Source organism: Lonchura striata, chromosome 4 (assembly GCF_046129695.1).
Source record: "Lonchura striata isolate bLonStr1 chromosome 4, bLonStr1.mat, whole genome shotgun sequence".
Classification (NCBI taxonomy): Eukaryota; Metazoa; Chordata; class Aves; order Passeriformes; family Estrildidae; genus Lonchura; species Lonchura striata.
This window is the reverse complement of record NC_134606.1, coordinates 8,095,398-8,217,293: the sequence shown is the minus strand read 5'-3', so window position 1 is coordinate 8,217,293 and position 121,896 is coordinate 8,095,398. Positions and strand designations below refer to the sequence as shown.

General features: G+C 45.0%; 1 protein-coding gene across 3 annotated transcripts; it reads right to left on the bottom strand.

The window, feature by feature from the left end:
- Positions 1-13,739: 13,739 nt before the first annotated feature.
- FGFR3 (fibroblast growth factor receptor 3) lies at positions 13,740-69,158 on the bottom strand. 3 transcript variants are annotated; one of them, XM_021535670.3, is made up of 18 exons: positions 69,083-69,158; positions 68,668-68,896; positions 47,769-48,032; positions 43,389-43,442; positions 37,321-37,490; positions 32,531-32,654; positions 31,925-32,115; positions 27,265-27,409; positions 24,486-24,679; positions 23,544-23,689; positions 23,332-23,453; positions 22,052-22,162; positions 21,709-21,899; positions 20,895-21,017; positions 19,246-19,316; positions 17,679-17,816; positions 17,137-17,242; positions 13,740-17,048 (listed from the first exon to the last, which is right to left on the bottom strand). In XM_021535670.3, the coding sequence occupies exons 2-18, from the start codon at positions 68,843-68,845 to the stop codon at positions 16,884-16,886; spliced, it is 2,493 nt and encodes an 830-aa protein (XP_021391345.2). In that variant the 5' UTR covers positions 68,846-68,896; positions 69,083-69,158; the 3' UTR covers positions 13,740-16,883. The 3 variants fall into 3 exon arrangements, with proteins under 3 accessions (XP_021391345.2, XP_021391344.1, XP_021391346.2); XM_021535669.2 differs by having other exon boundaries at positions 23,544-23,692; positions 24,492-24,679; XM_021535671.3 differs by having other exon boundaries at positions 24,492-24,679; positions 69,083-69,157.
- Positions 69,159-121,896: the final 52,738 nt, after the last annotated feature.

Genomic DNA, 121,896 nt, shown 5'->3' with positions numbered 1-121,896 from the left:
GCTTTTACATCTCCCAGATGGGTTACAGAGTGGGTGTGTGTCATTTGCACCTAACAGATGCTTTTCACTGGGTGTGTGTAGGGAATAAAGAACAGCTGGAGGAAATATCTTACAGACACAGCAAGGTTTGTTAGCTCCTGATCAAGCAACTATTCCTGAGTGTGTTGTACACTCAGGAATAGTTTGGGAAAGCATCAGCTTTGGGAAAGTAGTTTGATGGGGACTGGGGTGCACACAGCTGACCCCAGGGGAAGTGCATAAGGAGGACAGCTATGGCTGTGCATAACAGCTTGCTCTGGTGTCCAATAAGTCCTTTGTAGGGAGTGTGCATTTCTAATTTATCTGGAAAACAGCCTCCAGAAATTCCCAAGACAGACTGGAGTTCCCAGCAATGCCTAATTCTGTGGAATTTTGCTGGGACTGTGCAGAACTCCTGTTGATGCTGGTGCCATTGCATAGAACTGCCCCTGCTGTGAGAGGCTCCTACTGAGGTGGGTGTTGACCCAGCCCACACATTTAAAACCTCAGAAAGATTTTAATTCACTCAGTGGCCACCAAAACTGGTTCCTTTGCTATGGCTTGCCTGTTGTGGGAGACAGCCTTGTGTTGGAAAGGATATTATCTGACATGCCCTTGCTAGCACCATGTTAAATGCTGCTTTGCCCAGCTGTCCTTGCTGCTGCCAAAGGCAAAGTAAAATTGAATGTTGTGGTGGTTGATCTAATCATGCTAAGGAATATATTTGCTAAGATGAACTTTTCCAAGATGAACATTTCCACTGTAGGCATAATCTGTAGTTCCAGACAAGTTAAAGAGTACATAAATGATTCATCTCTAGCTGGTATCTGTGCTCATTGTGGTTGTAACTACCAGCTGCTTTTACAGAGATATTTGTTAGAGAGGAGAGCATTGTCTCATTTATCTCAACAGCATTGTTGGTGGGAAAGGTGGGGGAACTTGGAAAAATACTTACTTGTGCCTCAATTTCTTCTCCAAAATCAGGGCAGATGGGATGCAGGCATTAGGAAGATGGTGAAAGTCATTGTAGGCACAAAGTAAGGAGCTGAGAAGTGTGCTCTTGCCCTTTCATTGCTAACTTTTGCTGGCCTGACAATGCACACACTTCTAAGAAATTTGGTAAATCTTCTATCTTGAGCCAGGAAAGTGGAATTTGAAAATAGTTTCACCAAACTCTGAGACCAAGACATACACAAGGGCCACTAATTTATCTGGAGTATGGGAGCAGTTATCACTTGGTCAGCCCAGTTCATGGCTGAAATATTAGCATTCCCCAGGATGGAGAAGCTGTGGCTGCCCTGTCCCTGGAATTGTTCATGATCAGGTTGGATGGGGCTGTTGGGAAACTCAACCTCGTGAATGGAATCCCTGGCCATGGCAGAGGGCTTTGGAGCTAGATGGTCTTTAAGATCTCTTCCAACCCAAACAATTCTGGGATTCTGTGATTGCCACTTGTACTAGGGAGGCCAGAGAGATCCGTGTGTAACTGTCCCTTTCATCTTGCAGAGATATCGAGAATTTTATTAAGCATTACAGAGATGGAAATTGAATTGGATTCAAACAACTGAGTAACTGTTGTTCACTCTTCACTTTCTCCTGCAAGCCAAAGTCAGCACATCTCTTCCTGTGGGAACCATTTCTGAGGGTCACAGAAGGAGTGTGGCTGATAAGATGCATGGCTGAGGGTGATTGCAGGGCTTCCCTGCACACAGAGCTCTTCCAGGGCAGTCCTTGTGATCACAGAGGGCTTTTCATGGGGTTGTCTGGAATCTGAGGGAGGAATACACTCACCCAGCTGCAGGCTGGAGAGTTTTGGGATCTGAAGATGATGAAACTGTGAGTGAGGCAGTCCAGCAAGATCTGGGGTCCCACCACCACTTATGCCTGGATGCACTAATTGGTAGGAGACTGGAGGCAAATTTAAATAAAAACACACTGCACAATTATGAGAGATTAAATCAAGCTGGATGTACCAGAGATGCAGTAGTGAATGGAAGAAGCACATGGCTGCAGCTTGAATAGGCATTACAGAAAATCTGTCTGCCAAACCTCCCTGATCCTGAGCATCCCACCAGAGGCAACTCCTGAGTAACCAGCTGGAGGGGGCTCAAGAAATGACCCCTTTAGCTTTACTCTTGGACCAGGTGGGTAACTCTGCAAAGGACTGAGTGAAAGGGTTTGTAGAGATTTAAGTAGAGGGGTGTGGAGGTCAGAGCTGAGACCTGCAGAGCTTGTGTTCATTTCCTTTCTTTGGTGCTGTCTACAGCCTGAGTTTTGTTCTCAGCTTGTGCCACAGCAGCCATTTGGAGGTCAGGGGTTGGATGCCATGTGCTTGAACAAAACAGTGCTTAAATAAAATAGTGACACTGAAGCCAAAAAGCCCAGGAAAGGCTTTTTGCCCATGTCTGCTCAGAGACTGTTTGCAGCCCAATGAGAAGAACACGCAATCTCAAAATGAAGCTCTGAAGAACTACCAAATCATAGACATAGATTTAGGTTGAAAAAGACATTTAAAGTCATCAAGTCCAACCATTAATGCAGCCCTGCCTAGGACACAACAAAACCACGTCCCTAAGGGCCACACCTGCACATCTTTTAAATACCTCCAGGTATTTAAATACTTCCAGGAATGGTGGCTGTACCACTTCACTGGGCAGCCTGTTTCTGTGCAAGAGTACAGGATCTTTTAAGAGAAATTTAGATGTGGAGTTGTGTTAGTACATGTTTTATTATGTAATGGTTTGTCCCTATGTACCCCCATTGTACCATGTTCCACTTGGTTTGTCCCTAGTTTTCCCACCTTATCCCATCTGTCAATCCTTCCCTAAAGTGCCTAGTCACTCCCTTGCCCCCTCCCTGGCACCCTGTCAGTCACTCGGTATCCCTTCCCATACACCTAGAAACTTCCATCCTGGGTACCGGGTGATTGGGCAGGGGCCTGGGGCCCCTCCCATGTCCATCCCTCATTGGTTCCCATATGTGTCTACCTGTTGTATTCTCTTCCCTCATCTACCCATACAAGAACCACTCCCTATTCCACCCCCATTGGTTGACTGGTTCCCCTCTCTCTCAGTTTATAACATGCTGCAAGCACCTTGCAGGTGCTCTTGTTAGCAGGACTGTTCGAGTGTTGTTGGCCCTGGTTGGGCTGCAATAAACTTCAGACTTAGCCCTAGCAAGAGTCTCTCTTCCTTATCACGTCGCGGGATTCAGCAGCGCTTTCCGAACCCACGAAGCACCCTCCAAAGCCCTGCTGGGCCCAGCGGAGGGTGTTTCACCTGCCCCTCTCGCCCCATCAGGAAGCTAGCCGGGACAGAAAGGGACCTGGGGCGGGAGCGCGGCAGCCAAGCAACAAAATACATAGAGCATTCAAGTATTATTACTCACTTTCATGTGGCTGAAGATTGAAGTGTGAAGCACAGAAGTGACTGAAACAACACCTCTCACAGAGGTTTTTGTGGCCAGGCACCACTTTAAATCCAGAAAACTGTTCTACTTAAATCAACATCATTGTCAGAGAGAAGGAATGAGCGAGAAGTGCATTCAGAGCTGAACCATCCTCTAGTTTTGCAAAACTTATGAATATGTTCATGTCTGAAGATTGCCTTAAAAAATACTTCTACATTATCTTAAATGTGAGTGAAGAGCAGAGTTGGTAACTGCCATCTTTGCTTCCTGTCTTTGAGACCTTAGGTACTGGGATTGTGACAGTAGGTGGTGTTTAGATGCTGTGAAGAAAAGCTGTCAACATCTCCTGGAAAGTATTGTCCACACTGAACAATGAAAATTCAAAAAAGTGGCTTAATCTGAAAAGTAATCAGAATTTAAAATCCTGCTTCTTTGGGCTGGAATTGGGAATGTGTGGGTCATTAGTATAGAAAATTGCTATAAACCCCATACTCTGCATTTGTCTGGCACAGCAGTGTCTTCTGCCATGCCCATCGAAACAAGACTCTTCATCTTGCATGGAAATTCAGGCTTTGGTCTCAGGGATGGATCACTACCAGGGAGTTAGGGAGAGTTGTCCTAGTTGGCTAGACAGCTCATTTCACAAAAGCCAAAGTGGAAGCCCAGTTAGAAATCCATCCCCTGGGCTCTCCCTGAGCATGGATTCACCAGGGGAAATGCAGTTCCCAGGTGCTCTACATCCACATGGTCACTCAGGCCAGCACTGACCTGGGTTAATTACAATAGATGCTCTTTGAAGCATATTATGGAGAGAGAATGGCAGGTATTTCACCTTGACCGACTGAGTTAAGCTCCTTTCCTTTTGTAAACGTTTCCCAAAGTACAACAGTGTTAGTTTGCTCTTCATCCTGCAGTGAGAATAATTTATGTGGAACGCATTTTCCCTCCTGTTAAATACTTTTTCTTATCATGTCAAGCGTGTACATTGCTGCTGGCAAAAAGCAACCAGACTTGTAGAAAGAGAAATTTCTGAAGAATGTGTGGGGTGCTTGGGTGGAGCACAAATGAGCAGATGTTCCCACAGAACAGCAGGGTTTTATGGCGAATGAGCAGAGGTAAAGCCCTGGCTCCAGGGCAGCTGGATGTGTTAGATGTGCTCCAGTGTAAGAGCCACAGATGCAGCAGGACTGCAGGAAAAATGATTGCTGGGATGTGACTGAACCCTTGAAATGCTGTGTCTGGGTGTTTCCTGCTGAAGGAGATTATTGGGATGGTTGGATGTGGGATTACTGGGATAATCTGTGTCCAGCTCACAGCCACCCTCAATTAACAGCGTTTGGCTTTCTGAAGCAAACTAATGTGTAGTTTAATGTCAGGCAGAAGAATTCCTGTAAGAAATTTCAAACTTGAGCATTGGAAGATGGGCCATTTAAATCCATGTTATTTGGAAATAGTAAAATGCCATTTCTTTGGCTTGTACTTACTTTATTTTTGTAACTGAGTGGTCAAAAATGATGAAATATCTCTTTCAGCTCCCCCAAACAAGGTCAAGAAGCCCAGAATCTAATCCTCCACTCCATCCAGTGTGGTCCCCGTGCCCCAGTTCCTAGGGATACTGCTGCAATGTGATCAGATAGTGAACAAAGTTAGTGCTTTAATTTGCAACACATTGAATCTCTCAGCCCTTCTGAAAATATGTGCCTTAGCTTCAGTGTCTGTAAACTATGGTAATTAGCTGTAGAAACTCATCTTTCAAGCTTGACATCTTTGGCAGCATCCTAAAAGATTACTCAGAGAAAGGAAAAGCCCCTCCAGTGCCCTCACTTGTCACTGGACCCTGCCTACATCTGTGTTCCTGTGAGATGTGTTGCCAACTCACCCCATTCCTTGAGCTTGCATTGCCCTACTAAATTTGCCAAGGTCTTTCTTTTTCTGCACCTGTAAGATGTGAAAAGAGAGAACTTAATGATTAACCTAAATGTTTCTCTGATAATAATTTATTTTCAGCTGAAATTCCCACTCTCTGCACATTAGATGCCCTGCCCAAAATCTGCAGCATTTGTGCCTGAATTTCAAGGTATCGAAAATGAATGTTGTGAGCTGTGCTTCTGGAGTGTTACTGAGAGCTTGGTGATATCTGATTTCCTCTGTCTTATTTGTATCTTGCTCATGCATGCATTCTGCACAGAAATCTGGCAAATCTTTAGCTGGACTAAATTGAGATGTTGCACATCATCTGATGTTTAATGTGAACCATTCACACCTTTGAGGCTGGAATTAAGTGTCAGGTTTCAGTCACTGTAATTAGCAGTTGCTTGAAATGATAGTTAAATCCATTTTCTGAGCCAAACATATCACTCAGATACTGAGGAAATAAAAATAAACACAGATCAGAATTAGATTTGATCATTTGGAATTATATGCAAAATAAGCTGGAAACTTTGAAGGGCGAAGAGATGTGGAAGTTTGTCCCTTTGCAGCCACAGATTCTCAATTCTCAGGGGGATAAAAAGGCTCTGTTATAAACCATGGGATGACTTTGCTGGCTCTGTCTGTCCTGGGCAGCTGAATCCTAAGGGATGATGTGGATTTTGCAAGGGAGTAACTGCAGGAACATTTTCAGGTGCTTTTAGGAAGGGACTGTTGCCTTGATATGAGTCAGCTGTGAGGAGCTTTCCAGATCAGAATCACAAAACAGCCAATTCCTGAGTGAAGAATGAGGTCTCAAATTAAAGTGTTGCCTTTTTTTTTTTTCTTTTTTTTTTCTCCTTTGCAGGATAATCACCGGTGGACCTGTCACTGAACAACCCCAGCTATAGCATATTTCACATTTAAAAGGCATGTGGCACTTGGAACATGGCCTAGTGGTGGGCACAGTGCTACTGGGCTGACTGGTGGATCCAATGATCTTAAAGCTCTTTTCCATTCTCAGTGACTCTGTGATGACCAACATTTCAATACCAGGAGGCAACATTGCACCTGAGCAGTCACCCCTAACGCTGCACTGCTTGACTGCTTCATTTCTCAACTTTAATGTTGCATAAACAACTGTTTTTCTGCCCTGTTCTACATGCTCACACATGCACAGAGGCCTTGCTTCTCCTGTCCCTCCCACACAAGCAAACCTCTATTGGCTTTGCTGGAAATTTTGCTAACACCTGAAATGATGGTGTTTTACAGGGTTCCTTGAGGCTGACTGTACTAATGAGGATGTATCTGCCTTTTGGAGAGCTGCCCACTCTCCTCGGGCTCATAAAGTTCATAAAATCCATGAGACTCACTGATCTGGGCAAGGCAAATATGAGTTGCACCCCTGATGTGAGGATTGTGATGCATTCAGAAATGTTGATCAGCCAACCAAAATTATTTTGGATTCTGTAACCTCAGAGCAACCTCTTTTGCCAGTAATTTCTTGCCCTTTCTCTACTTGGTAAAAATTTCTTAAATTCTACTTTTGAGTACAAGACTTGGAAAAGTCATGCCAACAGCACTCTGTAATGTTGTAGTGAATAAAGCACTTACCTTTCTGTTTTGTGAATATCCAGTAACAGCCTTGTTTTTGCAAACTCAATTCCTAAAAATGTCATTAAAATCATTCTCAAAGAGTGAAAACTGATAGTGGAGTTTTGCATGAAATGAACTCGGCATCTGAAGGCTCTCACTGGCTCAGGTGTCTTAACTCCTGTTTATTTTTTTTTTAAGAGAAAAAGAAGTGATCATCACAAATAAATAATAATTTGGGATAAAAACAGTGTGTGTGTATCTCCTATGCTCTGAGACCCTTTTGATGAAAAATCTCATCACAAGTAATTAACAATTATGGTCACAGGTGGAGGTGGAAGGAAGTGCATCCAGAATGTTTCAGCCCATCTGAGATTTTCTCCAGCTTAAGGCAGAATTAGTCTTAGTGGTAAACATCAGTAAAACTGGTAAGCAGTACTAAAAGCATCCATTTTCCCAGAATTTTTACCTGACAACAGGACTGCTCCTAGGCTGAAATTGTACCTAGAAAGCATATTGGTATCACTATATATTAATTACAATGTATTTGTTAATAGCAGGAAAAAAACGAACAGAAAAGGAGAGTGATGCCCACCTGGAAGAGCTCCAGGTATACCCTCCTGCCCTCTGCACAGACATTGATCTGAGCAGAAACACCAGTTCTCTGCTATTATTAGGCTGCAGGAGGTCCAGCTCCACTCATCCATCATGAACCTCTTTGCTCAGCCTGTACAAGTGTGGGAACTCAAAATGTCTCTCAGACATTTTTGGAGGTTCCAGGCTGTGGTCAGAGGCAGTCTGGACCCTGGCAAGCAGCTGGATTTAGCTGTGATTTCGAGTTTGAACCATGGAATGAATTACCAACTTTGAAGGTGGAACAAGCAGTCACAAAGTGTTAGATAGTATAGTAAATGTAGTCACAAAGTAGAGGGAAAATATTATTGGTAGTGTACAGGGGGGTTTTAGTGCATGTACAGGGGGGTTTTTACTTTGTACATGGGGGTCAGAAGTTCTAAGATGGAAGAAAGTGGGCTGAACCCGTCCTTCTTCTTTCTTCTTCCTTACCTCCATGTTCTTGGTGATGTTGGCACTCACAGATTAGTTTAGAATAGAAAAACACTTGGCAACGTAGGTAATAGGTATTGGAGAATAATTGTAAACATGTTATACGTAATATATCTTATAAAAGATAGCAGCAGCCCTGGGTGGGGGGAGAGAAGAAGAAGACACCAGACAGTCAGGGTGTCAGGAGTGTGTGCCTCTCTGCCTGGGCCGCTGACCAAAGGGCCGCAGCCCGAGAACCTAATCTGTTAGATAACTAGCAATAAATCGTCTTGAGACCGAACAAAAAGAGGCTGCTGTTCTTTGGGAACACAGGTTAGAGGAAAAGCTTTACCACCACACGAGACCCCAAACCAAACCCAAAGTTCTCACATACAAGGAGAGATGGGGGCTCCTTTGCCTTCCTCCCTTGCAGCCTGGAGTCAGCAGTTCTGGTTGGATCTTGGTGTTGGTTCAGGTTTAGAGGTTTAGCATCAGCTTCACAAACAAGGTGTGCTGCATTTATCATTTATCTGTATCTGCTTTTTTTTTTTTTTTTTTTTTTTTTTTAAATCTAATAATCACTGTGCTGTCCAGGAGCCAGATAGGGGAGTTTCATACCTTGGTAGCTGATTTGCCAGATTAAGTCCCTGGTGGTCAGGGCTATACTGCAATCTTCTCCTCTCTCTTGAGCTATTTGAAAGGTGATAAAACTTGCAAAAGCATTACCTAATTTTCATGTGTTTTTGTCATATGAATATTTCCTTGGGTAATTTGTGACGGGCTTTTTAGCAGATGATTTTTATTATCTGAGTGTTTATACACCCCAGGCTGAGGCAATAAGGGTTGTTCTGAGTGGAATGGCTTTTTTGAAGAGGGAGACTCTGCATGGTCTCATCAAGATGGTGCAGTTGTTCTCCCAGAGTTTGACCATAAATGCCTTTGGGAGGTGCTTGCAGAGGTTTTGCATGTGTAAACCATAAACCTCCAACAGAAGCATTCCATAGGAATGTATATGCTGACGAGGGCATTTCCACAAAAACATTTCACAATGCCAGATCAAAAAGGCCTAAAATTTACCTCCTGCATCCCTTGTGTAGGTTACAGTTGGCTGCATGGTTTCTGCCCAAGAAAGAATATCACCAAATATTTGCATTACATGTATAAGAGTTCTAAGATGACTTTCAGACTACCACAACTTTGAAATTCTCACATGCAGGCTGTAAATGAGTGGCCCTTTCTGACAGGGGCACATTCCGAGTGTGTGAACTCACAAGTAACTGGAAAGGTATTGCATCTTTCTTAGGAAACCATCTGGCAGCTTGGAACTTTCCCTCCTTTGACAAAGATGACTCAGCTTCACCCGTGCCCATCTCTGCTCTTCTCCTTTGGTTTCCAGATTGCCTTTACCAGCTGAACATCTCAGTGCCTTTATGACATGCCCAGCACTGCCTGCTCAGCAGTCTCCTAAGGGTTTAAAGTCCATAGTCCTGGAGGTATCACCTGCTGGGATTCCCTTGGCTGGGCCAGGAAATGTGTGGTGGAGGCCAGACTGCTGCTAAGGCAAGAATCTGCCATCAGATGGGAGAAGACATCCCTGGAAGATGGTATTAGGCAAAACCCTAGGACTGGCCCTGGAAATCCTCTGAAGCCACTGGCCAAAGTGAATCAATTAGATACATTCAGGAGCTGATCCTGTCCCTCTGCTCAGGCCTCATGGAGGTGCATGGAGGCATGAATGAATTTCATTAATGAAAATATGGTGGGCATCATCCATGTAACGTCAGCATTTAAGTGCATGTCCTTCCAGCATGGAAGATGCATGTCTGTCACTCTTCAGAGTGACAGGGAGGTCGTTGTTCTGGAGCCCTGAAATGTGCAATGAGCATCTGTCAATGCTCTTTTAGTTTGTTCCTGCAGAATGGCCTCAGGCATCATCACTTCTGAGCCTGCCATTGCCTGTGGGACAGACATGGATGTGGGACAGACAAACGCTGCCGGGAGGCACAGGAGGCTGAAAACAAATCTCTGTCTCCTGCAATATGAAGAGGTAACCTGTCAGCACTACTAAAGTAGGTTTAATAGCAAAGTCTGCTTGAAAACTTCTGCAAAGTCAAGCCATTTGTTGTTTGGGAGAAAACAAGCTTTTTCTGCCTCCTCTGTATTACGGGTGTGAAAGTGGAAAAATTGGCTGAAACCGATAAATGTGTTTTCTGCCTTGCTGAGCAGACTAGACAAGTGTCTGATGGAAGGTCAGCAGAAAGAGTAATTTCTTGACTAAGTTATTTTCTCTACTGGGGGAAAAGTTAACTGTGCTACCCAGGAAAGACAAGGAATGATTTCTCTTGTGTTGGGTTTGGGCAAATTCAGCAGGATCTGAGCTGCCACATAGAGTGACATGCTGGCTCCTGGGAAAAGTGGCAAGCTGCTGGCTGGATCCTGGATGGACAGGCAGCTGTTCTGGCTGTGCAGGAACAGGTCAGAAGTGCATGACAGCACTTCTTCAAGGAACTCAGTGCTGTGTCTGTGCAGGCTGTGACACTAAGTTATTCTCCAAAGCTTACAGCTCCTTGAGGCAGCTTCACTGAGGACTTGCAAGAATTCATTGGGGTTCTTTCCCCAGTTCTACCAGTCTGGCAGTGCCCTCAGGGGCTGTGCTAGGTTTTATATTGCCTTTCTCAGCCTTGATTTTCTGCTTCCCATAGTTCTGCTCCTCTCCTATTAAGAGGTTTTGCTGGTATGAGTCAAAACTTTCACCACTCCTGCTTGTAACCTGCTCTTTAATACAGTCTGTAACATCTGGAAGTCTCTCATTACACCAATATCCATGTTGCCTTTGGCTCAGGGTTGGCTGAACCCACTGCCTACCTGGCATGTAAGGCAGTGGTAACACCTCCCAGCCCATCTCAGTGAGCATGCAGAGGGTGGCCAGGCAGCCCCAGAGGTGAGTGTGTGTCGCCCTGATTCTTAAGATTTTCTAAAGCCTTCTGAGTTTACATTCTGTTAGAAAACTTTCCCACAAATTTTCTATAAACAACATATTGTTTTGCATTCCTTCGTGGGGGTGGAGGAAGTTGATGTACTGGTGATTTGTCCAATGTCTTTGGAGAGGTGGCCCATTCATTCTCCAATCCACTGTCACCTTTGGAAAAGTATAAAAGTTGGAGTCAGAAAATAAACCTTCTTCTTTACCTTGCCATCGCAGTGGCCCATGTTGTGCTTTCTCGTGTCCTATGGCGACAAGTGTGCATGGCATTTAGCTAAATGCCAGCAACAAGGGTCTGTCATCACTGGGCAGGATATGTGCTGATTATCCATCTCATTCTGCCGAGTATCAGTTTGTGCTGCCTGGTTTTCTGGCCAAATGTGTAGGGAGTGCACCCTGGTGTCCTGGAGGTGGGGAGGTACATTATGGTCTCATGGTGCCACATTTCCTCTTGCTTTTACTGTTTAAATGTTGTGCCCAATGCCTATATGAATGTACCACTGGGTTGGAAGATGCATTTGGCTTGGTTCCATATTTCTGCTCCCTTCTCCCAGCTGGGGTCCTTCCTTCTTGAAGAAATGCTGGTTTTTCCTGCACTGGTGAGGAACCTGGAGCAAACCATGGATGGTGAATGTGATGCAGACTTTGGCCTTAAGCAAAGTCATTCCTGTGCCAATGCCACTTGCACATTTGGTGAGATATCTTTCTTCTGCTCCTGCCAGACACCACCACCCAAGGAAAAAAAAAGGTCTGGCACAGAGCTGGTCTTTGATGGGCACCATAACCCAGAGTTGTGAGGCCAGAAATGTCCCCATGAGGCTCTGATTGCAACACTGCACACTACAACAATGATTTCTTTCTTGGTTGTAGATAATAATCTTGTTGGGGCAGGGCACAATGCTTTTTCAGCTTGACATGTTACTGACACCTGAGATCTGTTTGTGAAAAACAACATGATGGTTATGAAACAGAGAAACTAACTGAAATATAACATGCCTGAGAAAGTGGAGGGAAAAGAGGGTATAAATAAGAGTGACAAATCCTTTCCTTGTCTCTGGTGAGCCCATGGTCCTGGGCCACAAAGCCCATGAAAGTTCTTCACCTCCTGGCATCTCCTCTGGCCACTCCCTCATGCCCTCCTGTTGTTAGTAGCTCTGCTGTGCTGAGCAGAGCCATCATTCACCCTTTATTCTCCTTTTTCATATAGCACAACATATCCCCATATTCCCTTTTCTGGAGATTATATAGCCCCTGGGAGGGATGAGCTTGCTCAGAAAAGTCACCAGGGGAAACACCTCCTTTGAGAGTCTGAAATGGCACCAAGCCCCAGGAAACTTTGCTGTTATGGTTCTAGCTGCCTTCTCCTACTGACACTTGCAGGGCTTCAGACTTTTCTTCCTTTTGCCAAATCCTCCCTGTCTCACCATGGAGCCATGACCAATGGAAATAAATTTACAACAAACAATTTTAGGAATTTATTTGAATGTTGCTATGAAACAGGTCACGACAGCCAGTGAGAGGCTCTATTTGTGTAGACACCCACAGAGGAAAGAAGACATTTGTTTTGCTTTGAAAAATAACTCTTTCATGTGTAAAGGGCATTTTGGGTTTGGGTGGAAGGCTGCAGCCACTGAAGGGAAGATGAGCTGCAGTGGGATGTTCACTCAGTCACACAGCCTAACCAAGTAAATTTGCAAATTTTCCTTGAGGTCGTTTTGTGCGTTGCTCAATGCACATCACAAGCTGCAGCCAAACGTTCAACATGGGCTTAGAACTGGATGCATTGTAGGGCAATTAAAGTAAAATATTTCCCTCTCCTCCCTAGGCCACAAGCAAACACGGCTGCGGGTGAAGGCCAGCAGAGGAAGAATGACATCATGAAACCCAAGAGGGAAAGCAAACACCGAGCCAGCGCCATGTGCAGGTCAGCCACGGCACCAGGACAGACTTTCCTCTTTGTGACTTTGATTTCTGTGCTGTTTGCCCAGCAGGCTTTTATTGGGAAAGCTTTCAAGCACAGGTGCTATACACCACAGCTCACTGCAGAAGGATCTGACCCTCTCCCACTTCTCCACTCCTGGTGGTGGCAAATGGAGCACAACATCCTCACCCTGCCCCGATGAAGCAAGTTCCTCAAAAGGCCATTTAGTCACTCTGCCTGCAGCCCTGGATGGCCAGGACTTCTCCTCTGGCTCATGCTGCTCCTGCTGGGGCAGGGCTCAGGGTGGCCACCAAAGCGTGTCCCTAAAGCACAGAAGCAACTCATTTCAGGTAGCAAGGCTCCTCTTAACAACACAGTGGCACTAAAAGAACGGTGGCTTTTCTTACAATGGCAAGGAAATTACCTGAATCTCATGTGATTTTAAAATTCTTTTTTATCTAGGATGGAACAGTGCTGGTGTCAGTCCCAGTGCCACAGATGGAACCTCCTTGGATGCATGCCATCCCATGCCCAGCTACTTAAAACACAAAGGTTTGCTAGTGGGCAGGGTGTACACAGGTAGGCAAACGTGCCTGCCTAGATCCAGGTGTCTGAGATGCATTTCAACAGGATCACTTGTAGGAACCAGTATTATATGAAAGTGCTGGTAGGATTGGCCCAAAGTCTCCCAAGCTGCAACATCCCCTGCATTGTCTGCTACCAGAAACACCAGGTTTTACTGAGTCCCCTTGCTTAGGCCCCCCCAAAAGTCAAAGCCAGGGCTGACACCCCTGTGCACACAGTGGCTTGTGTGGCTATAAATACACCCACTAACAAACACAGAAGACTGCCCTTCAACCAAAATGGCTGTAATTAATTTATTATGAATACAAAACCTGAACTGGCCAGGACTCGCAAAGCAGCACTATAAAAATTAAACCTTCCTGGCAATACCAGTCCCAATGCCTAGAACACTTGGTTTTGCAAAGGACCCTCACAACTGGAATAAACCCCAAAATTTATCAACTTGTTTATTTTTTTTTTTTTTGGTAGAAGTAAGTTTCCCATGTTAACAAAAGCAGAATAGTTTTATTTAGTGTTCATCTCACACCTTTGACAGCTGCAGCTGTCAGGCACAGAAGTACAGTATTAAAATAAACTGAACAGAGTTGCTCATTGCAAAAATCACACTATGCAAACCTGTGGATTGTAACATCAACAGTATAAAATGTAACAAAATTGGAACTTTTAATTTTTTTAAGCTTTTAAAGATAATAGTCCAGGCTATAAAACTATATAAGCATTGAATAAGAAATGTTAAAGTCAACAAGTCTACAACAGATACATCTTGTAAAAACTCAATAAATTATATATATATTTATAATATCTAGTAACATTTAAAACCATGCACAGTTTTGTACATTTTCTTTTTTCAGTACAGGAAAACTCTTTGCTTCGAGTACTTGGAATGTACACAATTAGCAGACATTTGTAAGAAAATACCAAAAAATTCTTTTTTTTTCTTCCAACAAAACAAAACTCTATAGAAATCTACCTTCTCAAACTCCCACTGAAGTAACCTCGAACTATAAATTATTTATTTTAGGATAAGGATTCTGTGGCTCTAAGAAGAAAAAAAAAAATCCTTAAATGAGATGCTGTCATCCTGTTATTCTGCAACATTGATATGCAATATGCACCAGAGAAAAATGAAAAGAAAGAATTCAGGATGTAATTTGCTTTGCCTCTTCTGGTAGTACATAAAGAAGTCTTCTGGACAAAAAATAAAAAACCTCACCCACAACAAATCCTCAGCCCAAACCTCCCCCTGTCAGCTTGATCCATGCTAACATTCTTTAGGTCACTCCTGTGCTTTCACATAGCTATCTGGCATTGAGGAACAGAACAGCATAGCATTCTAAACACCAAAAATCAGGCATCACTGGCACTTTCCAATGTGTTAGATGCAAAAGAAATATGCAGCTGTAGCAGCTCTCCTGCAAACAGTGTCACTATTTTGCTCACATGGCATTTCTGAAGCCGAAAATACAACAGTACTGGCAAAGAGGAGAGAAAAAAAACCTACCCTGCACCATCCAAAGTCAACATTTCACTTTGCTGCATACTTGTTATTAAATCGACCACAAAGAATACCTTCATTTGAAAATAGAAAAATAAACACCCACACCCCCTTAATGCACAGTGGTTAAACTGATGGAAGAATTCTTGGCCCTGTTTTTCAGAAATATGTAAAAATCATCTCTCTGCTGCTATTTGCTTGGTTTTAACCACTGGTGATGTATTGAAAAATAAACTTACCTTTGCTCACTGCAATCCAGGATAAACTAATATTTTTTTAATGAATACATATATATATTTATAACATTAAATGTAATTTGTTAAAGGACTGTACATCTATACATTCTTTCAATATTTCCCATAAACACAAAGGAAAAACTTGATTAATATATTTTTCTCCATTTTTAATAAGTTAAAAAAAACACCCTTAAGTTTGGTGAAATTTAAAGTTTACAGTAACGCTATACTATTTAAACCAATGAACAGATATGTTAATGTCTATAAATAACTTTACAAATATACATGTTAAGGTACAATTTTTAAAACAAAACTGTGAAGATACAAAACAAACAATCAAAAACATCTTTTCTTTTGCCCAGATCAGTATATCCTAGATTGCAATGCTCGTATTTTGAGACTCTCTCTCTCAGTACTGCTTTATGTTGCATTAGTATTATACATTCTTTTATTTTAATATATTTATTTATATATATACATGATATATTTATAGATATATACACAGATTCTCTGGGATAAACCTTTTTGATATAAGTTAAAGGCTCTTGCCTACAGGTACCCGTAACTTCTCTATCCAAGTCACTGCACATCGATGGAGCCAAACCTCTGGCGTCGAGGGGTGGATGGAGGAGCTGCTCCCCCCACTCACCCTTGGCAAGCAAGAACTGGCAAACCCCAAAAATGAGATTTATTCCTTTCCCCCCGCTTTTGGCTGTTCTCAAAGGTCAGGGTGTGACTTGAGATGCCGTGTGGGCTCCAGGAGCCAGGTGTCAGGGCACCCTCTGCTCTCAGGTGGGTGATGCTCTGCTCCCCAGGGACCCCTGGGGTCTCTGCCCATCCCTGGGGTCTGCTCCTGCCTTGGCTCGGCCCCGTTGCTCCCAGCCCCGTGCAAGGGCCAAGGCGCTGACACTTCAGATGACTTGACCACCTCTCTTTTTACTATTTTTACTTCTCCATGACAATTTGCATTTTACTTAACTTTGCTTTCTCTTCTTCCAAAAAGGATTCCTTCTTATGTAGCTGGGTAGTAAGATCACGAAGCTATAAAAACGACGACAACAAAAATATAGATATTTTTATAAATATATGAATCCCTGCAGGCAACGTGGCTTTTCAGCTCCACCAAAAAGGTTCATGTACAGATTGCATAAGCGAAGAATTTCCACATTCTTTACACTTTTTTTTTTTTTTGCATGTTTCTTTTTTTTTTTTTTACTTTTAAAGGAAGATTTCTTTTTCTCTTTTCTTCGTATTGCAGGCACAGAACGGTTACTCTGGCACTCGGAACGCAAGCGTGGAGGCTGGGAGGTGTCAGCGCCCCCCAGGTTCAACATTCTGCGTAGTGAAAGAAAAATCCCTAACAAAATGGAAAACTAAACCAAAAAAAAACCAAACAAAAAATCATCTAGGATAGATCATCTTGGCAAGAGATTATAGTTCCTTCAGGCCAAACAGTGCTTCTTGACTTTTCATACAGCAATAGGGAAAAAAAAATTAAAAAAAAATATATAAAAAGTTAATTTTTTTTTAAACCCTGAACAGCTTGTCAACAACACAAATCTCCAGGCACCACCACACAGTTCCACTGGAAGATCCTTCAGTACGGTTTCATGCTGGGCGCCCCGCACTCGCCACGGGCACACTGCCCACCTGCCCGTCCGTCCGTCCGTCTGTCCGTGTCCCTGGGGCTCCTCACGTCCGGATGACGCCGTTGCAGGGCGGGCGCTTGGGCAGGCAGGGCTCATCGGGCAGCAGGTCATGTGCAAAGACCGAGTCGTCCCCTGAGGAGCACGTGCTGTGGGTGTCCTGGCCGGCCGGCGAGTACTGCTCGAAGGGCACCGACAGGTCCAGGTACTCCTGCCAGGGTGACAGAGCCATCAGTGCTGCGTGTCCCCCGCGCCAGGGAACAAGTGACCCCCTCCCACGCCCGCCCCGCCACACTCACGTCGGTGGATGTCACAGTGAGGACCCTGTCCAGGTCTTCCACCAGCTGCTTGAAGGTGGGTCGCTGCGAGGGGACGGCGTGCCAGCACTCCCGCATGATCATGTACCTGCACGTGGGGACACGGGACAGTCACGTGTGGTCAGGCCAAGTGACACCCACCCACCTGCTCGCCCATCTCCAAATCGCTGAAGGAACAGCCGTGGCCAACGTGGCTTCAGCCATGGCCAGCTGGGGGGAAGAGGAGGGTTTGTGGAGCCATGGTCCTCATCGCTGATCCTCTGACACATGAGCGTGCCCTCAGAGCAGGAGGAGGACCTGTCCTGGCGGTGACACACCAGAGCTACACCCCCAGGTGCCACCCACCCAGCAAGGGGAGGTGCTGCGTGTCGCTCAGCATGGGCTGAGCAAAATCTACCTGGAGATGGCCACACAATTTCCCAGTGGGGAAGTCCCAGCAGCCCAGAGCCCAGAGCCCAGCAGGGTGTTTCTGGCCTCAGAGAGAACAGGGAGTGGAGCAAGGTCAGCCCCCAGCACACACTCACAAATCATGGGTGCAGTTTGCAGGTTTGTCCATCCGATGGCCTTCCTTCAAGAGCTTGAAGAGCTCCTCAACGGGAATTCCTGGGTATGGAGACCCTCCCAAAGTGAAGATCTCCCATAGTAGCACTCCAAAAGACCAGCTGGAAACCAAAGAAAGATCTTTAAAATTCAATGAGGTTTTTTTTTTTTTTCCAAACCCCCCCCATATCCCATCCCCCTTGCTCAGCTTTATTTCTGTGCAGCCATGCATATCTAACAAAGTCATCAATAGCATGACTAATTGCCTAGGCCATTTTTACTAGTTACTTGGAGATCTCTACTGATCCAACTCAATAGCAAAGAAATCCCAGGCACCAAGTCTGAAATTGAAATGAGCATTTAATCAGATAGGTGACAGCCCATCTATCACCGCCAGCTCTTTGTTAGGTCTTCCACCAGCTCCACTGAATGGAACAAATCAAATTATTCATGCACGGCTTCACTGAATTGCAGGCTTGGAACCACAGGCCACTAATTGTGCAAGCTGATACCAAAACTTGCTTGTTACAACACCCATTTCACTGGCCAAGCAGGGAGAAAAATACCCCAACAAAAATCAGCAGAGCACTAATGTTACACACTTCAGTCCCACAGCTGTGCTCTGGTTAAAAGTCCTATTTTTCAAAAATATCTTTTGCCTTCTTCATTTTCTTTCTAAAAACAGGGATTATCTGTCTCTGTTTCACTTTCATGCACACTCACTTTCCCATTCTCTAGCTTTGATTTATCTGTCATGCCTTCTGCAGCATTACCTAAGCAAGGAAACTATGATTTAAGATCAATAAAAGCCAAAATATCTAAAAAATACAGAAATAGAAAGGATTTGTTTGTCCAGTTGCGAGCAGTGAGCTCTGGGGATAAGGCAGGCTAGCTATAAAAATGCCACTATTGATCAAATATTACAATAAAAAGCTAGTGTATATGTGGAGCTGCTTCAGCCCTTGCAAAATTCAGATGTGTTACTCATTTACATGTAAGGAGTGCTCTGCTGTTTGGTTACTGTGCAGAGGGACTAAAACAGATGAGACAGGATTACGAAAAATAAAGAAAATAAATGAAATGGCAAAATTAATCCAGGACTGTATTTGCTGAATATTCTTTGATCAATTCTAACAAGAGACAGAATATTTCATGCTCATTCCATATCCTTGACTGAAGCATAACAGTCTGGGTCAAAGTGTGGAGAACGCAGAGGGTAATTTTTTTTTCATGAGGTGTTTTTGGCACAGTATTTTTCAACTGCTGGATGAATCACCTCATCTATAAAGTGGACGAAATACCTGCCTGCTTTCCAGTAATTTTTCAGCAGCTCCCTAGAGACCCTCAGATGAAAGCAAGCAGATAACAGCAAAATAAAACCACGTGCGTGAAGATGCAGCTTGGAATCAGTTCCTGTACTTTTGCATCCCCAGGCACTCCAGCAGGAAACAAGCCCTGGTCATGCTTAGCAGTACTTTTGTCTGTAAGCTACTATAGGTGTTGGTTTCCCTGTTGTATTATTTTCTTTTTTCAAAGTGTGGGTTTGCTTACACATCGCTCTGGTGAGTATAGACCCGGTCAAACAAGGCTTCTGGAGCCATCCATTTCACAGGCAGCCGACCCTGTAATTAGGAAGACAATGGGAACACCCCATCAGCATATTCCCCCAGCCACAACGGCACCATCTGAATCTTCTTTTCTAATCCAGTTTGAAACATTTTCATTAACAACCACATCTGCCTTCCCGGTCACTGGGCAAAGCAGCAGTGGCCACATATAAACAGATTAGAGCATTTGATCCCTGGATCTTCACTGACAATCTCTTCAGTAAATGCTCTCTGTAGAGGACTGTATTTCACTGCCAAGGCAGGTTTAACATATCAGTGCAACTAAATCTTTGCATGGGAACAGCATCTAAGGCTCAGAGATGCAGTGAACTCTGTGGAAGAGCATGGGACAACACTTTCTATCTCTTTGTCTGGAAAGTACAGTTGACTAAGTCCAAACTCAGTTTAGGCTCAACTTGAAGGGAAACTTCTAAAGAGTGAAGGCAAGGCCCAGGTCCTCTAAGATACAAATCCTGATCCTGCTGGAGGCTAAAGGAGGAGGTCTGATGCCGTCCTACATCAGGGTCATAAGCACAGACTGTCATGTGAGAAATACAAGATGAGAAAGACTAGATTAATCATAATTCTCTGGGGCTTTGTTTGGCCCCTGGAGGGAGACAGAAAGTACTGCTTTGTGTTTGAACCATAATTTGGATATGGGGGAGCTTTGTCCTCTTCTCACCCACTGTCTCACTGTGGGAGATGACTAGAGATGAGACACAGCCAGGATATATAAATGGGATTATGTTCTCAGTTGTCCCACACAGCTCAAACTGGGAAAAATCCATCTGACCTGTGATTAAAATTCCCAAGAATTCTTATTAATTTATAATCAGAAATCCTGGCAATTAAGGAAGATTTCTGATATGTGGCTGAAGTGGATCAGAATGGACATGGTGGACTTCAAAGGACTGCTTGGACATTTAAACCCCTTGCAATCCCAAGACCCACGGGTTCTGCCCTGCCCTCAATCCTCACTCTGTCCTAGTTAGGGTTTTCCCTCAGGGCTCAACATCTGCTGCAGGCTCTGAACCAAGACAAAGGGCTTATTTTCTCAGCCCTTTATTTGTAAATTCATCTCTACAGAAAATATAAACAGCTCCAGGCCTCAGCCCCTGTATGAGACCATCTTCTCACTCTTGGCAGTGGAGCGAAGAAGCTCAGATGTAAAGAAGAGAGAAATACATGAAAGACAAGTAGATCCAGGTAGACAAGAAGTGACATTACTCTGTCAAGGGCTCTGGTGAGACAGAAGTTAGCTCCTTGGGACCTTTATGAACAGCGGTGGAGCAGACTGGTAAGGGCTCCATTCCTGTTGGGGAGAAACCTCAGTTTCTCTCAGTCTAAAGCACCCTGGCCAGAGCTGAAACCTCACAACCAGCAAGACCAGGATCTGTCAGGACAAAAACAGATGGTGGATAGACTCCTGGGACCAGCCTATCTACAGTCCCTCACCAGGTGAAGTCCCTGTCAGATTTCTTCCTCCTAAGCCCCTCTAGAAAGGGAGATGTGAGACAAAGCCCTCTTGCTGCAGGGATAACCAAGTTCCCTGCCAGAACGAGAACTGTGTGTGCTCGGCAGCTCTGTACTTACATTGGTGGTTTTCTTGTAATAGTCAATGTTGTGAACGTCTCTGGCGAGGCCAAAATCAGCTATTTTCATCACATTATCTTCAGTGACTAACACGTTCCTGGCTGCCAAGTCGCGATGAATGCACTGTGAAAGGTGAGCAAGCCAATAAATAAGGGCTCGTTAGCCGCTCACGCCTGGAACCAACAGCACCGTGTGGTTTATGAGCTGCCGTTTCATTGACTCCCAGGCTCATAAAGCTGTGGGCACTGCTTAGCTCCTGGCTCTGTGTGTCACCACCCCACCGTGCCTGCTCAGTGGGAACCCCCTCTTAGCAACACCTAATCGGCGGCCTCGGAGCCGGCACGGCCACGCAGGCACCTTTTCTCTCCAGACAGAATGTATGGATGAGAAAGACAGCTCCCCTCCTCTGTGGGCACTTACTGGCACGTGCAGCAGCTTTTCTCTGCTGCTTCCAGCAGGAAGAGGAGTGTAGGATGTTTAAGGGGAAAGGGATCTTGAAATTAAAGTATCCCAAATACATCCAAAATACAGACTCGCAGAATGGTCTGTGTTGCTGGTGCTTTTATAGGCATTTTGGGGGTGCTAACGGTCCTCCAGGTGACAGCTGTACAGCTGCATGGTTCAGGAATGCAGACAGCATATAGAGATTTTTCGTATGGATGGAGCCTCCATATACTTCATCCAGCAAAATCTGGCCTCTAAAGGGAGAAGCCTGCAATGTTTTGCCTGGGGTTGTCCCACACACAGAGCATTCCCTGCCTTTGAACACGTGGCTTTCACCAAGGCTTCCACCAGATGAGCTTTCTCAACTCACTTTCTGAGATGCCAGGTACTCCATGCCCCGTGCCACCTGGTAGGCACAGGAAACCAGGTCCTTAAATGTCAGCTGCTCCTCGGGCAGCTTGCAGGTGTCAAAGGAGTAGTCCATGCCAGGTGGGCGACGTGCCCTGAGGTATTCCCGCAAGTTCCCCTTTGACGCGTATTCCACCAACACGTAGAGTGGTCCTGCAAGGAACAGCACATCAGCACCCAGCAGAGGAAGACCTGACCACCCAAATCTCATCTGGGCCATTCTGGGCAGCCAGTAATTACAAACAAGGGATGGCCAAATCTGAGCCTTCTACAACCCGGTTAGTACCGGCTCCTCTGCTACGTACCGTCCTGCGTGCAGGCACCCAGGAGGTTAATAATGTTTTTGTGCTTCCCAATCATTTTCATCATTTCCATCTCAGAGACCAGGTCAGAAAGGTCTTTGTCTGTGGCATCATCTGGAGAAAGTAGAGCAGGAAAGCAAAAAAATGTCAGAAAGAAAATAAGTGTTTAGGGGTATACTTACAACTGCTGTGCAGCCATGTGGGACTTTGATGGGGAATACTCAGAATATGGTATTTGGCTTTATTCTACTTAGGGAAGAAGAATAAAAACAAAACCTACTACCATGGCAACAAAAAAAGATAAAAGAGCAAATAAGTGGAGGTAAATGTTCATATGGAAATCAATAATGCCTTTTGTCTTCTGTTTCATCCTCAGAAGTGTTAAAGGAAAAAAATTCAAATTTTGGTACCCGCTTTTCTGATAGTTTCTATCCCTCATCTCTAGAGGACAGGAGTTAATGATGGTGGAAGGTCAGGGCTGGGAGCAAATGCATTTTTTGGATGAGAAGTTGCAATGTCTCTGCAAAATTAGAAAAATCTATCTACAAAAGTAGAAAGATTGGGAAAACCTCCTCAAAGGAATGTTTTGGTTCAGAAAGATGGAAATGTTCCCACTTTCAAAACCAGCTTCGTAAAGACAAAAGGAAATGTAAATTAATTAAACCCATTTCTAGTAAGAAATATGACTTTTTTCCCCAATGTCCCCCCATGTAACCTCAAGCCCAGGCTGCTCACTGCCCTGCTTGCTCCAGGTGAACTCCTCAGCTGTTGGGGGGCAGGATGGGAAATGAAGACTTATCCAGAGGTGCCCACTGAATCCCCCATTTCTGTCTCCCTTTAATTTCTCAGGTGTCTGGGACCAAGTTTCCTTAATGAAAAGCTCCTGAAGAAGGAGTTTGTCAGCTGAAATTCCCCAAGCTCCATCTGAGGTTGCTGCACAAGCTTTTGGTAGAACAGGCAGCGCTGGTTAGGGGAGGAGTAAGGAGTGGGCTGATTCGTGGAGCTGGCTGGAAGAGAGGGGGATTCCCCTTCTTCTTAGGGATGCTACTACTACCCCTTGGCAGAGAACTGGACTAATTCCCAGTCCCTCTTCCTGATGGGATTTGCACTTTTGCCTGCTCTCCAGGGACAGCCCTCACCCCCAGGCTATGTGGGTAAAGGGGAGGACAGGCTGTTCCTGCTTTCTTCTATTGTATCTAGTTTGTGTAAAAGACTTAAAAGAGAAGCAAAGAGAGGAAATCCCAGCCCAATATGCTGTTCTGTCCTCTGTGGACTCCCCATACCTTTTAGCATCTTGACAGCAACTGTGATGGCCTTGTTTGGCTTGTCCTTATCAATCCCAATCGCTTCTGCCATCACCACTTGGCCAAAACACCCCTCGCCAAGCGGCTTCCCCAAGGTCAGGCTGGGTGGAGGGAGGAACAAACAGGTATGTTAGGAGGGTCCTGGTGTGGGGACACTCCCAACAGAGATCCCAGCCCTGGCTCTGACTGACCGAGACCGTGTCAATTCCCACTTGGGATCTGGAGGTAGTTCCAGCTCGGAAACATTGGCCAGCATCGGCCCATCGCTGGAGGAGAGGCGCGTGATCCGGACCAGCGGCGTGTTGGAATTCATGGAAGAGTTGGACTCCAGCGACACCTGCTTGGGTAGAGCAAATGAAGTGTTATTGCCAACTGTATCCCCAGGGCAGGCCGGGCCCAAGATGGATCACTGAGGAGGTTGGAGCTCTCTGGGCCCATGGACAGAATTCTGGGAATTTCTAACTGGGAAATGCCCCACCCTTGCAGAAATCCACTCATTTAGGCACTTGTGGTCAAGTGTTTAGCAGATGGAAAGGAGGGACATGTCAGCCAGTGCCCTCCAGCATCAGGAGGAATAATCCATTTCAGTTGTTCTGCTGCATCTCCACAGCCCATACAGACTATGAAGTGACTTCTCCCATCCTGGCATTGTCAATGCCCACCGTGAGCTTGCAGCCAAAACTTGAAATCCATACCCCTCACTGTGGGGTTTATGGGGTGTCTTTTGGTCCTGCCCCTCTGCAATTTCATGCAGCAGAACATCTCTTAACTTCACAGAGGACCTTTGCCACCATCACAGCAACAGCTTTGGGCTCACCAGTGACATCTGTGAAAGCAGGAATGAGCACAATCAGTGCTCTTTCTCCCCAAATTCCTGCTCCTCCAGGGAGCCTGGACTGGACTTCCTCTGCTAGATGTGCTTTCTGTGGCACTCACAGCTGCACTGCCAAAACCTCTTGGGCAAGGCCAACAGCAGTGGGGGCTGCTCACGACCCAGAGTCAGCTGCCACCTCTGCCAAAGCTTCACAGGCATAGAAATAAATAAATGGGGGTTACACTTCTTTGGGGCAAAAAAAAAAAAAAAAAAAAGGAGGGATACCATAGAGGGGAATAGGAATCTTGTATCTACTTTCTGTTACCTGTCTCTTGAGTGGGAATTTGGAGACTTTCTGAACAGTGGGGGTGTTCATGGCTTTTTTGTTTGACATTTTCATCCTCCAGACAATCACCAAGACCAGCACCAGGAGAAGGAGGAAAAAGCCAGTGCCATAACTGAGAATGCCAGTGTACACTGAGCCCGAATCATCCATCTCCATGAGCTCCTCGGCTGCAGGGTGACAAAAGATGGCAGTCAGGACAGGGTGGGCAGCTGCCCACACACAACTACACACACACAGCACAGAGAATATGGGCAGGACTTGTTCAGCTATGTCAATCTCAGTGAATTCAGTGAGGGGACTCTCCCAGGCCAGTGGTTTTCCACCTGCAGCTGTAGCTGCAAACATTAGTTTGGTTTGTTCTTTTTGGGGTAATTTTACTTTGGGTTTTTAAGAGCCACCAGCCCATAGATTGAAAACCACTGCTCTAGGCTGAAGGTACCTTCACACGTCTGTGCTGTCCCTCTGACCAAGACCTTGCACCTCTCCACACATCCACACAACGTGGCTGGATGCCTTGGATGTGCAAGACTGGGTTTGCTGCACTTTGCTGATTCAGATTCTCCATCCACCAGACTAGTGCCTGCCCTGAGGGACCAAGGGGCTTGAACAGCACTCAGCAGTAAGGCATCACACAGGGAGAAAGCCTCATGAGAAAAATCTGCTTAATTATTTAATGAAAACTTAATTCTGCTGGGAAGAGGCTGGAAGGTCTGTCCCAGAGAGGTGGGATAGCCAGGAGGGTGATGGCATGAGCCCATCAGCAGTGGTTACCTGCTTGCAAGACTTCTTAGACACCAGCAATGGTGTTTTCTGTGTTTTCTGTTTTTTCTGTGTTTTCTCCCTTGTTCTTTTCAGGACAGGCATGTTGACCAGAGGAAGGAGACATAGTGGGACTGATTTTCTGTCCTCCAAAGTTGTGTTGGCATCAGAGGGACAGTCAGCAGTGAGAAGCTTTATAATGAAGTCATGCTGGTGTGGATAGCTCAGTAATGGGTCGTGTCCATTGCTGAGCAGTCCCTTCAGCAAGCAGCAGGAGCCTTTCCCTGGCAGCAGCAAGCTCTGTTTCAAGTATTTGGTGGCAGAGCCCAAATGTCATGTTGGTGACATTGGGGACTGCTCCAGCCTGTGAAGGACCTGATCCTGCCAATGGCCATCTCCTCCCACAAAACAGGAGTACCAGATCTCTGGGGTCAGGCACTGTGGTTGTGCTGCAGCTGCCTTGCCCTCTGCTCCCTGTCCCTCCTCCTGTAGCATGGACAGGGCATTGCAAGCTGAAGCTCCCCAGATGGGCTGTATCCTGCACCCCTCTCTGTGGGGGCCTGCTGCTGCACAGATAGCTGTCCTTCACTGCATCTGACTTCAAAATAAAGTTCTACTTTTTGATTTTTGGTCAGTTTTCTCCTGCTTATTATTTTCTTGAATAAGAGGTGTGAATTCATGAACTGTAAAAGCAGAGTATGAGTCAGATGAGACAATACCGTGATATTCTGAAAATAACAGAGACATTAGTCTTCTAACCAAAGGAAATGTTTTCTCATCAGTGGATGTCAGAAACAGAAACAGGATCAGATCAGCTATTACAGAGCTGGCAAATAAAACAGGAAAGATCAGCAGATCCCACTGGCAGCAGGGCTGGGCATGGAGGAGACCTTCTTAAGCCCCCATAAAAGTGATTATATCCAAATCACCCGCACAGATAAAGTCAAGATTAGAAATGCCAAAGTTTCCGGTTCCTAAACACATCCTGAGATGGATGTGTTGTGAGATGGACCCAAATGTGGTCGGTCTATGGGTGAATCAAAGTGGGCTCTTTAGAATTTTGGGTGCCTTTTCAGTAAGGGTGTATTGAACATACTCAAGGTTTGTTTCTGTACTGAATGCAAGGCACAGCATATGTGAGGTTCAATATGAATATTGCTGGGACTTCCCTGGACCACGCTCAAGCCTGCCCTGCAGCCAGAGGCAGATTCAGCAGGTGAAGGGGCAGCACAGCCTCATTCCCCCTTTTGCAGAACAGATCTCTCTGTTGCACAGTCTGTGCTGGCTTCATTGTCAATAAGGGCTTTGCACATGAAAGGACCACAAAATTGAGGTCACTCTGGCCTCGGGTTTCAAGCCCACTGCAGCTTTCATCGATCCCAGCTGGAGCAGGCAGCATGCAATGCCCCTGGGAGCCAGGACTCCTGTGCTCTGCCTACAGATGACTCTCCTTGACCTTCTGTTTGAGATCACTATCTTGGCCTGCTCATGCGTGAAGTGGAAATAATGCTACAGGCAGGGAAGGGTGTACTCACACCAGACACTTATGCATCTAATTTTAGGTTAAGATATGAGGTCAGACAGAAAGGATCCTTCCCAAGATGATCCACAGTTCATGTCCAATTTAGGTGCCCTGGATCATCTGATGGGGAGGTTTTCTTCGCCCACTGTCAGAGTAAGAAGACAAAGCTCCTTATTTTGGCACTTAACAGTCCTAGCAAAGAGGAGGTGAATACCTGCCTGTTATTAGGCAAAAAAAAAGATTCTGTGTATTTTACTGTATCACTACTGCAATAATTTAAATTTTGATATACAATGCAGAAAGAGTCAGCTGCAAGTATGCAACAGGGTTCTGCAGCAAATCCCAGAGAAGGTCTCCCTGGAAAACTCCCCTGCTCCAAGCAAGGGGCAGCCTCCGGGAACTTGGCATTTCCAAAGCAAAACATTGAGGCATCCTGGAGAGGGAAGGAGAGGCCAGCACAGAAGGAAATACCTGGTAGCACCGTCAGCCAAGCAGAGTGATGTGAGAACCCAATAGAATTCCCTGCGAGACAAGTATATTCCCCAGCATCCTCAAAAGTAACATTTCGCAAGTACAGAATCTCTAGCTCCTTATCCGTTGTGTTAACACCTGCCGTCTACGGGGAAAAAAAACACACACATATAGAAAGAGGGAAAACAGAGAATAAGCCACATTCCCAGCAAGTGTGAGGACACCACAGGCAAATTTCAAAAGCAGATTAAAGTGGTTCTTTTTTATTATTATTTTCCAATGGCCCATCTTCCACATTTATTTATTCATTCCCCTCTGCAACCTGTAGTCAAAAGCAAAAAAAAAAAAAAGTCCCTTCACCAGGTTCTTACTCTGTCCCACTAAAGAAGCATGCAAGCAAAAGCGTCCAAATGAAAAATTGCCCCCACAATATGACTGACTTTGGGTTAGTGAGGTGAGTAGAGGGGTGGGGAAAGAGAGATGGGAAATGGAAATGAGGACAGACAGAAAGAAAGGGGAAAGGAGGGGAGATGTAGTGGGGAAAGATTCAAGTGCTGATCAAAGGAATATATAAACATGGTTCATGAGTTCATTGAAAATATAGAATTCTAGAATTTTTTAGAATTTCTTCAGTGGGCATCTCAAAGCCATATATTGATTACACAGACCTTGACACTGCAGTAGAATCTGGTTTATAACCAGAGGATGCCTTTAAGGAACTTTCCTGCAGTGGCACCAAATAATACAGCAGTCAAACCTTCTAGGCTGGAGTCAAACCCCAAAGCCCATGAGATTGGTTCTCCTCTCTAGTTAACATGTTTGCTTGAATGAGCCAATGTTGATATTTATTTCTCCATTACTTCTCCAAGAGACAGAACTGATTAATTCAGTTTTGTAGGTGAAAAACACAAAACAGTTTGGTTTTCCAGAGCTTGGAACATCACAGGTTATTAACATGCAATTCTGTTATCAGCACTCAATTGTAAGGAAAGGAAAGGAAAGGAAGTATGAAGAGTTGATAGTAAAATTTGACAGTCATTTTATTGTGGGAATTTTTCCATGGCAATTGCTGTATAGGCGTTACAGTCTTGTAAAAAAAAAAATTAGCAAGAAAATAAGATAAAGCCATTCAGCGTCAGTTGACAGGGTATAATACAAAATGAATAGTAATTTTAATCACTAGATTCTTAAAAATGTTATAGCTCATTCTTGCAGTTGCCAGGGCCTTGGGACAGAGTCTGTAGTTTACCTGGTTTTGGTTTGCGAATGTGGAGCCAAAATGGCTTTTCGGCTATGCCTACGAAATTGTTGGCTCTACACAGATATTCTCCTTCATCTTGTTCTGTCACATTGAACAGATTTAGGTTAGCATCGGCTTCAGCGTTTTTACTGATCCAAGACTGCAGGAATAGACAGAAACCTGAACTTCAGTAAACCAAACAATAGCTCCATCGCACCTACATCAGCCAGGATTGACTGCACGGCTGTGCCGGCATCCCCGGCTCACCCTGTGGTGAGACACCGACCCCAGGACTGGGTGGTGGAAAGAAGTTGCCTTTGGCCCCCAAACCACGTGCAGGTGAGATCCCTTCCCTTCACACAGGCGATTTCTTTTTTAAAACAGAACAGTTTGCCCCTTCTCCATCTGACAGCAGTCAAAGGCTCGATGGTTTCTTAATAACTCTGCAGACAGGAGCACCAGAGAAAGGGCTTAAGCAGAGATTTGTGTTTGCAACCCGGCTCAGCAAATACTGTTTCAATTATCAGATTCCAAAATAGAATTTGGAAACAAAATATAAGCAGTGGCAGTCTGAAACTTGCTGCTGACTTTGCCTTTCAGAAATTAGCTGTAATTTTTTCCACTGCTTATAGGAGCCTCTTCTTTACTAAATAAAGTGGTGTATATAAATCAAACAAACTTCAGACTTTTAAGCAATGTGTTTATTTCTCTTCTAAGCTGCCACAACAGCACATCAGCTTCTTCCCAAAACACTAAACAGTTGTTTTTATTTTGGCTGAAAATGCATAACTGTTTTTAAGTGGCCTCAGAAGAAGCTTCAGTTCTGGAAATGAAAATAAAGCAAATGTCTTCTCTGTTTTGGTCTTACACTCTCCAGCCCAGTCTTGATGCCTTTCATTTCCAAGCCTGATCCTGCCAATATGACTTGCAGCTCATTAAAATCATGGAGGCAGCCAGCTCTGATAGGTCATTAGGAACTGAACCCAGAGGAGGCACCAGAGAGGAGCCCCAGTATCCATGTCTGATGACAAACACTACCAGTTTTGACCTGAGCTCATCTCCAAGGCTTACGTGCAAGTCTGTCTGCCCTGACTAGTGGGGAAACGTGCCTGCCTGCTGTTGCTGCCTTGTTTATAATTAAACCAGGCATGTTTCAATGCAGAATGTACCATTTAGCTCTTGACAAAGCTTGGGCACAGTGTTGCCAGCCCCCTTCTGTAACTGGAATGCATTTAGTGCTCTTCTGCAAAGAAAAAGGGGTTTTCTTTGATCACAAATTAGCTCAGGCTTTCAGGAATTGATGCAGGTGATGGCTTGGTTTTGTCAGGCTGTTTAAAAAATGGTTTCAAAGTACAGCATTCAACTTATCCATCTGGACTTGGGTGGGATTTGACACCCCCTCACCCTCCCCTTTAGATGTACGGGGGGAAATTTCACATGCTGGGCACCTCTCTGACTCCCTTGCTGTGATGGAGACTGGGATATTCCCCATATTTAACTGCCCTATAGCAGCTCCTACACGCCACAAAATCTCCTGAAAGCAGGAGGGAAGGGCAGGCTGATAAAAAAACCCTTATCTCCCTGCAGGAGAGCAGCATGGGGCAGGAGAGCAGTTCTGTGAGCAGGGGGGCTGTTAACAGCATCCTGCTCCTGCCAGGGTGCTGGGGCAAGGCAGCAGCACCGCGTGGCATGAGGAAACCAAGTCCATAAAGCCAATGGACCAGCCCTGAGATGACAGCAAGATCATTTTATCAGATCTTCACATATAAAAAACAAGCACACCACATTTCAGAAGGAAAAGAAAAAAAAAAAAATCCCTGCAAAGCTGGGTCTGACACAGCTCTGTGGAGGCCCAGTACTGGCGCACAAAAGATGCATCCCAAAATGGAAATGCTCCGTGCCCCAGCGCTGATGCCGGCATTAATACAATTCAAAGCATTCCTGATTAACCAGAAGTAGTAAATAGACGTGTGCTGGTCCTATTCAGCAAAAAAACATAAAACCAAACAAAACTTGTGCTTTCAAACGCCTGCCTGTGCTCCCCTTCGAGGAATGCGGAGCCTTTGCCGTCCACAGAAGAGAAGGTATTTGGCAATTCTAATTACCTACCCACCCCGGTGCCGCTCCAACTTAATTTTAAAACACTATTTATACGGACTATTTATATGTTCTTTGCCACGGCAAAATGGGGGCTTGTGCTTGTGACACAAGGCACTGTTCACAGCCGCTTTGCAAACTTCCAAAAGGTAGCACTTTATCCCACGGGGACCACACACGGAGCTCGGAGACTATATGAGATGGCATGTGACACAACCAGCTATTCAGAGCTTGGTGCTGGGCTGTGAAACTAGGGGGAAATTCAAATATGCATAATTCAAACACATTTGGAGAGGTGGTGAGAAATAAAAAGTTTTCTAAACTTGCGAGAAGCACATGTTGCCAGTCCTGAAGAACTGTCTCCAACCATTTCTTCCAACCAATCTGTTATTTCAATCTGTGTAATTATTTCCAGGGTCTCTGGCTTTTATTATAATGTATCTGGCTGCGTTACAGTTTTGTAGATACTGTCTGATAAGTGGTGGTTGTTTTTTTTAAAACTTCATACAAAGAGAAGAAGGGTGTGTGCAGTAGGATGTGCACAGGGAATGTCCATACACAGGACAGCCTCAGAGACAAAATCTGCTTTCAGCACTAACTGCAGAGCCAGAAAAACTCCATTTAGCCCTATATATTATAATAAACACCACCACATGATGCTTTAACTATTTTTTTTTAAGTATTTTAGAAGTCAAATGTGCTCCTCACTCCCTATTCCCTGCTTTTATATTTACATTGGTTGAGGGAAACCAAATCCTCTGGCTTTGTTATGGCTGTAATCTGAAAGTTGCCTTTCAAGAAAGCATTTTAGCAAAGTAAAGTCTTACTATGTACTTTCTGCTCAATTAAAAAAAAGAAACAACGGCTTTTCTGAGCATTGATAACAGCAATGTTCACAAATTTAGTGACTGGAACAAGATTATGTTGGCTCTCAAGTGCTGGTAGTTCAGCATTATTTGGTATGTGCACGCTGCAATGTGCTTCCTTAGAAAAGGAAGAATGTGTTTTAGTTGGGAGACTTTTATTTTAATAAACTCTGAAAATACCTCCATTGAAGCTGTAAAAAAAAAAGGTATTTTTACAATTTTAGGTCACATGTAATCTGACAGCTCTTTCATTGTGCTGCATGTCTCACAACTGCCTCAGCTCTTACAACTTTGCTTATCTGTGCCACCACAGTAGTAGTGTTATCTCTGGCAAACAGAAGAGTTTGGAATATGGATTTCAGGACATTTTTGCTGCATCCCCTCCAACAAGAAGAGTATTCCACTGGGCAGAATTAGAGAAGGACTGCCCTGAGGGTGAGGAGGAGCATGTACCAACCTTCAGCACTGTGACATACGGGGTTCCATCGGGTCCATATTTGCTGCCATTGACTTCCACATGTTTCAGCCACTGGATGTGAGGCTGGGCATCGCTGTAGACCTTGCAGTGAAATTCCACATTGCTCCCTACCACCACAGTCTGGTTGGCAGGGAGCCCTGCCTGCAGGATTGGTCGGTGGGGCGACCTTTCTGAAAAACAGAAAAGAAATCCTAATTTACTTGTCTTATTTTTGCCCAGCAAGTATTCTCCTCTGAAACATTAATCTCCTGTCTTTTCAGGGGAAAGGACACAAATTAGGTTTGTCCCCCACGGGTGTCCTGATCACTGTTCTACCCAGGGCTTCTCAAGCCAGATGGGGAATGACCACCTGGGAAGGGAGGGGGCATTTCAGCCCTCCCATTCCTTCTTTAAGCCCTCTGCAGACCCACTAAGTAATTTCCTGATCACAGATGAGAGCCCAAATTGTTGGCCAAAAAGAAGCTCGCTGTTGGTTTTAGAAGACACACGATCCAACACTTTGGGAAAGAAACCAAGCTCCTGTTCCCCATATCCTACTCCACATGGGCACAGATCAGCTGTTGAGGGAAAACAGTGGGATCTCACCTAGCACATCCAGCTGGTAGGTGTGCCTAATGTTGCCATATTTGTTCTCCACGACGCAGGTGTAATTGCCTCGATCTGACGGCACGACGCTCTCCATCACCAGGCTCCACTGCTGGTGTCGCAGCTAGAAGAGATCAACCAAGCTCGTGGTCAAGCACCATCCTCACCAGACCTTTCAAACCAAGGAACCATCACTGAGCTTCCACACACCTGGACCCCAGAGGAAGCCTGACCATCTCAATGACCCATTTACAAGGGTAATTAAAGAAAAAAGAAGAAGTTTTCCAGAAAAAGAGTCAAAGTTCTGGAATGGTCTGCCCAGGGAGGTGGTGGAGTCACCATCCCTGGGTGTGTTTAAAAAAAGACTGGATATGGCACTCAATGGCATGCTTTAGTTGAGGTGTTAGGGCATGGATTGGACTCGATGATCTTTAAGATCTCTTCCAACCTAGTCATTCTGTGACTTCTGTAAAGCCTTGATGAGAAAAGGCATTAAGACCAATGCAAAAATGATGCAACACAATGGAACACATTGAGATGTCAATGGGGACTTTATATTTCCACAATAATAACAATAACAAAGCCAGCTGACAACTGAATGTGGCACCTCTCACTAGAATAATTACTTCAGCAGGTATCACATAGGATCTATATTTTATGTATTTTAATATTCTGATCTGTATTTTAAAATGTCTGCACCATGGAGGCAACAGGTTATGGCATTTGTCTGAACAGAAACAGGTTTCTCCAATTGAGTTAGCTCCCTAAATTCTCTCTAAAAACAGGAGCAAACATGTCCAGCCTCAAATCTGGTCCCTAGGATGCTTGGCCAGCCCTTCTATTTTGGCACTGAGTTTTATACTAGTTGGTTTTCTGGATGTGGCTCATGTCCACAGCTGATGGATGGTCCAGTAGCAGAAGGGAAAGCACAACCCATGTCTTCACCCTGACCTGCTGCCCTGTGATCTCAGCTAGAATATTTGTTTCTAGTGATTATAAAGAAAAAAATGGATATGGAAAGCAAATCTTGAATTAATACAGAAAGCAACCAACAGTAACAAAGATTACTTCAGGGTGCAGAGCATATGAAAGGTCTTCAAATCTCTGGATATTAATTTGATGCCTTCTGCCACCCAAAGCAGAACATTTAACTTTATTAAACATTTTGAAGGTGACCCCAAGGACACAGAAGTAGGAGATTTACAATAATGCTGCACTATAGAATGTCACGGGCTGATGGAAAAAACAAGGGTGTAATTGCTCCTGGAGATTTCTTGCTGCAGCAGGTGAACTCAAATATGAAGTCATTTAACCTCTTTTGCTACACATAAATTGCATCCACATGCTTTCCTTAAGAGGGCCAAGTTGCAATCAAAGCCAGAACTTTGCAAAGAGCAGGTTTAAAACCATAGGACTAGACAGCTTAGTTGCAAGATAAGCAAGCAAATGTAATTTTAACAATTTTTAGGCCTCTACAGTTCTATAAAGAGCACTGCTGAGTACCCCATTTTTCAGAGAATGTGGCATTTCTTTTCATTTTAGAGTATGGGTAACAGGAGGCTGTGACCAAACATTTGGTACAGACATCTCAGCTGTGGCAGATGTCTGCTCAGCTCTGACTGCACCTCTGCCCACCCAGGACAGCACAAATGGAGGAGCTCAATGAAGGAGCAGAACCAACATCTCACCTGTTGTAAAGCAACATTCCCTTTGCTGCATCTCTGTAGCCTCGTGGCAACTAGAGAGTAAGAGAAGCTCTGAAAACAGAGAGCCTGGACCCCGAGCCCACAGCTGAACACATCAGGCTGTCACAGAAATGTGGCTGCTCAGTGGCTCATTTCCATACTGGCTTGTCTCATAGTTGTGTCTGAAGGCTCCTCTAAGTCCACTCTTCAGCACTGCAAAACGTTTGCATCTGGAACGCTCAGGAGCTGCTCCAAGGAAATGGGGCTCCAGACACATGGATGACTCCCTAGTCTGACCCATATTCTAAAACCAGGTCCAAATTAGGTGTTTTACAAAGGATGCACTTTCAAAGACACTTTTATGACACTTTCAAAAACTTCTCTGTCAGGTTTGTGATGGGAACTTTGTACTCTGAATAGAGAAGAACCTGGGGACACAGACTCATGGGGCAGAACTTGTTTGGAAACCCAGGAAGACATTTTAGCTTTGAAAATCTTTGGCAAAAGATAGTAATTCTCATGTTAGGATAGTCACTACACTTGATAAAACATGAAGTGACTTAGTGCAGGCATTAATCAAGTGGGTGAGATACTGGAAATCCCTCTGGTTCATTTGGTGTTGTCATTCTTGGCTCCTTGTGAAACAAACATTTGCAGACACACTTGGAACCTCTGTTTGCCAGACTGGTATGCAAGTCAGTGCAATGGTCTGGGGAAGGGATAATCCTCCATCTCCCCTCCCCCCCAGTCTTCCCTTCTAGGGTCATTAAACACACACAGGCTTACAATATTAGAGATTCCAACACGGATTTAACCATTAATGCTCTTTGGGAAATTTCATATGATAAGTCATATGAATTTCTTTCCTTTACCAGTTAAGGATGAACTGTAACAAAACCAGGTTAGCCTGCCTATCATGTTTTCAACACTCACCCTTCTCTCTTGCAAGCTTTGCACCGAGCAATCACACGGGTCTAAATGCCATGTGCAAGGGGCAGATGTGGAAGAGTGGTCAGCTTTCATTTGCTGACAACAGACTTCTCACCATCAACATTAAAACTCTTTCACACACTGAAAACAAATGAGAACACTCCCGGCTCAAGGATTTCTGGGTTAAGACCAGATCTCAAGATGAAGCAAGCCAACCAAACTCTGCCAGATCTGGATCTTGCCCATTCTTTTCAAGCTATCTAATCCTGTTATGAAGTTAAGTTGTAACAGGGAATTTAAATCTTGAATACATGAGATACCGAGCAGGTTTTCAATCCCCTTTTGTGGTTCAAATCTCAGCTAATATCTATCAGTATATTTATACTGGATGAGATTTACACTGGATTACTTATATTTATGTGTGGCTCGTGACCAAAGGCAAGGAAATAAAGGAAGGAAAATTATAGAGAAAGATGTCTTTATATCAAGAATGGGACAAAGAACTACACCTAGACAGAGCTTAAACCAATCTTCCTGTAATTGTCCTGATATTGCCTTCAATAGCTCTTTTAAGCATTGACTTGTTGCTCAAAGGTGCCCCCAGAGAAATATAGCACAGTGATGCCAAAGACTCACTACTGTATTTCAGAGGATGAAACATGTCAATTTAAACTCAAAGATAGATTAAAACTACTGGAAAGTGGGTAAGGGAATTGCTTTCAGCTTTAGGGTGTTTTTTTTTTTTTTTTTTTTAGGCATAATTTAGTGCAGGTGATGTGACAGAATTTAGTGAAAAGCTGTTGGAATGGTTCATGGAAGCCTGAAAACTCTTCAGGATGATCCCTACAGCCTGCAATTAGTAAAAGATGCTTGTGCTTTGTGAATGTCATCTGTTGAAGAGCAGTTTACCCTCAGGAGCTGCCTCTCCACTTCTTTACCCTCCATGGCTTTTCCAAGATCCAAACCTGAGCGTGTTCTCAGCCTCATCCAGACTGGAGCAGAGACAGGACTGAGGAAGGAGCTTTAAAAGCTTCACTGAAGCCATCACAAAAGGCTCTTTCAGGAACAGGTCTGAGCTAACAGGAAAGAAACAGCCCAAAACTGTGGGGAGGGGGGGACTTTTTTTGAATCCTTCTCTGGTTTCTAGAGCATGGCACGCTTTGCATGCCCAGTCCCCTTTCAAAACACTACGGATGTGGCAGGCATCAGCACACAGCTATTCCGAGTTCTGATGAAGGTGCCTTCCTACAAGGCCCCTTCTCTCCTTAGCAGCAGAGTCCAGGAATATGTCAGGGCTGGCAGAGTGCAGGCAGAAGTTGCTTCTCAAGAGTCCTTCCTGCTATGATGATTTTGTTATAATCAGCTGCAGCAGTTTTATTGTCCCCAAATAAAACCAGAAAAAAAGAGTCTGACTGTGACCTCAAGGGGACAAAGTAATAACAACAGCAGCAAAATGTGAGAAAAGCTGATTTTCCTTTTAAAATCCTGCCAAAATTCATCATATAAAGTAGCACAGAGACTTCTGGCTAATTAAATAATTTGACTGCAGTGGAGTTTTGTGTCCCTGAGCTCTATCTGTAAACATGAGCCAGAGCATTTTCCAGAACACCTCATGGTAGAAAGGAAGCAGGAAGAAGAAAGCAGCCAAGGAGCAGATGCTATAACTCTGGCTACAAGGGAATCCAACACTTGACCAAGGGTCAGTGATTTATACCACAAGAATGTTAATGACTACCAGCATGATGACCCAGCTCCTTCGTGAGGGATTTCCTATACCTTCAAAGGACACTGAATAGTTTTGGGGTTTTTTTTTGAGAGCTGGGAATAGCTATGGCTTGGGCCAACACATCTCAATGCCCTTGGCTCATCTCCAGAAATTAGGACAGAAGTTTCTGCTCCTGCTTTTTAATCCCTGTTCACAATGAAACCATAAACCCAGCCCCATTTTTACCTACTCCCTGAATGACCACTATAGACAAACTCAGAGAGATTACCCTTTGATCCCAAATGACAGCAGTCCTTTTTAACTTTTGGTGCCAAGCAATTCTTAAGAGAGCTAGAACCACCTAAATTTTTACACAGTGCTCTTAAAACCACCCATGTTAATCACGGCGCAATACCATTTTCTGGTTGGTAGAAATAATAAAAAAATTGAGATCCAAACCAAGACCTTACCTTAATGCCCCCAATCCTGTGCTCCCCTTTGAACTCCTTGCCATTTTTCAGCCAGTAGATGGAAGGAGTTGGGTTTCCACCCGCCGGACATCGGAAGCGAACGGTGTTGGCGGCAGGAACTGCCAGCAGCTTCTTCTCCATCTTATCAGGCCGGGTCCAGAAGGGCACACCTGAGAAAGGAAAAACCAAGCTGAACAGGCCCCTCTCTGCAGCAAAGGATATCAGCTGGTGAGCAGATGCATCTGAGGAGTCTTTGGCATGTGCAGATTGACAGTTAAATTGCTACCTGCTGCTGTTAAGATAAATGACACAGAAATGCTTTCCAGCTAAATGGCTCTCATAGACACAGAGAGAGTGTTTGCATTTCAGTTTTGTGATGAAAGGTTCATGACCAGGTTCTTGTCTTGGTAGTGCCACTATAAATCTGAAGTGGCTCCTTTTAAATCAACAAGTAGAGTTATCCCAGATCAGGATGAGAATCTGGCCTCAGTGTGTAAAAAGATACAGATGTACCTTTGGGACATTATTAGCCAAGAAGCATAAACAGCAGAAAGATGTTAGAACTGTAAAAGAATGTTGATGGGCCAGCAAGGGAGCAGAGAAAATGTATGAGCCGAGTGCAATGGAAAATGCTCCTCCTCAGCAAATACAAATATAGTGTAGCCTCCTTAAGGGAAGGAAAGAAGAAAACGCGCCAGTGCCAAACTGGTTTATCATGTTTATGTTCTTTAAGTACAAGTGATTTTAGTTTTAAAAATTCACGTTACCTTTGAACAGGGATAAATTTTAGAACACCAGTGTTAGCATGAGATACTTTTTATAATCTGCCTTAAGTACAGCTACGTTCTTGGCTGCGTTACAAACATTACATATTAACTCCAAATTAAGGCAGCAGCAGCGGCAAACTCATTATACCGGGAAGAAAGAAAAAGTTTTAAAAAAAGCCTCCCAAGCTTTCATTTCTGCTTAAGGCAACGCTGCAGAGCTGCACATGCTGTGTTTCCACTGCCATACCAGGGACACATCCAGCCCCCCAGACCTGTGCTCCACACCACGGGCAAAGGGAGAGGGGGGCAGGCAGTGTCTGGGCTGCAAAACAGCAAGAAGGCGAGGAGTGTAAATGGCATCTCCTCCAGTTGGGTAGAACAAACTCACAGACATGGAGCACCTGTTGCAGAGGTATGTGTGCTTCTGCCAAGACAAACTGAAGGCACTGGTCCTCCAAGAACTGCCTTGGAGAACTCGATGGCCACCAAAGCTGTTGGGACAGCCTTGCTGCTGGCCTCTCCTGCAGTGGTGACGACGCTCAGGAACACCAGCCAGCATCTCAGCCCCATCTCAACGCTACTCTGAAGCCCCTGTAACAATCCCCTTCTTCATGACAAGTGTGTACCAAATTTTCCCTCTTGCTGCATCCCTTTGAGATGCATGGGAGCTGCTCCCTTTCTCCAGCACTCCTTATCCCTGATGCATTTGTCTGCGTGATACCCATCCCATTACAACTCCAGTGACTGACCCCACCTTGATGTAAGGCCCCAGTGTCCCCCACGCAGGCTCCCTGCTGCATTCCAGCTCCAAGGATATTGCAGGAAAAGTCACACATCTCAGCCAAGGCAATCCATGCACCCACTGGTTTTTAGCACCTGCCAACACTCTCCCCATGTTTCCCCCACCTTAGAAAGTCCATGAGGAACTGGATGCCAGGAGCTGCATCCAGGATGCCCCTCCATGTATTAGAAACAGCCCCGCTGGGCACAGCTCATGTCCCATCTGCCCTCCCACCTCTGCAGTAGGATGGCTGGACCTAACAGCATCTCAGGGAGGGAAATCCAGTACTGAGGGTTTGTATCTGCCCTCAGCCTGCCTTGCACAACAGCGTGATGCCTATCAGAGTCAGCCCCATGTATCAGAGGGATCTGCGCTCACACATCCCGTGTACGCCTCATTTTTCAAATAACAAAACTGCTTAAGGCCCTTTTCTTGCCAGGATCCAGCAGGAGTATGGCTGGCACAAACAACAGCAAAAGGAGGAATCCCCGCAATTCCCATAGTCCTGGAAAATCCCAGCTACAAACTTTCCTGTGAACACACAGCTCATCCAAGGGGCCTGAAGTATTACATGATCCAGTGAGCTAAAATGGGACATCAAGCAGCCATGTACCATTCCAGATGGCAGAACTGCACAAAAATAGGAAACATTCCAAAAAATGTTAGAAGAGAGGGTGCAACTGCTAAAGGAACAGGTGTTGATGATAAAAGGATGATGCTGTTATAGCATGAAGGAAGGGCAGAAACCAAGCAAAGACTGGGCAAATCCCCAGGCAGCAACAGGGGAGTGAATGCAGAGGACACTTGGGGTGATGCTCGGAAGGCTGGAGAGGAGAGGGCCCCAGAAACCCACAGTGGTCCTTGGTTTCTGAAGGCCTGGGCCATTTTCTCCTGGGCCATTTTCTGGCCAAATGCCTCCTTTTGACAATGCACTTTGATTTTCTGGGGATGTTACAAGAGGTTAACAGGGGTACAGGGGAGCGGCATGGCAAAGGCCAGGCATGGGTGGAAAAGTCCCCTTCTGCCACCGCCACAGAGGGCAGCCAAATAACCTGCCTTGTTGTTTGATTAACATATCTGCCCACAAGAAATCCATTTTATGTTGTTGGTGACAATCACCTAGGCACTGAGGTGTAATTACATCGCATGGTCACCTGGTCAGGGCCAGGTTCTTCCTTTTGCTTTTTCGGGCTCTTCCCTTTTACACAACATCTGCATGTGCTGCATGGTGACATTTTGTCACATTTTTTCATTCAAAAGTTGAGTCTGAACCTCACAGGAGATCCATCAAGCCATTGGCTGCAAATGTTGTCACTGAAGCCAAGGGGGATTTTGCTATCAGACATCAGAGAGCAGCAAGATGGAGTCCAGGAAAGTTTCCAGCTAGGGATATTCTCCATATGGAGCAAAGGCAAGATTCACTCCTGCCTGCTGCAATTAGACACAACTCCTTCCTTGAGTGCCTTCCCTCATTTGGGTGCTCTTCTATGAGATTCAGGGCTTGCCAGGGCTGGGCACCCCTGGATTATTGTGCCAAGACTCAAACAGGGCATTGCTCTCAAGTTAAACTGGAACTGGAAGAAAGCGTCTACACATTGAAAACAGTGCCTTTGTTCTCACTTGCAGGAGCAGCGAACAAAACATCCCAGCTTTTGCTTTGCTCTGCCCTCTGAGTCCTTTCATTACCACTTTTTAAGGGCCTGAAAATGTTGCTAACTCTTCTTTTCAAGCAAAGCTTGCACAGCTCCAGAGAGTTTTGGGAGCGGGAAAAGAGGAAGGATGAAAGACAGGAAAATTTTCTAGACTAGCTCTCTGTAAATTAATTACTAGCAATGGTTTTGCATGTGCAGGTGTGAAAAAAAAAAACAAGGGAGCCCCAAACATTATCACCAGCCCTTTCCCATCATCAAACACTAAGCCTGACGGTCCGTTTTGTTCGTCAAAGACACCGGCCACCCATCCAACTGGAATGACCAATTAAAAAAAAACTGAGAGCAATACTTGGAATAATTAATACAGCCAAGCACTCATTTAGCAATTAGGAGCTGCCACCAAATTCTGTGGCAGACAGAATCAACCCTAATTGTGTAATTTCCCCAGCTGACGCCTCCGAGGACAGAGCCAGATTTAATTGGAGATTATGGGGGCTCTTTGAAGGTGCTGGGGCTGCGCAGCGGGGGCTCCAAACAAACAGATACGAGAGGGGCAGGGAGCACTGGGGCAGAAGCACAGTGTGTGAAAAGGGAGTTTTGTTTTTGTTTCAGGGCCAGGAAAAACAGCTGTAGAGAACAGAGGTATTAGAAAGCCTCTTTCTGCAAAGGCGGATCACGGCTTGTGACAAGGCTGCTACAAACGAGCTGGCTTGAACCTGCAGAAGTTTCTCCTTATTCTTTTCTGCTGCCCATCCCCAAGGGATGCCCTGTTTCTGTATTGCCCCTCAGAGAGGAAGCTGCGAGTGAGCAAAGCAGGGCACTCCATATGGAATTTGGTGTTTCCAACCCTTAAAATTAACAAGATTGGCTTCAAACTTATGATGCTATTGGAATCAGCTTTCTCAACTCTCCACTATGTGAGGATGAGAAACTCTTGTTGAGTAGCACAAGCCAGAAGAGTAACTTATCATCACAAGGAGCCAGGACAAAAGGATTTTATTCAGTGAAATACAGTGTGGCAACACACAGTGAGCCAGTCCAGGATGGATTGCCTTCCCCCACATATAAAACACTATCAGTTATACTGAATAGATACCTTTGAGGTCACTTCCAACCCTAACCATCCTATGAGTCTGTGGTATTTTTCTTTAGCACGAAAGCATTTATTGCCTTTCCTCCTTTAAGTACTGACCACAGCTGTGTCCGATGCCTGAGCAGGACACCCCATCATACCTCATCACACCTCATCAGTAGGGCACATTTTTGCCACAGGATAGAGAGGACTTGGGTCTTTGGGCTGTCCAAAGAACATGGCACTGGCTACATCCCTGCCTGGGATGGTCCTTCCGTCCCTGCTCCTGGTGGAATGTCCTGACACAGGAGGTCTCCTGGTGGCACCAGGGTTAACAACACAGCTCCCCAGATTCAGGAGACCTCCGAGGGTTAAGTGGAGGATCTGACATCAAAGAAAGCAACACAAAGCACACCCATGCCATGAAATGCTGTGAGGTTTCACTGTGAGGTTTCACTGACACATTAAACTAATCAACCATTTTTAAAGCAGAAGAGAATCCAACTTTTTATAACGAGACCTTTAAGCAAAGCCAGCCATTGCCTTCAGGTCTAACACCAGAGACAGCCTCAAAGTCAAGAAGACCCAGAAAACAGGCTATAAATACATGTGGTGAAATGTGTTTTCCTTTTCAGTGAAGAAAAACGTCTTTCTGTACCATAAGCCAGCTGATGTTTTGTGATACCTGTTGCTAAGAGATTGAGTTCTCTATAAACCACATAAAAAACTGTACAGAACAATCAGTTGTGCTCATCAGAAGCTGCTCTGCAGAAGGAAAAAAATCCTGACCAAACCAGACCTTGCCCTATGTCTGTACCATTCTTCAGCAGGGACCAGGAGCCCTGAGCACCTCTGCAAAGGTGCCTGTCACCTGGCAGGATTTGGCCCCTAATTAGAAGCTATCAGAAAACCACTAACTGCTGCTGATGGATCTCCTGGCACTGTAACTCACCATTACTGTCCACAAACTGCACACACAGCAGTATTAACTTATTGCAGTGGCAGACCTATTTGAAAGAGTCCACATTGCACGTGCAATGTTATGGGCAGGAGAGATTTTCCAGTCATGTTGAACTTCTGCCAATGTACATAGCTGATTGTGAGTTCAAATGCAAGACATTTATTTATTAAAAATACATACATATGGGCAGCTCACTCTGCAGAAGTATAAAGAGCAGAATAAAACACAACACTAACACCTCTGAGGCCTGTAATGATCCTGATTAACGCTATTGCACTTAAAGAAAGCAGCACTGGGGCTGACAGGGATTCACTGTGAAAGCACCAAGCACTGTCCTGGGACTCCCTTCCTCACAGGAGTGAAAGAAAAAGCCAGTGAAGCTAAAGAGGTTCTCACTTATGGCATCAGAAAATTTGGCCCTTGGCTAGAGTATGTTTTGTACTCTGACCCCTGTCAAGATATTGGTAAGGACCAGAATCAGAATAGTTAAAAGTAAAGCAGTCAAGGTTTGAAATGGTATAAAATTGGTGTAACATCCGTGCAGTAAGTGGGCTTGTCTGGATTTACATGCGAGGGGAATTTGTAACTACACGTCTATTCAGATCCTCAGCATCAAGTCTTCAAAATACAGTACTGCTGCTGTAGGACTCCACAGCAGCAATACCACTCTGGCAGCTGTTTTAAGTTTTTAGATAAATTTCATCATGGTTCTATCCTAAGGTCACTGATTTCAACACAAAGAGAGAGCTGCTGTGCAACTGCGTGAACAGCCAGATGAGCTGCACTGCTTGGGAGCCACAGCTTCTGCAAAGAAAAGCTCAGAAAAATGAATTACCTGTATCTTCTGACTCATCATCGTCATCCTCATCATCACCTGATGAAGGGGAATCTGGAAAGAGACAAGAAAGAAGTGAAGCAGAAAGAGGATGGAATGTGGGGACACCCAGCCCGCCCCTCTGACCATGCTGGGCCAGGAACAACTGACAGGAGCTTTCTCCACTGGGAGAGAGGTGTCAAGAGCTTGTCAGTGCTCTGAAAATGTGGTCCAATGTCAAATACTTCTCCCTGTGTAAAATGCTCTCTTCCTCATCATACTAAAGAAATTCTAAACCGGAAATTTTATTTTTGCAGAACAAGCTCTCTGACTGCGTTTTTTTGGGTTTTTTTCCCTCTAGCATTCACTCTGAAGACCTTTTATTTTACCATGTCTCAAAACTACAGGTCAGCATTTCTAATTCACTTTCCCTGACTTTTTCTTTTAACTCAATATCCTCCTGCCACATCTCCCTCCATTAACTCCTTGTTCAAACACTAAGACCAAGACTTTTGAACTTCTTGCAATCAAACCTCTCTCCATCAACGTTTTCATTGCTATTCCCTGAACCAGTTCCCTTTATTATACTCCTCCCACAGAGGCACCTCAAGGCTGTAACTCAATACAGGTAAACAGGTGGGAATTTTCCATCTGTATCTCTCCAAAACATTCTGAATGGTTTCTTTTAATGTGGTCTAACATTTCACCTCCTCCAAGCTGTCCATAAAGAAGGCTCAGTCTGTCTTCCCCCATAAAGTGACTACTGTAAATGTAAATGCCATTATCAAATAGCAGCTTAGTGTTTGATTTAGTTTACACAGTTTAGTTTAGTACAGTTCAGCATCTGGAAGATTTAGCAACACTGATGTTACATCATCTCCAGGAATTTTTCTTTCAAATAAAGGCAAAATGCTAGCAACCCAGCAGCCTCCATGTTCTGAGACAGTGGTAAGAGAACCTGGCCTTAAACACAAGAAAACAGGAAATATTATGAGCGTTCAGCATATGGCCAGAAATGTAAAGAGCTGCTTTAGACTGAGCCAGGCAGAACATCCTTCATTGCAACATGCACTTGAGTTTTCTACTGTTGTACGACCAGCACAGTGGAGGTAAAAATGGAAAACGAAGAAGGTGGGGAGGGGATAAAAGGAGGAAAAAACAAGGAAAGGTAACAGCAAATAGTTCTTCCCTGCAGAATTTGGAAGGGCCTCCCAGGCATTTTCACCATTCACAGAAGCAACACAGGAAACATCTCCCTGCACTGCAGGGGCTCATGGTGCTTTGCACCTTCTCCTTGGCAGAGCCTCAAGGACAACTTCAAGCACGTATCTAACTGCAAACCCACAGCTGAGGTCCTGCTGGCAGCAGAACTGGGGAAATGCCATGGGGCTTGCTGAAAGTCAAGTGGATGTTTAGGTGTTCTGGCTGATCCAGCAGGTTTACTCAAGTCCTGGCGAAGGCAGAAACTGAGCCAAATCCCCACCAGCATCGACAGAGAAATCAGCACCTTCTCAGCTCTGCTCTCAGATTTGGTTACCCATATATTAACACATGATTATATTTTACTTCTGCTTTCCAATGAATCCATCATGACCAGAAGAGTAGAATCAATTTTTAAACTAATTCAAAAACATCTTCACAAGGTTGAAGGAAGTCTTTGACTTTGCTTGTTCTTAAGATGAGAAGTGCAGCTTAGATTTTAAGACCAAATATCCCACATGCATAGCTACTGTCCTATTCAAGTTACTAAAACATCACCTTTTTCAAAAGGTGATTAAAAATTACAAGCTATTTGTTTATTATTTAGTAAAACACTAATCCTTAGCAGAACTTGTTGGAAGTATTGGCAAGAACTGCTCAAAAGGGCTTTAATTATGAATGAAAAGGGACTTAACTTGTTTAGTCACCTGTTTTGTAATGCTTGGCCTTGGATATTTTGAAAGCTCTGTTTGCTGGTACCAGCCTGCAGTCTGTGCTCATCACAGGGGTGCTGCTCAGCCACTAAATCCAAAGGCTGTGCTGTGCATGAAATGGTTGCAGAAATGGAGCTTCTGCCAACAGGGCTGGATATCAGTTTGGGCACACAGCCTCTACACGATCCTTTCCAAGTGTTCAGGTTTTAAGGGGACAGTATGTTTCTTTTTGTAAACTAGCAAAACACTCACGCCCTTGTCTGTCAAGGGAGGAATTTTTTAAAGAGATCAAATCCTGCTATTCATCAGACTGGTTCTCAGCCTTTGAATGCCAGCTCCAGCATCCACTTTTTCTGCTTCCAGCATCAAACATCTCCCTGTGCACAGTCAAGAATCACTGCAGAAAGTCAGCTTGTTGCAGATTCAAACCTCATGGCTCTGTGTGGGAAAATCCTGATATGCCCCTAAGACATGGAAGCATCTCTCAAAATGGAACTTACATGTGATCAGCTATTCCAAACACACCTAGCCTCCTCTTGTTCACTTAAGAACACTGATCAGAGCAATTCCAGTGTGTTAGTACAGCTTTAAACCAGTTTAATGCAGAGAACAACTCCAGCCCCAAACATCAGATATCCACATGAACATCTGACCAGACACCTGAGCTAATTGCTGGTGTTACCTTTAAGAATTGGGGACATGAACCACAAATCTCCAATCACAATCTCATCTCAGCAGTGCCACGCTGAGCAATCAATACTAATTATGAAGAAATATCTGAGTATATGAGAGGCACCACTATTGCCACATAAAGTGGAGCTTCAAAGTTTAAAACAAATGCTACTGACAGCTAAAAAGAGCTAAAAAGGAGGCTCCCACATTACCAGCACTTTGGTGGTAATGACAGTAGGCTAATAGAATCAAAGACTCATAATGTTGTCAGAAACCAGGTTCAGGTTACTCGCTAGTTCTTAAGCTGTTATTAGCTATTATTAGTGAAGAGGAAAAATACAGGGGCTTAAACTTTTTAAAAGCAGAGGATTATCAGTCCTTCCACTATTAAAAACAATTTCTCACTTTACAAACTTTTGGGGCTGGCAGCTGTTTCATTTGAGCATGTAACCAGCTGCCCTCTCCTGCCTCCCTGCTGCCCCTTGAACTCAAAAGCATTTTCATGTCACTTAGGAAAAAAAGAGAGAGTAACATTTCTAACAACCTGCAGTTTGCTGGATAGTTCCAATAATCGTACCTAGTTAAAGAAAGCCTTTCAAGGGCCAAATACTTCTTTAACCATTTAATTGATATGACCTTGAAGCATTCACAGCAATCTCCAGTAACACTCAATAAAAAGCAGATGTTGCTGAAGGCTTGGTGAAACGAGCTTTTATTCTCATGTTGGGTTTTCTCTCACACAAAATCCTATTACACAAGAAAGCTCTCTATGGAGTGAATGTGATTCACAAATCTCTGTGTTTGGTTTTCAGACAGAGACTCTTACTTTTTGAGGGAACTCAACTTTTGGAGAAAGGACCTGCTATTCAAGGATTCTTGAAAAGGCTCCAATGGTTTAAGGGCAAATGGAAGTTTTCAAAACCTGAAATCCCCAAGGGGCTAATTTTCCTGAGAATTTAGGCCTTTAACCTGTGATCAGGAGAGTTTTTATCTGCTCACACTGATGAGCATCCACCTACCAATGCACCAGCCTTAAATCATGAAAATGACCTTTGTGTTGCTGGTTAGCTATCTGGAAACAACAGATTTTTCTGGCACTCTGTGTTTAGTAATCCAAGCTTGGACAGCTTGTAGCTGTTCTGTTATATTGTCTCATCACAAAAAATATGGCCAAGCAAGTGACAGTGTGTGCTTTGCTAACGCAACACTCATTTGCAATGTATGAATCCCAATAAGTAACTTTGATGAAGCACATATTTTGGATATGCAGTTTACAATTTGATTTTGGATATATAGTTTACAGATAAGCTACCTCTAAAACAAGCTACCAATTTGTGATAACTGTGATGGAGGGAAGAGATTTACCAGCTACAACAGAGAAACAGTCTTCAGGAACTTCCAGATCTTATGTGCAATTTTGCCACTGATTTGTCACATAACGTGGAAAAACATCGTTCAACCCCTGTCAGCCACAGTTTGTTCACTCACAAAAAACTTCTAAGCCACATCTAGTATTGCATCTATTTGAGTGTTAAGTGGGAAATTGAGGTTTAAGCTGACCAGCACCCTTTCTAAGTCTCTCTCAGTATTAACATCAAGGTTCAACATTTGGTATGGACACGCAAGCATTCTTCAATTGGTTTGTTTTGCCAGTCTGATCACTGTCAGGAGTTACCAGGGACGTACAGACCTTCCAAGGACAGACAAACACCACAAACCACCACTTGTGCTGAACATGTGAAAGGGAAAAATTTTTTTAGGAAAACAAAAAAAAATAATAGAAAAATCACTGAAACAGCTGTATTCCTGCACTTACCTGTAACTCTGACTGTAAAGTTTCCCAGGACTTCGTTGGAATGCCTTGGCTTGCAACTGTACAGCCCCGAGTCATCATATGACACATTGATTATCTTCAACAGTTTTTGTCCAATGTGAGTTCTGTTGGTAGGTGCAATTCCAATACCATCTTTAAACCAGAAAACAGACACAGAAGAGCCTTGGGTGTTACAGGAAAGTTCAATGGTATCTCCATTTCCAAACACCAACTCTTCCAGAAAGGCGGTCTCGCTCCTCAAGTATTCTGCAAAGGGAGAAAGAAATAGAGATGAATAAGTAAGAGCAGGTGTCAAGAGATAGAAAGAGTGTTTTGAAAAAGAAATATATCTTGTATTTGCTCTAGTGATGCTTCCGTGTGCCCAGACCTTCCCCTTGCCTGCCACAGGCAGGTGGCTGTGCACAGTCAGGTCTCTGGCTGATCTACAAGGATGGCTTTGACCTGTAGCAACCAAAACACATCCACCCCACCAGGTGCATCACAACAAACTGCACAGACCTCTAGAAGGGTCATTGCAACACCCAGTGCTGCAGGTGAGGGGGTGATTGGTAGAAATAAGTGTGCTGGCAAGTTCACAGTTCCAAAGCTCCTTTTGTTTATTGCTGTGAGGCTGTCCACAAACCCTACGAGACCCAGCAAGGACAGAAAGGAGCAGAACCAGGGATAAACCAATTTTCTTATGTGTCTCTGAGTGACCCAAAGGCAACATCTGTGGGCTGAAGAAAACAGGGGGAAGGCTGGACAGAAGATAAAGGCTGGAATAGCTAAAATAAATGAAACCATCACTAGCTTCCTGCTGAAGTTACACTGTGTGCAACAAAAGTGCAGAACCAAAGACATCTTCATAGATCATGACTTCACTGTGAAACCAGTGCAAGTAGAGCGGCTTCAAATACCTGAGGATGTAGCACTGGCTCCAGGCTGCTCTTTTGCCTTGAAGTGAAAGAGTTGGAGCAGGCTATAAGAAAAAAAACTTAATGTTTTTCTCTTCTTGTCATGAGGGTTTTTATTCTTGTATAAATGTAAATATTTAAAATATAAAAATGTTGCAGTTAATAGCCTTGCAGGATAGAAAGAAAGGATTCTGGGAGCCTGAAAAGGTGGTATTTCATGGGAGGTATCGTCTCACAGGAGGCTAAGCCCACACTCATTGGTATGAGAAAGAATCTCTCCTCATACCATGGCAGCAATTCCAACTCAAATATTTTATGGTTTGGCCAGAATGTTGTGGTGTTCATGCAGTCAAAGGTTTAGGGTGTTGGGTTTTTTCCCCTTTTAACAAAAATTTTCCCTGAAAGCATATACTTTTAGTAAATCAAATAAAGAAGATTGAGCTCCATGCAGAATCCCCTTGCTATCAGACCAGCACTCATTATTACACTGGAGTGTTCACCCATGGTCTCTTCTCAACTGGGATATATCTCTGGGGCAAATATGGTCAAGAAATGTTCTGGTTTAAATGATCAAGTTTTTTCCTCTTTCTTCTAGAGTATGAGGATTTTTTTCACTGATACCAAATTTGGCTTCAAATTAAAAAGCCCTGTGGACAGCTTTGCACTTGCAAGACTGAGTACTGGTCTAACTGATGGAACCTCTTGCTAATTTAATCTGCTGGAAAACAAACCCCACACAACTGTACAACTTCTCCACACAAAACACAGTTCTACCAAAGCTGTTTGCCAAACGATCAAGCCTTGTATATTTTGGCTTTTGTATTATAAACCTACTGAGCAGGAACAAGCCCAGACTAAGCACAGGCCAAACTGTACTGGTTAGCTGTTTCAAAGGAAATAACTCTTTTTCAAAAACCATAATGAACCTAGGTTAATGACAAAGCAGCAAAGAATTTTTATAAAATGTATACGGGGAATGCTGGAATGAAGAGGAAAGTACAACTCAGCAGATGGACTGGGGTCTCAAGCTTCTTCTGTGGAATGAAGCAGCACCTCTTGTTTCTGACGACTTTATTTTGGCATCTCTACCCTCCATCTCCCCAGCAGGTCTGCAGCAGATGCTGTGATGCAAAGTTTGGTTTTAGAGACTTCATTTGTAATGACTGGGAATAATCTCGGGGTAGATGCAGCAGTGAATTAAAAGGAGAACACTACTAATGGTCTTAATCTTACCTCTCTTAACTGTTTTCCAAACTTTTGTTTATATACTTATAGCTTAAAAAATAAACAGGACACAACCTGGAGATCTCCACAAAGTATTTTAAATGGGCACTCAAATGCTTTTAAGCACTTTGCCAACTGTGACCTTGGAGAACCAATTTTTACTCTCATTCCTTATATAGCTTTCAAGTACAAAGATAAATCTGAAAGCAGAGACAGTTTCATTTTCATGCTTAAAACAGCAGGAGTTCAAAGCAGGGAACCAAAGCTCACATATCTCACAGCATGGCCAGAGTCCAGCACCTCCTTCCTGCCTTCCAGTGCAATGTCCCTGGTGTTTCCAACACCTTTTCAACCACAGACACCAAGACATGAAGGAGACATGATGTTGCCCCCTCTGAAGCCAACTCTCCAGCTATAAAAAAATGGGGACACAGCCAGGACAGCTGAGCCCAGCTGAACCAAGGGATATTCCAGACCATAGGACATCATGCTCAGCAATAAACCTGGGGGAAGAAGGAGGAAGGGGAATTGTTTGGAGTGGTGGCATTTGTGTTTCTCAGTCACTGTATGAGGGGACTCAGCTGCCCTGGGGATGGCTGAACACCTGCCCTGGGGAAGTGAAGAACTAAATCCTTGCTCTGCTGTGCTTCTGTGTACAGCCCTTGCTTCTCCTATTACACTGTCTTTATCACCACCCTTATGGGTGGTTTTCTCACTTTTACTCTTCCAATTCTCTCCTCCATCCTCCAAGATGGGGTGAGCAAACTGCACTGTGGGGCTGAGCTCCCAGATGGGATTAAACCATGACACACAAATTTAAATTACCAGGGAGTTAACCCAGGTAGGGGTTACAGGAGCCCACTCTGACACCTGCCAGCAGAGCAGGGATTGACACATTTGCAGCTTTAAGAGGCTCTTTGAGAGAAAGAGGCAATCTGGGTTGTGGGCTCCCAAGGTATGACTAAAACTCAATGAATTATTAGTTTAGTCAAAGCAATAATGACTTGAGAATCACCAAGAGATGCATCTGATGAAGATCAGCACTTGCAGCATCATCACTGCTGGTAGCAAACACACTGCACAGAAAGAGACAATTTTTAAGTTGTTAAGAGAAGCAAAAATGCAGCAACTGGCTGGAAACACCTTCCACAATGAGGAGCAGTTGGCCCAGCAAGGCTGAAATGCTTTTGTACGTATTCACTTATAAGGATAAGATACTTCATCTCCATAGCTGCTTGGCTCATCCCAGCAATAATTCACTTTCTGTGTGGCTCACAGCTCCAAGTACTTAAGCGTGTCAGTATTTCCATCAGCTGTCTGCTCCTCTCAGACATCAATACTTGTTTCTGGCTGAGCCTGGAAATGTTTTATTTTGGTTTTAACACATGCAGCTCCCAAGTTATTTATTATTCAGGCATGAAAGGATGAGGAAGAGGTGGAGGGTGGTGGGCTATTCCTGGGCTGCTTATGGCCCCCAAAAAATCCAAGCTACCTCGAGCCTGGCTGATACCTATTTCCAGATGCTGCTGAGGGCTGCTCCTGGGCAGCAAAGGCTCACAGGGGGAGGGAGCCCCATGGTCCCATGTCACCTCACATCGTGCCTAGTTCTGGCTCCAGAAAATATCTTTTTCTTCACCTTTGATTTTTTCCCTGGAATAACTTCCCACAACCCTATTTTTTCAAACACGAAAGCGTTCAGGAGTCTCCTGAGAAACTGCTCTGATGGGGTACATGCATCCCACATCACCATCATCCTTTTACCTTCAGTGAGCATCCTGCAGCAGAGGAACATCCACCACAGCTCAATCTACACTGGGACAGCCCCCACAGAGCACTGGAGGCACACAACTTCCAGTACCACTAGCAAGAGATTCCTCACCCACCCTGAACCCTGACAACCCCGAGAGGCTTTCCAGGATTTCTTCACAGCCCAGTGCTGGAATGGACTAAGACTCAGTTCTAAGCAGATCATGTTTTTCCCTTTTCAAGCTGGACAAGCTGTGTTTGGCATGTTAACAAGTACAGAGACAGCAGTGCTCCATGCATTTCTCTCTTCAGGTTAATCTGAATAGTTTCTTGTTCTATGTATTTTATTGCACTAAATCCACCGTGACAGGATACATTACAGGATCACAGAGCAACAGCTATGCCAGAGCTTTCTCCTGTTGAGTTTGTTATCCCATTCCCAGGGGGATGGATCATGGTCCCAGCCAGCAAGCTGGTGAATAATTGCTGGAAGTGTATGAAAACTTCCAGCTTTAGGGGGATGAACACAGCCATGGTGGCAAAGATCATATACATTATCTCTAGACTCAGACCAGCACTGTGTCCTGTATATTTAGCCCTGGTTTATTCTACATAAGTGTCCTACCTGTTTCAACAGAGTATTATTCACCCAGTGAATACTATTCAGGTGTTTTTCACAATACCTGTGTGCCTGTTCTTGGGATGGAGTCACTTGCCTACCTCACCTTGGGACTTCTGCACTGGGAAAAGCAAATGACCCAGAAGGGAAATGAAACACTTTCCTTGCCAAATATTGTCCATTTAAGACCCAAAAGTAGCCAGGAAAAGTGGCAAGTGGCCTCAGTGTCACCTCCCCATAGGAACCATGCCATGCACAGAATCCACATCCCCATTCCCTCTGTCTCTCCCCAGAGAGGCAGAGAGAGCCTGGGGGAATATTGAAAACTTCCAAACCAGTCCTGAGCCCTGCAGCCCCTGTGAGAGCTGGGCATGAGATTGTGGGATCACCTGTTTCCCCAGGAACCTGCCTTCTCAGGGCAGGGAAGATCAAGGTAGCAGTGCAGTCCCTGCAAACCCTCACTGCTCTGCAGGGAGCTGATGGGGTATTTTTTATTTATTTATATATATGTATGTATATTTGGCAGTGCTTTATGCAGGGCACAGCTTCCCCTCCTTTCTGCACAGCCATGATGGTGCCAGAGGTGGAACATCCCTGTCTGGCTATGGTCCTGTCACTCCAAAAAGCACCTCACAAGCCTGGCACACAAATATATCAAATACACACATGATATTATATAAAGTATTTTACGTACATATTTTCTATTATATTTTATTTATGAAATAAAAAGTATTATATAAAACCTTCTGGTTTTTTCTCTTCCCCAGCTCCTCTCCCCTTGTGGGGTCAAGACCCTCTTGCACCACACTTCCCAGTGTCAGGCTGCAGCCATCCTGGGAAGAAGGGGATTACTCTGGTAACCACAGCAGCACAGGATGCTTTGCTGAAGCAGTATCACCTCTCAAAGTGGTGTTTTGCTGGGTTATCTCCCCTGCTCAGTGGGGCTCACACCCAGAAATAAAATATTGCAAAAATAAAATACCTGCATCTGTAAAAGTCTAAACTGTGATATAAAAATATGTCTTTAGATAATCATATCTGAAAAGGGTTTGCCTCGATTATTTCACAGAATCATAGGACATCAGAATGGTTTATGCTGGAAGGGATCTTAAATATTATCTCATTACAACATCCCTTGCATGGGCAAGGACACCCCCTAGACCAGATCACTCAAAGGTACCACTTAATCTTTCCTATATTGCAAGTGTTTGCTTCAGAGGAAGTAGTTCTCCTGGAAAAGCTTAAAACAGCAACAACAATAATAATAAAAATAATAACAATAATAATGCAAAGTACACTGTTTATACTGTATTTGCACTGCAGTGGCCTATGCATTGTTACCAGACATTTCTTTCAAAGACATTAAGAAGTAACTGCACTGTGTAAAAACCATGTGGGGGTTTTCTTCAATCTGTTTTAGGAGAAGAGCAAACCTTTTTTCTAGAGAATTAGCAGAACAATAACCAGGTTTAGTTCTGTCATATGCAGCTTTCTTTATAAACAAGAGATTATGGGAAGGAATTAAAAAAAATCTCTACTGTTTAGCTTGGCTATCCCCGACTTTGGAAGAGCTTCCAAAATGGAAAAAGCAGATGTTGCAAATCTGCCTTATCTACGGAGCAACTGTTGACTCTGTTGTGCAAATCCTAATTTACATCTGCATGAAAGGTTTCAGAGATTAAATGGCATTCAAGGAGGAATATTAGCTTTTCTCCCTCCCTCCAGCTCTCCTTTGAATGGATTTACTACTGGCAATTAGCTTTCTGTTCCATCGGCCAAGTAGAAAACAGGATTCATCAGGACTCTACAGTATCCTCCTTTTAATGGACTGTTTTCATAGATCACCCAATTCAGGCACAGAGAGTTTAAAGAAATAAACTGTCACAAAGCTAAAACAGTTACAAAAACACTTTGGCCAGGAGGATTTCCCTCTGACACTTGGAAGCCCTGAGGAGGACAAAAAAGAACCCCACCAGAGAACAAATCAAAGGGGTCTCCTGGCTACACCTAAAAAGATGGGAATGTAAACCTCTCTAAGAGGCACAAAGCTTTGGCTGCTGCTGAGAGCCCAGAACTGGTCCCAAGCCTTCAGCTGGGGATTGCTGGCTTAAAAGAACAAACAGTGATGGGGAGTTTTCTTTAAAATCTGGCCGGATTGTACAACCAACCACTTGGTTCCCCACTGGAAGCAGGGAAGCAAACACCCCTGGTATGTATCTGGTTAGCTCAGAGTTCTGCACTGAACTTTTTCTACAGAAATAGAAGAACTGATACGAAAAGTCTCCACTTCATCAGTGGTCCCCAAAGACAGGGAGCAGCGGATGGGAGGCAGCGCGGGCACGCTGAGGTGCCCAGACTGTGAGAGCTCCTGCTCAAGGATGCCCATGCAGATAGTTCCTGCTCTCCCAGGTGCCAAAGTCTCCGTGCTTTCCTGGAGGAGGGCAGCAATGAGCTGCACCAATTCTCAGCAGCCCAGCCTGGCACAATGAGCACACCCCTGCAGCTTTGGGTCACACAGACCACCTCACCCAACCATGGCCAGCCCACAGCGCTCGCTGCTCAAGGCAGAGTGATGGGAACCCACTGGGCTGGTCCTTGGGGAGCACACGAGACTGTGCTCTCATCCTTTTGGTGTCTTGCCTCTTGCTGCTGAAGAGCAGTGGCCAACTTGGCCTCAGCTTTTGCTCAGCACAGCAGGGGCATCCCAGCTTGATGCTGACAGGCAGATCCCACCACAAAGCAGCTGATGCTTCATATTTCTCCTCTACATGCCTGAGGAAGTCCAAAAACCCCTCATCACTGCCGCAAGCAAGCAACTACCACGAGCCCTTTCAAAGCCAGTGGCAGCAGCTATGTAAACTGAGGCACAGAATTAGCCTTCCCAGAATCCAAACAGATTGGGCAAAGCCTGCCCCAGACATCACTGGAGCAGAACTTGGTCCTGATCAAACCTGTGCTGTTCAGCATCAGTACACCACAGCATCCCCCTGCTTTGCTGGCCAGGTTACCTGGAGGGGTTTTGTAGGTGACACACCCCAAGCAATTAGCAAAGTTTGCTACAAGGACACAGCTTACACAAATGACTGCTCCACAGAGCATAGGGAAAAGAGAGCAGCTGCATCTTTGGAAGTATTTTTTAACCTTCTTACAATGCTGCTGAATGATTCTGCTGGTTATTTTTTTCCTGGGCTCTTTCTCTATACCCTCATTTCCTTCCCAAAAATTCTTCAAAAATTCATTACTGCTGGAGTTTTGACCTCCAGGGTGGGCTTTCAGCTACTTGGTCAGCTCTATCACCACCTCTCAAGTGATCTTGCAAATGAATTTTTAAGAAATATATAACTTCCCCTGGCTCAAAAGTTTAGGTTTACCTCAGAGGAACTTTTTAAGGGATGCAAATGCTCTTGCTCCCTTCCCAATTCCCAAGCCAGTTTTGCCCTGGAAGCTATTTGTGATGTTTTCTGAAGTGGGCTTTAAGATCACATGGCATCAGAAAAAATCTGCCATAAAGCCCCAACCTTTCCCCTTCGGTTCACAGCTATGCAGCTCCCAAATCCCAGGTCCTCTGTACTTCCCTTGCACTTTTTTAATGTGCACTCCTCTAATCTTCATTTAATGCAGGCAGCTGGCTGCAAATACCCCCAAACAATGACTTTAATCCTAAGTATCCTGAAGCCCTCCTTTCCTTCCCGCACCAAAACTGAAGGGAAAAAAATAAAAAAACCAGCCTCAAGACAGCAAGACGGAGAAATCCAAGCTATCTACTGGGCCAAAGGATCAGAAAGACACAATGAGCTAAATTTTGCCGGGTTTGCTAATTAAAAACGGAAGCTACCCCACTTCGGAGCCAAGGCAGGGAGGTGGGGAGAGTTCTCCTGCTATTCAAAAAAATCGGCTTCCAACTGGGACCATATTCACTCCACATTAATTGTCATTCCAACTACGAGTGTCCTAGTTTCAAAATGAAAACTACTCTCTGGTGTAGCTAGTGAAAACTAACACCAGGTTTGAGGCATTAAACAAAATTTATTGATTGCATTTTCCCACCCACTAAAACTTTAATAAGCATTAAACCTGAAACTCCTGGCCCCGTTTCCTCCCTCTACCCTCTCTCTCCATAAAAAGGGTCAGGCTCCTCTATATGGAGATTAGGACTTAATGTTTGGTATTTGTTTATAAGCCTATCAATTGCCTTTACTTCAGGGGGGAGAAAAGGACATCTTAAAAAAAAACCCTCTTGTACAGGGATTAAGAGAGGGCAAAGGTTTAGGGTAGTTTGGGTGGGTTTTTTTCCAACTGATTGTGGGTTTCAGATATATGAAGGATCATGTTCACGTGAATGAAAATAAGAAAATATTCCCCTTTTTGCAAGTTTCCCTTGAGTAACATAAAATGCTATTTTCAAAGATCCCTATTTCTCAGTAATAAGATGCAGAACTTCAAGTCTTCTCTGCTGGCTGTTTTCAGCTGTGTAAAAGGGAAAAATAATAATAATTTGGGGGCCACTCTGTCTGCATACTTTGTAAAGAAAACAAAGGTCAAACATTTGAAATGCAAAGGTCGGTGATTAAGCCCAGAAATCCATATCTATGCATCAAAAAGAATAGCCAGATTTTGAGAGTGCTTAAATGATTTAAATGCAGAGCCTGACCTGGCTCAGCATCTTTCAAAACCAACCTTGTTATTTCAGAGTCTCAAGCGAGATTTAGGTGCCAGGTACCCCAGTTGGAGAAATTTAACAGTAATCTCCTTTCAGGAAGTCTGATCCACTTTAATGTCGTGAATCACAAACGAAGATTTTATTATTTAGAAAACACCTCTAACTAAAGCTGCAATACTTTGTCCTTGTGCTAAACTCAAGTCTTATCCTTCAGCATTATTAGAAAGAGTTGTGCAAGATGGCAAAGAAATGTCAAAAATTCTTTTATTTCTCCTCTTTAAAGAAGGCTGCTAAAGGGATTAGACAGCTTTGAGTTCACCGCTCTGTTAAATCAACCTTACAATATTTTTTCAGCTTGTTTGACTTGCTGTTTCTGTATACATTTGTGTTTTCACCTTTCTGCATTCAAATCCCACACTTAGCGTTTGTTCCGCGCTTCTCACAGGAAACTTAGTCAGTCCTTTATTTGTATTAAGTCTACAGGGTTATAGAAAACAGACTTGGAAAACAATCCCTAAATTAGCAGGACTTACCAGCTTCCATCCATAGGCACATACATGCAGGGCATGCCACACCATCCAAGCTGAATGCAGAGCTTTATCATTTCCAGCAGCAGCACTCGGGCATCAGGTTCACCAGGAGGGACCTTTTATGGTCTCCTGTAACCGTATCTATTACAGAGGGGTTTGGACTCCACTTTACAAATTAAGAGAGAGTTCAAGGAAGTCATGCGTGTCTTGGTTCCCACTGCCTTCAAGCAGTTTTAGGGCTTCCAAAATAATCATCTACAACCTGCACTACATTAGGATCCACAATTTCCAGAAGCAGGGTAGATACGTCTGTGCAGAGATATTTTAGGGCTGCTGTAAGGAAATGCAGACCCTCTTCAGAGGACTATTTCCACCTTCCTACAAGAGGATGTGGCTGGTCTTACCTGCATGAACCAGGGACCTTCCACAGGCACTTTGGGATATATTCCCCATCCTTCTGACTCATTTCCCCAGCTTTTCCTTTCCTTTCCCCACCAGAAACACTTATAAATTCTTCTCTGTGCAAATGAGCCCCTAACAATTACATGGATGCTGTTGTGATGCCAAAGATGGTCAGTGCAACAGGCAAGCCAAGGGTGGAAGAAAAAAGCCACTTCTCTCTGCCAGGCAGAAGACAGGGATGATAAAAACAGAGCCCAGCAGCCACTAAAGGGCAGGATTTGTCTGAAAGTCAGGCACCAAAGCCCCTGCCACTACCCATGAAGACACGAAGTTGATGCATAACCCATAAATGGAGGAAGAGCTGCACACAGCATTCTGCCCCCTCCACTCCCTTTCCACGGGTGGGTGGCTAATCAAGAGTCATCTTGTTTTCCTACCTGCCCTGAAACATCCTATGTCACCCCTCCAACTGCTCCATCTCATGCCCAAAACAGCTGGGCTCAAACACTGAGTTACATTATTCCTGCAAAGACTGCACCTCTTGTCTGCACTTCATTTGCTATGCACTGGAAGGAGGGGACAGAGGGAGAAAACTTCATTTCAAACATTTACTGTATCTTGAAAGCACCTGAGGAGGTTTCAGGCCCTTTTTTGCCAGGACTAACACTTCCCACCCACAAGAAAATCTTGTTCAGAGCAAGCAGATGACTCCTCACAGGAAGGATTTGCATTGCGTGGGGCCACCAGATCCAGGCTCAGGCAAAGACCCTGCACTGAGACCACAGGGGTGGGTACAAACCTGCCCCTTTTTGTCCCTACAGGACTCTTTTACCCCTGTACTCCTTTACAGGGGTAAAGGAGAACCCCTGCTGTCCCCTCTGCTACCTCTGTGCTTCCCTCCCCTTCATGAAGACTTCTGCCATGCAGAAGCCCACTGCCTCCTCAAATTCAAGATGCCAACATGCCTGCACTTAAAAATGAGGCAGAAATCTCATTGCTTCACTAAATAATTCACAGGCTGGAGCCCCAGCACAACTCCATTAACACTTTCCAGGAGTTATTTTCCTTTTTGACTGGGCAGATCAAAAAGCATTTCTGCAGTGGGAGGCTTTGTGTTTGTATTTCCTTTGCCTCCTAGTTCAAATAATGGCAATACTAACTGATCCACTGGGCAAAAGAAAATTGAGTGTGACCCTTTTGTCAAAACTCTGGTGGTTCCCATTTGCTCCTCCAGCTCTCCTGCCCTAACTGCAACAAGATCAGGAGAAGGTGCTGCTGTCACAAGATGCCCCTCTCTGAGGTATTTTCTTTCAGCCTGGGATACCTGTAACACAGTACTTTGTATTTAAACTCCATGGTATTTACTGTATTTATATTATATCCCAGGATGGCAGCTGGAGTGCAGGAGAGAGGTTTTATCCAGTATCTTCAAGGTTAATGCTAGTATCCCCCCACTTACACCCTTCTTCTAAAGCTGGGTGAACCAGGAGCCTGGAAAGCCTGAAACATATTTTTTTATGCTTGATTACAGATTTCAAATGCCTGACACCAGGCCCCCACTCATTATATTTTGACACTGATGACTTTGAGCTGAGATGCTTTGCGCTCACTCATCTCTCACTACATCCAGCAGTGTTTAACTGGAAAGAAGGTGGGTGATGGATTTGTAGCAATTTTGGGCAGGGATGCAGAGAGGACACCATCTGCTGTTTCTTACTTTCCCCTCACTCCCCACCCCATCGCTTCCTTTCTATAATTAATCAATTCACAAATCAGGAGGCAAAGTTTTCTTGCAGCCTCCTCTTGCAACCAGCCCTGCGAGGCAAAGGCAGAGGACACGGCAGGGCAGCTGCAAAGCCCAGATGCTGCCTGCAGAGCTCAGAGCAGCATTTGGGGCACTCAGGGGGAGCACTGGGTTCCCAGCCCTGCAGCTCATCCCACCCAGGGGCCTCCCATGCAGGAAGAAAGAGGCTTTTGGAATTTTCTTTGGAAAACAAATTATGCTTTCACAGAAAGCTGTGAATTCATGCATAACACGCTGACTGTAAATATGAAAAGTATTTTTCATTTTTCTCCCCCAGCTGCATTCAGCTCTTTTCTTACATAGTGAATACTGGAGGTTGGATTAAGGTGATATTCAAGGTCCCATCCAACCCAAACCAATCCAGGATCCTATGGTTCTAAATAACAGCTAATTTATGTACCTCCATTTACCAGATCCCCTCAGTTCGGCATGAATCCCCAGCCTATTAACATTAACTATTTAAACTGGACATGTTTTCTTAAAACATTCTTCTTTCATAAACTGCCAAGTGACAGTTGTTTACTGTCAACAAGCCTGGGTACTCCAAGACAGGGAGAAATATGCCCTTGCAAAAGGCAGGAATATCGGCTACCAAAAGAAGATTAAAATCTGCTGGTTTTCTCCCTCCTCAGAAATGCTTTATTCGTACAGATACTCATGATACTGATCAGGAGAGATGATACTATGCCTAATTCCAATCATTCTTTTAATTAAAGAAAGGCTCATTGAGGATTTATCTTCACTTGAACATGGTAATTGTCAGGGCACACTCAGAACTCCTTAACCTTCTCACTGCAATTGGTTTCTCCTCTTCACTTTTAGCTGTGATACTCCCATCTCCCAAGGCACATCTTGGCTCGTCTTACACAGATCCTGCTACTGGCTAGAAACAAAATGCTTTCCTGGGGGAATCTGTACAGAGAAGTTAAAAAAATTTTAAACAAAAATGAAGTCATCAGTTCGTTCACACCCTACAGTCTCCACACCGCTGAAGTATTTTGCTGGGAGGGAACTTGCTTGAGTCTTGCCCATGAAAGCAGGGTTAAAAAAGACAAAAAAAAAAAAAGAACAATCCTGTGGGAAAACTTTTTCTTGTGCTCTCTCTGCCCAGGAAGTGCCAGGAAAGCTCCTGTAGGGTGCAGGGTCACAGGGTCAGGCTCACCCACAGACCCCACAGGGGATTTATTAACACTTCCCTGGTGCGCTGTGCTGCTCGCAGCTCATGATGCTGGGGCTGATGCTGGCAACACTGGCAGCAAGGATGAGGCAGGAGGGGACAGGGACTCAGCTCCACAGAGGACTCACACAGAGGCATGGGGAGCTGGGTGCTGCCAGGGGCACGGGGAGCTGGGTGCTGGCTGTCGCTGCTCTCTGAGGCTTGAGCTTGGGCTGTGATGCTGCTGCGGGCTCCCATTGAAGCTGGAGTTACAGAAAGCAACTGGGAAGTGAAGTTCTGTGTTACAGCTGGTTAGAGAGGAATGGGAGGTCACTGAAAGCCAGTTCCAGGGATCTCCACCCCCAAACTGGGAGCCCTTTTACTCGCCCGAGTTTCCTCTGCTTGTTAAAATGTTTGGGTCATTAGAAAACTTCCCAAACAATCCCTGCTTATGCTAAATAGCTGCTCCCACCACGATCTGTGAAGAGCTTCAGCCTGTTCTCTTATAATCAATGGGGGCTTTTTTTGCCTAGGATTCAATAGGCACAAGATCAGGACCTCATTATTATTTTTACAGGACTACAAGAAGCAGAGAATGGTAAAACCCCTAAAGAAAGCAATGACCCTCCAAACTGAGAGCCAGTTTTGCTGTGAAGAATCTTTACAGGCTCTGTCAAGCATCAAAATAAAATTAAAAATCTAATTCTTGGGATCTTTTCAGTTTTCTGACAGGGAAAGCAGAAGGTTGAGAAAGGCTGGCCTCATCATTTGGATCCAGAGACATCTCCCGTAGGTCCTTTTTACTTGGAAGAAAAGCCTTCACAGAGGTGTATTTTACCTTCCCCAGGGGGAGTGAGCAAGAGGGGATGATGAGCTGTCAGGTCAGGGTGGTGCCAGTTACCCTGCGGTGCCCTGTGGAACAGAAACACCTCCAGGGCTTCACATGGCTGCCTCTGCCACACACCACAATGAAATCCCCAGTAAATCCCCTCTGCAGAGGCACCACCAGCAACACAGGAGACCAGATGGCTCCTGGGACATGGTCCTGCTACAAGGACCATGCCTGAATCCCATTTTCACAGAGCCAGGTGCCTCCTGCCTCTTGTGAGACGAGCATCAGAGATGCCCTCATCCTCAGCACCCTCCTTGGAGCTCTCTTGACAGTGAAGTCCTCTCTTTGCCTGTGTCTTTACACCACTCCTCCCTCTTGGCATCAGTGAGAACCCACCCAGGCACCACATCACCACCACAAGGTCTGGCCCCTAAGCAATACCCTGCTATTTTGCTGTCTCCTCTACACCCAACTCAAGCCAGGTCAACTCCAAAATGCTTAAAATCCATTACTTCTGGATACTAGTCCAATCCTTATAATCCAGCACTGGTCTCCAAAGCTTTACTGATTTAATTACATCAGCTGAAATAATTTCATGAGATTCCTTGTGAACAGCACAAGGTAGTTCAATGAAATCAAGGCATAACTATAAAACACTTCACTTTCCAGGGCAAAAGTTTTAAACTAAGATAAACTCACAAACACTTTCATCAGCTGTGAAAAAGCAACAGTTGGGAAGCCACCTCTGGAGGTTTCTGGCATGCCACAGAGCACTACCATTGCCTGTTACTGTCTTTCCCTAAAAGCCTCACACTCAAGTTAAGGAACTTAACTGATGGCTTGGCTCCTTGGGTGAAAAGGAAATGAGGGGGGGAAATGCAAGCCAGGGTGCTGCCATGTGTCAATGTGACATGTGCAGGTAGTTCTGCAGGTCAGAGCACACCCCTGGCTGCACTGGTGCAAGCAGCAGTGCCGGGGTCGGGGCTGGGATGCTCCCAGGGAAGAGCCTTGGGCACACACAGCATCCTGTGGAGCAGAGCCTGCTCCCACAGAGCAATCCTGGGCAGCCTCCTTTCCTCACCTGAAAACTTGGAACCCTTCTCCTTGAGTTATTAATTCTTTTTAACCCCTCACAACCTGCAGAAATGGCACAGCCCCAAAATCTCACAGATGCTAAACATGTAAGCACATGGCAATTGTTTTGCATACAGTTCTGTGTGATAAAGAGATCTACTTCCAAGTTTCAGTATAAGCTTTTTATTTAACCAACTCATTATCTTGCCTTGCTCTCCGGATTTGAGAAAGCAAGGCCAGCACACCAGACCTACCCTCCACCTCTGCAATAAATACCACCCCTGTTTTAGTTTTATACATCTGAAACTGAAGTAGTTACTGGAGAAATGTTTTCTTACTTGACTGTGCTGCTATTCTTCAAAAATAGCTTTGCTACATTGAGTAACCTGAGTGTCAATGCACACACAAAAAAAAAAAAAAAAAAAAAAAAAATTGGTTTATCTACCTCCTGGGTAGTTCATATCCACCCGAATGCAGAAGCCCTGATAGCCTATCAGAATAATGGGGCAGGTTTACATCTGATTACCTTTCACATTTTAACTACTAAGTTTGCTAAAGGTTTTACTCAGCCCATATCTCACAGTTCTTGTTTGCTTTTGATACTGCAGAAACTTCCTGGTCATTCCAGCCAAGGAGCAGATACTTTAGGGGTAAGCACACCAAGAATACAGCATTCACTGCAGGAATAAAAAGCCTTCTTCACACATATAGAGCTTTAAATCACATCTATGGCACTTGGCAACCTGAGCTCTGAGCATATGAGAAGGGAGACATTGGGGGAGTCAGCTTTACTTCAGAGAAAAAAGAGGTTTTTTAACAAGACCACCAGATAAACAGCCAAAAGAGGGGAACCACTAAAGTGATAAGCTATGTAGGAGGCCAAGGAAAAAAAATCAGGGTGTAACAAGGTATTTTAAGGTGCTTTCAGCTTTGCATGCATCTTCAGACATGGTTTTCACCCAGCGTTTTCAGAGAGGTGCTTTCAGATTTACTCCTCCTACAGTCCAGGCTTCCTGCTGCCACATACCATGAGTGGCTGTGCTGAACCAGAGTCCCATTTGCTGAAAAAAACCCCAGTGTAAGGCAAACTTTTACCAGGCACTATCCTCTTTGGCACACAGTCTGGTACATGTACAATCAAGTTTATCACTAATCGCTGTTAGAAGAGATGAAATGGCAAACACTCTAACAGCTACATCAAATCACTCTATTCAATGGCTTGGAGTCAGCGGGCAATTTCAAGGCTGGAGTGTTTTTTAAGGATCAGAAAAAAAGTAAGAAACAGATATGCAGAGTCAGACAAACTCCCAGGACACATGAAAAGTTATGAGCACGTAGCCCATGAGGGACAAGATAGAAATCTATTCAAACAGGGAAACATAAGAAAAATAGCCAGATCCATTGTTTATCTGTGTATCAAGTTCTGCTGAGCTGGAAAAAACTGGGGAGGAAATTTCAACTCTATTTTCAGTATAAATATCTGAATTTGTTATTAGCCTGATGGGTCTACCTTATATATAGTAAAAATTGCCAAAAGCTAAGCCATGATGACAACACAGCCACTTCTCCAGGAAACCTAATGGCTCCTGCTCAGGCTCCTGCACACTTCAATGACCAGCCAGAAAAAGCCACCAGCAGGCCATGCCCTAACCTTAGCTAAAATTAAGGTGCAGCAAATGCCTTCAGTCACAGCTCTGCATGCCAACAAGATATCACTGTCAGAAACACCTTGATCCAATGCTTTTATAAACTGAAATTTGTATTAATTGCTCAGAAACCAGGCTGATTCCCTACCCTTTAGGATCCCTAAGTGATACCCTTTAGGATTCCTTTAAGTGAATAGCAGATGTACACAGCAAGTATTCAGAAAGGACAGCTTTCTAAGCATTTAGGTGGATATCAAAGTTCACTGATATTTTAAAAGGAAAAATTTTGTTTCTCAGCCTCATAAGAAGGGGCGGGGGGGGCAATGCTCCTCCAGCTTTATGAAAAATTTCAGCTTTGTCGAACCTGCAGACTTGGTCCCACTGTATGGAAATTGTCTGGATACAGTGGGAATGCCATAATGAAGAGTTCTTTGGTGTTCACCTAATTTCAACACCCACGTTCAGTCAAGCTTCAGGACAGGTTCACCTTCCCAAACAGCACTAAGGATTTTTTTGGAGGGAGTTGTAAAAGTTAACATGCCAGTCAGAGCGGCTTATTTAATTGCATAATTTAATTAGCAGATCAACACTTTGCTACACAATTTTCAGATTTACTTTCATCATGTTTCCTACTCAGCAGTTGCTAATAAAGTCTTTATTAAAAGAAAAAAATCCTCAGATTTAATTGGAGTGACCCTTGTCAATATATGTAGAAAGCATCATGTTATACAGCTGCCATTGAATATATTGAGTCCATCTCTGCACTGCAACAGAGTTTAGTTTCTAGTTCACTATTTGCAAGGTAAGAAATAGATTTTTTTTTTTAAGAACTGATGCTTCATCATCTTTTATTTCTCATTTTATTGCATATAACAAAATAGGCTAGTCTCAATATTAAAGACTTAACTAGCTCTTTAGCTGCTGCTGTTCATGAGAACAAATGGATCAAGTTTTAATCTCAAAACTATCACTCACAGCTACCCACTAAATCTTAAAGGTTTCTGGTGTAGGGCACAAAGTAAGCAGCACCATCAATATATGAGAGACTCTTTGCAGAGGGTTTGAACACATAAACCCCAAGGCCAGCACCAGGAACAGCCAGTGCCATTTGGCACTCACTTCAATACCCCTATAATTTCAGGATGAACTTTGAAACAGTCAGACACACACAAAGCAAAGTGACACAGATCATATCCTACACCTTGGACCCCTCACTGAGCTCATGCTGGAAGGCTGCAAGAGCCCAGTTGCCATCAGCTGCATGAAAAACACTGCGGCCAGCACATCACCACTTCTTTCCACACAAAAAATGTCATAGGAATTGGTACATGCTCTCCCACTAAACTTCAACAAAATCTCCAAATAGTACTTGTTCTGTTTTTCTGGAAAAAAACTGCCTGTGCAGTATTAACTCTGGGTGACAATTCCACTCCTTGCACAAGGAAACTTTGGTTCTTGCTCCTGACAGACTGGGAGAGCTCTCCCCTCCCCTCCCCTCCCCACACAAACCTGATCAAACATTAGCAGCTCTCTATACAACTCTTTCAATGCACTCAGACAGCCTCACAGCTAACTAGTGCAACACAAATCCTAAAGAGCCCAGAAACTGCCTTTTTCCACATATACTGTGTGCAGACACATACACAAGCCAGTTACTGGAGACAGGATGGTTATCAGAATTTCTTAAAAGTTAAATGCTGCTGTTTCAGTTGGGCTGCTCTCTTAAGAAAACAGCCAGCATTACTTGACATTCACAAATCGTACGAAGTAATATCTTTATCTGAATACTAATGCAAATTGGACGGGCTTTTTTATATTGATGTCTATTCTGTGGCTGCTGAATAGAGTGACCGCATGCTCAAGGCTGCAAAGGAGTTCACTGACCTCCCTAATCATCTCTGTCATAGCCCCTGAATGACATACACATTCAATCCTGCCTCGCCTCTCTTACTTTCATTCATAAAAAAAAAAAAAAAAAAAAAAAAGAGGGAGGGGGAAAATTTGACATTGTTCTTCCTACAGCAGCTCCGAGAACGGGAGAGAAGAGAAACTCAGCCCAGATGAGGCCCCTGGTGTTTTTAGTTTAGCTTCTATTCAGCAACAGCCCCGCCATCTGCCTCCTTCCTGCCAACAGCCGAACACCTCCCTGCGGAGATGTTAAAACCTGCACCCCCTCCACCTCCGCTAATAGCCAGTATTCATATTAGCAAACATACACATACCTCGAGAATGCCTCCCTTCAATGTGTGTTTTATGTAGCTGAGTATAGGCACAAAGCAGTAGCTGTTATAGCCTTCACAGCCCCGTGCGGAGAATTAGATCACTGGGGAAAAATCCTTCCAAGCCCCTTTATGGAAAATAAGGCCTTAGACTGTAAATGCAAAGCCCAGCGAACAACAACCCTCAGTAATGAGCCAATACCCCATGGCCCATTTGACTAGGAGAAAGAATTTGCTTTTTACCATTCAATTCAAAAAGACTGAAAAAGTAAAATGTGTTTTTACTCGGCTCTGAAGGTTTATATTCTTTACAGTTTCTTTTGCACAACCTTTCCCCCCCAGGTCGGACAGGCAGCGGGTGCCCTGACCGTGGCAGAGCCGCTGGCTCTGGCACAGAGCTGGGGAAGCAGCAGTGGCTTCACGCGTCCCCACGCACGTGGAAGAGGTGGCACAGCCACTGGCACTGAAAAGCTCTGTCTCCCCTCATACTTCCCATCCACACGAGTTTTCAATAGCTCACAGTGACAGGGCAAGACGTTGCTAGGGGTTGGGGTTGACGGGAACCCTCCTGGTTTCCTGAATCCCATTCCAGGGCGCAGAGCAAGAGTTGACAGTGACATCTTTCATTTAGAGAATGCTGACCAAGAGATAACAGAGACTGTCCCGAGGATTTCCACGGGAGGCCCTGGAAACCCCAACCCATCACTCACTTCACAGACATCACTGGAAGGATGATTCCCTCTGTGTGACCTCCGAGTATGCCACTTGCTACGATTCCAACAGGATCCCAAAGCTTTAACTTGCCAAAGTATCGTAGAGCACGGGAGGGGTTTAGCACCACTTAACACATCGTCGACCCCAGCTAAGGGCTGAATGAAAGAAGCCCAGGGACCACTGAGGCAGCCACCGAGGTTGCTGCTCACCCCCACGGGATCGACTGTGTCTGAAAAGTGACAGCACCAACACGGACCTCAGGCTAAGCCAGAGAGAACTGGGGACACTTCGCTTCTGTCACTCGCAGCCCTGTGGCCAGCACAGGCTGCTCGCCGCCCTCCGCACACCGACCTCATCTGCTCTGACCAAGTCCCTGCCATGTTGCCCCATAAATCAATTCTTTTGGCTGTGAAAAATGAGCCAAACGAGTTACACTAAGAATCTGGTGTTTTATTAGGACTTTCTTAAAAACAAACCCAACCCCCTGTGTGATTTATAGCTTTAACCAAAAGGGGTATGAAAGTAATGCCCCCTACCCCCCAGCCTCCACGAAGTCCATTTATTCCCCTGTCACTTTTTTGGCAAACAGGCTTCGAACCCTTTCCTGAACAATGGAAACTTTCTGCCGGGTACATGCAAACCGGAGGACAGGGGGCTGCGAAGGGGCTCCCTTCCATTAAAGAGCTTTGAAAAATAAACAGGGACTCAGGTAGCAGCTGAGGCGGATCACAGAGACACGATGCTTCAAACCCGCCGTATATTACTTGGAAAGAAAAAAGCAAAGCCCAGCTTTTGCCCGACGTGTTAACTTTTTTTCACTTGCAACTGCAGTGCTGCCACTCCAGGGGAGATCCTCGCCGGCTCTCCCGAAACGCACTTCCCTTCTCAGCACGGCCGCTCATTCAGCTGCAACCCAGCCTGTGCCTACCCGGAGCTGTGGCAACACCCCTTTTGCTCCCAAGATGAGGACATAAATGACCTTTCCTTACTTTTCCCACCCGAACACACGCAGTCAGAGCATTCCCGATGTGTGCCGAAGATGCGCTGCTACACACGCACGCAAGCATCTTCCCAGCTGTTACCCACGGAGCGCCCCATGCACCGCCTGGCTGAGAGAACTCCTGGCAGACAGGGATCCTCTTAAAAGCACTTTGTCCCTTCTGGGCGGCTTTCAGACTACCCCGATCCACGGCGAGGTGGAACCGCCCCGGGCCCGCGTTCGTAACTCCCGCTCCGCCGCCGCCTCCAGCGGCCTCCATCCACCCGCCCCGCTCCGCTCGCTCCCGGACGGGGACTCGTAGCGCCGAACCCGGCCGGGCCGTCCCCGCAGAGCACGTGTGTGCGCGGCCGCGCAGCCCTTACCTGCCGGCTGCCCGCCGCTCCTCGCCGCCGCCGCCTTGCCGCCGCCCCGCCTTGCCGCCGGCATCCCGCCGACGGCCGCCGCCAGGCACAGGCACCAGACGGAGCCCCAGGCCGCCCGCATGCCTCCGGAGCGGCGCCGGGGCAGCGCGGCCGCCGCCGCACCGCCCGCCTCAGACATCCCCCGGCCGCCGCATGCTGCCGCCGCTCACCGCTCCGCTCCGCCGCCGCGCTGCCGGGAGAGGAGAGAGGCGCTCAGCGCGGGGAGGAGGACGAGAAAACCCCCCGCCCCTAGTGCCCACACAGAGGAGGAACAGGAAAAATAATAGTAAAAAGGCGGAAAAAAAAGCGGTGGGAGCAGTAAAAAAGTGCAGGGGGCCGGGCGAAGCCGTGCGCCGAGCGGCGGCGGGGCGCCTACCTGCGCAAGCCCCGCGGCCGGCCGCGCACCGCGCATCGAGGGAGGGAGGCAGGGAGCGAGCGCCCGCAGGAGCCGCCGCTGCCGCCCGCCCGCCGCCGCGGCGCTCCTGCGTCTGCTCCCAGCGCAGCGGGCGCGGAGCGGGGCGGCCGCGCTGTCCCCGCCCGCCGGGCCGGACCGCCCGCCCCGCCCCGCCCCGCCCCGCCGCCGCCGCCGCGGGGGGCCGCGCCCGCCCCGCGCCGCTCCGCGCCCGGCCCCGCGGCTGCGCGGGGGGGCGGCCGGAGCCGCGCGGGGCTGCGCCCGCCGAGCCCTCGGGGCGGAGCGGCACCGCTTCCCACAGACGTGAGACTGAAGTTGGCGCGGTGCTCCCATGCTGGATCCCGCGGCGGTCACCGCGCGTCCCCTTCTCCTGGCCCTGGAACAGCGCGTTTTCTGAAGAGGCGGCGGGAAGGGGGATGCGTGGGATGGGGACAGCTCTGTGCGTGCAGCAGTTCGGCTCAGCCTGGCACCTGAGCAGCAGATGGCCCATGCACCCATTTCCCCTCCATGGCTGCCACTCCGTACCCCGAAGTGAAGCCACCCGCTTCGAGCCCCCTGACTTCACTCCCCCACACCCATAATCGCTGTGATACGTGTATGGGAATCATGACAGGCTCCACGGCTCTCTGCGTGTCTCCTCTGCCAACTGAAGTAGCTGTTTTAATAAAGTCTGACTAGATGGATCTAGTCACATTTACAGTCACCACTGCAATGATCTAGTCACTATCACAGTTATAGTTCGGGTTTTTGTGGTCATCTCAGAGACCCCCGACACGGCCGAGCTGCTGAAGCGACACGCATCACTTACTGCTGACAGCGAGCTGATCTGCCTCATACAGAGAAGTCACAGCTCTACTTTAATCCCACTTGACACAGCAGCTCGTTCGCTGAAAATAGACGCAGATATTATCAGAGCTGAAAATGCCCTGCAGAAGGGGCCCAAAAAACCCAACCTGCGCTAGAGTCAAGGGGAGTTTTTCTGGGTGAGAGGAAAGGCGGGCGGTGCGGAGCTTTGGCTTGCAGCGAGGGGAGCGGCGGCGATCGCTCCTGGCCGCCGCGGGGGGCTCGGCGTTCGCGCTGTCGTCGCCGCAGCCGGGATCTCTCTTGACACCTTTATCAGGCACAGAGACTCTGACATCTCAATACTGTGGCATTGTGTGGGGAAGCATTGAAAGGGGCTGCGGCGAGGAAATCCTACATGTCAGTGGAGACCCTCGCCAGTGACACTGTCGGTTTTAAATTAAAACAACGGAGGGAGAAGCAGACATATAAATAAAATGTGCTTATTTCACCGTCACAGAGAAGGTTTGGCAGTACGTCAAGCTGTACAATGTTTGCTGTCATAACTGCTGTGCTGGAGGTGCCAGAAAATCACAAAAAATTAAAACAACAGCAGCATAATTATAACACTGCACAAGGAGTTGTTGGCGTCATTACTTTGAAGGCAAAATTGCAAAAGCAGGGCCAAATTCTGCTCTCAAGTAAAGCCATCAGGGTAGGATTGTTGTTGTAGCGTTATTTTTCCTATTGCTGTTAGTATTGTTACTATTACTACCTCAATTTTCCAAGAGGAGAGCAGCAAAGGAGGACCAGGAGCTTTCCTAAGTTTGCAGAAAAAAATAAAAACGTCGGTGAGAATTCAGTGAGGTTTTTCACACTGTAGCTGAGTTTTAAAAGTGCCACAGTGATTGTTGCTTTCTGTCAGGCAAGGGTAAAAACTCTCATGCTGCTCCAGGAGTAACAGGATGGAAACAGCAAATCTGAACCCAGAGAGTTTTAAGGTTACTGGGAGATGTGAAGGTCTGCACCGTGTATCAAGTTAGCTCAGCCCTTTAATGATTTTGAACTGGTTTTCATTTGGAAAAAAAACCAAGAGCTTATAACATTTGGAAGCTCTTTACAACAGGAAATCAAATGGGCATTAAGATAGTCCTGTATGAAGAACTTCAAGGTTTGCAGTTTTCCCTACAGCAGGATATTTTTAGTTTTCCTATTTATTAACCATGCGGAACATTCATGTGGTGTTGGGGAGCACAGACCCGATTAAGTACAGATTTTTTTGATGCTGCTTTGTCACAGTGGTGGCCACTGTAAGAGAGCCCAGGATGTAGTGCTGTGCAGCAAAAACTGCAGCTCTGGACTGTGTCTCAGCCACTCTCTTACTATAAAAAAAAAAAAAAAATCCATGTACATAGGCTAGTAAAGCCTGCACAACACAGTTGCATTTATTTCAGCACTGTTATGCCATAAGCCATATATTAGCCCCAAAGTTTTTCTTCCCCCTCAGGCTAGGAGCATATGCACTCCCCTCCATGCAGGGATACTTTCTCTGCCAACATGTTTGTTCTCCTTTTACCCTTTATAAGAATTCCCTTCCCAGACCTTTATATTTGTTTATCCCTTTAATATCTAAAGCTGCCTGTGATGAAAATCAAGCCCCTTTCAGCAGCTCAGGGATGGTGAGTGGTAGCCCTTTTTTGAGTGAGTGGCTTCAAGCCTGTCACTGTCACACACCTCCATCTGCCCAGACCCCACTGGGGGCTCAGCCACGGAGACTGGATGCCCTGGGACAGTTTTTGCAGAGCCTTGCAGGCCCTGGGGGCATTTGCATGGCTAAGCCCCCTCCCTCCCTTCATGCCTCTCCAAAGCCCTACCTTAGAGGGAGGCTGCTAATCTCTCTCTATTAAAGTGCAACCTGTTGATAGTCTCAAATTAAGTTACATGAAGGGTTCTGTCAAAAAAAGGGGACCAAAATTGGCTCCAGGTGTGAATGCTTTAAGCAGTCCCTTCTGCCTCTCTGTCTATGAGATGGGGACAGGACGGGCTGTCAGATGCTTGTCCCAAAGCCCTCAGGACTGAGGCTCTGGAGAAGCATGGAGAGAGGCTTTATTCATGCCAATGTCAGCCTTGATGACATTGCTGTCAGAAAGCCTGTGATCACTTCCCTTCTCCTGCAGCCCACCTCGTGCACTGTGCAAAGCTCTCCCCTGCACATCTGAGCTGCCAGATGTAGCATGGCAGCCAGAAGGCTCAGGCACCAGTGCTGCCCTCAACAAGGATCTTGCAAAAATTGCCCCCATACATCTGATACTCACAGGAGCTGCTTCCTTAGCCAGCAGAAAGCAATCCCTGAATCAATACTGAGTTAGAACAGAGCACTGAAGTAGGTGAAGCTTTAATTCAAATTTTAATATGCTGGCAAGTTTGATCAGAGTCTCAGTCACTTAAGCTGCTGAATCATATCAGGTTAGGTACACACAATAAATATTCCCAAATATTTCTTATCAAAACTGGGTCTTGTTAGCTGACTTGTGAGCCAGACTGGGTGTTGTGGCCTCACAATGCTGTAACACGCTGTTCCTTCAGCCCAGCCGAATGCTACAAGTTCACACAGAACTGAATTGAAATATTGGTTCAGAGATCAGTATCAGTGTGCATGACTAGAATCCAAGCTGTTCACCCTTAACCTTCAAGGGTTAAATAGCATCAGTGGATGCCAGCACTGGGGTACATTTTCCAGAGCTCATGTCACTACCCATTTATATCAATAAGGTGCATTGGAACGGCTAAACCGCTTTTTATTAGCTAGCCAGCCCTTAGAACTGCACTTCCAGGCTGGTTTATTGAATTTCAAGCTCGAAAGTCATTGTTGCTAAGATTAAGGTTCCAAATGATTGTCAGGGTAAACACTGTGAACAGACAAACACCTTGTGAAGGATCTCTCTGTGCCTGCACCCTCTGTGAGCTGGTTGCAACAAAATCTTATCCTGCTGGATTTGTTTCCCACTGAACAGCATGGAACAGACAAGGAATAAGGGGAAGGAGTGAGTTGTTTTATCTGAGGTGAAATAAGAAGGAACAAGTGAACTGGAGCTGCATGCTGGATCTATTCTGCAAGAGCTTTGTATGGGAGGTGCTGGCAGAGGTAAAATAATTTGTCAGCCTGGAAAGCAAAGCAGGCAATTGGAGAAAGTTGAGAAAAAACAAAACAAAACAAAACAAAACAAAACAAAACAAAACAAAACAAAAACAAAACAAAACAAAAACAAAAACAAAAACAAAAACAAAAACAAAAACAAAAACAAAAACAAAAACAAATAACTGGAGCAAGCCTGTGGAGGGTTTGAGAAGCAGGGATTTAAAATCAGACCTTGAAATAATGCTGACTCAGCACAGCAGCTGTGTGTGTGCAGCCAGGGCACTGCACCAGGGTCACAAGTGCTCTCAGAGGTGTCACTGACCACCTGCACGAGCTGGGTGTTGCCTGTCCTTGGAGCAAACCCTGGCAGCGTGCTGGAGCCTGGAGGGGATGAGACAGAGATCACTGCTGCCTGCCAGACCTCTTCATGCCATGGGCACATAGGATATTTCAGGCAAATGTGTGTGCAGCAGGATTGCCCTTGGGGTGTAGCAGGGCACCTCACTTTGAGGGGCATTTGCAATGAAGCCTTAGCCTGTTTAATCCCTGAGCAGACTGTGCAGGCTGATGCCTGTAAGGAGAAATCACACACTGCCAAGATGAGCTTCTGGGAGTCCAACAGCTGCCTTTGAAGTCTTCTCTCCTGGATGTGGCCAGAGACCACCAAAGGGCACCAGCTGCCCATCCACCCTGACTGCTCACCTGCAGCAGGGGTTACAGAAATTTCCCTTTTCTGCAGCCCTTTAGAGCTCACACACATTGCACTCTACCCCAGGTCCTGGCCCCACTGTATTATTGTCTGGTGGCTCTCCTTTCTCCAGGGGTTTTCACCTCTTCTGCCCCACTCCAAGGTAGGGAAAGGGATGAGTAGTGAGTGGCATGGGAACTTTCAGAACAAGCAGTAACATCCTAAAATAAATACAAGTTCAGGTTTTCCGTCTATAAAGGACAGCAGAATTATGGTCAATATTAGTTATTATTGTTATGACTTTTAGGCAAGCTCTTTCTCAGTGTAAGATTGACTTACCTGGGAGGAAGCTCAAATTCAGTCATGCTCAATTCTACTTTAATACAGCCTGTATGCTCCCTCAAGCCAGTGCTGACACAGTGTTGTGTCTGATACCAACCCAGCCACATCTAGAGGCTGTCTTCTTGCAATTCCCATGGTAGTTTTATTTTTCCAAAGGGCATGGTGCAAGCTCTGCTGTGAGTGTACTCTGCTGCAGAGGTAGGGTGGGTGGATCAAACATGAATCAGCACATTAAATATGCAGGATGTATTACAGGATTGTGTGACTCCACAGCTTTTACTGGCCTTTGAAATAAGAAGCAACAAACATATATTCCAGATTCAGTATGCATGTCCAGCAGCTCTGCAGAGGAAAAACAATTGAGGATCTTCACAAACAGATAATCCTCTAGGGGACAGTTAAGTGTTATTATCCCTGTGGTACACTCTGTCATTCCAAAACCCAGGAAGGCAAAATGCCTTCCCAAATATCAACTCCTGGTCTGCAGCTTGGCTTGTGGGACCATGTCCAACTCTGTCACAATAAAGTGTTAACTACCTCAGGGCTCTTGTGCTTTTGCAGGAATGTGATTCCCCTCACAAGCTTGCTGTATGTCCAGATCAAACACAATGAAGAATACAACCTGTGGTCAGGGAGGTTTGGCCTCCCTCAGCCTCAAAAGGCCTCTGCATAGTAATTGTGGCATAAATAATTTCATTTACCATTAAGGGAAAAACATTTGTGGTGTGGAAAGCAGCAGTTGCATAAGAAATTGGATAGGAGGCAGGTAAGCATTGACTTCAAGGCATTTCATGGAGCCAATGCCTTTAATCAACAAGGGAAATATTTGAATTTTAATAAACTAACAATGAAACCAGAGTCATGTTTTGACAAGTATTTCCAAACATTCCAGGAACACTTCGATGCTCTAGCAGCCTCTTTCCTAGGGAGGGAATTGATGGCTTGGGTTGTGCAGTTTGCAATGTTCAAAGAGCCTTTCCAGAGGAGATGGGGTGCTGCCATGGGCAGGGGCAGGTGGTGGTACCAGTGGTACTGGGAGAGATGGACAAATTAATGTTTTTAATAAATGAGAGCACTTCCTTTCTATATTGGACAAATATCCTCTTCTTAGAAGTGAACTCAATGCTGGGAGCTTTTCTTGTGATAGAAATTATCTTCCTTATTATACTATTATATGAAAAAATTGCTCATGATACTTTTTTCCAGAACACAGTGATGGCTCCATCCTCTATTGCACTTTGCCCCAATAATTTTGCATATACTTTTAACACATTGGCTCTATCTGTTCTGAAGGAAGCCCTCTTTTAAAACATGACCAGAAAATTGCTGGGGGACAAATGCACCAAGCCTGTCAGGCCTGCATGGTTTTGCCATACTTTTCACAGCTAATTTTGCTTTAGGTGAGTGGATCAGATGAATGATTAATAAGCATTTGGAAACCCTGGGTGCCAGGTACCGCTGATCTTGAGCACCTTGTAAAAGATTCACCAACAGGTCAAAGGTTTTTATTTATGGAGGAGACCCAAGTCTTACCCCCAGATTTGCCATTAACATTTGCCTAGAAACTCCCCACCCTCTCTGAGCATCTCCTCTCTCTGTCACACTGTGTTGCCCATGTAGGCTGAAAAACCTCACATGATTTCAAGTGAAATCCCCCTGATTAGGAATGTGAGGGATCTCAGCTATCATTGATAAGAACAATGTGTCTCCAAAACCTGACTTTTTGAACTTACATTTCTTCTAATGGTGCTTGTCTCTCTCTGCTGATAGTGGAGGGATCTGGGATGCTCAGCTGATGAAGGGGGGTTGTTTTTCACCCCTTTTTATCAGCCTCCAGTGTTGCTTTCTGATGATGGAGGGGCTTGATGCTTCCCTGTGGTGTAGAGAGAGACAGAACTCCATTGACTCCATGGACACTGGCTGGAAGTGCCACAGGTGGGTCCAAAGCAGGAGTCTCATGGTCCCTTAAGGCTTCACTTCTCCAAACCAGACCTTGCTGGAGGTCAGGATATGTGGCCTTCATTTCATACAGCACCATTTCCCAATTGTGCATCATCATTAAATCCAAAGATCACAATGTCATTGCAAACCCCACTCAAATGTTTTCAGTACTAGGGAAAGGTAAATTGGTCCTTCTGAAAGCATTTTTGCAGCATAACTCCAGTCCTCCTTAAAAAAAAAAAAAAACAAACAAACAACACAAACAGCCAGAGTAGCCAGTGGTTTTCAGTCAGTGGTTTTCAATCTTTTTCATTTGCAGACATTCACATTTTTTACCAACAGAGCTTCAGTTCCTCATATAGTTAAATTGAAGCCTACTGACAATATGCTTATTTTTCTTGTGAATTTTTGTAGACCATTCAGAAGTCAGTGCACCCCAAAGACCTACAAACTGAAACTGATTGAAAGCTGCTATATACTTATTCTTCTGTAACTAAATAGGATGGGCAATATATATTGCCATATATTTATGTGAACTGTCTGCTTCAGTCTCTGTAGTGTCTGAAATCTGTGGGCTTTCTAGGTAGGTAGGACAGACATTTTCTCCAAGGATGAAGGTGAACATTATGTAGATATATTCAATTATTTTGTGATGTCCCTATGTGGATTGTAACAACAGCTGTAACTGGGAACTATAATTAATGGACAAAACCAAGTTACTCCTCTTAATCACCAGTTTCTGAACTTGTTGCAATGAGGGGAGAAAGGACTTTAAATGAATCAGAACAATAGCAATAATTGCCAAAAGGCTTAATGTAGTTTACCCAGAAATTATTTCTTAATTGCTTATGGTGGGCTCGTGGGGGACAGCAGCAAACAGTGCAGATCCTAGGAATCTCTGTAGCCTAGCAGTGGAGAAAAATCCTTATTTTCTGTGAGGAAAAAAGCACAAAGTTGGGCACTTTGGAAGCAATGACAAGGAGGTGGCTGCAGTATCCACTCCGGCTCATACAAGCCATTTGATTGTGACAGCAAATTTGTGTCCTTCCCCAAATTTTAGGCATAGCATTAATCATTTGCCATGGTAAGACAAAAGCGTTGTATATTGCCAGGAATATATTTGCTCCTCTTTCAATTGAGAACACAAGTAGGAACTTGGTTTAAAAGGGCATATTTTCTCTGTGGCTGTTGATGCCTCAAACCATAGAAATATAAAAATATTTGTAATAGTTTGTATCTTACTACAGAGTGGAAGGGGGATAATCACTGTCAGGCCGATTTCTTTGCAGCCAGCTGTGCAGCTCATAACAAGGGATATCTGCACATGTAAAAAGGATACCAAAATCAAATTATCTGAACTTTGAAAATATATTCCTCTCTGCAGCTGACAGTGCTAAAGTTAACCCGGGAGCCAGAGAGAACTCTGTCTGCAAAGAAAATTAAAACCACTATTTGCTTCCAGCCATATGACTGTCTTAAGGGGTAATAAGAAAGACAAGGACACTAGAGTAAAGTTATCATTTTTTCTTGAAGGCTGTGTGAAAAATTTTCAGTCACTTCTTTGCCAAAATAGTTTTGTAAATACTGGAGACGCTTGATTTTATCCACCCTGAACTCATCAAAATGTTGAAGCATGTTCTCACAGGTAGCCACAGTAGGAATCTTGAAGTGGCTTCCACCTTTCAGAAGTTTATATTAAGTAAAGATTATCCAATTATAGTTTTCCTTAAAGATAATAAAGATAAGGTTGATGGAGAGACATGCTAGATGACTGAAGTATGCTGCTTTTATTTCATATATTTTTTGCAGTATGCTGTGAGATGATTCAAAATTAAAGCCCTGATTTTGACTATGCAGGAGTATATGACATAACACAGTAATGAAACATAAACACAACAAAATATTACTATCATGGTCTGCTATCACTGCTGGTCTCTCAAACACATTATGGCACAATGCATATCATCCAGAGTTATACATTAGCTTTCAAAATGCCTCACTTCATGTTTTTATTTCAGCCAATGAATTACTTGAGGCCTGACTCAGCCACTTGAAAAATAAATGTTGACTTTTCAGGAAATTGTAAGCATTACTGGAAGGTCTGAAGTCTGATAAACAGCTGGTTATGGATCGTTTTGTAGGAGGAATGTTGTGTTCAGAGAAATTAAAAGAGCATTGGGGAGTTTGGTGGCAGGAAATGGACTTATATGCTAACTTTGAATTCTCTTGGTCTCTTACTGTGTGTGAAGTATACTGCATTTGTTTCTACCTTCCTTCAGCTTTCAAAAACTTTTCTTTCATAAGCAGGCTTGGACAGATTTAAGCTACCAGGTGAATATTGGTCCTGAGAAGACCAAACATGAAGTTAATAGCCATTAAGTTAATATCCATTTCAATTGTATCAGTAAGGTATTTCATGGAATGATTTGAAAAATAAATATTAGTGTAATGCGTCAAACTGGTAATAAAAACAATTTAAAACAAGGTATTATGGCTTATCAGCATTAACCTCCCAGTTGAAAGCCAAAGGAAAATCCACTTGCACGTGGAAACACAGGCTATACCTTAGGGAAAAAGTGTTTCTCCTGAGGATGCTTGCTCCCAGGTGGCCAGGAAGGCCAATGGCATCCTGGCTTGTATCAACAAGAGTGTGTCCAGCAGGACCAGGGCAGGGATTGTCCCCTGTGCTGGGCACTGGTGAGGCCACACCTTCAGTCCTGTGTCCAGTTCTGGGCCCCTCACAACGAGAGGGGTGAACTGAGCACAATATTGAGGTGCTGAATTTGTCCAGAGAAGGACAATAGAGCTGGGGAAGGGTCTGGAGCACAGATTTTATGAGGAGCAGCTGAGGAAGCTGAGGTTGTTTAGCCTTTAGAAAAGGATGCTGAAATGCCAACCATATGCTCAGACCTGAAAGTGAACAAGGAAAATTCTCCAAATCAAGCATTCTCTTGCAGTACTTTCAATGTCACAAGTGTTTGGGGTGTTTTTAGGTGGATGATGCTGGAAAACTAGAGATCTGTGAATTTAACTGGTGTCAGCTAAGTTTTCAGGGTAAAATTCATTTTACCAAGAGACTGTGATGCTTGTTTGGGGAAAAAAAAGGAGAGATTTGGAATTTAGCTTCTTCCTTGTCAAAAGTACTGGAGGGGGGAGACTGAAAAATATTATTTTTCCTTTGGTTATTATATACAATAACCACTTGTCCTTATACTGGCTTCTTTTATTCTGTTGCACTCAGTCTTTTTTGTCTGCCTTAATTTGAAATGCTTCAGCCTCACTGGTGTGTTTGCAATGACCCATGCGGAAGGGAATAAAAATATTGTGCCATTTTCACACCTGTAGACTAATCTTTATTTCTACAAAACTTCTGTGTCTTGGGACCAGGCTGTGCTCTGACACCACAGGTCACCACTGGCAAACTCAAGTTAAAAGTTATTTGTGGGGAAAAAATAGTTGAGGGCATTTGCGTGTCCCATGGCAGTGAGGAGCTCGGGGGTCTCTTGAGGACTGTTCTGAGAGAGGATCTGAGGAAAGAGCTCTGGGGGATTCATGCTGGGTTCTGCAGATCCAGAGGATGCAGGAGAGATCATGCCTTGCTTAAATGTTTTACTTTTGCTCCGATACACCTGGTGGTACTTGCTTTGCTACTTGCTCTTTCCTCTGTTTCCCCCCTTGGTCTGTATTGTAATTTTTACTTCCCAAGGATGTTAAACCTTAAAGGGAAGGCCTGAGGACTACAGTCCTGTGCAAAGGGAACGAAAAGTAACCCTTCTCTTCCTCGAAGCTCTGAGTTTGGCCTTTTCACTGGGGCAGAAAATGCAAGAGGTGAGCTTCAGGGAATTTGGGCCAGAATTGGTGCAAAGTCAGTTTTCACATCTCACCTCTCCATATTCACAGTGAGTCTAGAAATTGCCTACAGCAACTCTATTTTTAATTCCAGACGAAAGACTTTGCAGACGGAGGAACTGAGCTGAGGGTGAGTTTTTCAGAAATGAGAGAAGGTGGAAGAAAACGGGGAGAAGCTGAGTGGGTGGGTGGATGGAGCGAGGGTCTTACATTTTCTTCACAGGGATCATTTCCACTGACCAGTGCAATGCTACAGCTTGGCAGTGCAGCCTGCCAAGGGAATTCCAGGGTTTAGCAGAAATGTGGGGATTGTGTCCAGAGTAAATGCAAGTGTGAGGAGAAAACAGGGCAGGCCAAAACCTCTACGGTGCACAACTCCATCATGGCTGTGTGAATCTTCAGGGTCTCGCAAAGCAGCCAGCAAGTCCCTCTGCAATATCAGGTGTCCTTTGCCCACAGAGCTGCCTCAGAAAGTGGAGTTGTTTTCTGACTCCCTGCTCTGACCTCCTCGGGATACTGTGAATCTTCTAAGCAGGAGAGGGTTTGGTCATGTTTGTTTGCAGTTGTTTTTCTCTGAGGCCCTTCCCCAGGATTTTGTTAGCATTGCAAATTCCCATTTCACAATCTGCATTCTTCCAACAGGCAGACAAAGAGGTTTGAAACTGGCTACATTTATCACTAATGCTCGATCTGGATGAAAGAGGACGGATCCTCAGGCACAGGGGTTACGCCATCCCTCCATCCACCCTCGGGGAGCCGTGCTGATTTACCACAGCTTGGGGGAATTTAATCTGGGGAGGCTTTGGTGATGATCTGATCAAAGGCAGCCTCTACTGAGGCTGAATTCAAAAGGCTGAAGGATGGGAACACTGCGCTCCTGGGACATGCTCTACCCTTCCTCGGGAGAGGCGAGAGCCCGGCTCAGCCTGTTGCACAGCAGTGCTGCTGCAGATAACCAGCTGCACACTTGGCAGGCTCTCTCCCTTGCACGTCCACCCCTGAGGCAATCGCTGTCCCTTGGATGGCCTGTCAGACCAGGTTTAGGCAGACTGATAAGATTGAAGAGGTGAAAGAAAAGATACGGGGCACAGCATTTACCCTTGAAAGCGCTTTTGCTCAAGGGCCATCCTGCAGAGCGGTGCTCGGAGGACCTTTGCTCCCAGCCCTGTGCCTGGGCAGCTGGGCTGTCCCCAGGGGATGTGGTGAGCAGGACCAGGCAGGTTGCTCTAGCCGCTGGGAGAAGGGTTACATCCATGCAGACACGTCCTTGGGGCTCCAGCAGGTTTTAAACTCTCAAACTAGCTGCAAACAAGCAGCTCTTAGTGATGTTTTCAAGAAGGAGACTGGGTTTTGGGTTGGTTTGTGTTTACCCAGCTGCATTTCCGTCACTTAGTTTTAGCTCTGAGGGCACTGAAGGACAGTAGTGGAAACATGCTCTAAAATTAATTATTTCCTTTTGTCTTCAGCTTCTGCTACCCTCTTATAAGACTGAAGAAACTGAATTTGGATGCTTCCCTCACCATCGGGTACTTGAGACAATTTTTAAGGCATTCCTGTCTGGCTTGAGCTGCTCTTTGAATGTCTCTTCCTTTGAGGAGCATGTTGCAGCCATCCCCATCTGCGCTTCCTTCCAGGTGCTTGGTGGCAAGACAACCTCTGCAGATGTTCTGTTTTCATTTTTGACAACTATCTGCTGTGTGCCTCTCCAGTCCTGGGTAATGCTGGACTCTCAGAGTTCTGCCATCACTGTTGTGGCTGAAACATTGAGCAGATTAATCCAAACCGTGTAATTTTAGCAGCAGCCAGATCCAAAGTAGTGACACAACCAGCCCATCCGAAGAAGGGGGAGTGTGTGGGTAGTTAGTCCGCTATGCTTTTGGCTCAGACTGCTGCTAATTATATGTTTAAAGCTGCTTCAAGGTATGTCTACAGGTTATCTCTTCTACAGCAGAGCCTTTGATCAACTTCTGCACTGTCTTAAATAAACTCCTTCAGTCATATATCATTCTTCCCAAGGAGTTTGCATCCAAAGTCCTTTGGCTGGCTCTCTGGACCTTCAGAGGATTTTTTCTGGTTTTCTACCCATTTGTTAACATGGGAATAACATATGAACTGGAGACTGGGTGATGGCAATTTAAGTTGTAGATTTTTGAGGCTCAAATCTTGGTTAACACTGCTGTGCTGACTGTGGATGTGATTTCCTTCCAGACATTCCTACTGAGCTGCACATTGCTGCCAAGATATGTAAATTGCCTCACTTAGATTCCTTTGCTTTCTAGTATCATATTCAGTTAGGCATTACCTGGCTTCTCATTAAGTTTGCTTTTTTTAAATAGCTAATTATTTAACTTCCTTTTTCACTCATCTGGACAACATTTTCAGCTCTGTTTATATTTGAATACAGCTCTCATCTAAAAACTGTACTGCTAGTAAAATCTGAGTGATGTAGGGCACTGCTGCTGAGCCACATGAGGCCTGTGTTGCATCTATGTGTGCTTTTTCTCCTGATGAAGTCTTGGGCAATGCCAAGGAGGAGAAGTTAAGAAAAAAAACCTTGTCAGTTGCCTGTGTGAAGGCATTTAATGATGCACTCTGCACCTTGATATAAAACATTAGCAATGCTCCTTCATTTTTTCTTGCATACAAAAACAGGGTGAATCACCATGATGGCATTACCTGAGACAAATAAAACGTATTTAAGGAGTCCCTCAAAGCCAGTGACCTCTGTAGAAATGCCACAGTCAGGACTGCTGGTCATATTTTACTAACATCATTCCTAGAGAGAAGTGTCTCTTTCCTTAAATAGAGCAGCTGACTTTGGGGAAAGAGGCTGGAAGAGTAAAGCCCAGTAATGGTTTATGGGTGGAGCTCACAGGAAACAACCCAACCAAGCACCTCAGAGCCTCAAATAGGAATCAGTTCAATCTAAAACTGACCTTGAGAGATTGTTCTCCAAACCCTGTGTTGCAAAAGTGTTAGCTGTTCTTGACAAAAGGATGGTAGATATTTGATTACAAAGCTTTTTCTCACTTGTTTAATTAAGAGAATTAATGATTAATTTCATCAGCAGTTTCTGGGCTGTTTTGTCCGTGCGTGCCCTGTGGCTGAAGGACAGCAAAACTGTTTGAGCCTTTGGCTGGGAACAACCACAGCCTATTGTTCATTTTGCTTTTGTCAGCATTTCCAATAATTGAACCAATTTCTGATAGGAATTACTCACCCTCCCTCTTCACCCAGCAGTCAATATTTGCAGCAGTCAGTTTTCTTTGGGTACACTGGCACTTTCCTATTCATTTAGACCCCTCTGTGCTCCCATGGTTCTTCAGAAGGAAATAAAAATGTAAGTCTGAAGATGCACAGATGCCTTAAAGGCTTGGCTTTTGGGACTCTCACTCTCCTGTCTTCACAGGTTGTGGATCCGCTTGGAAGATATGTCCATCTGCCATTTGTTGCTTATGGAAATTGTATACTTCACTTCTAGGCTTCCAGAAAGTTAATCAGTGTAAGAAACAGTACTGAAATCTGTTTTACTTTGAGGTCACCATAATGTCCACCTTTGAGCACTTTGGAAACTCCCCACCTGACAAATACTGAAGGTATCAGCCCATGGCTCTGTAGAAGTGTCTAAAGCTGTACCTCATCACTGGCTGCAGGTTTGTTTTCACTGGGGAGCATGACTCAGTATGTTTAAGTGTACAAGCTACAGCCTTGTATCCAAAAATGCATTTGAAGAGTGGAAAGTATGTCATGTAGTTTTGAGTAGTTATGTGTAGACACTTTATAGGGGTGAGCATCCCCTCCAGAGAATTGAGACCGGTGTCCCCACAGAGTCACAGAGCCCCTTGGACCTGATGGAAGGGGATTTTCAGGCTCCTTGGACTCCTTTGGGGGATGTCCTTGACTGAAACATTTCTGGCTTTAGGTCAAAAAGCTGATTCAGTAGAAGTCTAAACTTCTGTCCTTATGGTGTTTAGGAAACATCCTGGTTTACTTAATTTAAACAAAGGCAGATATCCGGTTAAAATCCCTGGAGCTGCAGCCAATAAGTGCCTTATTTCAGCACTGTGCTTCCAGAGACGGCTACCCAGCATAAAAACATGGTTCAGGGGAATAAGAGCATTAAGAAAATAAATGGATGTAATACTTGAATTAGACCCAGATTTGAAATACGTGAGGAAAGCTGGAGCAAGCAGAAAGAGCTGACAAAGAATAAATAGACAGGACCTGGTGACAGCATGCTTAAGCCAGGCTGCTGCACAGGCTGTATTTTTATCTCATATTTGATTTCTTCCATCACACTGCATAGATGAGAAAGGGACTTGCACTGCCAGACATCTTGGAAAGAATCTGCAAAAGGGTGATCCATGGTGTGGAGAGGGCACAGGGAGCTGCAAAAGGAGCTGCAGGAGAAGACCTCACTATTGTTAGTAGATGCACTGAAGAAGACTGGGTATGAGCAGGTTAGGGACAGTGATAGGGTGTATTTGAGATAAATTAATACTTTGTCAGGTTACTCTTGCCTGCTGTCCAGATGGATACTTCGTGTCTCCAGCACCACTATCTAGTGAATGGATATCATGGTTTAACCCCAGCCAGCAACTCAGCCCCACAGAGTTGCTCACCCAGCTGTCAGTGGAGTGGAGGAGAGAATCAGGAGAGTAGAAGGGAGAAAAGTCATAGGTTGAGATAAAGAGAGTTTAATGGATAAAGCAGAAGTTCTAAACAAGCAAAGCAGAGCAAGGAATAAATTCAGCACTTCCCCAGGCAGGTGTTCAGCCATGCCCAGGACAGCCGGGCTCCATCACACCTCATGGTCACTTGGGAAGACAAATGCCACCACTCCGACCAACCCCCCTTCCTCCTCCTTCCCCCAGCTTTATATACTGAGCCTGATGCCATATCTATGGTGTGGAATATCCTTGGGTCATTTGGGGTCCTGCCCCAGCTGTGTCCCCTCCCAGCTCCTTGTGCACCCCCAGCCTCCTCGCTGCTGGGCTGGGGTGAGGAGCAGGAGAGGCCTTGGCTGTGTGTGAGTCCTGGGCAGCAAGAACAAAACCCCCCTGGGTTATCAACACTGCTTCCAGCACAAATCCAAAGCACAGCCCCATACCAGCTTCTGTGAAGATTAACTCTATTCCAGCCAAAGTCAGCACTGTGGGTTTGTCAATACACATTATCATAGGTTTGGAAAGGTAGGAAGAGGTTAGATGTCCTCCCTGGGCTCATACAGGAGATTTGGCATAAAGACCCAATCTCTCCAAACCCATGTCTAAATTAAACAAGTATGTGGAACTGTAAAGAAAATTATCATGACTGAAAAATTGTAGAAGACCTTGAGAGATCAATGAGTTGTTCCCCCAAGCCCTCCACTACTTAATAAAAACAGTTGATCTTGTCCCTCTCTTGACACAGCTCTGGGTCACTGCTTTTGGAAGAGAAGCAGATTTGGTAGTGGGGTAGGGAGAAGAGTGATTTCTTGGTTTATTTTCTGCCTCTTTCTAGTGGCTGGGACTCATTCCTGGTTAGAATATCTGTGTGAGAAGACAGACTGACTGCAGCCTGGAGTGGCACCCTTTGTCCCTGCTGAGGAGGGTGTGCTGAGATGGCAGGATCAGACTCTGCCCTTGCTTGGGCACGTTGTAGAGACTAGCACTGAGGCTTGAGACATGGTCTTTTCTTTGCCTTAGGCTAATGATATGAGCTGGAGTCATCCTGGCTCTGAGGTTAGACTCATCTGGTATTAGAAAAGGCGAGTTCAGAACAGGCCACCCTCAGACTCTAAACAAGAATGCTGTCGCTCCGTTTATGAATTCAAGATGTCAGGTTTTACATCCCCAGATCTATTTTCTGCTATGGTTTCTATTCAAGAAGGGCTGTGCCTGTGTAATGAGTAGCAGCTGATGAGGTCTTACAGCTCAGCATTACGCAACCAAAACCAACCACATGTTATGCAGGAGCCCCTGGCATGGCACAGTGAGGAGCTCAACCTGGGGCCAGCGCAGTTTTAGGATCCTCCACATCATTCCATTGTCTCTCTGTCTGTCTGACAGCTCTCAAATGTATGGATAGGGGCAGGAATTGCTGCCTTTTTTCTCAGAGGGCAAGTTGTGAAACCTGTCCATCCTGATTTTCTTTCCAAAGCCTGTAAAATCTACTCTGTTAGGATGTTATGGTGTCCTCTGGGACAGAGTTATGCTTTAGCAGTGACTGTCCTTCATCTTCCAGGCAAGGTAAGTCTTGTGAGTGTAGAAAATATCTTTCATAAATATTTTATTTTAGTCTAATAATAAAATTTTTAAAAGTAATAAAAAATCTCACCTCTCCCCACATCTGCTTCTTCTCCTGAGGGCACTGTGGGAAATACAGCACCTAAGCACTTCTCCTGTAATCAAAAGGCCCAGACCCCACATCAACCCTCCTGGCAGCAGCTCAGTGTGGTCTCTCTTAATCCCCTTGATCTCCTTAATTCCCCCAAGAAAAGGGTGCCAGGGAGCTGATGAGTTGATCTAGGTAAACAATGGTGTTTCATGTTCCAAGAATGATAAATAAATTTCTTCAGGTCAAACCAAAACAAATTATTTGCATTTTCTTGGCAAACTGAGGGAAAGAAAAGGAAGAGGTTCCTGTAGGGTCAAGACCAAACATTTTCTTCAGTCCAAACCCCAAATGTTTTATTGCATTTATTAACCTTTTCATTCAACTTTGTTTTCTTTTGATTTATATTAGTTTGTAAAACAAAAAGGCTGTTTTGAGACCCGAATGGGAAAATGTCGAAATGCAACATTTTTGTATTTCAGAAAAAAACTCATCCCATTTTGTTTAGGAGATTTTGAAACAATGTGTTTTGAAATTTTTTTCAGAATTCTCCTCCCACTCTATTCTCTTAGTTTCCTTTTTTTTATTTCCCCCCTCTGGCTGAAACTATTAGCCCAGATCACCCTGAATTTGCAAGTAAATTAATCTTCCAAAATATTTGATTTCTGATTTACTTGCTGTTACTGAAAAGAAAAAACCCAACCCAGAATAAAACAAATATTAAATGCCCTACAGTACCTCTGAGAATCAGCTGCTGTTGTATGGATAGGGAGGAAGAATAGCTGGATACCTCTGAAATGGACTTTGCATTTGCCCAGGACAAGGAAGGTGGATAGCTCTGCCTTTAAAACCTCTGCTGCAATCACTACAGAGTTTTTTTTTTCTCACTCTGGGGGATGTGAATGCCAAATTGATGTTGCCTCCTCATTCCCCTTCAACAGTCCAGCCTCCAGCAAACTGGTGGGGATGGTGACTCTCTTACTAGCTCAAAGTAAGGCACTCCCAGGGGTGGAGATGATGCAGTTGGTGAGATTGGTTACTCCAGAGATTGCTGAAATCCTTGAGAAATTGCTGAGGAGCAGCAACTTTAGCTAGTTTGCAATCACAGAATGTCTTGGGTTATAAGGGCCTTAAATATCACCTTGTTTCAACCCCCTGCCACCTTCCACTAGACCAGGTTGCCATTCAAACCACCTATGGCCATTGTGTTTGAGTCCTTTCCACAGCCCTCATGGCACCAAGGCCCGCAGTGATGTCTGCCTGGAGCTGATCCTGGCTGCTTGGCCTCTCTGGGCAGCCAAACCCATCTTTGGGAAAGGCCCTGGGCCGTCACCACCTTGGAAAGTGCAGCCCGGGATGCTCGGAGCTTCGCAGCGAGCTTCACCACGTGTTGTGCCCTGAGACAGGCAACCCTGGGTTTTTGTGTCTAACAGGGCAGCCTCTACCAACAGCACCCAAAACTGAGAGAGAAGAGGCAGGAGGAAGAGAAGAGCAGGAGCACGACCCTGGGTGAGATCACTGTCTCCTACCAGACGGGCTACGAGAGACAAAAGCCAGCTTTGAAGATTACTGCTTTCACTCGTACCCAGCTGCTGCTCAGACCTTTCTCTCTTCTCTGTGCTGGTATTGTCCCTGCTCTGTTCTTGCCCACAAGAAGAATGGCATGAAATACAAGAGCTGGAATATTTTTTTAAAAAAAGCTTTTCTTTTTGAATAAAGCAAAAACAAAGTAGCCAACAAATTGGTTCTTTGAAACTGATGGGGTGGAAGGAGTCAACTGGAAATAATTTTTGCTATATAGCCTTAAGACTATTTCCCTTAAGACCCTGGCAAACAAGTAATATATTTTCTTTCACATTTATAAACAACAAGTTGCCTTTTTATTTTAGAACATTTGGGCAAGTAAGCACAGATTATTTTGTAGGACAAAGGGTGATGGCAGTGGTGGAGGGTATAAACATAGGTAGGGTTTTTTAACTCTGGTGTGAGAGAGCTCAGGGAATGCAAGGAGGGGTGTGGTGGGAAGGGATGAGGCTGTGTTGTCTGTGAGGAGCACTATCACATCATGGACAATGGTCTTTGCTGGCATGGAGGGAGAGCCCAGATGTCTGCAGTTCCCCCAGGGAATTTTTGGGACTGCATCCTTGCTGCTGCCAGTCTTCTGCTTATTATCTCTATATTCATAGACCACAGGAGTTTTTGCCACAATAACAGCAAGATGCATCTCCAAACACCCCTGTTGTAGGGGCATTTGAGTGCCTTGATGGCTACAGTCACATGAGGAATGGTATTTCGTTCCTGAGAGCAGAGTTAGAGTTCCACAGAAGCACTTAAGGGGCATAAAGTGGGAAGATGCATGGCTCAGCCATGGCATTGGTTCTTCACCATTTGCATCCCCTGCATCCCACCCTCACCAGCAGCTGGGACCTCTGGACCTCTGCCAGAGCTCTGCCATCACACCTCCTGCCAAAATTAAGTGACTCAGCCAGGATCATACAGGAAGTTTGTGGCAAGGGGATAAGCCCAGGACAGTACTTGTCCTTTCCCTTTAATGATCCACACGCAGCACAGTGGTGCACACATACATTCAGAGGGTGTAGGAGAGGGCTGCAGGAGGACAAAAGGAAGACATTTGGGTTTGGTAGCATTTTACATCCACTTTGCATCACTTGAAATAACTGCATGCAGTGCAGAGCAGTGGAGAAATAGACTCACTTACCATGGGACTATTATATTACATATCCCATAAAACAAGCCCTTCATTTTGCTCATTAAAATCAGGCATGCTTGTTTGTTCGAGTTCAGCAGTACAGTATTTCTTCTGTTTGTGGGTTTAGCTATAAAACCGAAAGAAAACTTTTCTTATGGTTAATTTTCTTTTTAATTGCTCGTAGTAGAGTCCTTCTGACTCCAGATCGTTTCCATAATTACTGGACTGCATTCTTGCCCCCTATACCTCTTTTATAGGGTAGGAGCATTATTTGCTACTCCTGGGTCCAGAATCCTTGTTGAGATGAAACTGTAGAAATGCAAACACAAATCAAGGCTCTCAGCTCTTGTGTGTTTGTTATTATTGTAGTCAAACTGAAAATGCCCTTTCCTTTTTTCTCCAGAAATAAAATGAATTTTTAAAAAATCTGTTTAAGATACCTTTCTTGCATTCTGGGTCTACTGGTGAGTGAGAGGCTGTGCTCTGGCTGCACTGAGGGGATGGGCACTCCAAAGTGGTTGGGATTGATGCTTTGGCCACCAAGTTGCTGGGTGGCCCATGGCTCTTCCCAGCAGGCAGGGCTTCATGGCAGAGCAAAGGGAAGCTTGGCACACCAGCCCTCCCAGGCTCCCTGTCCCAGCAGAGCTGCTTCTCTGTCCTGCTCCAGGCCACAGACCCTGGCTGCAAACCATCTGGGCAGTGTTTCACAGATATTTGTAGTCAGTAACACCAAGCTGGTCTTCAAGAATAGTTGGAGGTGTCTGTTCTTTGGGACAGGTGAAGAACCTTATGGGAAAGCAATATTTGGGATGTTTTTTGTCTGCACCTCCATTGCAGAAGGAAAGCAGTGCCCCAGCTCCAATCCCTGTTAGCTGTGCTTACACCTCTCACCAACTTCCTCTCCCCTTTTTTGGGGATTGTTCATGTCTCAAGTAATTTTTCCCACTCTGAATGTGCCAGACTGAACTCTGCTCTCTATAGCTATGAACAGTATGAGAAAAAGTTCAGTTTAATTCTCTACCTGGTGCTGTGATGATTCCAAATGTGAGCTCAAGGCATAGCCTCAAGACTGGAGTAAGCCAACTGACAGGACTTGCACCCTAATTTTCATCAGCCCAAACTGCACAGAGTTAAATTACCCTAAATCTGGCTGAAGTTCAGTGACTGCTGCCTGCAAGGTGGCCAAGGACGGCCCAGGGCTGAGGAATTGCTGCCGTGGATTAGGTTAGCCACGAGCAAGTATGACCTGCAGTACTTCAGGTCAAAGGAGTTGATGAGCTCACATCAGCTCCTGTCTCTAGATTGATCTGTCCCTATGATTGCTGGAAAAGGGCAGGTTTACCCAAAGGCACAGAGGTGGGACAATGAGGGCAGACTCAGCTCTGGAGGAACTGTGGACAACTTTCCAAGAAAGCACAGTGAGCCCTCATGGACATCTCACCACAGAGAGACAAAAGATGGGGCACAAACTGAATACTCCTCATGGTCTGTTCCAACCAGAAGAGCCTCAGAGTGGCTGGTTGTGCTGCAAATGCTGGTTGGGTTGAAGATGAGGTGTCTCTGGCTGCCCTACCATGCAGGGACACTTCCCAGTCCTTGAGCAGCAGTGACTGCAAAACCCATCTCCCATCCAGCCAGGGAGGGGATGAGGCTCCTCTAGGGATGTGACACTGGGAGATGACTCTGATGATTCCCATTTTTCACGTTGGTCAGCTGCACATCTGGTCTCAGCTGTGCATCTTGAGTCTCTCTGCTTGTGCTTTTGCCATATGTCTCTGAGCTTGTGACAGCTTGGCTCATGCTCCAGGGTAATGCTTATTTACTGGCAGTAGGTTCAGCAGTTGCCAGGGTAGGCAAGTTATTTGCAGAGTTTCTATTTCCTAATAGTCTCATAATGCAGCCCACTGTTGATAGTTTGTTTGAAAAGTCACTTTTCATATATAAACATATTCCAGTCAGTTATTATTTGCTTTTCTAACTTCTGTTATCAATAGAATTTATTATTAGCACCCCTCCCCACTTCATTAGAAAATGTTGTTCTGGAATATTTGTGTGTCTGAAAATGATAAATATTGAGATTTCTGCTTTTTATATTTGTGAAAGGGCAATTCATTTATTCAAGTACTCAACTTTTGACCCGATCTTTGGAGTAGTCACTTCTGCTGGTTGAATTATTCATTGTGAATAAATTATCCCATGGATTTATCCCCTCCTGTTTGTGAAGCATATGCTGAGTAATCCTGATTTCTGAGAACAGAACCATCATTTGTGAGAATTCACTGAATAGTTGCATATCCGATGCTTTCTGTGGCAGCCACAGTCTGGTCACCTCCTTCCCCGTCTGCTCTCCTGGAGACAGCCAGGAGACCTGAAATGGAGGGAGAAGATTAAAGACAAGACCTTCTTTCTGGGGGAACTAAGACCACCCTTCATACACATCAGCTTGGAGGGGCTGGGATTGAAACCCACAGTCAGTGGAGCAGATCCTACATCCCACATCCCACCACCATCTCCTTTGCTTGTAATTTGTCCACTTCTGCACTTGACCCAACATGCGTAATTTAAGTCCTAGAAATCAGGAAGAAAAAAAGGAAATCAGCATAAAACCTAAATACAAATCCATTCTGCAGACAGCCATGCTTTCAAGCAAGGTCCTAAGGAATGTTTTTCGTCACTCCCAGTGAAACTCTAGGACTTTCATGTCTAAATGCTGGCAGAGCTGCAGATGAAAGGCTCCTGACGTGGAGCTCAGCTTTTGATCTCCCCATTGCCTGCATGCTCGGCCGAGGAGCACTGCTGCAGCTCCACGTCCCTCGTCCAAAAGAAAACAAGTGTTTTCTTTGCCTCTCCCCATTTAATAATATCCCAGTTTACCCAAGGGATGGATAGCCCTAAGTTCTGAAGGTCAAATATTATGACAGCTTTGGATATCAGTGTTCTCACAGTACCTCTGGCAGTTGTCTTCCAAAATAACTTCACTTGTCCTTTTTAAGTAATAAACTTTCCTGGATACTTCAGCTTTGATTCTTGCTGGGTTTTGGGGAAGGTTTTTCTCCAAGGAATGGGGTTCAGAGTTTTGTTTATTTTTTCAGAGGAAAACTGGCTGTTTTGAGACCGCTCTTAAATGAAGCATGGAGCATTGCCAATCTCTGTGGAAGACAAATAGCCTCAATGATGCTAAGCTATCAGTTGCTGTTGAAATTTTGGGGGCCAAAAACTGAAAAAGTGAAATAGGAAGGATTTCCAAGGGAATTTGTGTGTGTGTATGAGATTCACTGCTGGGGGCTGCTCACCACTTAGAGATCTTGCAGGTAAAATTAGGAAGGGAGAAGCTGATTTTCCACTGTTGCATATGGTATCCTTTGCTGCTACAGAAATGGCATTTAAACCTCTGACATGCCAGAAGTCTCTGTTCAGGGGTTGTTATTGATTTACACCCACTTAGCACTCAATTTGTGCTGGCTTAAACATCTGCTTAAGACAGTGGCAAATCAGGAAAATTTTGTGGTAGTCTTGAGTCAAGTAATAGTGTAATCAAGAGTAATGACCTGGGAGCCCTGGTGGTTTTTTGTACATGCACTTGCTCTTCCTCCTCAGTTGTTGTGAGGAAGGATCAGCAGGTGCTCAGCATCTCCTGGCACAGGGGTGCTCCCACGCCTCCGATGGCTGAGCAGACTCATCATCCCATGCTCTGAGACATGTTAAAATCCCCCATAAAGCAATGCTCTGCCTCTAGAAGCTGTGACTCCAAAGTAACAGGATGCAGAAAGCTGGTTTTAATTAGAGGGAAAAGTGTACTTTAAGAGCATTTCAGCTAATGCATCCTAAAGCCTCCCGTAGAGGGGACCAGTTATATTTTCACACCTGCTGTGTTACTGAGGGCAACTCCCAGGGATTGCTCTGATCAGCTGATGTTAATGCACAGTTTTATCCATCTCAATTAGGACTTTTGGCAATTTTCACTAATACATGACATGCATTTTTAAGCCCAGTTGAGTAAGGCTCTATGTCTCCAGTAGTGAGAGGGAGTAAACTGGTTACAGGTTAACTAGGACATGAGAGGAAGGGCTGCAGTGGCATGAAATGTCTCCCTGGACACATTTAGCAAAATGGCTAAAGAAAAAGAGGGGTAACTTGTCTTGCATTAATTGTGCCGTTTCTGGGATCATGCTGGGAGTACATCTGCTCACTCCTGCAGGACTTCTACCTTTCCCTCTCTGATGGACAAGAAGACACCAGTTGTCTCTGCCTCCCTGAACTTCTCCAGCTTTTCTGTTTATTCTTATGTTGGGGCTCTTCCCAGGCTTCCCCAAAATCACTGCAAAGATGTGGAATGTTCACTAATGTCCAGAACAGTTAGTGAGTGAAATGCCTTAGAGTCAGCACAGATGTACCTTGAGCACCTGGTGAATGGAAAGGGCTGTGCCCATCCCATGTCTCTTGTCACACCCTGAACCCGAATTCAGTTTCCCTTTTTGCTGTGGGATTCTCAGCACATGAGCAGCCCAGTTTTTCTTCCCCCTATTTTGTCAGTACAGCAGCACTCTTCCTCCCTTGGGACTCTAAGGACACTCCAGGAGCACTTGGATGCTGCTGCTAGGGCACCCACATAATTCCATGCACCCTCCATGCACTGAAGGCCTGGGATAATTTTTCACAGACAAAATCCCATTCCGAAATTTAATTGCGCCAAGTGCTGTGAGGTTTTGCTGAAACTCCCCTTTCAGATTTATAAGCCTAACAAATGCAATTTTTTCCCCCAGCTTGCTGGCCATCTGCTGATCCTCTATAAATATAGCTGATATGGTGCTTTGTCTTAAAAAGGAATAATACACACATTTACACACAACCTTTAAGGGGGTGCCTGTGAAAGGTGCTAGGAAATAGAGCTGGCCAGGACCCATGAATCACCCACAACAGCATGGCTAAATGTGCTGTGGGATCAATTCACTCTAAGGGCTGCACAACCTTCCAAAACAGCCTGATGGCTCCCAGTAAAGGCCATGTTGGTGACATTGCTTGTCTCTGTTCGTTGTCTCTCTTCTCACAGGGTTTAGTATCCCCGTGAGTGGTTGCACTCAACCCAGCTCTCACCTTTCCAGCAAGGTGCCACATGGCTTGAGGACTGTGCCTCATGTAAAAAAAAACCAAAAACCAAAAACAAAACAAAAGAAGGAAGGAAGGAAGGAAGGAAGGAAGGAAGGAAGGAAGGAAGGAAGGAAGGAAGGAAGGAAGGAAGGAAGGAAGGAAGGAAGGAAGGAAGGAAGGAAGGAAGGAAGGAAGGAAGGAAGGAAGGAAGGAAACACTCAGCAGGTAAAGGGGTGAGCACTACCTAACATGGAACATATTAAGTTCTCCTGGATTTTGCTACATGTTTTATTAAATTGTATGCACACAGAAGATGTCTTACCCCTGCAGAGGTGAACATTCAAACATGCTGGGTTATAAACTGGTCCATCAGCTGGAAAACAGCCCCATCACCATGCTGATACCCTCATGCCCCTGCTCCTCCTCATTCTTAAAGAGTATGTGAGTCCTTGGCATACAGATGTGTGCACTTATATAATCTTACATAGCTCACAACCAGGAGCTGCCTTATTTGCATAGATACATTTCCCTCTCTCTTTCTGGCCATTGAAACTCTGAATGCATTTGCTCTTGGATTTTGTAATAAAGGGCGTTCTTGGCAATTTATTTTCCCACCCTGCCTTGTGAATCCAGAGTTGGCTTGTGGGGAATCCCTGCAGGAAGGCACAGGCAAACAGTGGGCACAGCATCTCCCCAGGGCATAGGGAAATGGCCCTTGCCTGGTTTTGTAGCCTGAGAAACCATGGCCAAACCCTGCCAGAGGATGGGACGGACCGGGGCTGGGATTTTCTCCAGAGAGAACACAGTCTAATGGCAGTGGGCTGGAGCATTTTGAGGCTGCTCCTCTCCCCAGGACTTGCCAAGCCAAGTGGGATGAGTGACAGATTTCTCCTCCAAGACCAGTGAAGAAAACAAAACCTCCCATTGCTGCAAAGCAGCCTCAGGAGAGCATCTCCGTGACTGCTCCTCCATCCTGCAACCAAGAGCCTCTGCAGCTTTTTCATGCCTCTGTGTGAAGGTCACTGTCAATGTCCCTGGCCAGGGAGGGTCCCTTGCCCAAGCCCTGCCCTGTCCCCTTGCCTGGCCTCTCTGCACAATCCCCTGAAGGCACTTGGGCAGATGTTCCATGGCTCCTCTGGCACTCCACAGTGTCCCAAAATCTCACAGGCAGGGCCCTGTGTGCCCGTGGAGGGGGAGACGTGGCCCATTGTGCATTGACAAGGACTGGAAGACAGTAAACAAATAAATCAAAAATAATTGAAATGACACCATGGGAAATAACTCCCTGGGGCTTGCAAGCAGACAATTTCTTCCCAAGAAAAGTTACTGGGGATGCTGCGTTGGAGATGTCAATGTAATGACAACAAAACCAAAACCCACCCCAAACTGGGGAGTGCTTTACTTTAACTAAGGGGTCCCTTTTAAGTGTAGGATATTGACATTGTGTTTGAATGGGGGCCACCGTAGGAGCCCAAACTTGCCATACATGTATTTCCAAACCTACCACCTTCTGTAGAAACATCAAGGGAATACATTTGAATAGAAATAAATTCAGCTAACGCCTATTGATGCAAATGGGTAATTTCAAGTGCATTAAAGAATGTGGCCAGAAACGCTTCAGCAAACAATCCAGATCATGTTTTAATTAAGGTATTTTCTTTCTTCTTCTTTCTTTTTTCTTTCTTCCTTTTTTTGTCCCTTCCATTTGTGGACACAATAGCAAAGAATCCTCTCGGTGCCTGAGAAGACAAAATTACACCTAAAAACCAAAGCTGTCTAAAAACATGTGCTTTGATAAACATACATGGACATGCATTTAATTGTGCCTGTGGCTTTCACTCTGCAAAGGTGACAGCTGAGCCAATCATCTAACTAATTAACATACACTGCAAACGAGATTCCTCTTTTCTCAGGCCCGGGACAGATGGCCTATGCCACTCAGCCAGCTTCCTGCACCTAATCCCCTGCTCCTATTTGCTCCAGTGGCTGTAGATATTTGCATTCACTCAACAATAACCCATTGAAACAAATCACTCCCTTTTTTCTTGCCACCTCCAAGAAAGCCCTATGCAGCCCTGCCAATGTGGAAACGCTGCCACAAAAGAACCAATTATTATTTACAGGAAAATATCTGAAAAAGGAAGAAAACCACCCAAATTTCTGCTAAAAATAAAACTAAGCCCTTAAAAAAAAGTGTGTGTGTGTGTGTGTAGGGGGAACATAAGAAATAAAATAACATTTCTGAAAAGGTTTAGTTCATAAGGTCTGTATTCAGAGTGCCTGGAGAAGGTTTTCATATTTTTTTTGCCTACTCCTGTTGCCATTGAATCCAATAGGGTGCTTTGCTTGTTAACAAGTTTTATGCTTTATTTTGGACAATCGTTTTCTGCCCTGGCCAACAATACAGATTCAGTTTGTTTTCTAACAGTCCTTTTTCCAGTGGCCCACCCATTGCCAAGACTAAAAACGCTTGTAAAGCAAGATTTATTCTCAACAATATCTTTTATCTAAGCACATCCCTAGATGCTTTATGGAGAAATGCAGAACTGGGTAACCCGAGGCTGTATTTTGTATGTTGGAAAGTTCTTGTGCTGCAACATTCCCAGCTGCTTGTCACCAAGTGTTGCTGTGCTCTGGGGGTTCAGGGTGGGCTTTTAAGAGGGGGTTCTGAAGGATGGGCAGACCTTAGAGTGGGGTAATGTAGTTGCCTTTGGTATTGTTGGGGTTTTGGGCACCGTACCCCAACTTATCCCGCAGCGCAGGGTTGGAGACTTCTTCCCAGTTTTCTCAGAAGTCAGGGTGTGCTGTTTTCTTTGGATCCCATGAGAAGAGTGGTTTTAAAAATTTGACAGAGTGTAGTGTGATGCCCTGCAATGTGTTTTCAGGGATGCAGAGGCTTTGCCATGGCTGTGAGAAGAGTCCTCAATCAAGCTCTGGAAAGAGGCAGCTCCCTGAAGCCCTCTGGCAGTGCAGAGCAAGGAGTAGGCAGTGATGGGGGAAAAAAAAAAAGCAAAACCAATGGGTCATTAGGGAGATCAAAGAGAAAATTATTTGGGAAAATCTTTCAAAATGCACTAATGCAATCTAAGTATAAGATTCCTCTAGAAGGGCTTCTTCAGGCAATGTTTAGTCCCAACAACACACCTGTAACGTGTCTCAAGTGTCCATAAAAAACATTGCCAGCTGCTTGGATAAGGTTTGAAATTATTGCTTTGGGGTTTGTTTGTTTGTTTGGTTGGTTTGGTTTGTTTTTCTAATACAGAGGAAGTTCAAAATATCTGACATCCAAAATCCTTCCCGGTGTTATTTTGGGTACAACTTTAATCAGTTTCATCACATTTATGCTGTACTTTATTTCAGTTGACTGAGATGAACCCAGCAGTTGATTCAAATGCTGAGTGATGCAATCAATTAACTGAGTCTTCTTTCCTGGATTATGAGATACAAAAATATCTGCTCTTAGGGATGGCACAGTTGGTTGCATGGCTTCATGTGTGCCTATTGGTGCCTTGGGTGAGCCCTTCTGGGGGAAAAAATGGGTTTCTGATATCCATCTGCCCTGGTATATTGGTTCACATAGTGGGATCTCAATCCTTGATGGGCTAATGCCATATTAACATAGTATTAATCACACTCAAGAAGGAACCTGCAGTGACAAATTGAATAGCCTCCTCTCCCTCTTGTAGTCTCAGTTCAGTAGAAACACGTGCAATGGTTCAGGAGGATTACAAACATCTGATTTTCAATGAAACTCCACAGGAGTATCCACAGAAAACTTTAAGATCCCATTCCAGACCAAGGACCGTGAGGGAAAATTCTTAGTAAATATTTCCAGGTCCATCAGAAGAGTTCAATGCAGTAATGTTTGCTTCTAGTTTGAGAAGATCTTTGCCCAGGCCTTGTGTCCAGGCACTCGTGTGCTTTGCTGGTGAAATGAGGATTTGCAGAGATGTGCACAGCCTGTCCCTGTGGACAGGTTTGTCAGGACACCAGGGCAACTTTGCCCCCTTGAAGGTGCAACAAGAGTATTTTATAGCACAAAACAGAGGTTCCCAGTGATCTCAAACACCAGGTACTTGTACTTGTTTTCACAAAATTTATACTTCTTCTCTCTCTGTCGTCAGAGTCACATGGACAGACCAAAGCAGAGTAGGAGAGGCTCCTCTCCATAAATCTCCAGTTTGACCAGAGTGATGACAAGCAACATCTGAGCAGGCTGTGATGAAACTTCCTGCTTGGCTGAGGAGTCTTTCTCCGTGCAGATCAGCAGCCACACTACAGGGTCCTCATGTGACCTGCAACTCCTTAACCTCAATTTTCAAAGGTTGGGTGGCCTAATTAAAACCAGCAGAAAATGAGAATGCAATGTTGCACACAGCACCTCAGCCTACAGGCTGGTTTGGTAATTCCTATCAAGTTTTCCACACTTCTAATATCTTTTCCACATCCATCCAGCATGCAAATAGTTACAGGAGCATAGCTAAAAAACCCATTACAGGGGTGGTGGGCCCACTTGCTATTCCCTCTTATCTTCCCAACAGATCCAGTCCTTTCACAGAGGCAGGAATCCATCCCTGCTATTTTTCCCCTGGAGCAGTCTCCTACTCTAGTCATCGAAATGAATATGCAAGGTGGAAAGATTGCAGCCTGGTGAAAAGCTGTGCTCTCCTTTGCATCCTAAATAACCACTGATCTCTCTGTAAAAATAACTTCTCAGAGGACTACACTGTCTGGTTTGCATGCAATTAAAAGAAACCCAACAGCAACAAGAAAATCCCCTGTATTTTTAAGACAGAGCTATTTTTCATAGCAGAGCTTTAAAAGTCCTTATAAATGTGAGATGCCAGTGGTTTCTCATGAAAACAAAAGATCGCGGGGCTTAGCTCTCTGCTGAGAGGGGAGGAAGCGGCAGGGTAGGAGCGGGGGGACATTCATTCGGGCTGCTCTGACAGCTTTACAGCCCGGATACAATGGGCAGAGCCCCGGCACCGATGAGCCGCATCCCGCGGCCCCGCCGGCTCCCGCGCCCGCCCGGCCCCGCACCGCGGCCCCGCACACCTCCGGGAGAGCCCCGCCACAAAAAGCGGCTGTTCAGCAAAACAAAAGCACGCCCATAATCTGCTTATTGTGCCTCATTAGGATTGCGGGCGCCCTCTTCTAATGGGAAAGTTATAGGATCAAGCCGGCGGCGCGCTGCGGGGTTACCGCGCCGGGTAATAAAGACATTTTTTTCCCCGTTCATGTCCAAGCATGACAAGACACAGCGGCTCGCTCCCGAGAAGCCACTTGACATCTTCATTGTTCTACCTTGAAAAAAACGCTTTTTTCCCCACCGTTTCTCGGGGTGAGCGTCGCGAATCCGAGCGCGGCTTTTCCAGGGAGAGGGTTTTGGTTTTTGTCCGCTCCCGGCTGCAGAGGGGAGCTCGTTCGGGCAGGATCTCTGCTCATTTTCAAAGGAGAGTCCTGGGCAGATGTTATCGGGGATAGTTTATATAAATCCGAGGCTAGGTTAATTCAGAAAATATGTAGTTTCTGACACAGCTGTGAGCCGCACAATGTTATCGTGCTCCTGATATGCGGGCACTTAGATAACATGACAGTCCCTAGGTGATAGGGTCACATCAACCTTTGATGCTGAAACACATGCAAATTCCCCTTAGAGTTGGAAATGCAGGGCTTCTGGGGGCTGTTTAAAGAAGACATTGTTCAGATAATGTTTCTCACTGAAGCTGCAGTTTTTTATTTCCAAAGGAGAGGAGCCAGCTCTCTTGGATATTACAGAGCCCCTTAGAAACATTTGAGAGAGAGCTTAAAATTAACCATTATAGCCCAATTTAAATGGATTTATGGAACATAAAATAAAACAAAAACTTGGCTTGTTTAAGAAACTGTAGAGTCAAATATCTGACGTGTTCTGTAAATACAGCAGCCAGAATCGGGCTGCAGAAAACATTTGTGAAATACTGAGCATTTGATTTTTTTTCCTCATATGTATTTAATTCTAATGGACCATTTTTTGTCATCAGTTTTGAAGTGAGAATACTTGATGAAGTCTTCAGGGGAAAGGCTTAAAAAAACAGTGACATGGTAAGGACACAAAGATTTCAAAGCCCCTCAACAACCTAAAAAGGCCTCAGTCCAGAGCACTTTATTTAGGTGAAACACAGAAGTTTCCATCATCTGAACTCAGACTAACCACACAGCCTGCTTCGAAAAACATTTAAAAGTAGATCACCCTTGTAGGAAACACATGTATTATTTAATGGTTCATGACAACGCTGCCTTTCAATTTGTTGAAACACATTTGAATCAGTGTTGAGGACTATCACACCCAGGGGACACCGGGGAAGGAATTTTGGATGGGGCAAGGTCATTCCCTGCTTTGCCTGAGATAAACCTCCTTCCAAATGCCCTAATCTTTTCCTGCTATCCTAGTGCTTACAGAAAATCACTGTGGCTTCTTAAAGACAATAAATGGTCAACATTTGTTCTACTCAAAGATAAATTCAGCTTATAATCTCATCTGAAGAGGAGCTAGCTGTATGGTGGTAAAATAAAATAAAGTTTTAGACCATGATATTCCTATTATATCACTTTTATATTTCCAGTGTGGCAATATTAAGGTGGATTTCTCTTTTGGTTTTTTTGGGGTTTTTTCCCCCATACCTTTCTGAAGCACCCCTTGCACACACAGTCACTGGAAGTAGGTGTGCTGGGGTTTCTGTGAGGGATTATGGCATTGAAATCTTTGCTGTGGGTGATGAAGAGCCCCGGTCTGTGAGCCTGGCAGTGCTGCTGCCAGGTGACACATAACCCAGCTCTTCTCACCACGTGCAAATGTTTGCTCTCCAATAAGTGCCATTTCAAACGCAGTCTGTGCTAACAAGTGTGAAGTGCACAGAGCCTTCAAGCAAAACGCTGTAGCCAGCAGAAATGGCCTTCCCAGGAATGCGAGGAGGAATGAGGAGCAGTCGCTGTTCTTTGGAAGCGTTTAGTGAAACAGCCACAGTGGGAGAGCAATAACTGGTGAAGGACTGCCAGGGTGTGTAACCTGGGAAGATGCTGCCCTTTCGGGAAAAGCAGATGTATTTTGCAGAGCTCGAGGCAATGGCAAGTCTTGGAATGTCACGGTTAATGTTCCACCCAGTAGCCTGCAAGGACACCAAATTTCTTGGAAATACCACGTTTCTCATGGGTGTATCATAAACAAATTTTTCTTGTTGCATCCACTGAGCTGTCCCTTCCTAGAAGAGCAAATACTCAACAAAACCCAACGAAAAATGAAGTCGAACTGTGCTGGCACAAAGAGCAATGCAGGGGCTGAACTTGGAGTGATGCCATTTTCCTTAATCTGTTGGTAGGGAGGTAACAAATACCCAGTTTCTCTTGTGTATCAGCAGCTTTGAGGCCTCTTTGTCAGCAGAGCTAAAGTCAAGTGCATCAGTAATGCCTGTTATTGTGGCAGACACCACAGAGAGAGCATTAGGAGCTCCCTCCTCACCCAGGGAACACAAACCAGGGTGTGTTTATGGCCCAATAATTGCTTGTTTGTGTAAAGTAATGATGTCCCTGTTTGGCTTTTAGACCAATTAGTAGAATAAAGGTGGTAAAAACACCAACATAATTAGTCTAATGACTATAAACCACTGACACTAAGTGTAAAATCTCTAGCCTTTTTGACACCCCGGTTTTATAGTGCAATATAAGGAGGGCAGTAATGTTAGCATGTAGGGGAGTTCCTCTGCTTTTGTAGCTGACTTTGAATGCCCCTGCACAATCCGATGTGTTTTGATCGCCTGGGGTGGCTGGCTGTGGCCTCATATTAAAGGAAAGTTGCCTCTGCTAATTATTCTTTGCACTGCTTTTTCCCCTTGCTAATTAAGAGTGGCAGAGAGATTTGATTATCATGTTTTCCTAGTAGTTAAAAAAAGACAAAATCGAACCTCTACCCACCCCAGACCCCCAGGCTGAAGCAGATGCTGCTCCTTGCATCCAGGGTTTCATTGCTTTATCAATATGTTACCAGCTGAGATTGCTAGGGACTTGCTACCATAGTTGAAGGCATTAAAAATCAGTCTTCTAGTGCCAGCCACAATGCCAGGGCTGTGTTTGGTGGGTAAACAGGAGAGTTATCTGATGTGCAGCCCCCTCTGAAAACATGAACAGCTTCACCGTGGCACTTCAAAAGCGACTGTGGAGATAAGGAAGGCAAAGATTCACCCTAGGATAATGATTCACCTGGAGACTCTTGAAAAAAGCAATGCAAAGAGCAACCAGCCAGCCTTAATTCCCAGATGTTGGTTGTTGCACCCACTGCTGGTTCTGCTGTCCAACAAAACAACCAGCAGGGTTTGGTTTCCTCCTGATCCATTAGGGAAGATGGTCTGTGGCTGCCTTTGCAGAGGAGCACAAAAATGAGACAAAACAGGGACCTTTCACGTGGCAAATTATGTAATTATGCTCTAAAAGTAATTTTTTCCTAAGGACACAGCTAATGAAAAGGAATTGGGAGGGGTAGCATTTTGACCATAAGTTTGAACTTCTCAATGCCTAGGACTCCCTGGATTCAGGCTAGTTTTGCTGAGGGTTTTTAGATTTTTTAAAGTAGTTTCAACAGATGTGAAAACCAGAATTTGTTGAATTAAAGATGATAGTAAAAAGATATCTCTTGCTCAGAAAGCTCAGTTTTGGGGTTTTGAAGCATTCATCTTTTAGCAAGAGGTCCATCTTTCTTCCAGCCTCTGCTGAAGCTCAGCCCTCATGCTCTGGGCTGCTCTCTTTCCATGGCTTATCTAAAAAAAGCTTCTGCCTTCCTTCACTCTTTTCAGATCAAAAGGAACATTATCAGTTTACAAAGCACCCCTGTTTCTTCCTGTCTCCCAGCACCTCTGTCCCACTAACCTTCCCTGCAGGGTCAAGGGATTGGGACCCAGGCTGCTGGGAGCCCTGGTTCCCCTGGAATAAGGGTGGTCATGGAGCTCTTCTGCACTGTGAATTAGAAAATCATGCCTAAATTTCCTGTTCCCTGGAAAAGTTGCTTAGTTTGATGATACTGGCCACCAGATATCTCTGGCAGAAGATCACTGAACACAGGGAATCCTGAGGGATTCAGTTTGACCCCCTGTCCTTGATTTGCACTGCAGGAAATAAAGGAATAAAAGGCATAAAAATGTAAGTTAAAGACAGAGTGTCACCCTTTGCTTTGGGTTTCCTGCCTTTTGTCAGGTTAAGTGCTCAATGCCATTTAAATGCAAGTTTTCCTAGGAGAATCCTCCCCCAGCCAGGCTTCCACAGAAAGTTTTGCAGTGCCCATTGCCTTCATGGCTGCAGGTTGGGGAGCAGTTCATCCAAAATCACAGATCATCAGAGACTTCACTCCATCTCGGGGCTTCATTATGGTTGGGTGATGTTTCCTTGAGGGTTGGAGCACAGAGAGGAGGAAGCACTTCATCCTCTGACAGGTTTTGTCACACAGTTTTATTACTTAACCACTTTCTGCCTCAGTTTACCTGCCAATTCAATGGTTAACAACAGGTTCTGTGGGGACATTATAAATCCATAACATTTCCAAGTGCCAGAATGTCCCTTGTGGGTTGTACTTGGGTTGGAACATCTTCTTCAAAAATCTCTTTTGCTAATGCTGCATTTTTTCCTTGCCAAGATGTCCAGATGGATCTTAGTTAAAAAAATAAATTTTTTTGTTTTTTGCTAGATTCTCATTACAGTATGTTACTGATAGAACACTTGCTCCTTAAATATTTCTCCTTTCTAGCTATCCCACCCCTGTCTTGCCCCTAAACAGATTCTCAATTAACCACAAGAACAGATTCTCAATTAGGAATGGGCAAAACTCACAAGCTCATTTTCACATATTTATATGGTTGGTCAATGTTTTTCTGTCTCAGATGATATTTCTCATTGGTTTTCAATTAAATAAAAGCATCTGCTCACTGGAAAAAATGTTTCAACACAACTGAAGCTACAAACCAGTGTTGATCTTTGGTAAAATATGTGCTACATCTTTTGTGCTTCATCTGTTGGTGCTGACCTTAATTTTTGACCTTAATTTTTCCCAGAGGTTATTGAATCCTGAAATTTCCCACTGTTTTAGTAAGGTATGAGGTAAGGACCCTCTTTGAAAGCCAAACACATGAAAATAAGTGAGAATGCAGTTATTCAGGTGTAGACATGCCTGCTTCCTTCCCAATCCTGCATGGACTGGATATACCTGATTACACCTGGCTTCACCTGGAGAGCACACAGGTTGTTCTTCACCTTTTAGGTTTGGTGGCAATCCAGGATAACTCCATCAGACCAATGGAGCTGTAACCCAGAGAATTAATGCAACTTTATGGCTGAAATTCCTGCCTGAGCAAATCACCGTGATTCTTGCTGTGACTTGGGAACGCAGTGGATGTGCTGAAGGCCAGATCATCCCAGCAAAAATCCAAATGGCCTCTGTACTGGTCATTCATTCTTTCTAGTGGTGGCTCTGAGCACAATCCAGGAAGGACAGAGAGGGATTGATTCACCTTCACCATGCTGAATGTGAAGGTGAATCAAGGCAAACCCCAGGTACAGCCAATTTCTCAGGAAGCGGAGGCAAAGAAAATTAATTTATCTGCTCAGGTGAGACCATCCTTCCTATTGTAATTTCATGTTTAAAAAACACAGCCCCGGCCCAAAGGCTGTTTTCAGGAGTTCAGCCTGTCCCGGGTCAGCCCTGGAGCACAGGAAGGTGGCACAGCCTGTCCCTGGGTGCGGGATCTGATGCTGGCTTTAAGCACCGGATTAGCTGCAGAATAGCTAAGCTCCTATAAGGCTTGGGAAAACATGCTGCCCTTCCATGCTTAGTGGGTTTGCCAGGCTCTCCTGTCACTTAGAATGAATGGGGAGAGAAATCATTATTTAATTATCTGGGAAGCCCTTTAAAAGACTAATCAGCAAGGAATTTCTCTCCAGTAGTAACAGCTGGCTCTCACACTATGAGTCACAAAGAGAGATATTAAAAGGCTGTTTTTCTCAGTTAGTGAACTTATTAACTGTGCTCTCCTCTTTTATAGAAATGCTTCTTTGTTCTCTAGCAATGGTCCCCAGCCCTTGAGAAACATGACAGCATGCTGAAGGGGATGGGGGCCTGTCTTACTGTAAATTGGGGTTTACCTAGTCCAGGATCTCCCACTTCAAATGCCAGTCTTGCTTTTCTGGGGGTTCATATGAGGCTCTTCCCTGCTGCCAGGTGGCAAAGGGGTCTATCATGAGAGGAGACACCAGGAAGGGGCACAGCAATTCGTGCAGTGACAGCCAGCAGTTCACTTCCCTGCTGCCCTTGCAGCTAGGGAAAATTGCATCCAAGCTGGCTTCCCCTTGGAGAAGCAGGGGTTTGCCTCAGTGCTGTGGGAATGGCAGAGAGGAATGAGCTCAAAGTAGTGGGTTGGGCAGGATGAGATGGAAGATATCTCTCTGAATGAGACTGGGACATGGAGATAGAAAGGGAAGAGGTGAAGAGGTGTTCTTTCCAGGACAATAGCTCTCAGTGGATGCTCCTACTCTGGGCTATGAATTGTCACCAAGTTGGGAAGACCTGACCCATCTCTGGCCAGAAATCTCTCTGCACGAGCTCCCCTCATGCCAGTGCTCAACAGTGGATTCAGAATGAACAGCCACAGGGCACCTATTAAACCTCAGCGCAAAGAAGTGGCTTTAAGTTCATGTGGCATCTTAAGTGACATTAAATGAGGGAAGCCATGTCTCAGGCAGTGTAATTCCAGGCTACTTGTCCCTGTCTCTAGGTTTACACTTTGGGCACCAGGTTTGCTCTCCTATGCAATCTGCAGTTGTGTAATGAGCATTTCAAACTTCAGCAGACCCCATCAGCCCCTCCAGGTCTGTCAGCCAGAACTTTATCAGAGCTTTGCAGAGGGAAGAGCTGCCTTCCTTCCCTGGGCCTGTCAGCCCTCAGAGGGTTTAAGCATGTAGCTCTCCAAACACAACTGGTCCAACAGTGCAGTGGAATTGCTGTGGGGATGGGGAGCAGATCCCTTCAGGAAACTGGGGCACAAATGACTGGAGAGGTGCTGGTTGTGTGGGAGAGCAGTCAGGCAGGGCCCAGGGGTGTGCTTGGCTCTGGTGGGACCTGAGGTGTTGGGGTGTACATGTGTGGTTGTGCACCTCTGTGGGTGGGAAGGAAGGGAGGAAGGACTGAAGGGGAATGGGATTACAGTTTACTCAATACCCATTCCCATATGCAAAGTGATTTGCTGCTTGGAATTTTCCTTCAGAAACATTTTTCTCTGTGCATATGTATAAATTTCAGACCTCCAAAAGAGACTTCCCTCCCCCCACAAGATCAAGCATTTAAATGTGAAATATATTTACAGGGTCAAATTGAATTCCTGCTGTTTGAGCCAATGTCTTGGCACAGCAGAGAGGAGGAATCTCGGTCCAGGTGACATTGGGCTCTCTGCTGCAGGGGAAAATGAGCAATAATATTTACCTTGCACAGACAAAACCAGTATGAACACAACCATCCTCTCCTCTTCTGGGGCCCTTGCTGAAGACAGACGGCTCAGCAGTCTGGCAGTAATGGATAAATCTCAAAGGGCAATATTTCAGCTTATATAAGGGGATGGGGCTTCCTGCCAAGAGAGCTTCTACAATTTACATCAGGGAGGATTTGGCTGGAGATAAATCAGGCAATCATTCCCCTGGAGGAGCTGCGGTACCCTCAGCGCTCACCTGTCTGCTCGGCATCAGAGCCCAGCCCGTCCTCCCTCGGGCAGCTCCAGGGATGAGTTGCACATTTGGGGTGCTTTGGGAGAGGGAGGCCCTGGCAATGACGAGAGGCATTGGCAAACTCAGGCGTGCATAAACACTGGAGAAATAGGTGTTTACCTGGAGTGCTTTTCCTCAGAGAGGAGACCCTGCCAGGTGGGTGAATTACCCCAAGGGATCCATGCTCAGCTCCCTGCTTTGCCTTTTTTTTCTGTCATCGGTCTTTTGGTCTTAATCTGCTGTCTGCCAGCACCTCTTTCATTGTCCTGGCCTGTAGGTCGAGAATTAAGCAGGACTTCTCCTGTTTGTCCTGTCTGTGCAAGAGATGGGATGGAAAGCAGGGCAAGCAGTGAGCAGTGTTTCCATCTCCCCTGGCTCACGTCCCTGCACAGCTGTTGCTGTGGGGGAGCACACATCATTGCTGTGGGGTTGTGCAGGCTCACCCTTCCCTCCTGCAGGACAGAGCTGGGAGAGCTGGTGAGTCAGAGCTGTCTGACAGAGCTGTCCTGAGGCTGCCCTGGTGGGGCTGCTGGAGCCAGCCCTCCCTCACAGCACTGTCTCCAGCTGTAGCAGACACACATTTCCAGCTCCTGGCTGTCTGCATCTGTCCAGGAGTGGAATTTGCTCCCGAGATTTTGCACATGCATCCATCACTTGTAAAGCTCAAGCTGGTAGGGTGCAAACACAGCCCTGCTTCCCCCCTTCCCTTCCACCACCAGCGCTTTCCCTGGAGCTGCTGGATGCTGATGAAGCCTTGCTGAGCTGAGGCTCTACCTGATGCTCACAGGGAGGTCCTCAGCAGGCAGAGGAGCTTCCTTTGCCTCTGCCCTGCATGCCTGCAGCTTTGTTGTATAAATAAAAAGCAATTTGCTCCTTACTGTTTGTATTTTGTTTTCATACTCAGTGGTCTCACAGCATGCAGGGGAGGTACACACATGGGGAGCTCTCCAGCATCCCAAGGGAGATCAATAAACCTCTAATCAGCGCTCTGGGAAAGATCTCTTCTCTAGATTGCTTTGGTATGTGTATGAGAGAAGGATATGATGGTGCCTGCTTAAGATAGGGCCTTGCTAGAGATCCCATTCCCAGATCTCCCAGGCTGTTTTAAAAAACAAGGAGAAAAAGGTATTTCAGGTTTTGCAAACTACGGTTTGATGCACAGAGGATCAAGGGCTCAATCTGATCACCCTGAACTGGTTATCTGCTGCTCTGGACAACACTGGGAGTTTGTCAAACACCTGAAAGGGCCCAGCACATCAAACAGAAGGGCTGGGGATATTTGTGTCACCTGGGGGCTAGAGGGACCCTGAAGACCATGTCTGATGGCACTGGATGCCTGTGCATAAACTGGATTGAGCTGTCTGAAATCAAGTCGCTGTCAGAGAAGATTGAGACAAGATCTCCTGCAACAAAGGCTTGTGCCTGTTTCTGCAAAGAGCACTCACATCACTGGATACTGTATAATATCAATGCATTTCTGGCCTAGGCTGCTGTAAAAGCTCCTTAACAGATAAGAAAATATGTCTTTATATTTGCCATTTGATTATGAAAGGAGACATTTTAATCATCAACATTTGTCATCCTGCCTGATGTATAAATGGTGTTTTATTCTGTTACACTGCTCTTACTCGTGTCCTACAGCCTGTTTGCTCACAAACAGCAGAGATTATCTCATCTGTAGGGAAATTGTGGCTTTCTTTTTCTAGTTGGGAAAAGTTCTTTCTTTTTTTAGTTGGGAAAAATTCCTGCTGAAATTCCATCAAAATTGATGGGTCCCAGCTCAGGTGAGTGTCCTGGGTGTCAAAAAGGAAAAGGGTTCAGACAAAAAATTATTTCAGAGCTAAATTCAGAAACAAGAGGACAGGGGTGGCTGGTGTAAGGGGTCCAAGAGACATCCACCAGGAGGGACAGGACCCCAAGGATGTGAGCCTGGTACAATGCAGGTGCAGCTGCAGCAAAGATGTTGAAGATTTTTGTGACATACACAGGGAAAAACAAGTCCTGGAATGCTGCTTCAGGCTTTCTTCTCCCTCCATCTGCTTTTGACCTGTGCAATGAACTCGTCCCTGTCCTGTCTCAGCACCTTTGCCCATCTCCTCTCTGTCCTGGACACCTGCAAATCCACCAGAAGTGTATGAAGGGTCCTGCTGAGATGTGCCATGGGCTAGCTGGTGGTTTTTCCACCCTCAGTAAATAGGTGCTTTGATGCAGGAAGGCACTTTGGGGGTGTGGTGACCTAGGATTTGTTTTGGCCCATAATTTTAGCTGGAGGCAGCTGTGCCTCCTGGAGAGGTGATGTGCTCTGGGCTGTGTCTCACCTGACTATGTCCTAAAATAGTCCTGCTGATGGGGATTCAGCCAGGACCATGGAAGTGCTGCCTGTCCTGTGTCCTGCAGCACGGAGGGAATGTACAACAAGAGTTGCTGCGCATCCTTCCCCTCAGATTCACAGTCTGCAGCACCTCAGCTGAAATCCAGGCAAGCTCCAAGTGGCATTGTGGTTTGCACCTCTCAGATATCACTGATAGGATTTATGATGTTCAACTACATTGGTGCTGCCTACAAATTCCTCTTTGCTTTTCTTTTTGGTGTTTGCAGTGTCCAGGTCTCTCTCTCTGCTGCTGATGCTGAGGATGGATCTGATTTGTGCTATGAAGTGTTGTAAGCAGTGGGGACTCTCAGTGCTTCAACACAGAGATATAAATCTTCCCAAGTCTGAGAGATTTCCAAATTCCTAATAAATGCCTGGTGGCCCCCATTTCTGAAAAAAAAAAAAAAAAAAAAAAAAGCCAGACACCAAAGGCACCTGTTTAAGAGCAAAACATAGAGCAAGATCTAAGGCCATGGCTTGATGCTATTTCTATGCCTTCTGCAACAGCTCAGTTAAAAGGCATTTTTGCAGAGAAAAACGTGACACTTAAAAGGTAACATATTCTTTTCACCTTCCAGTTTCCAATTCAGTTTGTAACTTAGCCCCAAGAAGTGATCAGGGGCTGCTTTCTTTTCAGCTTAAAATCTCTTTTTTCATGCACTGGTTGTCAGTGCTCCCGAAAAGATTAAATAAGGCAGAGGTAATGTAGATTTAAAGAATTTTCCAGATGAAGTGCCAGAGCACTTTGAACTGAAGAAGAAAGGGGTTGCTGTGAGGGGACTGGTTGGTGCTGGGGAAGGCACCGTGGGGTCGTGGGGGCTGGCAGAGCACCACTAACTCTGCTGTGGGGCACAGTGCAGTGCTTGCAGTGTGCTGACCAAAAGCCACACAACAGGACTGTGTGTCCAGTGATGTCCTGGGGGAATGGTCCTTCCTCAGAGCTGCAGAGATCTCCTGTCCATCTCTGGGGGCTGGAGGAGCCTTGCCCAGCTGCCGTGGTGCTGTCACATGTAGTATGAGCAGCTGATGGGGCAGAGGGAGCCTCCATCCCCCTGAGCCCTTGCGCAGACATCCAAGTCTGCATAAAGAGCAAAACCCCTCCAAGGGGAGGTAGCATGGGAGGAAAAGCTGGAATTACAACAAGTATGCTTCCTGTGTCTGTTCTGTGGCTTTCTCAGCCAGGGAAGGGGCATTGGACATCACTGGAGTCAAATGTTGCTGCTACTAACAGAAAAAGGGATTATCGAGGGCAATTTCTCCTTCTTGTCCTCCAAGGGAAAGATTCCACTCTGCTTCAGCACTGAGGGTATCTGGGCAAGAAGATGAGCTGCCACAAAGGATAAATTACTCCTGTTATCCCCAGATGGATCAGGTCTCTGACTGATGATACCAGCCCATGTGAAGGAAAGTTCTAGGGAGATTTGTGGAAGCACTTGCTCTGTAATCTCTCAGAAGGTGCAGAGTAACCTTCTGGCAATGGGCTGTAGGTAGAGGGAGTAGTGGAGGGAGGAACAAGATTTAATAAAAGGAATAATATTTTTTAAAATCTCCTTTGTATTTAAGTAACAGCTCTTCCAACATTCCCAGACCAAATTAATTAATGAAAAATTCCTGGCAGGTGGTTATGAATTCCATAGATAGGTGAAAAGAGATTTGGAGGTAGAATGAATAAACAATTTTGAGTAATGCAAAATGGTACTGGAGTGGGTAAAAGAAGAACCCAGGACTCCAGCACCTCTCTGGCTGTGTTTTCCATATGCCTTTTGGCCTTCAGGAATACTGTGTGCTCTGTGTGAGTTTTGTGTTTTTCCTGGGAGAATCTTTGTTTGAAGAACTGCAAGGCAGCATGGATGGTCCTCAGGAGACTGCAGCACTTCAGAAATCCAATGCCACAGAGCAGAATCTTACTTTGCCTGTTCAGGCTTGCTCACCCTTTGGGGTACGTGGGTGTGAACATGTGGGGCAGTGCAGGATTATCTGTGGTCTGGGGCAGTGCAGAAGGTAACGTCAAATCCAAAACTTGGCAACAACTCAAAGGCTGATTTTTGGGTGCTCAGCACCTGAAATCAGATTGATCCTTTCAGAACTCTTAATCACACTCCTGGGCAAGCTTTCAGGGTGGTTGCTGACCTGTGATCTCTGATGAAAAACATTTGTTTTGAAATCTAGCTGTGGTTTGAATTGTGAGCTCTTGGGAAGTTTAATACTTGATGCACAGCCAGATGAAATACAAAGACACTGAGTGTATGACAACAGATGTACAACACAACTGTTGAGATACCTTGGATCCTTTTCATCAGTTTTGGGTGTCTATTTATTTATTTTTTATTTTACTAAGGTAGCATCCTATGCCAGTGGCAGGTGTAAGATTGTGTCTGGGCTCCCAGCACATCAGTCCCTGCCCTTAGCAGAGTAAACAGAACTGACAGCAGACGTGATGATGCTGAGCTCAGTCTTCCTCACAACAGGCAGCTCTGCAGCACATGTCCAGTCCCAAAGTCACCACTGAGCAGTTCCACAGGTCCACCTCAATGGGATAAAAAACCTTGCCCTTCAGTAATAAACTGCAAATTTAGAGTCAGAGACTCAGAACTGTGCTATTGTGGAGGATTCCTCAAGGACATCTTTGATTACAACACAGGAGAGAAACTGTGAAGTAAAATTGCCCCTTGACTGTACAGAAAGGCTCAGAGCTCTTACTTCAAACAAAAGGAAAGAGCCCCACAGCTCCTGCCAGTCTGGGCTGAGAGAGGCTGACTGTTGGTCTCAAATATGGTGCCAAATGTACCCTGAGCAGGTGATCCAGGACAGTGTTTAACATCTCCATGAGGATCAATCCCTCTGTCCTTGTCTGCTTCACCTTTACAGCTGTTATCAGCCTCAGGTGCCTCTGAGGGAGGTGAGGCGACCCCAGCAAAAAAAGAAGAAATAAAATACGAAAGAAAAGCTCCTCATGGGTTCTGGGGGCACCCATGCATGACCTCCGGTGATGGTCAGTCCCATGTGGAGAAGGACATGAACCTGCCTGGCCACCCAACAGCCCTTCTCAGACACATGAACTAATGGGGCTGTCATGGGGTTTTCACCAGTTAGAGGCAGAAAGGGCTTGGTTTTTAGGGTGCTGAGCATCCAGACCCACTGAACCTCAGACCCAAATCCTCAGGGAACCACTGCTGCTTCACCAGTGCAAAGCAGGCAGCTGCAGGCAGAAAAGACTGAGGGCAAAGGCAGGGTTCTTTCCAGCTGTAGCCTTAAAATATTGCAGCACAGGTTGGATTTTACCCTGGAACGCTGCCTCGGGTGCCCGGGGCAGAGGGGGGCATCCTGCTTTCGCTGCCTCCCTCCTCGGAGCTTCACCAACACAGATGTTCCTTCTCCTCCGACAAAAATCATTCATGAAACATTCAATGGGACGTTTCTTCCCCCTCTTTCTCCCTCTCGTTTTTGTTGTATTCTTGACAAGCTTGAACTCCATAGGGGGGGAAAATAAAAGAGCAGCCCAGCCCCTGATCCTCCCGGCATCCTGCTGCAGTGCCCATTTTACATGGTACAAAGGTCATTTAGCATAGCATGGAGCCCTCAGCAAGTTGCACAAGGCAATTTCATCTGATCCGTGATGGAATTCCACTCAGCCAAAGTCCTTATTATTATGCATTTTTTACACATTAGGATTTTCCTTTTGTTGGCAGCCAGATCTCTTCATGAGGTGTTAAAAAGTGCAGAGGGGCTCTCTGCTCCACTTCGGGTAGCTAATCCTGCCTTTAAGGCTGGGATAACTGTTTCATTACGGGATGGGCTCAGCTTTAGAGCCGCTGATGTTTGCTGACAAGGATCTCAGAAACCAGCACAATACCTGAGATGGAAGCAAACCCATTTCTGCTTCTTGTAGGACAGCCACAACCCAACAAGGGCTGTGAGACTGGCTGTAGTTTAAGTTTCTTTTCTCTTTCTCTTTCTTTTTTCTTTTTTTTTTTTTTTTTTTCCTTCCTGAAGTCCTAGCCCCTAATTTTCTAAATGTTTTCCAAGCTGGCAAACATGCAATGACTCATTTGCACCTGTGAAAAGCAATCCTCCCAGTTTGATGGATGATATTGCAAACTTTAAAAAATAAAGGTTAACTGGTAAAGTTAAATAAATAGATTCTCTCCCAGCACCGAATGGAGCGATGTCACAGGCAGAGCAAGCATCTGCTTCATGCCAATCACAGCCACGTGTCTCTTGAGCAGTCAGAAAAGCAGCTTTATTAAGTAGTGTGGTCCTCAAGTAATAATTAGATAATACCTGAGCCTATGAAAATACATAGCTTTTGTTCATAGCCCTCATAAAATAATACTGAGATTTATTACAATGCTTCTGGCTGGAAAAATAATCAAATGCAGTCCTTGAGTCAGTGGGATATTTCAGTGATTTTAAACTGGTTTGACGTTATCACAAAAGATGAATTCAAACAGGAACAGGTGCAGAGAAAAGCAACTAGGATGGAGGATAATCAGCCTGTTTTATGAGACAGGACTAAAAGAGATTGGCTTGTTAAGCCCAGCAAAATGAAGGGAACATGACTGCTGTCTATAAATACAGCAGGGATGTAAATACAAAGGAGGGAAAAGAGCTATTAAAGCAAAAGGCAGAGTTGGTACAAGAACAAATGGCTATAAACTGGTCACTAATAAATATAGCCAGAAAATCAGAAGATGTTTTTCAGCCACCTGAGCAGCACTGCTCTGACACAGGTCTGGCAGCAGTGGAGGGAGAGAGGGCTGGGCTGAGCTTGGATGGTGCCTGGCCAGCTTCTGGCAGGGATGGTGTGTCCTGAGAGCCAGGACTGAATCCAGAGCCCTGGGAGAACCCTGCCATCCCACCTTCATTTGTCAATGCAAATACTAAATAACAAGTGGGGTTGGAAGGAAAAAAAGATGGAAAATTGTAACAATGCTGGCAGCTTGCTGGGAAAATATTGCTTCTGGGATAAATAATTTCTCATTGAGTAGAAATAAACAGTGAGAAAGGTTCAACCAGCAAGATAAGAACAGATAATATATGTGCAGTAACAATGAAATGTTTTTTTTTTTTTTTTTTTCTGGTTTAAGCAGAGAGAAGTGGCATAGTGAAATAACCTGAAACCTCATTTCTTGATGACAATATGAATTTTCTTGCCTGAACTATAGCAAAACTCAGAAAAATTATGCAGGACAAGATCTTGTAAGTCTGTAAAGAGACCACCTCAGTTGCTAGCAATGAGCTGATAGCATTTGTAAGTTATGAAAGGATACACTTAATTTATCTCTTTCTTTCTTCCACCTTCCCCATTGAAAAAGATGGTCAAGGACTTCCCTTTGACACCCTGCCCAAGGAACATGGGGAAGGGGTAAATTAGTGCAACTATTTAATTCCCTTGCTGAAAGTGCCTTTTTTTCCCTTTTGATTTAGACAAATGGAAAAGTTTGAGCGAATTCAGCAGTCTGGCACAGTCTCCTTGGCTGAAGCTGGTCTGCTGCATATGAAATCCTTAAACGGATTTTGGCTCAACAGAAACACACTGTTTTTGTTTTGTGAGTAAACCCAAGTGTTATTTGGAGTCATCCTCTCACAAACACAGGCACAGAGCAGCATGTTTTGGTCAAGCTGATTCAGTTCCTGCCTCAGCAAAAGGATTTTAGTTAATGGGTTTTTAAGTGATCTAATGTTCATCTTGTGAATGATGAGAGGGCAAAAAAAAGCCTCTGTTCTGGTTTTATTTACATATCAGGAAAACCTCTCGTATTCCATGGAGATGTGGGGATACAGAGGGAAATAAGTGGAAGGAGATCTCGATCCCACTCTCAGCAGCTCCTCTACAGAGTCACTGACTCTGTAAGAACAGTAAGTTTCCCTCAAGACATTGTTCCTATCCTGTTTTTCTGGTTTATCAGGTACCTGTCCAAGTCTTTTTTTGCAATTAAGAACACACTGGTCCCCTTCAGTAATAATAAAGGCAAAGAGAGGTAATGCAAATAGTTACCAAAGGGGAAGTAAGGCAAGCGTGACACTTCTAAATAGGCAATAACCCCACGTCCTGTGGCTGCAGCATATCAACACAGGCACACATCAATACCAGTCAATGCTGTGCCAGGAGCCAGCACCCAGCACTGTCCCACAAGCCATTACCACTCATACTTCAGCCACCCAAAAGCAGCCCAGGTGTCTGCCCTGGTTCCGAGATGCACAGAGCCCTTTTTCCTATGACTCAGTTAACTCAGGTAATGCCATGGAGAAATTACACAGACCTAGCATTAGTAACCAGGTAATAACCTGTTCTTAATGGTCCAAATGCAAGATCAAAGGTGTTTAGAGAGGCATGGACAAGGAAACTGTTGTGTTAAAACACAGTTAAAACTAAATGACAACCCATCGCTAGGAGACATTTGCTGAGAGACATTTAGTCAGAGGCATTTACTGCACGTATTAGCAGGGGTAATGCAGAAGGGACAAATTCATTACCTGGGTAATGATTTTACATTACTATTTGCCTTCAGTGGATTGTCTCCAGGAGCCATTTTTTCTCTGTCCATATGTACATACTATAATTTGTACCTGTTTGCTTTCATGAAGATCAAATCTGCAGTGAAACTTGAGAGAAAGGCAGAACACAGAAATGTGGCAATGGCCTTCAACTCTTGATTTGCTCAGAAGTGGGATGAAAAAGTACTCTTAACATGCTTGCAGACTGGGTAGCTGTCAGGACACAAAGAAGCACTGGTGTTATAGGTCTGCAAGCCAGGTAAAGCCTCACTGAGGTTTTGAGGGTGAGGAGTTCACTGAAGGTTGTGCAGTAATTGTGGCATGACAGCTGCTTAGTCCTATTGATCTCCTGAAAAATGCCTTTGAGTGAAGAAATCATCCATGGTATGCACTGTACAGGGGAGAATAACTTCTGGTTTGTGAGTTTCTTGTTAGAAGGATGCACTGATAACATGCCATACGCATAAATTAATGATTAGTCTGCTGCAGGAACACTTATTGATCTGGTTTGTAAAGTGCCTTTTCTTTCTGTCCCAGAAATGCCCTTGCTGCTTCTGCTCATCTTTTAAATTGAAATTCTTTAAGAGAATGGAAATCCTCAAAGTACACTTGAACTCAAAATTAGACTTTCTGTGACAAGGTCATCATCTAGAAATGGGACAGGGTGTGCAATTTCATTTAGAAAGATAGAAAGAAGGTGGTCAGGATGAGAGAGAATAAGAAGGAAGAAAGGAGGAAGCTGTAAGGAAGGAAAATATATAGCGATGAATCAAAAGTGTCAAGCTCAGATCCAGTTCTGGAGCCTGGCCTATCCCTGTCCCAGCCCAGCTTCAAATAGCCAATTTTTATGGAATGAATTGATAAAAATTGAAGTGAGGCTTTTGGGTTGGTCACAGACCCAGGGCTCCATGACAATACAAATCAAGGTGCAAATTTGGATTTCAAATGTCCTCAGATCTGGGTGTGTTTAGATGTGCAGTTTGGCATTACATTTCCAATAACGAGTTGCTTGAACAACCATTGAGCCTCAGCTCAGGGAGTAATCACTTTTCTGGCCAGGCTTTGCTTTGCAACTGCCCCATGCTGATATGGCCCCTCTTAGCTGCCAGCATCTTTTTTTTATCCTGTACTGAGGAAGATCCTTCTTCCTCTCTCTGCCTTTGTCCCTTTATCCCAGCCATTTCTCTGCCTTGAAGCCAGGAGGAGCCCATTGCAGAGAAGGTGCCTGGCCAGACACCATTGGTGGATAAATGAGGATTCACACACACCAAAGTACACCTAAACAGCTTTTTTGAAGTGAGGCTACACCAAAAGACTTGAGCCTGAGTATGAAAGAAGTTTTATTGGCTTCAGCCCAGTTTTTTCTTTTTTTAAGATCACTCCTGGTAATTCCTTGTGGCCTATTTTGCACTTTTCAGACTGAGACTCCTGGGGTGGAGGGTTCTCACTGTTCTGGGCACGAGGCTGACTCCACACATGGGAATCACACTTTGCAAAGGCTCAGGGTGAGCACATCAGCTCTGTTGGTACCTGTGGCCAGCCTGCTGAAATCCCTGCCATGAAGGTGTTCAATGCTCTCCCTCATGGACTGGGGACCTGCACAGACTGGCCAGGCTGGAAGTCAGGTGGGAAAACAGGGTGATGCTGCTCTGGAGTCTGTCCCCATGAGATGCCAGCCTAATGTGGCATAGATGTCAAGCAGCTGCTGCACTCACAGGGCTCTGCTTTGTGTTTCAGGGCTTCTCACTGTACCCAAACTGTACTGCTAATATAGGTGTCTTCTGGCTTGGATGTGACCTGAAAGCAAAACTAGACAGTATGTTCAGATCACCAGAGCTCAGAGGGCTACATCTCCAATCCTGATATTTTTATTATCTATTTATTCCTCATATACAGTTAATAATTTCTGCCAGATGATGAAACTACTTTGTGTCATCTGAAACCCAGCAAACCTACAGAAAGGAGGCCAATAACTACATATATGCATAGTACTGCATCATGACTGCCTGCTCCTAGATGATTATTGCAAGGACCCCCAAATTTCATGCTGCCGAAATGTATTTAGACATGAATATCAATTTGAGACTTCAGTTCTGATCATGCTAGATGACTCTTAACAACCATGACCAGCCTCTCCTCAAATCATTACCATTCCTATAGCCACAAAAGGCAAACTTGATGAGAGAATGCGAAGCTAGTAGGGTCTCAGGCTAAGCATACAACAGTGGGATAGCTATAAATGAACCTTTTCAACCATAAATTACATGTGGCCAGTAATTCCCTTTTCTCCCTCTCTCCCTCCCTCTCCATCCTCCCCCTCCACTCTGAAAACCCTGGGACAAAGGCTTGCCTCTCTGAAGGATGCCTTTCTGGAGGATTAAGCAGCTTTTGTTGACAAAATACAAATTACAACTCCTTTGCTTGGTGTCCCGCCTTCTCAGCTGGGCTCCAGTCCCTGAGGGACAAGGCTCTATTACCCCTGCGTAGATGAAGAGCTCAGAATAGGCAGATGTAATTATTAACACCATTCAATGGAGTGTCTTTCTGAATTATCAATTAAAAATCTCTACTGTTTTTTCCTCGCACTAAATAGAAAGCTGACAGCAGTTAATCTATTGTGCAGCAGAGCTTTATATGCATATTTAAACAGCGCGCTTCTCTGCTTTTTTATTCCAGGGGCAGTGTGGGGTGAGAGGGACTCCCATGAGGTAGCACAAAGCCCCCTGTCATTTGATTGAGAGAAGAGTCTTTGGAAAAATATTGTCGCCTTCCACCCTGGCAAACAGGTCCCGTGGAGAAACCCAAAGAGGCCGAGCTGCCGATATTGTGGCGATGACAAACGAGCCCCCCCGGCCCGACCAGCGCCGTGCGGCCGAGCCTCTGCTCTGACATTAAAACACAGAGTTCACGGGCAGCAGGCACATGGGCACGGGGTGAAAACAGAAATTAAAACCAACAGCCACGCCGAGCTGGGCTGCCAAGAGCTGTTGGCTTTTGGCTGACGGGAAGACCGATGAGCTGGGTTTTGGGGAAGGGGCTGCGAGGATGCTCAGGAGCGGGAGGTCGTGGGTAGAGTTCTGTTAATTCTCCTGCTGCCCCACAAGCATGTCTCCACTTCTCACCAGAATAAACTGCCTTGCCAATCTCCCCAGACAGCGTGTTTCAAGTCTGCTGAGAGCTTAAAATTTTCCATTGGTGGCACCAGGATGTTGAGCTATCACTTATTTATTATCATGTACTGCTAACCACAACTCTCCACTTGTCAGCTCCAAAGTCCAGTCCTAACATTCCTAAAAAATATTTTTTCCCCTCAAATCCTTTTTTTTTTTTTTTTGGGCAACTTCTCTCCAGTCATAAAGTTGGACCTATTGTTTGCACAGAGCAAACTACTGATATATGGGTAAATTATATCCATTTTTTTCTTGCATGTATTGTGTTTGTCATCCTTTTTCATAGCTGGGATTCCCACCAAATCCAGAAGCAGAGTGAGACAAGTTTTTAAACATTGGAAAAGTGGCATTATGCATATCAGGAATTTCAGTTTAAGGGTTTCAATTTCCAGGGTGGTGTCAACTGAAAAAGCATCCAAAGAAAGACAAAACATGCCCAATTTGGAAGTATCTCTGAGCTTGGGGAAGTAGAGTTAAAAATGCTATATCAGACAGAGAAAATAACTGCTAAGGAGCTGGAAAACATTTGGGGCTGGACATGTGCCTTCAGCAGTTTAGAAGCTTATTTTATTAGCACTTAAGTCCTAGAAGTAGCACTGAACTCTTGACATGTTGGACCACTTCCACCTATTGTCTAATACAACCCCTATTCTCTTTTTCTAGCACTTCAGAGTTACCTAAGAACATGCAATACCTGGGCTGGCAACTTTTTTTTCCTTTTTCTTTTTAATGATTAAATTCCCCTTGCCCCCAGAAGCCAGACCCCAGTAATGGACCCTAATGCACATGCAAGTGTTTCCAAGCTGCAGTGCTCTGCTCAAAAGCCTTTCTCCAAGATGAATAGCATTTGAACTTTGTCCAATTTTTCTTATGTGGTATGTGCCCTTTATTTACTCCGTCATGTATATCTCACTCCATTTAAAATATTCACAGTTTGTTTTCAGAGCTATCTGGCTGGCCTTCAGTCTGAGTTTAACAAATGTTAGGCGTTATATTCACTTGCATATATCAGGTTTTGTCATGAACCAGAAGGGGAAAAAAAGAATTTAAAAAATTGCCTTCACCATGATTTAAATAACATGTTCAGATCCTTTATTTTTTTGTTTTAAATGCCTTCATCTCTTGGCCTTATAAGGTGTAGACTGTCTCACACTGAACTCTAGCTGGGTGGCCTCAGTCAGCCAACAGCCCTGCAAGCTCATCCCATTAAAGTCATTATGTTTACTTCTTATTTCAACAAACCAACCTGGATTTTGAGGCAGGAAAAATTGAGGGAAGAAATCCTAGATCCATTTCAGAGGGAAAGGGTGTGAAATTCAGTCACTGCTAGGCTGCAAAATGAAAGCTCTTTGCATTGCTACTAAAAATGCAGGTTGTTTTAGCCTGGCAAGGGCTGTCCTTTTTTTTTGTAAGATCTAAGGAACCAATCAGTTCATATCTGAGTACCACCACTTAGAGCACCTCTGCACCAGACCTCTGGTCCCACTCCATGAGGAGAGTGTGCTCCTTCGTAATAGCACTGATAACCTAAGTGCTTGGGAAAACTGAGGCATGGGCCCTTCAACACAAAATTGCTGGACAAGTCAGGGAGCAGACTTGTGAAGAGCAATGCACTGGGGACTGGAGAGGGGCTCAAGGCTCATGTGCACCAACAAGTACCACCTTTCACACTGGGGACACAACTTTTCCTCCTTGCACAGAGGATGCCTGTGGTGCCTTGTATACGTAGGGAGACTGTGATCCTTTTCCCAGGGATTTGTAGTCCAGGAGTCAGAGAGAAAGGACCAGAACCTGCTGACAACAGGCCTTGAGGCAAAATTGTCAATGCAAAGAAAATTATTGTAAGGCTGCGGTAAAGGGGAATGAAGCAAAGAAAACAAAGAATTCTGGGTTCCTGGTAGAGGGCCCTTGTTGATGGGCTGGGCTCAAGGTCCTCAGTCCCATCTCAGAGTGGCTGTGCCACCATGTCACTTAATTTCCCCATAATATTTTTCCTGGGGCAGGGGTGAGTTTCCAAGGCAGTCTGTGAAGAAAGGAGCCTTCAGCAGAATGGTTCTCCTGGATTGCATATAAAAAGCCAGGAGTGGATGCTTGGGAGTGAGGCAACCCCTTCAGAGCTGGACACAGCCCCAGCTACCTGTGACTTCCCTCAGGCTGTCACCATGTGCCCCATTTCCCTCCTGTCCTCCAGATAAATAGGACAATAAAAGGAAGATTGAGGAGTTGAGCTGATAGAGTGTCCAAGTACATTCCAGAGATACCGGGCACTACAAGGGCTTTTCAAATTCAGCTGGAGAGCAGCACAATAAGAACCAGTAAGAAGAAGCTCAGCCTGGAATTTCAGGGCAGTCAAATTCACAGGGGAGATAAAGCATGGAAAAACAATTTAAGCAATTAAAACAGCAAGGCCGATTAACCCTGAGCACAAAATATGGAGGGGAAGTAAGTAAGACATTTACCAATCTATTTCCAAATTCTTCAGTCAAACCCCTTTCTGGAAGGCATGTTTTGATCATAATAAAAGTGTTTGTCTCAACAGAAGGAAACCAGGGTGAAATCCCCCATGGATAGTGATTTCCAGAGGACCTCCCCAGCTGATCAAATTGATCTTTTTGAGTTTAACAATATCCTGAGCTCTTCATTGTTGAGATTTATTTTTATAAACTCAGTTCTGTCAGTTGTGTGACAAGAAGTGTCAGCACTACCCTGGCAGTTTATAGGAGAACTTTTATCCTTTTGTGTCTCACAAATGTCTCTGTGCACAGGGAGCAGGAGAAGAGGGGAGGAGAGGGTGCTGAAGTGACTCATTCCATGGAGCTGGAGAAGAATTCCAGCAGTCTGGTGGAAGGCTGCATCCTGCCAGTGCTTGCAGCCGGGAAGAATTGCTTAGCAAGCTCTTCTGAGGTGAAACAGCAAAGCAGCAGATGCAAATGGGTGAGCTGGATAAACAAAAACATCCCCCTAAGCAAGCTGTGGGAAAATGGATGCAGACTACTCCATCCTAGAGAAGCAGGAGCTGGCTGTGCTGCTGGAAGGAAGATCCAGCCTGTGCTTGGAGAGGCTCTGCAGGAATGTGCTCATGTACCAGCTCAGATTTAGTGTGAGACCCAGCG

Excerpts from the sequence above, each read along its gene's own strand:
- FGFR3 (XM_021535670.3), bottom strand. The coding sequence starts at position 68,845 with ATGTCTGAGGCGGGCGGTGCGGCGGCGGCCGCGCTGCCCCGGCGCCGC. Across the intron at positions 48,033-68,667 it reads GAGCGGCGGGCAGCCGGCAG|AATACTTGAGGAGCGAGACC; the intron begins GTAAGGGCTGCG and ends CTCCCTTTGCAG. Across the intron at positions 17,049-17,136 it reads TCACTGTGACATCCACCGAC|GAGTACCTGGACCTGTCGGT; the intron begins GTGAGTGTGGCG and ends TCACCCTGGCAG.